The sequence below is a fragment of the Mobula birostris genome, chromosome 11, assembly GCF_030028105.1.
Source record: "Mobula birostris isolate sMobBir1 chromosome 11, sMobBir1.hap1, whole genome shotgun sequence".
In the NCBI taxonomy this organism is placed as follows: Eukaryota; Metazoa; Chordata; class Chondrichthyes; order Myliobatiformes; family Myliobatidae; genus Mobula; species Mobula birostris.
This window is the reverse complement of record NC_092380.1, coordinates 20,320,127-20,464,305: the sequence shown is the minus strand read 5'-3', so window position 1 is coordinate 20,464,305 and position 144,179 is coordinate 20,320,127.

The following is a 144,179-nucleotide window of genomic DNA, read 5'->3' as shown; positions in this document are numbered from 1 at the left end:
GACAGTGCGAGACCGGAACGGGGGCACTGGCTTCACTCGAGAGACCTTCATCCGGAAGGTCTTGATGGAATGCTGCGGATTAACGCCCGACGACATCTGCTGCGTCCAGGATTTCGCAGGTTTCTTCGATGTCACTTTCCGACAGGCTGCAGGGTGGCATAAGCTGTACCAGCAGCTTCAGCTGAAGGGGACAGAGGCGTCGCTGTCGCTACTGAAAGCACAGCCCCTCTTTGCAACGGCTACACAACAGGAAAGGACAATCACGGTGCACATGTTCAACCCGCACGTGCCAGTGGTAGATGTCCTTACGTTCCTCGCTCGGTATGTGGAGAGCGTAGGAACACCAGCAGACGTGAAGGACGGGCTGGGAATCTGGACCAGCAAACGGCAGGTGAAGGTGAAGCTGAGGTTGGATTCCAACGGCGGCGTCATCCACCCCCCCTCCGTCTTCGCCATCGGAGGGAACCGAGGGTACATGGTGTACGCGGGACAACCCAGGGTGTGCCGAAACTGCGGCAAGGAAGGGCACATCGCAGCCCAGTGCAGGGTGGTGATGTGCAAGAACTGTAAAATCGAAGGCCACCTGACCAAAGACTGCACGCAGGCCAAGTCCTGCAACCTCTGCGGACAGGCCGGCCACCTGTACAGAGCCTGCCCGAAGCGTGGGGGCACCTACGCACAGGCGACCAGGGGAGGTGCTGGCCCTGAAAGGGCCCAGGCAGCTGCGGACGTACCCGCCAGCGCTGCAGATGAAGCACCTGACAGGACGGATGACGAGACCAGGGAGGAAGGTGCAAGCACCCCAAGACCTGCCACCCCACTGCAGACCCTCCAGGACCAGGCAATCGACGAGCAGGAGTCCATGGAGGAGGGGAGAGCTGAGGTAGAAACCGAATGAAAGATCGTAAAACGCAAAAAGACCCAAAAGGCGGCGGCCAAATGACAGAAGGCGGAGCAACACAAGAAAAGGGCAGAGAACCACACAGCCTCTGGTACCCTGTCCTCTTCAGAGGAGGAAGGAGTTAGGGGAGGCCAGCAACCCCGGCGGAAGAAACGGCTGCCAGAACAGGTGGAGAGGAGGAGAGAGAGGGGAGAAAGTCTGCTGGCCACCCCCCAAGTACAGGAGGCGGTGAGCAGCAGACACACAGAGCTCCGGGAATCCGGGAGCAGAGCCACGGCTGGCACCCAGCAGCCGGAAGGCGAAGCAGCCCAGGAAGTCAACAACTCCCCTGGGCCCAGAACCAGAACGGCCACACCCGGGGGAGCACTACCTGCAGTACCTGAGCCCACAGGAGGTGGAAAACTTCACAAAGGCGGTGGGCATGAAGGCTCAGGACTGCAAGGGTGAGGACGGACAGCAGCCGAAATAAAGGACTTACAAAGACGGCAGACCTTAAATTGGCGTGTTTGAACGTGAGCAGTTTGAAGAGTACGGGTGATGTGTCAGCACGCTCCAGTACTTGGACACTGTAAAGGCCGACGTGACCTTCCTCCAGGACTGCGGACTACCACACCTCCGTAACTACCGGAGGTGGTCACGGTGGTGGAAAAAAGGTTTGCCTGTGTGGTCGGGGGGCAACGACTGTCGCGCTTCCGGCCTGGGGATTCTGCTGCGGGGAGGCAACTTCTCAATCACCCAAGTTAAAGAGGTGGTTGCGGGGCGCCTCCTGGTAGCAGACGTTAAATACCGGGGCACTCCGCTCCGGCTGATCAACATGTACGCCTCCCCCGTGCGGAGTGAGCGGCTGGCCATCTTCGAGCAGCTCCCACAGCTGCTGGTTAAGTCCCAGCCGGTTGTTCTGGCCGGAGACTTCAACTGCACCATTGATGCGGCTGGAGGATCCGGCAGCGCCGACGGCAGGCTGGACAGTACCTCTAGATTCCTGAGGGAAATGGTAAACACAGCCAAGCTGCGCGATGCCTTTGGCACCCCCACAGGTGGAGCACTGCCACAAGCCACCTGGACACCATCTGACGGCTCAGCCCGCGCCCGGATCGACTTCCTCTTGTCAGAGTCCCTCACGGTCAGGTCCACCGACGTCACGCCGGTGTTCTTCTCTGACCACTGCCTTCTGAGAGCCACCTGTCTCTTACACGAGGACCAGAAGGCAGGCAGGGGAACTTGGAAGCTGAATGTAAAGCTGCTGACCCCAGAGAACATCGAGGAACTAGAGAGGGAGTACACAGGTTGGAGAACCTTGAAAGCCTTCTTTGATTCCCTGGTTCACTGGTGGGAAGCTACCAAGGAGAACATTAGGAAGTCCTTCATCCGCAAGGGTATCCACAAAGCAAGGCAGGAGCAGAGGGAACTGCGTAAACTCCAGAGTTGCAGCAACTTCTCCTTCTGCAGTCGAAGGGGGTGAATGTCAGGGAGGAATTATGAGAGGTGAAGGGCCGGCAAGCCCAGCACCTTGCCGCCGAATCCTCCCAGATCATCTTCCGATCAAGGGTCCGAACCGTGGAGCAGGACGAGACTTGCTCACGCTTCTTCTTCCAAAAGGTGCACAGGGGGAGCTCTGTGATCCACAACCTTAAGGAAGAGGATGGCTCAGTCACGTCCTCGCAGACTGACACACTGAGGATCTGCAAGTCCTTCTATGCCGGTCTGTACGACGAAAAGGCCACAGAATCCACAGCCCCCCGCAGCTTCCTGTCGTCTATCACGCAGGTCTTAAGACGACGGCAAGCGGGAGAGTCTAGATCAGCCACTGACCCTGCACGAGCTGACAGGCTTCATCCGATTCTTTGGGTCGGGTAAGCCTCACGGAAGCGACGACTTACCGGCTGGGTTGTACTCGGCTCTGTGGAACTGGATGGGCCCAGACCTGCTGGAAGTGTACAACGCTATGCTTCTGGCCGGCAGTATGTCTGAGTCCATGAGGAAGGGCATCATCACCCTCATCTACAAGCTGAGGGGGGGAAAGGGAGGACATTAGAAATTGGAGACCCATCTCTCTCCTGAACGTGGACTACAAGATCCTGTCCAAGGCTATTGCCAACAGGGTCAAGTCTGCTCTGGGACAGGTGATCCACCCGGACCAACTCTGTGCTGTACCAGGCAGGAAGATCTCAGACAGTCTCGCGCTGCTGAGGGACACCATCGCCTACGTGCAGGACAGGGGGGTGGACGCCTGCCTGGTCAGCTTGGACCAGGAGAAAGCCTTTGACAGGATATCGCACACGTAGATGGCGGACTTGCTCTCCAAAATGGGATTTGGGGAGGGAATCCGGAATTGGATTAGACAGCTCTATGCAGACATCCGTAGTGCAGTCCAGGTCAACGGTTGGGAAACAGACAGCTTCCCCATCAGGTCTGGAGTCAGGCAGGGCTATCCCCTCTCCCCTGTCTTGTTTGTCTGCTGAATAGAACCCTTTGCGGAAGCCATCAGGAGGAATGAGGGCATAAAAGGGGTGATGCTGCCGGGCAGTGGAGGGACCCAAGTGAAAACTTCCCTGTACATGGACAACGTCACCGTCTTCCGCTCTGATCTGAGGTCAGTTCGCAGGTTGATTAGCATCTGCAAACAGTTCAAGCTAGCATCGGGGGCCAGGGTCAACCACACAAAGAGCGAAGCCATGCTCTTCGGCAACTGGTCCGACCGATCCAGTGTCCCCTTCACCATCAGGTCTGACCATGTGAAGGTGTTGGGGATCTGATTCGGAGGGGCTGCGGCGTGCAACAAGAACTGGCAGGAGCGGACTGCCAAGGTAAAACAGAAACTGGGACTGTGGGGAGGGCGCTCCCTGTCGATAACGGGCAAGAACCTGGTCATCAGGTGTGAGGTGCTCTCAGGGCTGCTGTACTTGGCGCAGGTGTGGCCTGTCCCCTGCTCCTACAGCTCGGAAATTACCCAAGCTGTCTTCAAATTCGTCTGGGGATCCAAGATGGAGCGGGTGAGACGGACCGTCATGCACAAGACCCTGGACAACGGGGGCAAGAACGCCCCCAATGTCGCCCTCACCCTGATGGCCAGCTTCGTATGTGGCTGCATCAGGTTGTGTGTAGAACCCAGGTATGTGGGCATCAAGTACCACTATGTGCCCAGGTTCTACTTGTCACCCTGGCTACGAAGGATGGGTCTGGCCCCACTCCCGCGCAACGCCCCAGTCAGCTGGTCATTGCCGGCATACCTGTCCTACGTACCAAGGTTCTTCCAGGAGAATACCTTTGACCACAGTGCCATCAGGCAGTGGTCGGCATGTACTGTCCTACAGGCACTGCAGGAGAAGGACATGATGGACACAGTGGGGTGGTTCCCTGAGCAGACCGTCCAGTTCATCTGGCAAAATGCCTCATTGCCAGATCTCACCAACAGGCACCAAGACCTCGCCTGGCTGGCGGTGAGAGGGGCCCTCCCAGTCAGAGCCCTCCTGTACGCCCGGAACGTCGTCTCCGCACCCCACTGCCCACGGGAGGACTGCAGTGAGGAGGAGTCTGTGACCCACCTCTTTGCACACTGTCAGTTCGCAAAGAGGGTGTGGAGGAGGATGGACGGGCTAGTGTCACGTTTCATCCCCAGCAGCTGCGTAATAGAGGACTCTCTGATCTACGGGCTGTTCACAGGGACGCACATGGAGACCAACATCCGGTGCTGCTGGCAGATCATCAACTTGGTGAAAGACGCACTTTGGTCAGCCCGAAACTTGATGACCTACCAGCACATGGAGATGTCCGTGGCAGAATGCTGCGGGCTGGCGCACTCTCGGCTGCAGGAGTACGTGCTGAGGGACGCACTGAAACTCGGTGCAGCCACCGCAAGGGCCCGTTGGGGAAGGACCACGGTATAGGTTTCTTCATCCGCGGGAGTGAAAGGGGTCGGGTGGCAGGGAGTATATGCCTCAACAATGATGTGGTACAATGATCTGGAATGCCACGTGGGTGGCCATAAATATGGATATGTACTGACTTTAATGGAAATGTATGTAAAGAATGGTAAGTTATTGAACAGTTTATTGTATATATTTATTTTTGAATAAAGTATATTTTGAAATAAAAAAAACACTGAGCGTCATCAAGTATAGTTTCTGTTCTTACCAGATCAGAAGGCGGAGGAGAAGAGTTCGCGCTGGCGCAGTGGTGGATCCTAATGCTCACTGGCCTCCAATCTAACACCCCATACCAGCGATGACAGCAGTGAGGAAGAAGATGGCAGCAGCGAGCAGTGCATCGGCTCGAGGCCCGGGTATCAAGAACACTGTCAGGCTGACAGTGCGAGACCGGAACGGGGGCACCGGCTTCACCCGAGAGTCCTTCATCCGGAAGGTCTTGATGGAATGCTGTGGATTTAGGCCCAACAACATCTACTGCGTCCAGGATTTCATAGGTTTCTTCGATGTCACTTTCCGGCAGGCTGCAGGGTAGCAGAAGCTGTACCAGCAGCCTCAGCTGACGGGGACAGAGGCGCCGCTGTCGCTGCTGAAAGCACAGGCCCTCTTTGCGACGGCTACCCGGCAGGAACGGACAATCACGGTGCACATGTTCAACCTGTACGTGCCAGTGGTGGACGTCCTTACATTCCTCGCATGGTATGTGGAGAGCGTAGGAACTCCAGCGGACGTGAAGGACTGACGGGGAACCCGGACCAGCAAGCGGCAGGTCTGAGGTTGGACTCTATAGCGGCGGCGTCATCCACCCCCCCTCCGTCTTCGCCATCGGAGGGAACCGAGGGATCATGGTCTACGCGAGGCAACCCAGGGTGTGCCAAAACTGCGGCAAGGAAGGGCACATCGCAGTCCAGTGCAGGATGGTGATGTGCAAGAACTGTAAAACCGAGGGCCACCTGACCAAAGACTGCACGCAGTCCAAGTCCTGCAACCTTTGCGGACAGGCTAACACTGAAACGGCCCAGGCAGGTTTGGACGTACCCGCCAGTGCTGCAGACGAGGCACCCGACAAGACGGGACAACGAAACCAGGGAGGAAGGTACAAGCACCCCAAGGCTCGCCACCCCTTTGCAGACCTTCCAGGACCAGGCAAACGACGAGCAGGAGTCCATGGAGGAGGGGAGAGCTGAGGTGGAAACCGAATGGAAGGTCGTGAAACGCAAAAAGACCCAGAAAGCAGCGGCCAAACGACAGAAGGCGGAGCAACACAAGAAAAGGGCAGGGAACCACACAGCCTCTGGTACCCTGTCCTCTTCAGAGGTGGAAGGAGTTGGGGGAGGCCAGCAGCCCCGGCGGAAGAAGCGGTTGGCAGAACAGGTGGAGAGGAGGAGAGAGGAGGGAGAAAATCTGCTGGCTACCCCCCAAGTACAGGAGGCAGTGAGCAGCAGACACACACAGCTCTGGGAATCCGGGAGCAGAGCCACGGTCGGCACCCAGCAGCCTGAAGGGGAAGCAGCCCAGGAAGTCAACAACCCCTCCAGGCCCAGAACTAGAACGGCCACACACAGAGGAGTACTACCTGCAGTACCTGAGCCCACAGGATGTGGAAAACTTCACAAAGGCGGTGGGCATGAAGGCTCAGGACTGCAAGGGTGAGGACGGACAGCAGCCGAAATAAAGGACTTACAAAGATGGCAGACCTTAAATTGGCGTGCTTGAACATGCGCAGTTTGAAGAGTACCGGGCGATGCGTCAGCACGCTCCAGTATCTGGACACTGTAAAGGCCGTGACCTTCCTCCAGAAGTGCGGACTACCACACCTCCGTAACTACCGGAGGTGGTCACGGTGGTGGAAAAAAGGTTTCTGTGTGTGGTCAGGGAGCAACGATTGTCGCACTTCCGGCCTGGGGATTCTGCTGCGGGGAGGCAACTTCTCAATCACCCAAGTTAAAGAGGTGGTTGCGGGGTGCCTCCAGGTAGTAGACGTCAAATACCGGGGCACTCTGCTCCGGCTGATCAATGTGTGCGCCTCCCCCGTGCAGAGCGAGCGGCTGGCCGTCTTCGAGCAGCTCCCACAGCTGCTGGTGACGTCCCAGCCAGTCGTTCTGGTCGGAGACTTCAATTGCACCATTGATGTGGCTGGAGGATCCAGCAGCGCCGACGCAGGTTGGACAGTACCTCTAGACTCCTGAGGGAAATGGTGAAGCAGCCAAGCTGCGCGACGCCTTTGGCACCCCCACAGGTGGAGCACAGCCACAAGCCACCTGGACACGATCGGACGGCTCAGCCCGCTCCCAGATCGACTTCCTCTTCCTGTCAGAGTCCCTCACGGTCAGGTCCACCGACGTCACGCCGGTGTTCTTCTCTGACCAGTGCCTTCTGAGAGCCACCTGTCGCTTACAGGAGGACCAGAAGGCAGGCAGGGGGACTTGGAAGCTGAATGTAAAGCTGCTGACCCTAGAGAACATCGAGGAACTAGAGAGGGAGTACACAGGTGGGAGAACCTTGAAAGCCTTCTTTGATTCCCCGGTTCACTGGTGGGAAGCCACCAAGGAGAACATCAAGAGGTTCTTCATCCGCAAGGGTATCCAGAAAGCAAGGCAGGAGCAGAGGGAACTGCGTAAACTCCAGAGTTGAAGCAACTTCTCCTTCTGCAGTCGAAGGGGGTAGATGGCAGGGAGGAATTACGAGAGGTGAAGGGCCGGCAAGCCCAGCACCTCGCCGCCGAATCCTCCCAGATCATCTTCCGATCAAGGGTCCAAACCGTGGAGCAGGGCGAGACTTGCTCACACTTCTTCTTCCAAAAATTGCACAGGGGGAGCTCTGTGATCCACAACCTTAAGGAAGAGGACAGCTCAGTCACGTCCTCGCAGACCGACACACTGAGGATCTGCAACTCCTTCTATGCCAGGCTGTACGACGAAAAGGCCACAGAATCCACAGCCTTCCGCAGCTTCCTGTCGTCTATCACGCAGGTCTTAGACGACGGCAAGCGTGAGAGTCTAGATCAGCCACTGACCCGGCACGAGCCATCCGGCTTCATCCGTTCCTTTGGGTCCGGTAAGACTCCTGGAAGCGACGGCTTACCGGCTGAGTTGTACTCGGCTCTGTGGAACTGGATGGGCCCAGACCTGCTGGAAGTGTACAACACTATGCTTCTGGCCGGCAGCATGTCAGAGTCCATGAGGAAGGGCATCATCATGCTCATTTACAAGCTGAAGAGGGGAAAGGGAGGACATTAGAAATTGGAGACCCATCTCTCTCCTGAACGTGGACTACAAGATCCTGTCCAAGGCTATCGCCAACAGGGTCAAGTCTGCTCTGGGACAGGTGATCCACCCAGACCAACTCTGTGCTGTACCGGGCAGGAAGATCTCAGACAGGTTCGCGCTGCTGAGGGACACCATCGCCTACGTGCAGGACAGGGGGGTGGACGCCTGCCTAGTCAGCTTGGACCAGGAGAAAGCCTTCGACAGGATATCGTACATGTACATGGCGGACTTGGTCTCCAAAATGGGATTTGGGGAGGGAATCCGGAATTGGATTAGACTGTTCTACACAGACATCCGTAGTGCAGTCCAGGTCAACGGTTGGGAAACAGACAGCTTCCCCATCAGGTCTGGAGTCAGGCAGGGCTGTCCACTCTCCTGTCTTGTTTGTCTGCTGCATAGAACCCTTTGTGGAAGCCATCAGGAGGGATGAGGGCATAAGAGGGGTGACGCTGCCAGGCAGTGCAGGGACCCAAGTGAAAACCTCCCTTACATGGACGACGTCACCGTCTTCTGCTCTGATCTGAGGTCAGTTCGCAGGTTGATTAGCATCTGCGAACATTTCAAGCTAGCATCGGGGGCCAGGGTCAACCGCTCGAAGAGCGAAGCCATGCTCTTTGGCAACTGGCCCAACCGATCCAGTGTGCCCTTCACCATCAGGTCTGACCACGTGAATGTGTTGGGGATTTGGTTCGGAGGGGCTGAGGAGTGCAACAGAAACTGGCAGGAGCGGACTGCCAAGGCAAAACAGAAACTGGGACTGTGGGGAGGGCGCTCCCTGTCGATAACGGGCAAGAACCTGGTCATCAGGTGTGAGGTGCTCTCAGGGCTGCTGTACTTGGCCCAAGTGTGGCCCGTCCCCTGCTCCTACAGCTCGGAAATCACCCAAGCTGTCTTCAGATTCATCTGGGGATCCAAGATGGAGCGGGTGAGACGGACCATCATGCACAGGAATTGGATCAAACTGCTCTACACAGACATCTGCAGCGCAGACAAGATCAACAGATGGGAAACAGATTGCTTCCCCATCAAGTCTGGAGTCAGGCAGGGCTGCCGTCTCTCCTGTCTTGTTTGTATGCTGCATAGAACCCTTTGCCGAAGCCATCAGGAGGGATGAGGGCACAAGAGGGGTGACGCTGCCAGGCAGTGGAGGGGCCCAAGTGAAAACCTCCCTGTACCTGGACAACGTCACCGTCTTCTGCTATGATCCAAGGTCAGTTCGTAGGCTGATTAGCATCCGTGAACAGTTTGAGCTGGCATTAGGGGCCAGGGTCACCCGTACGAAGAGCGAAGCCTTGCTCTTCGGCAACTGGCCTGACGAATCCAGCATCCCCTTCACTATCAGGTCTGATCACATGAAGGTATTGTGGATCTAGTTAGTGGGGGCTGAGGCGTGCAATAACAATTGGCTGGAGCAGCCTGCCAAGGTAAAATAGAAATTGGGACTGTGGGGAGGGCGCTCCCTATCGATAACGGGGAAGAACCTAGTCATCAGGTGTGAGGTGCTCTCAGGGCTGCCGTACTTGGCGCAAGTGTGGCCTGTCCCCCACTCCTGCAGCTTGGAAATTACCCGAACCTTCCTGAAATTCATCTGGGTAATCAAAGATGTTTAGCTTTGTTAATCAGTTATTTGGTAATTTAATTCCTTATTGTACATATTGACATGTTGACTTGATTACTTTAATGTATTTTTTTTTGTTGATCTTAATAATAATCGGACTTCCCGTAGAGCTCATGGAGTGAAGTCGTGTTCTTGACTCGCTTCATTACCTCTGAGTTTTTTCCTATGATCTGCTACATTTAAGCTAACCATTAAGGCACCAATTTTTATAATACCTTGCAACAAATTGTGTTTTTTGATATTTGGATGTTTTTAAGGTCTGCTATGTCTAAGAACGGGAAAGACAGTAAACCTCCGGTTAGACCGAAAGTTACCGCTCCTTCTCCTACTGAACCACTGTTAACTTTGAAAGCTATATCGGATCTGATTCAAACGGAAATTTCAACTACTATAACGGATCTGATACGTGTGGAAATTTCAACTAAACTGCAGAAGATTATTGATGTAATCGATAAAATGGAAACATCTATCACGGAACATCAGACTGCTATATCTAATCTTCAAAAATCCACGCAACAAAATGAACTCAAGATGGGGAAAATTGAAGAAACAATTACTGTAATGAAGAAAAAACTTGACTTTCTGACTTTTAAAAACTCTGACTTAGAATGCAGAATGCGACGACAGAATATTCGAATTATTGGTATTTGTGAAGCTGCTGAATCTGATGACCCTATAAAGTTTTTTTCTCAACTTTTAAAAGATGCATTTCCTACCTTATTTCCTGACCAACCACCACTATTGGGTCGGGCTCACAGAGTCCCATTATATTCGTCTAAGTCAGATAAACCTCGGCATGTTATTTTACGATTTCATTATTTTCAAGACAAGGAGAAATTACTTCGATTCGCTCGACCTAAAGGTTACATTGATTTCTCGGATTTTCGTTTTCGTTTCGTGGAAGACTTTAGTAAGCAGATTCGGGATCATGTCCGTTACAGATCTGTGATGTTGGAACTCTACAAGATGGATTTAAAACCAGTGTTGCTTTATCCCGCACGTTCAAAGATTCGTTCGCCTGATGGGTCTTCCCGTTTTTTCGACTCTCCATCGGATGCCCAGAGTTACCAGGATCAATTTTCACCTTCAACATCTTAATCGCAATTATTAAATCATCTCTGTTTGATCGGAGGCAGTTAATCTGTTGGGTTTAATTTTTTTCGCTTTATATGAGGGCAGAAAAGTTTTTTTTCGGTTTAATTAACATGGTTGGCAAACTTTTTTTTAACTGCGTCATTCCTTTCTTTTTCCCTGGGGATTCTGGGTGTCTATTCCCTCTGCATCATTTTACGTATTTCCTTTGAGGCCTTAAACTTTGTAGTTTTCAAACGTACTTTTTGTAGTTTATCTCATTTTCTTGTTTAATTATAGGGTCTGTTGTTCGTTAACGGTTTTCTTTATATTTACTTGTTTTTTCTTTGTATTATATCGTGTTCGTCTTAATCGGTGTACTTTTTTTATTCCTCTACTGTTTTATAACTTTAGCTGATCCTTTTATATATACACTTTTTTTTAGTGAGCGTCTATCGGAAGTCATGGGGGTAGTTCTAGTGCTCGCTTCTTTCTGGCTGGTCTATTTTAGATTTAGCTTTGGAGTCACGGGGGGCAGTGGGAGGGGCTTCACTTTTTAGTTTTTTTCTTCTTGGGCTACTTACATTACCGAAGTATTGGTCGCGTGCTCCTTCCCGTTACTCTTGTTTGTTCAGTTCCCTTTCTGGGTTCATGGGTCGAACCTATTGTCAATCCTTTTTTTTGCGGGTTGACTTTAGGGTTTACGCAGTCTACTATTAATTTTGTCTCTTGGAATACTAACGGCCTTAATCATCCAATTAAAAGGAAAGAAGTTTTTAAAGTATTCCGGAGACTTAAAGCACGTCTTATTCTTACAAGAGACCCATGTGCGGAGGGGGGACAGACTACGTTTTTTTTAATTTTGGAAGGATCAACACTTCCATTCGAATTCTAACGCTAAGATTCGAGGAGTCTCTATTTTTATAAATCCCTCAATCACTTTTGTACAACATGATATTATTTCTGATCCAAATGGTAGATTTCTATTGGTTAGTGGTCTACTTATTAATAAAAAGGTAGTTTTGGTTAACATCTATGGTCCTAACATGGACTGTCCGGAATTTTATAAATCATTATTTAATCTGTTCCCGAATTTGAATGAGTTTTCACTAATCTGGGGCGGGGATCTTAATACTTGTTTATCCCCAGCTTTGGTCCGTTCGGCTCCTTTACAGACCTTACCCAATAAATCTGCAACCTTGATTAATTCATTCCTTTCAGATTCCAGGGCGATGGACATTTGACGTTTTTTGCATCCTCAGGAAAAAGATTTTTCTTTTTTTTCACACGTTCACCATTCCTATTCAAGAATTGGTTATTTTTTTTATTGACTCTCGTTTTATTTCTTCAGTGGTTAAATGTGAATATGACTCTATAACCATTTCGGATCATGCTCCACTTAAGCTTTCTATTAAAATTCAGGCCAATACACAAAATAATAGACAATGGCGTTTTAATTCGCTGTTGCTTCAGGACTCGGATTTTGTTAACTTTATGAATGAACAGATTGATCTCTTTTTTACAATCAACTATACAGAAGATATTTCTATGAACATCCTTTGGGATACTTTTAAAGCTTATATTCGTGGTCAGATCATCTCGTACTCTGCTGCTTTGAGGAAGAGGTTGAAGCAGGAGGAGCTGGTTATTGTGGACAAGATTAAGGAAATTGATAAGAAATATGCCACAGCTCCCTCTGAGAAGTTGTATAAACAAAGAACTAAACTTCAAATGGAACACAGTTTATTACTTTCGTCCTCGATTGCAAATCAATTAATGAAAACAAGAAGCGAATTTTATGTACATAGTGACAAAGTTGGTAAACTGTTGGCTAATCAGTTGAAGACTAATTATACTAAATTTCAAATTAATCAGATTTATAATCAAAAAGATCAACTGATATTTGATCAAGCTGAGATTAATCAATCCTTTTTTGATTTTTATTCCTCCTTATATCAATCAGAGTCTCCACAAGACTCTAAATATATATATGACTTTTTAGATAACCTAGATTTACCTAAGATTTCACAGGATATATCTTTTATGCTAGACACTTCCTTTACCACTGATGAGATTAAGAATGTTATTTTCTCTATGAACCCGGGGAAAGCTCCTGGCCCTGATGGGTTTATCGTGGAATTCTATAAATTTTTTGCATCCTCATTAATCCCTTGGTTATTTAGGGTTCTGGAGGCCTCATTAAAAGTTGGTAAACTTCCCGAATCCTTCTATAGAGCATCGATCTCTTTAATATTACAGAAGGATAAAGATCCTGCTCAATGTGCATCTTATAGACCAATATCCTTATTAAATGTTGACTCTAAAATTTTTTCTAAATTATTAGCAAACAGATTAGAAAAAGCACTTCCTTATATTATTTCGGAAGACCAAACGGGTTTTATTAAAGGTCGTTACTCTTTTTATAACATTCGCACACTGTTAAACATTGTTTATACTCCCTCACAAAACGATCCTGCGTGCATCATTTCCTTAAATGCTGAAAAAGCTTTTGACAGAGTCCAATGGCCTTACTTATTTAAGGTGCTTGAAATGTTTAATTTCAGCTCGAAATTTATATCCTGGATCAAATTGTTATATCATTCTCCTATGGCCTCAGTTCGTACTAACTCTTTAAGCTCACCTTTTTTCCTTCTTTCTCGAGGTACTAGACAAGGTTGTCCTCTTAGTCCTTTATTATTTGATATTGCATTAGAACCTCTTGCAATTGCTATTCGAGAATCTCCAAATATTATTGGGATAACTCGGGGCCTAAAGTCCCATAAAGCAACACTCTATGCTGATGACTTACTTTCATATATTTCTAATCCTCAAAAATCTATCCCTGCTGCTTTAGATCTATTAGCACAATTTAGTCTTTTTTCCGGTTACAAGTTAAATCTCAGTAAGAGTGAACTTTTCCCGATTAATAAGCAACTTCCCTTGTATCAGAACCTTCAGTTCAAATTGATTAATAATCATTTTTCATATCTTGGGATTAAAATTATCTGTAAACATAAAGATTTATTTAAGACTAATTTCCTACCCTTAATTGATCATATTACTCAACTTTCATTTAAATGGTCTCCACTATATTTAACTTTGGTCATATTAATGCGGTTAAGATGTTTATTCTGCCAAAATTTTTATATGTATTTCAGGCACTACTGATTTTTGTTCCAAAATCCTTTTTTGACAAAGTTGATTCTAAAATTTCTTCATTTATTTGGCAACATAAATACCCGAGACCGGGTAAAATACATCTACAGAAAGCTAAGAGAGATGGAGGTTTGCCATTACCTAACTTTAGATTCTATTATTGGGCAATTAATATTCCACACATGAAATTTTGGGTACTTGATCAAGATACACTATCCATTCCTAAATGGGTAGTATTGGAATTACAATCTGCTCAAGGTTATGCACTTGGCTCCATTTTAGGTTCTTCTCTTCCTTTTGATTTGAAACGCCACAAACAGGTTTGTAACCCGATAGTTAAATATACCTTACGTATTTGGTTTCGAAAATTTTTCGATCTTAATCAATGTGGGCTTGCGATTCCTATTTTAGGCAACATATTCTTTCCCCCCTCTTCCACGGACCGTGCTTTTCAAATTTGGAAGACTAATGGGTATTTCACGGTTTTTGGATTTATTTTTAGATAGTTCCCTTATGTCTTTTGAGCAATTATCTAACAAATATAACTTACCAAGAATACATTTTTTTTAGATATCTCCAAGTTAGAAATTTCCTAAGTACTATACTCTCTTCCTTTCCAACGTTACCTCCTACATATATTTTAGATACTATAATTAACCTTAATCCATTTCAGAAAGGTGTAACGGCTATTATTTATAATACTATTATGAAACTTAGGAAAGCTCCATTCGATAAGATTCAGTCAGATTGGGAAAAGGAATTGGGTTTTATTATTTCGGCAGATGACTGGGCACATATTTCACAACTAGTCAATACTTCCTCTATTTGTTCTAAACACTCCCTAATTCAATTCAAAGTTGTCCATAGAGTATGTATGTCTAAAGATAAATTAGCTCGTTTTTATTCTCATATTAATCCTCTTTGTGACAGATGTCATGGGGAGATAGCTTCCTTAACTCATATGTTTTGGTCCTGTCCTACTCTGGAAACTTTTTGGAGAGACATTTTTAATATTATTTCAAAGGTATTGAATATAGATATCTCTCCCCATCCTATTACTGCTATCTTTGGATTACCTAAAATTTCCAGTAATCTTTCTCCTTCAGCCCGTAGAATGATTGCATTTCTTACTTTAATGGCGAAAAGATGTATTTTACAACATTGGAAGGAGACTAATGTTCTAACTACGTTCTTTTGGTTTTCCCAGACGATACTATGTTTAAATTTGGAGAAAATTAGAAGTAATCTTTATGATTCTTCAGCTAAATTTGAACAGACCTGGAGATCTTTTATTCAACATTTTCATTTAATGTAATTTTTTTTCTCTCTCGGTCCATATTTACATTCCCTTCTTGCTTTTTAACTGTTTTTAATGGAGGTCGGGTTTGAGGACATGATTGTTTTAAGTTGTTTAACTCTACTTGATTCCTAGTTAGCCCATTGCATTGCTTTGCTTTTTAGATTAGTTGCACGGTGGGGTTTTTTTTGGTTTTTTTTCCTTTCCTTATTGATATGTATGAAAATTAGTATACTATTATATTACCTTGTTATTTTATATCTAAACTGCACTGTTTCTACTAATTTTTTTTGTGTATTAATATTTCTTGTAAAGTTATAGTGCAACAGTGTATTAGTGCCTATAGGGTTTACCTTTTGCGTACTAATTCAATAAAAAGATTTAAAAAGAAAGATCTTAATAATAATCAATAAAAAAGATTTAAAATCAAAATCAGATATAGAGCGGCTCAGACGGGCCACCACGCACAAGTCCCTGGACAACGGGGGCAAGAGTGTCCTGAGTCGCCCTCATCCTGATGAACAGCTTCGTGTGTGGCTACATCAGGTTGTGTGTGGAACCCAGGTATGTGGGCACCAAATACCACTATGTGCCCAGGTTCTACCTGTTGCCCAGGTTACGAAGGATGGGTCTGGCCCCACTCCCGCGCAACGCCCCAGTCAGCTGGTCGTTGCCAGCATACCTGTCCTTCATAGAAAGTTCTTCCAGGACAAGGTCTTTGACCACAGGGCCATCAGGCAGTGGTCGGCATGGAACGAGCTGCAGACACTACAGGAGAAGGACATGTTGGACACAGTGGGGTGGTTCCCCGAGCAGATTGTCCAGCTCATCTGGCAAAATGCCTCATTGCCAGACCTCACCAACAGGCACCAAGACCTCGCCTGGCTGGCAGCAAGAGGGGCCCTCCCAGACAGATCCCTCCTGTAGGCCCGGAACATCGTCTCCGCACCCCACTTCCCACGGGAGGACTGCAAGTGAGGAGAAATCTGTGACCCACCTCTTTGTACACTGTGGGTTCGCGGAGAAGGTGCGGAGGAGGATGAAAAGGCTAGTGTCACGCTTCATCCCCAGCAGCTGCGTAACAGAGGACTCTCTGATCTACAGGCTCTTCCTGGGGACACACAGACAGAGACAAATATCGGTTGTTGCTGGCAGATCATCAATTTGGTAAAAGGCGCTCATTGGTCAGCCTGAAACTTGATGGTTTGCCAGCACACAGAGATGTCCGTGGCAGAATGCTGCTGACTGGCACATTCTCGGCTGCAGGATTACATGCTGAGGGACGCACTGAAACTTGGTGCAGCCACCGCAAGGGCCCGGTGGGGAAGGAACACGGTTTAGGGTACTTCTCCCGTGGGAGTGGGAGGGATTGTGTGGTGGGGAGCACACCCCTTAAATATGCTTGTATTGTACAATATGAACCACCAGGCTGCCAACGTAAGTGGCTGAAATATTTAAACTGTCTGGAAAGTATTGGCCATGTCTACAAAGAATGTAGAATTGTTGAAGGATTTATTCTCGTCAATAATTTTGCGGCAAAGGAAGTTTATCTTTTGCACACAAGAAAATCTCATTGTGATCAGAAGACTGAGGGGAGGATAATTTGCTGATACAGGGGCGGAACCTCATGCTGACTGGTTCCCAATCAAAAACCCCTTTCCAGCGACTACAGAGGTGAAGAAGATGGCTGTAGATACTACAGTGTTGTGGAAAAATCTCAGGAGTAGCAGACTGAATAGATCAAACCCACTCAGAGAATTATTTCAGACTAAAGGACTTTACTTATACATGATATCATGGAGAGCCTCCTTTCACCTAAGAGCGGTGCTTAGAAGCTCTGCTTATCTTGCAGACCTGCTTCATTATATAGGCACAGCAAACGTGACTAAAAGCACTTAATAATAGCATTGCTGGACTGTAAACCTAGCACTAAATTTCGACAAAGAGTATGACCTTGAACTTAATACTAGATTTTCGACAAACAGGAGCATGACATAAGTACGGCGCCACAATGTTTTTATTTAGACTTTAGGAAGGATGTTTAAGATTAAGATTTGCAAAGACCTTTAGCTAAATTCTAAGAGCATTCACAAGTCATTAGATTAACCCCTACATATCCAAAGAGTCTTAAATTCTTCCACTATTCCCTCCTTGTTGATCCTTTCAGGTCAACACTCCTCATGAGGTATTTGCTCCTCTTCCTCATGGGGGGGGTTCATATCCCTCCAGAAAGGGTCTTTCTTTGCCAAGATGTACCTCCTCCCCCCACCAGTTTCACTTACTGCGCATTTCTTGCGCTCCTGATCTGGGAATTTGGAACCCTGTCGGACTGACAGTTAAGGAGCAGAGTAACGGCTCGAGCTTCAACAAGGAGACCTTCATCCGCAAGGTGTTGATCGACCGCTGCGGATTCGAGGTCGAGGATATCTACTGCATCCAGGAGTTCAGTGGGTTCTTTGACGTCACCCTCCGGCACACTTTGGGATGGCAGGAGCTCCTGCAGAACTTTCGGGAGAAGGGGAGTGAGGCACCACTGCGGTGGCTGAATGCACAGCCCCTGTTCACTGTCCCCATCCAGAAGGAACGGATTGCAACAGAACGCATGTTCAATCCGTACATGCCCATGCTGGATGTCCTCACCCATTACGTAGAGGACAGGAAACTGTGTGGATGTGAAGGAGACGTTGGGGATCTGGACAAGCAAGCACTAGGTCAAAGTAGAGTCCAACGACTCCATTATGCCCCTCAGTCTTCGCCATCAGAGGGAACCGTGGCTACATGATTTCGCTGGGCAACCCAGGGTATGCCACAAATGCAACAAGGCAGGATCCTGCAAGCATAAGTGCTACATCTGTCCCTACACCTCTTCTCTCACCACCATTCAGGGCCCCAATCAGTCCTTCCAGGTGAGGCAACACTTCACTTGTGAGTCTGTTGGGGTCAGCTATTGCATCCAGTGTGGCCTCCTCTACATCGGTGAGACCCAACACAGATGAGGGGACCGCTTCGTCGAGCACCTCCGCTCCTTCCGCCACAACAGACAGGATCTCCCAGTTGCCACCCGCTTCAATTCTGCTTCCCCTCTCTGAGGCAGAACGTTCTGCAAGGGCCTCACTTTTGACCCCCTCCGTCCACACCTCAGTGAGTTCCGTGCCCGACATGATGATGAACTCTTCTTCCGTCGCCTACATCACTGAGCCTACTTCTTTGGCAAGGATTCCCCTCCCCCTACTGATGACCCCCTTCTCCCATCTTCAACCCTCTTCATCTTCCTCCTCCTGGACACCCCGCCCAAGCCTTCTACCTGCACTCGATCTTTTCATCTCCAACTGTCGCCAATACATCAACCTTCTCAACTTCACCACTCCTCTCTCCTGTTCCAAACTCACTCCCTCTGAACACACTGCCCTTCACTCTCTCCGCACTAATCCCAACCTCACCATTGAACCCGCAGACAAAGGTGGTGTCGTAGTAGCCTTCCGGACGGACCTCTACCTCACTGAGGCCAAATGGCAGCTCTCTGACACCTCCTCTTACTTACCCCTAGAACGAGACCCCACCAAAAAACATCAAACATCTCCCATACCATCACCGCCCTTATCAACTCCGAAGACCTTCCATCCTCAGCCACTAAACTCATAATTCCCACACCCCGCACTGCTTGGTTTTACTTCCTCCCCAAGATCCACAAGCCTGACTGTCCCAGTAGACCCATAGTTCCTGCCTGTTCCTGCCCAACCGAACTTGTATCTGCCTACCATTTTGTCACCCATAGTTCAGTCCCTCCCCACCTACATCCGGGATACATGCCCTCCACCTCTCCAATAACTTCCAGTTCCCCGGTCCCGACCGCTTCATTTTCACTATGCATGTCCAATCCTTTTGCACTTCCATTCCCCATCAAGGAGGCCTCAAAGCCCTCTGCTACTTTCTGGACAATAGACCTCACCAGTTCCCCACCACCACCACGCTCCTCCGGTTGGCGGAACTGGTACTCACACTTAGTAATTTCTCTTTTGGCTCTTTCCAATTTCTTTAGACCAAGGATGTAGCTATGGGCACTCGCATGGGCCCCAGCTATGCCTGCCTCTTCGTTGGTTATCTGGAACAGTCTGTGCTCCAAACCTATTCTGGTACTGCTCCCCAACTTTTCCTTCGCTACACTGATGACTACATTGGTGCTGTTTCCTGCACCCATGCTGAGCTTGCCAATTTCATCGACTTTGCTTCTAAGTTCCACCCAGCCCTCAAGTTCACTTGGTCCATCTCAGACCCTTCTCTCCCCTTTCTTGACCTCTCAGTCTCCATCTGTGGAGTCAGACTGTCCACTGACATCTTCTACAAGCCCACTGACTCTCATAATTACCTCAACTATACCTATTCCCACCCTGCCACATGCAAAAATGCTATTCCCTATTCCCAGTTCCTCTGTCTCTGCAGCATCTGCTCCCAAGATGAGGCTTTCCGTTCCAGAACATCTCAAATGTCCTCTTTTTTTAAGGATCGTGGTTTCCCTTCTGCCTCACCCGCATCTCCTCCACTTCCCGCACTTCGGCCCTCACCCCATCCTCCCGTCACCACAACAGGGACAGAGTTCCCCTTGTCCTCATCTACCACCCCACCAGCCTCCGGATCCAGCACATTATCCTCCGCAACTTCCACCACCTTCAACAGGACACCAGCACTAAGCACATCTTTCCCTCTCTACCCCTCTCCGCTTTCCGTAGGGATCGTTCCCTCCGCGACTCCCTGGTCCACACGTCCCTCCCCACGGATCTCCAACCCGGCACTTATCCCTGTAAGCATAAGTGCTACACCTGTCCCTACACCTCCTCTCTCACCACCATTCAGGGCCCCAAACAGTCCTTCCAGATGAGGCAACACTTCACTTGTGAGTCTGTTGGGGTCATCTATTGCATCTGGTGCTCCTGGTGTGGCCTCCTCTACATCGGTGAGACCAGACGCAGATCGGGGGACCACTTCGTCGAGCACCTCCACTCTGTCTGTCACAACAGATAGGGCCTCCCCGTTGCCACCCACTTCAACTCTGCTTCACATTCCCATTCGGATATGTCCATACATGGCCTCCTCTACTGCCACGATGAGGTCAAACTCAGATTGGAGAAGCAACACCTCATATACCGTCTGGGTAGTCTCTAGCCCCTTGGTATGAACACAGAGTTCTCCAACTTCCGGTAATTCCCTCCCCCTCCCTTCCCCCATCCCAGTTTCACTCTTCCCCCTCCTCTAGCTGCCTATCACCTCCCTCATGGTTCTGTCTCCTTCTATTACCCATTATGCTTTCCTCTATTCCTTCTTCACCTTTCCTGCCTATCCCCTCCCTGCATCACCTCCCCCACCCCTTGATCTTTCCCCTTACTGGTTTTTCACCTGGAACCTACCAGCCTTCTCCTTCCCACCCTCCCCCCACCTTCTTTATAGGGCCCCTGTCCCCTCCCTGTTCAGTCCTGACGAAGGGTCTCGGCCCAAAATGTTGACTGTTCATTTCCACGGATGCTGCCCGACCTGCTGAGTTCCTCCAGCATGTTGTAGGACACATCGCAGCACAGTGGAAGGCAGAGGGCCACTAGACAAAGAACTGCATGGAATGTCAAGTGTCGCAACCTGTGCGGACAGGCAGGCCACCTGTACAGAGTCTGTCCAAGCCGTGCCGGCAAAAGACCTTCAGGAAGATTGAGCAGACTCTGGAGTGGTGGTGCACTGTTCTACTGTGCAGCGACACCTGCACAAATATGACCTTCATAGAAGAGTCATTAGAAAAAAACCTTTCCTGCGTCCTCACCACAAAATTTAGCATCAGAAGTTTGCAAAGGAACATCTAAACAAGCCTGATGCATTTTGGAAACAAGTCCTGTGGACTGATGATGAAGTTAAAATAGAACTTCTTGGCTGCAATGAGCAAAGGTATGGTTGGAGAACAAAACAGAGGGTGCAGAATTTCATGAAAAGAACTCCTCTCCAACTGTTAAGCAAAGGGGTGGATCGATCATGCTTTGGGCTTGTGTTGCAGCCAGTGGCACAGGGAACACTTCACTGGTAGAGGGAAGAATAAATTCAATTAAATACCAGCAAATTCTGGAAGCAAACATCAAACATCATACCATCTGTAAAAAAGCTGAAGAGATATGTAATGTAATGGCTGCAGAGCTGCTAGAAACAAGAAACTGCATTACGTTATGCAAACAACTACTGGATGAATTTGCGCAGCAAAATCCAATCCAACTCCAACCCTCAAAATTACATGCCTCGCATTATCTTGGTCCTTGGGATAAACACAAGCCAGGCCTGAACAAACCTGGCTGGGTCCCCTGGGCAAGGATACGTAATGATTAAAGACTCGAAACACCTGGTTGCATTACTGTTAATGTGTTCCAGTGCACACCCGAATAATTGAGCCAAGTGGTGTCAGACCAGGTTAATGAAAGGCATAAGCCAGATAAAGTGGCTCCACAACCTTATTTGCCATAGCCCCACATAGTTCACCATACTAAACTCCACAAACCTATCACTCCTAGCCCTACATATACATCCCCCAACCCTACCCTTAAACCTAATGCCCAAGGAGCACACACCCCCACTAACCCCAAGTGCACCCCGATTAACCCTGGCCACACCCCCACAAACCAGATGACTTGTGAACGTAGGAGGAAGATCCCAATACAGGTAAGTGCTGGACCTGGTTAATGAAGGTGTGGGGCAGATCGAAGTGGCCTGACATTGGATCTCGAGTGACAAGATCAAGAAGCACATAAGGGATGATTTTCCCATTACCTGCATAATCTCAATTTAAATCTACACCTCATACGCTAACTGCAACAAGCATTGTATTGGACAGACTGCTAGGAAGCTATCAACAAGGGTACATGAGGGGACGTCACGTGATGACGTAGGATAGAGATGTGGAAATCCAGCTCTCCCTTAAAAAATCAGTAAAGTATCGTTTAAATAAAGAAAAGTTAATAAATATTTTTTGAAAACTACTTTTAAACTACTCAAGATTATTTCAAGATATGCCTTTTAAACAGAAACAGAAGACGATTACCGTTTTGACAACACTGCGAGATGGGAAGAAAAAAGGGCCTACTACGATGAAACCTCGTGCTCAGGTTAGATCTCCTTTCGAGGAGACACACTTTGACTCCGGCGTTGAAGAACAGGAGGCAGCGGCAACGGCAGCAGTCTCTAGGAAGAAGAAACGGGAATCGCACATGCATAAAGAAGCGGGCATCCGCAAATCGGTACAAGCCTAACTACAAGATCCGATTGCCACTGAAAGTGAGAGTGATCTGGAGTTAGAATCAGATACCCTGGTGAATACAAATGAAGAAAAGGAAGAAGAAGAACAAGAAGAGATTAAAAGTAAAAAACATCGTGGAGACATAAGAGAGGCCTTAGTGCAAATAATGGCTGAATTAAAAGTAATAAAAACAGATGTTAAAAACATGAAGACTATGTTTGATAATGTTATGAAAAAAAAGGAGAAAAGGAGAAAGTTAAAAAGTCGGAAGAAATAATGGAGGACACCAAAGACAGAGTGGACAAGATAGAAAATAATATCCTTGCCTGGACAACAAAAAGAAAATAGCTGTTGGAAAAAGTGGATGTGCTGGAAAATTTTAGTAGGCGAAGTAATATTAAGATTGTTGGTCTTAAAGAAGGTACAGAGGGGGAGGATCCAATAAAATTTTTCAAAGATGGATCCCGGAAATTTTGCAAATGGAAGAGGGAAATCGGTCAATTGAAATTGAAGGAGCACATAGAACTTTAAGACCAAAACCACAACACAACCAAACTCCGTGATCTATTTTAATAAAATGTTTAAGATATCAAGACAAAGAAAGGATTCTGCTGAAATCTGGAGGAAGACACACAGAGGATGCAGAGGGGAATCAAAAAGGCAAGAGAAGAGGACCGGGTCAAGACAACAGAGACTTACGGAGAAGAGGAGTTATAAGCCGTGTCTCCCCTCTCTCATTATGGGCAATGTGAGATCGTTAGGTAATAAAATGGACGAGTTGGCAGCACTAGCCAGGAGTCAGAGAACATTTCTGGAGAGCAGTGTTATGTGTTTTACTGAAATGTGGTTGCACGAGGACATACCCGACCAAAACGTTTCCATAGAGGGCCCCCAGACTGTTCAGGCTGACCGGAATTGCACTGAGAGCGGTAAGCGTAAAGGAGGGGGGCTTGCTGTTCTGGTTAACAACAGATGGTGCAATCCTGGTCATATTATGATCAAGAAATGTGTTTGTAGCCCGGATATTGAACTTCTTGCTGTTGGACTCCGGCCATATTATTTGCCAAGGGAAATCTCACATGCAGTTGTGGTTGTTGTGTACATCCCTCCTTCTGCCAACCCGACGTTGGCGTGTAACATCATTTACACTGTCATAGCCAGATTACAAACCCAGCACCTGAATGCCCTCATTACCATCTCGGGTGACTTCAACCATGTTACCATGGCTAGAGCACTGCCCAACGTCATGCAATATGTGAGTTGTACAACCAGAGGGGCGAGGACTCCAGACTTGATGTATGCTAACGTTAAGGATGCGTACAGTTCCTCTCCCCTCCCCCCATTGGGAAGATCAGATCACAACCTGGTGCAACTCAAACCCTGCTACGTGCCTCTGGTGAAGAGTAAACCTGCAACCTCGAGGGCAGTGAGGAAATGGTCGGAGGCTTATGAGGTGCTCCAGGGTTGTTTTGAGATGACAGACTGGCAGGCACTCTGTGAGCCACATGGAGAGGATATTGATGGGCTCACAGAGTGCATCACTGGTTACATCAACTTCTGTGTGAACTACAATGTTCCAGCAAGAACTGTCCTTTGTTATTCAAATAACAAGCCATGGGTGACAAAGGACATTAAGGACATCCTGAATGCTAAAAAGAGGGTGTTTAGAGATGGAAATAGGGAGGAGCTGAGGGCAATACAGAGGGACCTGAAAGCCAGGATCAGGGAGGCTAAAGACAAGTAGCTTGAGTGGAAGGCTAAAGACAGGAAGCTTGAGTGGAAACTCCAGCAGAACAGCATGAGAGAGGTCTGGAGTGGGCTGAGGACCATCACTGGGTTCCGGCAAACTAGCAACAGAGGAGCTGGAGGCAGTGTGGACAGGGCCAACGAACTTAACCTTCTCTTTAACAGATTTGACATTGTGGCCCCTGCCCATCCCCCACATGATTCATCTGTTGTCGGCCCCCAATCAACACATACTCACTCTCCCCTCCTCACAGCCCCCACCCTGCTCTCATGACTACACCCCTTCCCCACATGAAACCACCACGGTGGGCTTCACAGCTAAACAGGTGAGAAGACAGTTGAAACGTCTCCACCCAAGCAAGGCTGTAGGCCTGGATGGTGTCAGCACCAGGGTGCTCAAAGCCTGTGCCCCCCAGCTATGTGGAGTACTTCACCATGTCTTCAACCTGAGCCTGAGTCTCCAGAGGGTTCCTGTGCTGTGGAAGACATCCTGCCTTGTCCCTGTGCCAAAGACGCTGCGCCCTAGTGGCTTCAATGACTACAGGCTGGTGGCATTGACCTCCCACATCATGAAGACCCTGGAGAAACTTGTTCTGGAGCAGCTCCGGCTTATAGTTAGGCCACACTTAGACCCCCTCCAGTTCGCCTACCAGCCCGACTAGGAGTTGAGGATGCCATCGTCTACCTACTGAACTACGTCTACGCCCACCCGGACAAGCCTGCGAACACTGTGAGGGTCATGTTTTTTGACTTCTCCAGTGCATTCAACACCATCCACCCTGCTCTGCTGGGGGAGAAGCTGACAGCAATGCAGATGGATGCTTTCCTGGTGTCATGGATTATTGATTATCCGACTAGCAGACCACAGTACGTGTGCTGGCAACACTGTGTGTCAGACAGAGTGGTCAGCAGCACTGGGGCTCCACAGGGGACTGTCTTGTCTCCCTTTCTCGTCATCATCTACACCTCAGACTTCAACTACTGCACAGAGTCTTGCCATCTTCAGAAGTTTTCTGATGACTCTGCCATAGTTGGATGCATCAGCAAGGGAGATGAGGCTGAGTACAGGGCTACAGTGGGAAACTTTGTCACATGGAATGAGCAGAATTATCTGTAGTTTAACGTGAAAAAGACTAAGGAGCTGGTGGTGGACCTGAGTAGGGCTAAGGCACTGGTGATCCCTGTTTCCATCCAGGGGGTCAGTGTGGACATGGTGGAGGATTACAAATACCTGGGGATACGAATTGACAATAAACTGGACTGGTCAAAGAACACTGAAGCTGTCTACAAGAAGGGTCAGAGCCATCTCTATTTCCTGAGGAGACTGAGGTTCTTATTAACATCTGTCGGACGATGCTGAGGATGTTCTACGAGTCTGTGGTGGCCAGTGTTATTATGTTTGCTGTTGCGTGCTGCGGCAGCAGGTTGAGAGTAGCAGACACCAATAGAATCAACAAACTCATTTGTAAGGCCAGTGATGTTGTGGGTTTGGAACTGGACTCTCTGACGGTGGTGTCTGAAAAGAGGATGCTGTCCAAGTTGCATGCCATCTTGGACAATGTCTCCTATCCACTACATAATGTACTGGTTGGGCATAGGAGCACATTCAGCCAGAGACTCATTCCACTGAGATGCAACACTGAGCGTCATAGGAAGTCATTTCTGCCTGTGGCTATCAAACTTTACAACTCCTCCCTTGGAGGGTCAGACACCCTGAGCCAATAAGCTGGTCCTGGACTATTTCAATCTGGCATAATTTACATATTATTATTTAATTATTTATAGTTTTGTATTGCTGTATTATACTCTATTCTTGGTTGGTGCAACTGTAACGAAACCCAATTTCCCTCGGGATCAATAAAGTATGTCTATCTATCTATCTATCTAACTTATTGAATCTTTTGAGTTTTAATGTTAATGGGCTTAATGGACCAGTGAAAAGAAAAAGAATTTTAACACATATTAAGAAAATGAAGGTAGATATTGCCTTCTTGCAGGAAGCACACTTAACAGAGATAGAACATCAGAAATTAAAGAGAGATTGGATGGGAAGTGTTATTGCAGCTTCATTTAATTCAAAAGCGAGGGGAATTGCAGTTTTGGTCAATAAAACGTTACCAATTAGAATACAAAATGTAATAACTGATTCTACATTGCCAACTTTTTCGGAATTATGGACTCTCATGAATATTTATGCACCAAATGAAAATGATGCAAAATTTATACAAGAAGCCTTTTTGAATTTGGCTGATGCACATGATAAAATATTAATAGATGGAGACTTTAACTTTTGTCTAGACCCAGTTTTAGATAGATCAACCAAGGCTGTTACAAAATCGAAAGTAATAAAATTAACTTCATCATTGATGAAAGATTTAAATTTGATTGATATATGGAGAAGAATTAACCTAAGAGAAAGAGATTATTCGTTCTATTCAAACAGACATAAAACTTACTCAAGGATACATTTTTTTTGCTATCAACGAAAATTCAGGATAGAGTGAAAAATATGGAATATAAAACGAGAATATTGTCAGATCATTCTCCTTTAATAATGACAATAATAATGACGGATAAGGAGGAATCGACTTATAAATGGAGATTTAATTCAATATTATTAAAACGTCAAGATTTTTGTGCTTTTATGAAAAAACAATTTTTTTTGGCTACAAACTCTTATTCAGTTGATGATAAATTTGTATTATGGGATGCAATGAATGCATATTTGAGGTGTCAGATAGTAAGTTATACATCTAAAACTAAGAAGGAATATATGGTAGAACTAGACCAACTGGAAAAAGAGATTACAAAATTAGAAAAAGAATCTCAAAGACATATGACAGAAGAAAAATGAAGACAACTTGTCAATAAGAAGCTACAATATAATACGCTTCAGACATATCGAACAGAAAAAGCAATTATGAGAACTAAGTGGAGGTATTATGAGTTAGGTGAGAGATCACACAAGATTCTTGCCTGGCAGTTGAAAACAGAACAGGCTTCCAAAATGATAAATGCAATTAGAACAAGTGCAAATAAAATTACTTATAAACCTTTAGAAATTAACGAAACCTTTAAAAGTTTTTACTCTGAATTATATCAATTGGAATCACAAATAATGTTAATGCGATAGAAAGATTTTTATCACAAACAACTCTCCCAAAATTGAATTCGGAAGAACAGAAGGGATTAGATATGCCTTTTACATCAAAACAGGTTGAAAAAGCTTTAGGTTCCCTTCAGAGTAATAAATCTCCAGGAGGGGATGGTTTTCCACCTGAATTTTACAAAATTTATTAACTTCTCCTTTTATGGAGTTAATCCGTCAAGCGGAAAGAACACATAAACTTCCAGAATCTTTTTCAACAGCGATTTTAATAGTATTGCCAAAAAAAGATAGAGATCCTTTAAAACCAGTATCATATAGGCCTATTTCTTTGTTGAATACGGATTATAAAATAATAGCAAAAATTTTATCTAGTAGATTATTTAAATATTTACCAAAATTAATACATATGGATCAAACAGGATTTATTAAAAATAGACGATCGGTAGATAATGTGACTCGGTTACTTAGTATAATTCATTTGGCACAAAAGAGGGAGGAAGTGAGTGTGGCAGTAGCTTTGGATGCAGAAAAAGCATTTGATAGATTGGAATGGGATTTTTTATTTAAAATATTGGAAAAATATGGGTTAGGAGTACTTTTTATAAACTGGATTAAAACCTTAAATACTAATCCCAACGCTAAAGTAGTGACAAATGGCCAAATTTCAACACCATTCCAGTTAAAAAGGTCAACTACATTATCACCTGCTTTATTTGTATTGGCGATAGAACCATTAGCTGAATTAATTAGAATTGATTCAGATATTAAGGGTTTTAGAGTTAATCAGGAGGAATATAAGATTAATTTATTTGCTGATGATGTCTTGATCTATTTAACAAACCCATTGCATTCGTTGTGTAAATTATCTTCTAGATTGAAACAATATGGGAAAGTATCAGGGTATAAAATAAACTGGGATAAAAGTTAAATTTTACCCCTTACTAAAGGAGACTATAGTCAATATCGATTAGCAACTCAATTTAGATGGCCAAAAAATGGTATAAAGTATTTAAGTATAAGAGTTGATAATGATATAAAGAATTTATATAAATTAAATTATTTATCACTACTGGAAAAAAATTCAATAAGATCTTGATAAATGGATGATGTTACCAATAACATAAGTGGGTAGAGTTAATGCTGTAAAAATAAATATATTTCCTAGATTACAGTATCTATTTCAAACACTACCAATACAATTACCGCAGAAGTTTTTTCAAGAGTTAAATAAATGTGTGAGGAAATTTCTTTGAAAAGGTAAGATGTCAAGAATATGTTGGAAAAATTGACATGGAAATTTGACTTAGGAGGGTTACAACTTCCAAATTTTAAGAATTATTATAAAGCAAATCAATTTAGATTTATTGCATCTTTTTTTGACGAAGAAAGACCGGCATGGATTAGAATAGAATTAGATAAGATAGGAGAAAATTGGCAGTGTGCATGGACGCAGCAGCCCCTCGGGGAGTGATAAGTGTATCTAGTATTTGTTCTGTTTGTCCTGGACGCATAACATATAGTCGGAATATGCTCGTTAACATCAGGGCATACTACGTCGGAAAAACTGACGAGTTCTGGTGTGACATGGACAGTTTATGCTGCTATGGACTACTATCCGCTACCAAGCCAGCTGCTTCCCGAGGGAGGAGGAAGAGAAAGCGCTTTGAGAAAAGACAGAGGAGGGGTAAGAGGGCCGGCGTCCATGCGAGGCTAAAAGCTAACCCCACCAGGCCAGCGGTACCATCCCTCCTGCTCTCAAATCTCCGCTCCATCGACAACAAGTTGGATGAGCTGCATCTGCTGAGAGAAACACGCAAGGAATTTAAAGACTGCTGTGTGTATGTCTTAACGGAATCCTGGCTCCATGACAACATACCGGACGTGGCGATACAGCTAGAAGGAATGACATCGTTTCGTGCGGACAGAGAGGCAGCTAGCTCCGTTAAGAGCCAAGGAGGAGGTCTGTGTATTTATATAAACATAGACTGGTGTGTGAACGCTACAGTAGCTGCTAAACACTGCTCACTGCTGGCTGCACTTCTCATTGTGAAATGCCGGCCGTTCTATCTGCCGAGGGAATTCACCATTATGCTTGTGGCAGCTGTCTACATAGCTCTCAGTGCCAATGCTAAGGCTAATGGTAACGAAGCACTGGGAGGCCTACATGAAGCCATTAGTGAGCTACTGACTACACATCCTGACAGCTTTGTGGTGATTGCTGGGGAGTTTAATCACACCAGCTTAAAGACTGTGTTTGCCAAATTCCTGCAATATGTGGATTTCAAAACCAGGGGAGACAACACACTGCACTTGGTTTATATCAACACACCACAGGCATACAAAGCAGCCCCCCACCCCCATCTTGGCCACTCTGACCACATATCTGTCATATTAACACCAGCATATAAACCACTGCTTAAACGTGTGAGAACAAAGAAAAGAGAGATAAGGGTCTGGCCAAAAGGAGCAGCCTCAGCATTACAAGACTGTTTTTTGCACACAGACTGGGACATATTCAAAATAGCAGCCTCCTATGATGATCATACAGACATTGAGGAGTATGCAGAGGCAGTAATCAGCTACATAGCCAAATGCACGGAGGATGTCACTGTGATGAAAACCTTCACCGCACGTGGTTATAAAAAGCCATGGATGACAACAGAGGTGCGTTCGCTGCTAAAGGCCCGTGACACAGTCTACAGATCAGGGGACAGGAGTGTGCTTCGCTCAGCCAGGTCTGCGCTTTCACTAGGGATCAGGAAAGCGAAAAGGGCCTACGCGGGCAAAATACATGGACACTTCTGTGACACAGGTGACACCAGACAGATATGGCAGGGTCTCATGATGGAGCTGTCAAGGCCAGCTATATTATTGCCAACAAAACAGCTGCTGTGTCGAAGCCATACTCAGAGGGGGAATTCATCAAAGCATACATGCTGACGGCGGCTGAGCTGGTGTGCCCTGAGAAGAGACAAGCGATTCTCAAGGACACACTCACCGAGTGAAGTTACTTCTTAGCTTCGCTCCATTACCGTTTCATTTTACATTCATGAGCACCTTTATTTAATCTACTTTTATCTACACTAAAAGACTCACACAATAAAATTTTTTTTCTTTCTCTTTTGTGTAAGTTTGGATTCTGAATCTTGAAGATACGAGTAAAGAACCAAGTACAAAAGTTGAAGCAAACAGCTGAGAAGAAGGGAGTGAAGAAATCGGGTACAAGAAGTCCTTTTTTATAAACACTGCTCGGGGAGAAGGATCTGCACTGCGCAGGCGCGTGACGTAGTGCGCCAAGGTTTAAAAACAGACTACCATATACAGCGGGCAGCGGAGTGAGAGGAAGCAGAGTGGGACGGCTTTGGCTCAACAGGCTTCGGCGAGAACAGGAAGAGGCCAGGGTAGGTTCCGGTAAGTTTTTTTGTCCCGTTTGTTTAGAGTAGAGAGAATGCCAGTCAGGATGTTGGAATGCTCCTTTCGCAGGATATGGGAAGTCAGGGAGCCCTCCGGTGTCCCTGACAACATCACCTGCAAGAAGTGCATCCAGCTGCAGCTCCTAACAAACCGTGTTAAGAGAACTGAAGCAGGAGCTGGATGACCTCCGGATCATTCGGGAGAATGAAGAGATTATAGATAGTAGCTACAGGGAGACAGTTACGCCAAAGGAGCAGAGCACAGGAAATTGGGTCGCTGTCAGGCGAGGGAAGGGGAAAGGGCAGGCAGAGCAGGGTTCCCCTGTGGCCATTCCCCTCAACAACAAGTATACCGCATTGGATACTGTTGGGGGGGATGACTTACCTGGGACAAGCTGCAGAAGCCAGATCTCTGGCACTGAGTCTGGTTCTGCAGTGCAGAAGGGAGGGTGGAAAAAGAGGAGAGTGGTAGTGATAGGGGACTCGATAGAGGTACAGAAGGAGGTTCTGTGGTCGTGACAGAGAATCCAGGATGGTTTGTTGCCTCCCAGGTGCCAGGGTCAAGGATGTCTCCGATCGCTTGCATCACATTCCGAAGTGGGAGGGTGATCAGCCAGATGTCGTGGTGCACATCGGTACCAATGACATAGCAAGGAAGAGTGAGGAGGTCCTGGAGAGTGAGTATAGAGAGCTTGGCAGGAAGTTGAAAAGCAGGACCTCAAGGGTGGTAACCTCAGGATTGCTATCTGTGCCACGTGCCCGTGAGGGTAAGAATAGGATGCTCTGGAGGATGAACAAGTGGCTGAGGAACTGGTGTAGGGGGCAGGGTTTCAGATTTCAGGATCATTGGGACCTCTTCTGGGACAGATGGGACCTGTACAAGAGAGACAGGTTACACTTGAACTACAAGGGGACCAATATCCTTTCAGGGAGGTTTGTTAGTGCTATTAGGGAGACTTTAAACTAGATTTGCAGGGGGATAGGAACCAGAGTGCCAGAGCTGACAGTGGGGCTGGGGTGAAAATAAATGATGTTGAAAGTTCAAGCAAACTTGGAAATAGAAAGGTTGTGAGTGGTGGTAAAAATCTTCTGAGGTGTATATATTTCAATGCTAGGAGTATTGCGGGGAAGGCAGACGAGTTGAGGGCATGGATTGACACGTGGAATTATGACGTTATAGCAATTAGTGAAACTTGGCTACAGGAGGGGCAGGACTAGTAGCTTAATATTTCAGGGTTCCGATGTTTCAGATGTGATAGAGGCAGGGGAATGAAAGGTGGGGGGGCGGGTAACATTGCTTGTCAGGGAAAATGTTACAGCAGTGCTCAGGCGGGACAGATTAGAGGGCTTGTCTACTGAGTCCTTATGGGTGGAGCTGAGAAACAGGAAAGGTATGGCCACATTAGTGGGGTTGTATTATAGACCACCCAATAGTCAGTGAGAATTGGAGGAGCAAATCTGTAGAGAGATAGCGGGCAACTGCAGAAAACATAAAGTTGTGGTGGTAGGGGATTTTAATTTTCCACATATTGATTGAGACTCCCATACTGTTAGGAGTCTAGATGGGGTAGAGCTTGTAAAATGTGTTCAGGAAAGTTTTCTAAATCAATATATAGAGGTACCAACTAGAGAGGATGCAATATTAGATCTCCTATTAGGAAACGAGTTAGGACAAGTGACGGAAGTGTGTGTAGGGGAACACTTTGGTTCCGGTGATCATAACGCCATTAGTTTCAACTTGAGCATGGATAAAGATAGATCTAGTCCTAGGGTTGAGGTTCTAAACTGGAAGAAGGCCAAATTTGAAGAAATGAGAAAGGATCTAAAAAGCGTAGATTGGGACAGGTTGTTCTCTGGCAAGGATGTGATCGGTAAGTGGGAAGCCTTCAAAGGCGAAATTTTGAGAGTGCGGAGCTTGTATGTTCTTGTCAGGATTAAAGGCAAAGTGAATAGGAATAAGGAACCTTGTTTCTCAAGGGATATTGCAACTCTGATAAAGAAGAAGAGAGAGTTATATGACATGTATAGGAAACAGGGAGTAAATAAGGTGCTTGAGGAGTATAAAAAGTGCAAGAAAATACTTAAGAAGGAAATCAGGAGGGCTAAAAGAAGACATGAGGTTGCCTTGGCAGTCAAAGTGAAGGATAATTCAAAGAGCTTTTACAGGTAAATTTTGAGTAAAAGGATTGTAAGGGATAAAATTGGTCCTCTTGAAGATCAGAGTAGTCGGCTACGTGCGGAACCAAAAGAAATGGGGGAGATCTTAAATGTTTTTTTTTGCGTCTGTATTTACTCAGGAAACTGGCATGAAGTCTATGGAATTAAGGGAAACAAGTAGTGAGATCATGGAAACTATACAGATTGAAAAGGAGGAGGTGCTTGCTATCTTTAGGCAAATTAAAGTGGATAAATCCCCAGGACCCGACAGAGTATTCCTTTGGACCTTGAAGGAGACTAGTGTTGAAATTGCAGGGGCCCTGGCAGATATATTTAAAATGTCGGTCCGGAAAAAGGCAGGTGCTGTTGCGAAACTCAGAGAGAAAGTTCAGACAGAGAATCCGGAGCAGGAATTCTGGAATTTTCATTGTATTATACAGCAAGAGGCGTTATGTAGCAGGAGCCTGAAAATGGACAATGTCATGCATGTAGTGATCAAAACGGTTAATTTTATTAGAGCCAAGGGACTCAACCATCAGTAATTTGACACTCTTTTGTCCGAAAGTAATACTGGACACGGCCTACCCTACCACACTGAAGTCCACTAGTTGAGCAGAGGGGTTGTGCTCAAACGTTTTTTTCAATTGCGTGCGGAAATTGGACTATTCATGAATGAGAAAGGGAAGCCAGTGGCAGAATTGGATGACCCAGACTTGCTTCATGATCTTGCATTTTTGGTGGCTATAACAGAGCACTTAAATGTGCTTAATGTTAACCTGCAAGGCCGCAACAAACTTGTTACAGAATACTATGACAGCATTCGCGCCTTTCAAGTTAAATTAGGCCTGTGGGAGATGCAACTATCCCGGAGCAACCCAACTCATTTCCCCTCTTTGCAGTCTGTGCATGTTGCTCATGGGAATAATGACAACATGGACAGGTACAAGGACAAAATATCACAGCTGAAAAGTGAGTTTCAGAATAGCTTCCAAGTCTTCACTCAGCTCGAGAAGGAATTCTCACTACTTTATTCGCCGTTTGCCGTCATCGCAGCATCAGATGTGCCAGAGGAACTCCAAATGGAACTATTTGAAAATCAGTATAACTTGGCTTTGAAATATAAATTTGAGACTGTGGGTCTGGACTCATTCTATCAATACCTGAGACCGACGTACCCCAAGATGACAGACTTTGCCTCAAAGATCCTTTGCATGTTCGGGATAACATATCTCTGTGAGCAGGCGTTCTCCATAATGAACATTAACAAATCCAAACTGTGCTCGCAGCTGACACACAGACATCTAAATGACATTATGAAAATCACAACTGCCCAGAAACTGGTCCCTGACGTTGACAGGCTGGTTAAAGCCAAGAGTTGTCAGGTGTCTGGAAGCAGCAAGTGAAAAATGAGTGACAGTTTGAAGCACTGCGACATGTAAGCAAAATGCATTATGAAATATTGAGTGTCATAATATTGTGATTCATTCATTTTCTGACTTCTATTATTGTATATGTGATCACTTCAATAAAAATTAGAGGCTAACTGTGTTCATTGTCTGAGTTTGATTGCTGGAAACAGGCTAATAAAAATTAGGTGCAGTTGTGTAGCCTACATTTACAATTTGTTTCGTTAGGTCTACATTTGTGTCTGCTAATGTTCGATTTCAAATGGTTTATTAATGGAAAGGGTGTGGCTTCCAAAACAATCTTAGCCAAAATAGCATCATTTTTTTTCTCTCTCTCATCACAACTTTCTTGTAGCCTCCAACTGTAAGTTAATACTAATCATAAAAATAATGCTTGCTAGGCAATCTTCTTCACAAGAAACGAAATTTGTAAAGTGAAACACTTTGCAGTTACAGCAGAGACTGAGACACATGGGAGCAGGTTGAAAAAACGAAGGCAACGAAAGCTGTGGGAACACAGGCGTGCACAACTGATCCGGCCCGCATGAAGTCACATTTTGCCCGATCCGGCCCATGACCTAAAATGAGTTTGACACCCCTGACATAGCACAGTTAAAAACAACCCACATTGACCAAAGTGTTGTACAGATCAAAGCAGATAGCTAAAATCACAAATACAAGAAACACAGACATAACCAACAAGGCAAACAGCTTATAGGCATGAAAGAAACAACAAGGGCCTAGGCACAAGCCAAAAATCAGCCATATCAGGAGGATTCAAAGTCTAGTGAATAAAAGTAAGTTTTCAGCCTGAATTTAAAAGTCGGTGGAGGTGATAAAAGTCTTAAGGGGATTCTCAGGTTGCTGTAAATAACGGTTAAGGTTGAGTCTGTGTATTCTGGTTTGAGAATGGCTGCAGTGTGTTTCAGCAGCTGCTCTTTGGAGTGAGATAAGGTTAAAAAGCTCACAAAACCCACAAAAGTATGTCTCCTGACTTTTCACACCTTTTGGTTTCGACAAAAGGCGGTTGCTGATGGAGATTAGACAGGACATTCCTTTCTTAATTAAAGCATAAAAATTCGTGGATGTTCTTATCTTTGTAATTAAGTTTTGGCTCTAATAAACCAGGTAGGGCATTCCTTTCTTAATTAAAGTGGCTAGAGTGTCTATTCAACTGATTGTCCTTTTGGATCAATAATCCACTTACTTGACTGGAATATCTATTTTGTTTGAGGTGATTAAGTGGTCTTTTTCTCCGACTATCACTGTTGCTGAACATGTGACTGTGGGGGTTAGCTAGAAATTGTTTTCTGCATACGTGATAAAGATGGTATAAAAACTCTGTATCTCTGTGCTTCGACAGAGAGAACTCCATGACTGACTCTGTGAGAGTGCAGAAGGAGGGTTCTCCCTCATAGCTTGCGACTAATAAAGATGGAAAAGAATCAACTGGGGTACTTGTTTCATTACATCGGGTTGATCACCATTGACAGAGGGGGCAGATTTGATAGGGAGGGGAATGCTGTTCCACAGTCTAGGGGCTACAATAGCAAAGCTGCAGTCACCCCTGAGCTTAAGTTTAGATCGCGGGACAGCCAGGAGCCCAAGTCAGCCGACCTGAGGGACCTGGAAGAAGAATAAGGGGTTAGAAGGTCTGTGATATAAGGGGGACAGCCCATTTAGAGCTTTATAAACAAACAGGAGAATCTTAAAATCAATTCTGAACTGTACTGGCAGCCAGTGGAGGGAGGCCAGGATAGGAGTAATATGGTCCCTCTTCCAGGCACCTGTCAGGAGCCGGCTGCGACAATCTGGACCAGTTGCAGACGGGACAGGGAATACTGACTAATCCCAGTATACAGCGAGTTGGAGTAGTCCAAGTACAGTGGACATGATCTTCTCACTGCTTCAGCTGCAGGAGAGATGTCGCGAGCTGCAGAAGCCATTGTACACAGCCTTCAGTGATCTGACAAAGGCGCTCGACCTTGTCGGCAGAACTGGGTTCTTCAAACTCCTGCTAAAGACTGGCTGCCCCTGAAGACTGAGCAGCATTATTCCATCCTTCCACAAGGACATGCACAGCACTGTCTGCTTCAATGGAGCAACTTCTGATGCCTTTCCAGTGAGCAGCAGAGTGAAACAAGGTTATATCCTGACACCAAACCTCTTCGGCATCTTCTTCTCTATGCTTCTTCACTATGCTTTCGCAGGCTGCACTGAAGGCACCTACCTTCGCAGCACAAGAGCTGATGACAAGCTCTTCAACATCGCTCACGTGCTCCAAGACCAAAGTTAGGACAGCCCTCATCCACCAGATGCAGTTTGCAGATGATGCAGCATTGATGTCACACACTAAAGGTGGACTCCAACAACTGATTAACTGCTTCGCTCACACTGCAATGAGTTTGGGTATTAACCATCAGACTGAAGATGACCAATGTCGTGGCCCAGGGTGCAGAATCTCCTCCAAACATCACCATTGATGGTTGTTCTCTTGTCATTGATTTCTTCACCCATCTTAGGTCGACCATCACCAGCTCCGTCCCTCAAAGCAGAGGTGAACAGCAGGATTGATTGCCAAAGCTTCAGCTGTCTGGCCAGGCTGAACAAGAGAGTGTGGAACAACAGACAGCTGACCAAGAACACCAAGCTGCGTGTGTACCACAGATGCCTCAGATGGCTGTCCATGTCAAATGGATGGACCAAGGATGCATTCCCAAGGACATATTGCATGGCCAGTTGAGTGAAGGTTACCGCCAACAAGGAAGACCATGTCTCCGCTACAGGGACGTCTGCAATTGTGACATGAAGCTGGCAGGCATTGACCTCAAACACATGGGAGGAAGCAGTTGAAGACCAGACAGCATGGATGGCCACAGTCAAAAGCGTGTGCAACGTGCTGAGACAGCATGGACCTAAGATGCTCATCAACAAGAGAGCCAGAAGAAAACCCAGAGCTTCATCACCCAGAGCACCTTCCTCCTTCACCTGCAGCCACTATGAAAGAGACTGTCACTCTAGAGCGGGGCTGTACAGCAACTCAAGAAAGTGCAAATAGCCCCAGGTCTATAACCCCAAGAACCATCGGAAAAAACGTCACACCTTCGTTTCAGCCAGACGTACGGATGCCGCCGCTGCTGACGGTGTTGTCATGAAATGATAAAGGAGGGAATGTGGAAATATCTGTAACCCTGAAGTCTTAATGAATTTGTAACTTTGATAAAGTTTAAGGGAATGGGGGATTCTCAAGATTCCTGTAAACAATAGATTCAGTACTGACTATGCCTGTGACTGCAGTGTGTTTGAATAATGTCTCACAGCTGCTTTCTTTGTAGAAGATAAGGGTTAAAGTTCGTCCAGATCTACATAGATGTCTCTGGGCTTTTCACACCTTTTGATTTTGACAAAAAGCAATACCTGATGGAAATTAGACAGAACATTTCTTTCTTAATTAAAGCATAAATTTGACGGATGTTCTTATCTTTTTAATTAAGTTGTGGCTCCAGCAAACCAGGTAGGACATTCTTTTCTTTAATTAAGATGGCTGGAGTGTCTAACAAATTGACTGTACTTTTGTATCAATACTCCATTGACTTGACTGGAATAGTTATCAAACTGATTGTTCTCTGTATCAATAGTCCAGTAACTTGATCGGAATGGTTATCAAACTGATTGTTCTTTTGTATCGGTGGCCTTATAACTTCTGACAATTCTGACATCAGGCAGTGAACTTGTAGAACCACCGGGGAGATGAGAAAGGTTCTTTCCCTGATGTCGGGTCCGAGTTCACTCGCCGGCTCAGCTCGAAGAAATGAACGGGTGGAAAGATAAGAAACTATCTTTTTGTGCTGTCATTATTTGATATAGCAAAGTTATGTTTACAACTTCTGTAAAATGTAATGAAAATGGGTCTATGAAATTCAAATGATCTTTGCTGGTTTGGGTTAGCTAACTTGCAACTGTTTGTGTTATTTGGGAACAAACTTGATGACAGGCAATGGTTTTATGGCTAGAGGGGGTGTTTGATAACAGGGGAAACAAGATGGATCTTCTAAAGATCAAATGTGTGAATGACATAAGAATGAAGATAACAAAAAGGAATGTAATGTTATGGAATGGAGCAATCCAATCACTGTTCTTTGTTTTAAAAAAGATGTAGAAGTACTTTGGCTTAAACGGAAGATCGGAGCTATATTTCCAGACGAAACTTGGCTGGAAGTATATCTCCACCGGCAACATCCATGGTATGTACGACGGCAATTAGGAAGACCCTCAGACCATCTCAAAGACTACTCCACGCAAGTCATCCACAGGCGATGTCATCACCGAGTGCAGAAAATAGTTGGAAAGATGGACCGAACACGACCAGGGAATCAAGGCCAGCCCTGCATTAGACGATGTCTGAAAGCAGGGGACATAGACCAAACAACCTGGGAAGTTGTGGCAGCTGCTGACAGACCATCAAGGCAGGCATAGAGCGAGCAGAAGGAAGAAGAGCAACAGGAAACAAAGAGAGAGTGCAAACAAAGGGAAGCATTGACATCAGCACCTCCATAGCCTGGTAAAACATTCACTTGCAGAAACTGCAGCAGGACCTGCTGCTCCAAACTTGAACACTGCAACCCTATAATGGACTGACCCATAGTGCACACTCCATTGCTCTTTGAGACAGGCGGATGCAATCATCATCAATTGAAGTAGTAAGTTTTTAGCAAGACTGAATCTGTACTTTCACTAACATAAAACTTGTATTTTCAACATGTATTTTTCACAATATTTGTTAAGACACCCCCTCCCATTGGGCACAATACGATATAGCAGTTACATGCTGATAAAAGGTATCCTCCCCCAACCCCTTTTATTGTTTTACACCATTGAATCACAGTGGATTTAATTAGGCTTATTTTGACACTAATCAACAGAAAAAGACTTTAGTGTTAAAGTGAAAACAGATCTCTACAAAGTGATCAACATTAATTATAAACATAAAACATAAAATAATTGATCGCTTAAGTTTTAACCCCTTTAATATGACACACCAAATCATCACTGGTGCAGCCAATTGGTTTCAGAAGTCACATAATTCGTTAAATGGAGATAACCTATGCGCAGTCAAGGTGGTTCAATTGATTGTAGTAAAAATACACCTATATCTGGAAGGTCCAACTGCTGAGGGGTCTTGCTGGACAGGACTGGGGTGCAAGCAGGATATCACTATTAAATATTTATCAAGCTCTAATGAGGGCTACATTGAATTGTGGATGAGTAGCATACATGTCAGCTGTAGAAAGTAATTTAAAAATGCTGGATGTTGAGGAAGCTGAGGCCCTCAGGATATGTAGTGGTGCATTCAGAACATCACCTTTATCAGCTCTTCGAGTCGAGATTGGGGAAATGTCATTAAGACTTAGAAGAATAAAGCTAATGTTACATTACTGGATAAACATCATGGGGCATAACTACTCACATCCAGCTGAAGCTATATTAAAAGACTGCTGGGAGCATAACATAGCCCAAGCGGAGCAGCCAGTGGAAAGCGGCCAGTGAGTGAGTGGGCCAGTGAAGGAGTGGAGCTTTGAGGCTTTGACTCGAGAGGCTTCGACAAGGAGGGGCGGAGGACGCGCTTGCTCCCAGTTAGGCTTTAGAATGCCTCCTGAGATGGTGATGTGCCTCTCATCACCATCTCAGATGTGAGATGTGGCAGTCTTGAGGGAACTCCCCACTCCTGCAGAGTCACATCTGCCAGAAGTGCATGCCGCTGGGCGATATGGAAGACCGTATACAGAATCTAGAGCAGCAGCTGCATGACTTTCGACTAATAAGGGAGAATGAGACAGTCATAGGTGAGAGCTACAGGGAGGAAGTCACACCTAGGCTTTCGAAAACAGGTCGTTGGGTGACAGTTAGAAGGGGGAAAGTGAAGGTGAGTAGACAGGTAGTGCAGAGCACCCCTGTAGCAATTCCCCTGAATAATAAGTATACCATCCTGGAGACTGTTGGTGGGGACGACCAACCGGGGGTGATCCACGATGGCAGGGCCTCCAGCACTGAGTCTGACCCTGTGGTGCAGAAGGGTGCAACAGAGAAGAGGACAGCTGTCATCATTGGGGACTCTATAGTCAGGAGAGCAGACAGGAGATTTTGTGGACGTGAGAAGGACACCCGCATGGTTTGTTGCCTCCCACGTGCCAGGGTCCGGGATCTCTCTGACCGGGTGCGCGACATCCTGGTACGAAAGGGAAAGCAACCAGAAATTGTGATACATGTTGGTACCAATGACAAAGGCAGGAAGAGGGATGAGGTCCTGAAGTGTGAGTTTTGGGAACTAGGCAGAAGGCTGAAGAACAGGAATTCAAGGGTGGTGATCTCAGGATTGCTGCCAGTGCTACATGATAGTGCTGGTAAGAATTGGAGGAGACGGCAGTTGAATGTGTGGCTGAGGAGTTGGTGCAGGGGGCAAGGTTTTAGATTTTTGGATCATTTGGATCTCTACTGGGAAAGGTGAGACCTGTACAGATTGGATGGGTTGCACCTGAACTGGAGGGGGAGCAACATACTTGCAGGTAGGTTTGCTAGCATGGTTCAGAAGGGTTTAAACTAATTTGCAAGGGGGATGGGACCCAGAGAGATAGAACAGTGGAAGAATTGCATGGAGTAAAGCCATATCTAACATATAAACAGGATTTGAGAAAAGAGAAGCAGAATAAAGGGTGTTAAGGTAGAACGGCTAAATTGCATGTACTTCAATGCAAGAAGCATCAGGAACAAAGTTGATGAACTGAGAGCTTGGATACATACATGGAATCATGATTTAGTGGTCATTACAGAGACTTGGCTGGCACTAGGGCAGGAATGGATTAGAGATAAAGGTGGGAAGATGTGCCTGGAGGTTGTGGAAGTGAGCGAGGTCCTCAATGAATACTTCTCTTCGGTATTCACCAATGACAGGGAACTTGATGACGGTGAGGACAATATGAGTGAGGTTGATGCTCTGGAGCACGTTGATATTAAGGAAGAGAAGGTGTTGGGAGTTGTTAACATACATTAGGACGGGTAAGTCCCCCGGGCCTGACGGAATATTCCCCAGGCTGCTCCATGAGGTGAGGAAAGAGATTGCTGAGCCTCTGGCTAGGATCTTTATCTTTATCTATATTCCTGTCGTCCATGGGAATGGTACCAGAGGATTGGAGGGAGGCGACTGTTGTCCCCTTGTGCAAAAAAGATAGTAGGGATAGTACGAGTAATCATGTTTGCTGTTGTGTGCTGGGGCAGTAGGCTGAGGGTAGCAGACACCAACAGAATCAACAAACTCATTCGTAAGGCCAGTGATGTTGTGGGGATGGAACTGGACTCTCTGATGGTAGTGTCTGAAAAGAGGATGCTGTCCAAGTTGCATGCCATCTTGGACAATGTCTCCCATCCACTACATAATGTACTGGTTGGGCACAGGAGTACATTCAGCCAGAGACTCATTCCACCAAGATGCAACACTGAGCGTCACAGGAAGTCATTCCTGCCTGTGGCTATCAAACTTTATAACTCCTCCCTTGGAGGGTCAGACACCCTGAGCCAATAGGCTGGTCCTGTACTTATTTCCTTCTGGCATAATTTACATATTATTAATTATTTACGGTTTGTATTGCTATATTATACTCTATTCTTGGTTGATGCAACTGTAACGAAACCCAATTTCCCTCGGGATCAATAAAGTATGTTTGTCTATCTATCTATAGACCAGTGAGCCTTACATCTGTGGTGGGAAAGCTGCTGGAAAAGATCCTTAGAGATAGGATCTACGGGCATTTAGAGAATCATGGTCTGATCAGGGACAGTCAGCATGGCTTTGTGAAGGGCAGATCATGTCTAACAAGTCTGATAAAGTTCTTTGAGGAGGTGACCAGGCATTTAGATGAGGGTAGTGCAGTGGATGTGACCTACATAGATTTTAGTAAGGCATTTGACAAGGTTTCATACGGTAGGCTTATTCAGTAAATCAGAAGGCATGGGATCCAGGGAAGTTTGGCCAGGTGGATTCAGAATTGGCTTGCCTGCAGAACTGCAGAGGGTCGTGGTGGAGGGAGTACATTCGGATTGGAGGGTTGTGACTAGTGATGTCCCACAAGGATCAGTTCTGGGACCTCTACTTCTCTTGATTTTTATTAATGACCTGGATGTGGGGGTAGAAGGGTGGGTTGGTAAGTCTGCAGACAACACAAAGGTTGGTGGTGTTGTGGATAGTGTAGAGGATTGTTGAAGATTGCAGAGAGACAATGATAGGATGCAGAAGTAGGCTGAGAATTGGCAGATGGAGTTCAACATGGAGAAGTGTGAGGTGGTACACTTTGGAAGGACAAACTCCAAGGCAGAGTACAAAGTAAATGACAGGATACTTGGCAGTGTGGAGGAGCAGAGGGATCTGGGGGTACAGGTCCACAGATCCCTGAAAATTGCTTCACAGGTAGTGTCACGCAGGTGAGAAACTGCTAGAAAATTCAGCAGTCTAATGAACAAGGAGGCAATTAAAAGAGAGAGAGGACTCAAGACTTTGTTTTGATAACACTTTTAATTGTGACCTTGAGAGAGAGAGAGTACGGCACCAGCTGAGACACCAGCTGGGAAGTCACTATGGTAACAGCTCAGAGAGGATGAGCTAACCGACAGCTGGAATTTCGGATGGATTATAAAAGGTGATGCTTTTGTCTGATAACGAGGAGGGGTAACGACACGGGAGAACTGCGGAAGCTATCCGAGAAACCACTGGTGGAGTTTAAGACCACCAAGAGGGTGGAGGCCACGGACCGATTAATTTCCATCCGTGATTACCAATGCGGGTAAGAGCTTGCCTGTGGGGGTCTGCTGGTGGTGAACCCGTGCCGTGGGTTAGTAGACCATTCTCTAGAAGGGGCTCTGTCTATCTGTGTCTGTGTGGGGGTCACATCAAGTAACTCTGAAGACTTCGGCAGCAAGAACAACTAAAGCTGCCAACTTGAACATCAACTCAATTAACCCTCTCTTTCTCCATCAATTCAACTCGACGCAACACAAACTGAACTAAACTCCATGTGTGTTTCATTTCTGCTGGTCCTTTTCAACCCGTCACGGGGTTCGTGACAAAATTGGGGCCTGCGTCTGGGATCAGAACAAATTTGGTTGGAGCCAATTTTCGAAATTGTGTGGGGGCTTGTCCTGATTGGGGAAATCCCTTGTAATTAATCTTTGTGTGGAAAAACAGCAGAAATGGATATTGCGAAATTTCTGGCAAAGACAAATCCTGTGGTTTTGCAGAGAGCTAAAAAGGATGATGTGCGGGACATTGCTAAAGAATTGGGAATTGAGGTAAAGAATTGTATGACTAAGATAGAAATTCAAAGAGAAATAGTTGAATATTATGTTTCGGCAAAACAATTTACTGAGGATGTATTGAAAATGTTCGCTGGAGGTACACTTACTGAGACTGAGATTCAGCTTCAGGTGGAGCAATGCAGGCTGGAGGCCGAGGATAGGAGAAGACAGCATGAGTTGCAACTGAAACATCTCGAGGCGGAAGAGGCAGAAAAACAGAGAGAAGCAGAAAGACAGAGGGAGTTTGAGAGGGAGATGCGGCATCAAGAGGATCAAGTGTCAAGCCGTGGTGGCAAGAGGGGTGTATCAATTAATGTCAATCAGAAAATTAAGTTGGTACCTCCGTTTGCTAAAGGAGACATTGATAGGTACTTCCTACATTTTGAGAAAGCGGCTCAGAACAGGAAGTGGCCGAGGGAGGACTAGGCAGTATTGCTGCAAACTGTGTTAAAAGGGAAAGCACAACAAGCATATTCTGCCTTGTCTGTGACTGAGTCGACTAATTATAATGCTGTGAAGGAGGCTGTGCTTAAGGTCTATGAAATGGTGCCAGAAGCGTACTGACAGAAGTTTCGGAGTTTGAGGAAGTCTTGGAACCATTCAAATATAGAGTTTACCTGTGAAAAGGAGAGGTACTTTGATTGGTTGTGTGACTCAAAAGAGGCAGACGAGGACTACCACAAAGTGAGACAGCTGATGCTGATCGAGGAATTTAAAGAGTGTGTCCTTAGTGACATACGGACATACTTAGAAGAGAAAGCAGTTGAGACTCTTTCCGCGGCCGCTAGGTTAGCGGATGAGTTTGCCCTGACTCACAAGATTAAGTTTTTCCTGAGCAAGGATTATCAGAAGAGTTACCGGGATAATCCGCCAAGTAAAACAGAAAACAAGGCAGGAGTAGTGACAGAGGTAAAGAGGAGAGGAAACCAACCAAAGATAAGTTTTCCAGTTTTACCTGTTACTACTGCAGGAAGCCTGGCCATATGGCGTCTAACTGTCTACTTCGGAAGAAAGAAATGGGAAAGGAGAAGGGGAAAACCCCCGACATGTGTGCCATGGCGGCTGAGACCACACGAAGGAAGGTGGGGTCTGGCCGAGTTCAGGAAGGGATTGAGTGGTTTATTTTCAAGGGTGTGGTGTCTGTGAAGGAGGGGTCACCCCTAGTTCTAGTGAGAATCTGGCGTGATACTGGAACCTTTCAGTCACCAATATTAAGTGATGTCTTAGAATTTGGTGATGAGACAAAAACGGACCAAGTGAATATTCTGGAAGGTATTGGCAACGGAACAGAGGTTGTGCCTTTGCACAAAATAATTTTGAAATGTGACTTCGTGTCTGGACCAGTTGAGATAGGGATACAACCTAAATTACCGATAGCTAACAATTTAAGACAAAGATCCCGCAGCCAAGCTCCAAGAACCCTAGCCTTGAGGATTCTACAGCCAAGCTCCAAGAACCCAACCTTCGAGGCTCCCAAGCCAAGCTCCAAGAACCCAAGCCTCGAGGCTCTCAAGCCAAGCTCCAACAACCCAAGCCTCAAGGCTCCCAAGCCAAGCTCCAAGAACCCAAGCCTTGAGGATCCCAAGCCAAGCTCCAAGAACCCAACCCTTGAGGATCCCAAGCCAAGCTCAAGACCCAAGACCCCAGCCTCAAGCCATGTCATGTCCTTGCCTGGTTCTGGGGTCCGAGCCCAAGGCAAGACCTAGGTTCTGGGTCCGTATCCAGTTTCGGGCTCGGAGTCCGAGCCTTGTCTTGTCTCCAAGCTCAGGCCTCTAGACCCCAGCCACGTCCTGTCCTGAAGCCATGTCATGTCCTTGCCTGGTTGCGGGGTCCAAGCCCGAGGCAAGACCCAGGTTCTGGGTCTCTGCCCAGGCTCGGGCTCAGAGTCCAAGCCTTGTCTCCTAGTCCATGGTTCCTAGTCCTAGTCCTGCTTTCCCTAGCCCAACTCTGCCTGCTTGTCCCTGCTCCTTGCCTGAATCCTGTCACGTACCTTCTCCAGTCAAGTCCTGTTCCTTGTACTTCAGTGTCTGTGTCTTGCAATTGGGTCCGTTCCCAGCACCCCATGTGACACAGGCGGAAGCTTAGGGAAGAGCAGGATAGGGATCCTGAGATTGCAGTTTTAAAAGAGACAACTCTTTCTGAGAATGAAATTCAGAGGGAGTCAATGTGGGGTATTAATGAGGAAGTGGGGACCACCGACAGTACCTGCCGATGAGGATTGGGCCATGGTGCACCATGGTGGTTCCGAAGGGTTACCGTACAGAAATTTTAGAGATGGATCATACGATGCCTTTAGGGGGACATCTTGGAGTTAAAAAGACAGGGCCAAGATTATGAAAGAATTTCATTGGCCGGGTATAAGAAAGGATATGGTGGTCTTTTGTAAAACTTGTCACACATGTCAAGTGGTAGGGAAACTGAATCAGACTATCCCAAAAGTGCCACTTCGCCCCATATCCTTTCTTATACCCGGAAACTGAATCAGACTATCCCAAAAGTGCCACTTCTTGGTTCCCAGAAGCAATACCCTCAGGAACTTAAAGGCTAAAACAGTGGTGAAGGCATTTGTTAAGTTCTTCACTTTAGTGGGTCTGCCCAAGGAGATACAATCAGATCAGGGCAGTAATTTTACATCGGGTGTATTTCAACAGATCGTTACAGAACTGGGAGCGAAACAAATTTTGTCCACGGCAAAATCCCAGGGAGTGACAGAGAGGTTTCACTCTACCCTCAAAACCATGATTAAAGTGTGCTGTATGGAAAACGAAAAACATTGGGATGATTGTATACCTTTACTCCTATTTGCAATAAGAAATTTGATCCAGGAATCATTGGGGTTCAGTCCATTTGACTCGTGTTCGGTCACAGGCCTCAAGGACCTTTGACCTTACTGAGAGAGCAATGGTCTGATAAGGAAGTGTGAATTGGTGTATTGGATTACATCGTAGAGTTCCAGACAGGCTGAGCAGGGCTTGTGACCTTGCGAAACAAAATCTCCAAGACTCCCAGGCTGATATAAAGCGCTGGTAAGCCAGACAGGCGAGGGATTGAAGCTATGAGATTGGAGATAAGGTCTTAGTTTTGTTTCCCTTGGAGAATAACCCTCTCCAGGCTCAAATTAGTGAAGCTTATGAAATAATGAGGAAAATTGATGAGCTGAACTATGTTATCAGGGCACCTGGTAGAAGGAAGGCCACTCAATTAGTGCATGTGAACCTAATCAACCTTATTTTGACTCTAGATCTGTATCAGTTGGGGTCACGAACAAACAAGACCCAGCTGCAAAGACTAGCCCAGAGATAACGGGGGAGTGTAATGAGCAGTGTCTGGTTTCAACTCGACTCAAGAATGCTAGTGTTTTGGAGAACACAGACAGTAAAATTAACCACCTGGAACCAAAGCAGCAGCAACAGATAAAGGAGCTAATTGGCAAACATTCCGATCTATTCCCAGATACACCGAGGCAGTGTAGTATAGCTACACATGATGTCATTGTAGGGCAGGCTGATCCAGTGAAACAGCACCCCTACAAGATGAACTTAGAACGTAGTAAGGTAGTGGAAGAGGAAATCGAATAGATGTTGGCCAATGGTATTGTCAGACCACCCACCTCTGCATGGGCTTCCCCGTGCATGATAGTTCCCAAGCCCGATAGTACAATGAAATTTTGCACAGATTATAGAAAGGTCAATGCAATAACCAAAACAGATGCTTACCCTATTCCCAGAATAGATGACTGCATCGATAGGGTGGGAAAGGCTAAGTACCTAACAAAAATTGACATGCTAAAAGGGTACTGGTGCGTTCCCTTAGCTGATAGGGCGCGAGAGATATCGGCATTCGTCACCCCCTCGGGGTTGTACGAGTATAATGTGATGTCCTTCCTGATGAAAAATGCCCCTGGGACATTCCAACGTATGATAAACTCTGTGATTCAAGGCTTGAAGAATACTGGGGCATACATTGACGACTTACTAGTATGGAACGACACGTGGGAGGAACACATTGTAACAGCAGAGAAATTATTTGATCAGCTCTCTAAAGCTAAACTAACCGTGAACCTTGCCAAGAGTGAGTTTGGTCACGCCAGGGTCACATATCTTGGTTACGCGGTGGGCCAGGGTCAACTGGCTCCTGTGAAAGGGAAAGTTCAGGCTATCGTTGATGTACCTAATCCAATGGGTAAGAGAGCCTTGAGAAGGTTTTTAGGTATGGTGGGGTATTATTGAAAATTTTGCAAGAACTTTGCAGATATTGCCTTCCCACTGACAAAACTGTTGAGAAAGAATGAACGATTTGTGTGGGATGAGCGTTGCCAAGAGGCGTTCAAACGGTTAAAGGGTATCCTGTGTCACCATCCAGTGCTAAAGGCACAGGACCTCACTAAGCCGTTCTCCCTAGTGACGGACGCTAGCAATGAAGCTGCAGGGGCGGTGCTAATACAGAGAGGAGATGATGGTATTGAACATCCAGTGGCATACTTTTCCAAAAAGTTTAATGTGCACCAGAAAAATTATCCGACAATAGAAAAAGAATTGCTGTCCCTCATTTTTGCATTACAACATTTCGAATTTTATGTCAGTCCCGCACAAAAGCCGTTAGTGGTGTACACTGACCACAACCCTTTGGTGTTCTTAGAGAAGATTAAAGATCGAGATTGGCATTTATTAAATTGGAGCCTGTGTTTACAACAGTTTGATATCGAGATAAGACACTTAAGGGGTATGGGCAATGTCACTGCGGATTGCCTATCCTGCTGTTAAAAATGCTGATGAACTGTGTAAATGTTTAATGTACACTTTGTGAAGTAGAATGTAGTGTTTGGTGTGTAGAATCTGTGAATAAGCAAAGTTTTGCCCGAAGATCAAAATTACCCTAAAAGGGGAAAGGTGCCACGCAGGTAAGAAACTGCTAGAAAATTCAGCAGTCTAATGAACAAGGAGGCAATTAAAAGAGAGAGAGGACTCAGACTTTGTTTTGATAACACTTTTAATTGTAACCTTGAGAGAGAGAGTATGGCGCTAGCTGAGACACGAGCTGGGAAATCACCATGGTTAACAGCTCAGAGCGGTTGAGCTAACAGACAGTTGGAATTTCGGATGGATTATAAAAGGTGATCCTTTTGTCTGATAACGGGGAAGAGACACAACATGGGAGAACTGCGGAAGCTACATGAGAAACCACTGGTGGAGTTAAGACCACCACGAGGGTGCAGGCCACGGACCGATTAATTTCCACCTGTGATTACCAGTGCGGGTAAGAGCTTGCCTGTGGGGGTCTGCTGGTGGTGAACCTGTGCTGTGGGTTAATAGCCATTCCCTAGAAGGGGCTCTGCCCATCTGTGTCTATGTGGGGGTCACACCAAGTGACTCTGAGGACTTCGGGGACACACACACACACACACACACACACACACACACACACACACACACACACACATATATAATAGTTTATAACCTATATGGTATTATACAGTTATATGGTTTAATAATATTAATTCCTAATAGTAATAAATATAGTCTTAATTTATAGTAAACCAGACTCCAGGTGTGTTCTATTTCTGCTGGTCCATTTCAACCTGTCACAGGGTTCGTGACAAAATATAGGGTAGTTAAAAAAGCTTAGGGGGTGTTAGCTCTTAGCTCTCCTAAGTCGAGGGATAGAGTTGAAGAGTCACGAGGTAATGATGCAGCTCTATAAAACTCTAGTTAGGCCACACTTGGAGTACTGTGTCCAGTTCTGGTCGCCTCACTATAGGAAGGATGTGGAAGCATTGGAAAGGATACAGAGATTTAACAGGATGCTGTCTGGTTTAGAGAGTATGCATTATGATCAGAGATTAAGGGAGCTAGTGCTTTACTCTTTGGAGAGATGGAGATTGAGAGGAGACATTCTTTTGAACGGCCAGCCAGTTAGGAGCGGAGGAGTAGGAGACAGTCGGTCAGCTAGTGCACTACAAAAGAAGTTTCGTCTAGCGAAGTGGCCATCATCAGAGTGGACTGAGTCAGGGTGGGATGGCTTTGGCTCAACAGGCTTCGGCGTAAACAGACAGAGGCAAGAGTGAGTTCCAGAGCAGTTGATTTAAAAACCAGTCGGGACTAGCCTGCAAAACATGCCTTCAAGTTTGGCAGAGGTGCAAGTGGAACAAAATAGTCAATTTATCAGCCAATATAAACAAGGTTTGCTCTAGGGTATGCGGACTTGTCGAGGGAAGTGCCTTGTGAGAAAAGTGCGAGTCTTTGGCTCGAGAGTCTTCGGCGAGGAGGCTAAGGAGACTACGCCACAGTTGGTGAGGGTGAGAAGTGGTGAAGAAATAACAGGTAAACTGATTCAGTGTGCTGCTTGCATGATGTGGGAGGTCAGGGACACTGATGGTGCCTCTGGCTGCTACAACTGTGGAAAGTGTGTCCAAGTTCAGCTCCTGAAGGACCATGTTGGGGCACTGGAGAAGCAACTGGATGACCTCAGGTTCATCCGGGAAAACGAGAGTTTTCTAGACAGCACCTATGGCAAGATCGTTACACCGAAGATACCAGAAGAGAGAAGAGAGGAGGCGATAAGGAAGGGATGGATGCTTAGAGTACAGGAGACCACGGGGGATGTACCTCTAGATAACAGGTTCACCCTCTTGGAAACTGTCGGGACAGATACTGCCAGTCCGAGCGGCAGTCAGGACTGCGAGTCAAACATTGACGCTGAAGCAAAGCCGAGGAGACAGACAGCAGGCAGAGCCGTGGTACTAGGGGACTCGGTGGTGAGAGGTACACAAAGGGTTTTCTGTGGCAACAGGCAGGATTTAAGGATGGTGTGTTGCCTCTCTGGTGCCAGGATCCAGGACATCACGGACCGATTGCAGGGCATCCTCAAGGGCGAAGGTGAACAGCCGGAAGTGGTAGTGCATATTGGCACAAATAACGTCGGGAAGAAGAGGGGAGATATTCTGCAGCATGACTTCAGAGAACTCAGGAGAAGGCTGAAAAGCAGGACCTCCAGAGTGGTTATCTCCGGTTTGCTTCCAGTTCCTCGTGCTGGTGAGGGCAGGAACAGGGAGATGTGGGATCTGAATGTGTGGCTGAGGAGCTGGTGCAGGACGCGGGGATTTGGATTCTTGGACCACTGGGATCTGTTTTGGGGTAGGGATGATTTGTATGGAAGGGATGGGTTGCACCTTAACAGGCGGGGGACTGGCATTCTGGCAGGCAGGTTTGCCACTGCTACATGGGTGTGTTTAAACTAAGTAATGGGGGGGGGTGGCGACAAACTAGAAATATACAATGGAGTTAAAGTGAACGAGAGAATAAGAAAAGTTAAGAAAGACAACAGAATTAACGGGGCAGAAAGCTCAGCAAGGGATCGGAGAGTATAGCCAAGTTTAACAGCAATCGATGTAAAAGGTGAGGGGAGTAATGGATTAAAAATATTATATATGAATGCACGAAGTATAAGAAATAAAGTGGATGAGCTTGAGGCTCAGTTGGAAATTGGCAAGTATGATGTTGTGGGAATAACAGCGACATGGCTACAAGAGGATCAGGGCTGGGAAAGGAATATTCAAGGGTATACGTACTATCCAAAGGACAGAGAGGTTGGCAGAGGGGGTTGGGTGGCTCTGCTGGTGAGGAATGAAATTCAGTCCCTTGCGAGGGGTGACAAAGAATCAGGAGATGTAGAGTCAGTATGGATAGAACTGAGAAATTGTAAGGGCAAAAAGACCCTGATGGGAGTTATCTACAGGCCCCCAAACAGTAGCCTTGATATAGGGTACAAGTTGAATCAAGAGTTAAAATTGGCTTGTCGCAAAGGTAATGCCACGGTTGTTATGGGGGATTTCAACATGCAGGTAGACTGGGAAAACCAGGTTGGTACTGGACCCCAAGAAAGGGAGTTTGTGGAGTGCCTCCGAGATGGATTCTTAGAGCAGCTTGTAGTGAAGCCTACCAGGGAGAAGGCAATTCTGGATTTAGTGTTGTGTAATGAACCGAATTTGGTAAGGGGACTCGAGGTAAAGAAGCTATGTATGAGAGGGTAGTGACCATAATATGATAAGTTTTAATCTACAATTTGAGAAGGAGAAGGGAAAATTGGCAGTGACAGTATTACAGCTGAACAAAGGGGACTATGGAGCCATGAGGGAGGAGCTGGCCTAAGCTGACTGGAAAGATACCCTAGCAGAGATGACAGTGGAACAACAATGGCAGGTATTTCTGGGAATAATACAGCTTTGTGAAGGAAAGATTGTGTCTAACAAGCCTGATAGAGTTCTTTGAGGAGGTGACCAGGCATATAGATGAGGGTAGTGCAGTGGATGTGATCTACATGGATTTTAGTAAAGCATTTGACAAGGTTCCACATGGTAGGCTTATTCAGAAAGTCAGAAGGCATGAGATCCAGGGAAGTTTGGCCAGGTGGATTCAGAATTGGCTTACCTGCAGGAAGCAGAGGGTCCTGGTGGAGGGAGTACATTTGGATTGGAGGGTTGTGACTACTGGTGTCCCACAAGGATCAGTTCTAGAACCTCTACTTTTCGTGATTTTTATTAACGACCTGGATGAGGGGGTAGAAGGGTGAGTTGGCAAGTCTACAGACGACACAAAGGTTGGTGGTGGTGTGGATAGTGTAGAGGATTGTCGAAGATTGCAGAAAGACATTGATAGGATGCAGAAGTGGGCTGAGAAATGGCAGATAGAGTTCAACCCAGAGAAGTGAGAGGTGGTACACTTTGGAAGGACAAACTCCAAGGCAGAGTACAAAGTAAATGGCAGGATACTTGGTAGTGTGGTGGAGCAGAGGGATCTGGGGGTACATGTCCATAGATCCCTGAAAGTTCCCTCACAGGTAGATAGGGTAATTAAGAAAACTTATGGGGTGTTAGCTTTCATAAGTTGAGGGATAGAGTTTAAGAGTCGCGAGGAAATGATGCAGCTCTATAAAACTCTGGTTAGGCCACACTTGGAGTACTGTGTCCAGTTCTGGTCGCCTCACTATAGGAAGGATGTGGAAGTATTGGAAAAGGTACAGAGAAGATTTACCAGGATGCTGCCTGGCTTAAAGAGTATGCATTATGATCAGAGATTAAGAGAGCGAGGGCTTTACTCTTTGGAGAGGAGGAGGATGAGAGGAGACATGATAAGAGGTATACAAGATATTAAGAGGAATAGATAGAGTGGACAGCTAGCGCCTCTTCCCCAGGGCACCACTGCTCAATACAAGAGGACATGGCTTTAAGGTAAGGGGTGGGAAGTTCAAGGGGGATATTAGAGGACGGTGTTTCACTCAGAGACTAGTTGGTACGTGGAATGCACTGCCTGAGTCAGTGGTGGAGGCAGATACACTAGTGAAATTTAAGAGACTACTAGACAGGTATATGGAGGAATTTAAGGTGGGGGTGGGGTTATATGGGAGGCAGGGTTTAAGGGTCGGCACAGCATTGTAAGCCAAAGGGCTTGTATTGTGCTGTGTTACGTTCTTCATGGATATCTTGTGATTGTCTTATGAGGATGATGTAATGGTCTTTTGGAGGTCACCTGATGTAATTTTCCCGCCGATGTGAGGTGACGTGATGATATGTTCACCACGGGTATAAAAGGAGACCCCTGGGGTGACACAGTTTGGTTTACAGTTAGATCGTCAGTGAAGTACTCCGCTACGCTGCTTATTAATCCCATGACGCCACTTAGTTTTAAAATGGAGTTTTACTTTCTATTGTATGGTACAGAAGTGTTGGGCCAGCAGTTTAACCATTAGCTGCCAGATTTGTTGATGTACCTTTTCAGTAATGTAGGAGAGTGAAGAGAAGAACCTGAAGGAGTCGTTCGACGGTTTTGGAGTGGATCGACCATTATTGAATTTGTTCAAGAAAGAGCGATCTGCATGAGATAGCCTCTGCTAAAAGCAGCAGAAAAGGCTGTGAAGTATCTAGTATCCAGAGGGAAAGGTCAGTGCTTTTAAACAGTTTTATTTCCGTCGTCGTGAATCCTGTGGACAAGGCAGGATCCGGCTGGGATTGGCAGTGACGTCGTGTCTTCGAGGGATTCTTTACTTCAGGAAAGTCTCTCCTAATTGACTGTATAAATCTCTTGGACTTTCGAACTTACCATTCTAAGAACTGTGTTTGAATTTACCATGTTAAGAACTGTTTTCTCATTTATCGCTTTAAGAAATAGTACTGAGTGGCGGTTTGTTAAATGGCCGCATAGCAGTTTGCTTCCGGTTAGGGTTTTGGTTTGTTTCTTTTTAGTAAATTGAGCAGAGTTTAATAAATGTTTATTTGTTCATAAAACCTGACTCACTTCTATATTCATTGTTGCTGGTCACGTGACATAAATTTGGGGGCTCGTCCGGGATCTGTTCCAATTTTTGAGCTTATTTGCTAGTTTAAGTATCAACCCGATTTGGAAAAGGGAAACACTCAATTCTTTTGTTTGGTGTGTGGATGGTATTCGACAGCAATGACTATCGATGACTTTATGGAATCGCCAAACCCAGAGTTTTTAGCGAAGGCGAATAAGGGTGATGTTTCTGAAATTGCTAGAAGGTTGGAACTTAAAGGAATTACGAAGGTTACAACAAAGCCCACAATTCAGAGAAAAATCGCGGAGCATTATATACATTTGGGTGTTTTTGATGAAGCGGAGTTAGATAGGTTCCCTGTAAGTAAAGCAGCAATCCAGTTACACCTGGAATAGGTAGCATTGGAAAAGCTTAGATTAGAAGCTGACTTAAAACAGAAACAATCAGAAGCTGATCTGGAACAATGTCGGTTAGAAGCTGCAAATAAACAGAGGGAATTTGAAGAAAGAGAAGCAGATAAAAGGAGGGAGTTTGAGCTACAGATGGAGAAATTGAAATCCGAGAATCAGGCTTCTGGTTCTAAGAAACAGTTTATTGCTAGTCGTGAGGTTATTTTGGATCCTCCATTTAGTGAAGCAGAAGTGGACAAATATTTCCAACATTTCAAAACTATTGCTCTGAGTTTAAAGTGGCCGAAAGAGCGATGGCCAATAATGTTACAAAGTGTACAAGGCACAACAAGTTTATACAGCTTTAAACGTTGAGCAAGCACTGGATTATGATATTGTGAAACAGCATATATTGAAGGCGTATGAGCTGTTCTAGAAGCGTATAGAGAAAGATTCAGAAATTTGAAGAAATCTGTGGAAAAAACTTACGTGGAATTTGCCTACGAGAAATCTGGGTGTTTTGAGAGATGGGTTTCCTCTAAAAATGTGAATGGGGAGTACAGGTGTCCCCCGCTTTTCGAACGTTCGCTTTACGAAACCTCACTGTTACGAAAGACCTACATTTGTACCCTGTTTTCGCTAGAAGATTTTTTCACTGTTATGAAAAAAGCAGCACGCGAAAAATGGCGGCGTGCGAAAAAAAAATCAGTGCTTGCCCCGAGCAGCCAAGCTCCTCCCCCGGAACTGCATTCTAGCCGCCATTGCTTGAATACGTGCTTTATCTCAATTTATTTTGTGCGTCCATTAGCAAGATGAGTTCTAAGGTATCGGAAAAGCCTAAAAGAGCTCGTAAGGGTGTTACACTTAACTTAAAACTAGATATAATCAAGCATTTCAATCATGGTGAACAAAGCAAGGACACTATCCGCGCATTGAACTTGCCTGCATCCACCATTCGCACTATTTCTACGCAGAGAGAAAAAATCTTGAAAGCTGCATATGTTACTATTGGTTCTGCTTGTAGCAAAGTGGTCTCTCTTAGTCAGCATCCAGTAATGGATAAAATGGAAAGCCTACTGCTTGAGTGGATTGATGGGTGTACAAAACGTGGTGTTCCTTTAAGTTATCTTATACTTAAGGAGAAATCAGTCAGTCTTTTTAATAAACTGAAACAGAAGCCACTGGCCGATGGTGATGAAAGTGTTGCGAAAGTGGAATTTAAAGGTAGTCACAGGTGGTTTGATTGGTTTCTGAGGTGAAGGCAGCTTCAAAGTTTAACGTTTACTGGAGAGAGTGCTTCGGCTGACACTGAAGCTGCCAAAAGGTTTCCAGCACAACTAAAGAAAATAATTACAGAAGGTGGTTATTCTTACAAGCAAGTGTTTAACTGTGACGAAACTGCAATTCATTGGAAAAAATTGCCGGGTAAGACATTTATTTCGAAAGAAGGAAAACAGGCTAAGGGACACAAGGCATCAAAGGACAGGTTTACCCTAATGCCTATTATTAACACCACTGGTGATGCTGTCCTTAAGCCTCTACTAGTGTACCATTCAGAAAATCCGAGGGCACTTAAAGGCGTTGATAAGAAAACACTTCCCGTTGTGTTCCGTTCACATCCAAGCAGTTGGAACACCCAAGAGCTTGGAGAAGAAGGACGCACTAAGGAACCTGCAGCTCCAGCAGTCCCGAGGTGCGTACGTGAGGTCACGGATCCAAATGCTGCAGGATTTGGACCGTGGCTCACCCTTCTTCTACTCGTTGGAAAGGTGGCGGGGAGTTCAAAAGCAGCTAGAGGAGCTGCTGGCTGCCGATGGCTCCTCCATCATGGACCCTGATGGAATTAACAACGAGGTCCGTTCATTCTATCGGTCCTTATTCTCGCCTGATCCGTCAAATGCGGAGGCGTGTAATGAGGTCTGGGAGGATTTGCCGAAGGTCAGCCCAGAGGACGCAGTGCGTCTGGATGCCCCCCTGACTCGGGAGGAGCTGTCCACTGCCCTTCGGCAACTCCGGAGGGGCAAGTCCCCTGGTTTGGATGGACTGAGTGTTGAGTTTTATCAGGCTTTTTGGGATGTCCTGGGGGATGATTACAGCCTTGTCCTAGGGGAGAGCCTAGCCACCGGAGAAATGCCCCTCTCATGGCGGAGAGCTGTTGTGGTCCTACTGCCCAAGAAGGGAGACCTCCGCCTGCTAAAGAACTGGCGGCCGGTCTCCCTCTTGTGCGTGGACTACAAGATCTTCGCCCGGGCAATGGCCAACCGTCTGGGTTCGGTAATTGGACAGGTGGTCCATCCTGACCAATCTTATACAGTCCCGGGCCGCTCCATCCAGGACAATGTCCACCTAGTACGGGACCTGATCCACCTACTCCAGGAGACTGGGACCCCGGCAGCGTTTCTTTCTCTTGATCAGGAGAAGGCTTTTGACCGGGTGGACCACAGTTTCCTGGTGGGCACCCTGCAGGCTTTTGGGCTCGGACCACACTTTGTGGCCCGAGTTCGGCTCCTGTACTCTGCCGCAGAGTGCCTAGTTAAAATTAATGGATCATTGACAGGACCTATCCACTTCCGAAGAGGAGTGCGTCAAGGGTGCCCCATGTCCGGTCAACTGTATGCGATCTGTGTCGAGCCATTCCTCGGCCTTCTTTGGCGAAGGCTGACAGGTCTGGTTCTGCGTGAACCGGACATGGGGGTCGTCCTCTCGGCCTACGCCGATGACGTACTCCTCATGATGACAGACCCCTGTGACCTGCGGAGGATGCGCGAGTGCCAAGATGTTTTCTCGGCGGCATCCTCCGCCAGGATCAACTGGGCGAAATGTTCCGGACTCTTAGTAGGCCAGTGGCAGGTGGACTCCCTGCCGGAGGAGATGAGAGCTTTTGAGTGGAGCACCAGACGTCTTCTCTATCTGGGAGTCTACCTGAGTCCTTCTGGGGAGACCTGGCTGGCGAACTGGCAGGACCTGGAGACAAAGGTCATGGCCCGGCTAGGGCGCTGGTCAGGCCTTCTCAGGGTGCTTTCCTATCGAGGCAGGGTGGTGGTCATAAACCAGCTGGTGGCCTCCATGTTGTGGTACCGGATAGTCACCTTGGCCCCCCCTGCCCCTTTTGTTGCGAGAATGCAGAGGAAGCTAGTGGACTTCTTCTGGGGAAACAGGAAACACTGGGTCTCTGCAGCGGTTCTGAGTCTCCCAGAAGGAGAGGGCGGACAGTCGCTGGTGTGTGTACGCACACGACTGGCGGCTCTCCGCCTCAGGACGCTGCAGAGATTCCTGTACGCCGAGCACCCTCCCAGGTGGCACGTGTTGGCGACTTTCTTCCTCCGGAGGGGCTGCTGTCTTGCCGAAGATATGCAGCTACCACCGGCGGGCGTCAGCCGTGCTGCTTTGCAGAGGCTGCCCGGCTTCTATCAGGACCTACTGAGAGTCTGGAACATGGTTGCCTCAGGCCGGGAATCCCCTCCTCTGGCAGAGGGCGGGGTCCTGGCCGACCCTTGCCCTGTCTCAACGGATGTCAGTGCGGCTCAGGTGTGTGGAACGACTCGGGCTGAGCTGCTCGTCGGGCCCAGGCCCCGCAGCCTTGCCCGAGAGACGAATCCACACAACTTGAGCCGTCTTTCATCAACACCCACAATCCCATTTAGGGATGCAGGCAGGAGGTACCTTTATGGGCTGCTGCTCCACACCCTCCACTTCCTAGCATTTGTCCACCGTCCCGACACGCCATGGCGGTCGGTCTTTCCACCTGGAGGTGAAGGGGGTCCCCAGTGGAAGTCCCTCTACAAGGGAGTCCTTCCCATGCACCTTGGGGATCTCGGCTGGAGGGTGCTGCATAAAGCGGTGCCCTGCAATAAGTTCTTTAGTTTGTACACGGATCTCCCAGCCGCGTGTCACTTCTGCGGGCTGGAGGAGACCGTGTACCATATGTACGTGGAGTGTGTGAGGCTGCAGCCCCTTTTCGCGTATTTGCGTGGGCTGCTTCTCGCCTTCTGGTTGCATTTCAGTCCCACCCTATTCATATATGGTCATCCAGTAAGGAGGGGGGCACAGAGGGATGAGGATGTCCTTGTCAACTTGCTCCTGGGGCTGGCGAAAATTGCCATCCGTGGCTCCTGGAAAAGGGTGGCAGGAGGTTCTCCCCGGGCGGACTGCCTGGCTATGTTTAGGGGGTATGTTCGAGCCCGGGTGAACATTGAAAAGGAATACGCACAGTCCACGGCGACCGTCGAGATGTTCCGGGACCGTTGGGCTCCGCGGGGTGTAAATGCCATCATTGATGAGGATGGCAATATATTGGTTTAACATGTATTGTCTGTTTGTAGTGTAGTAAATGTGTTATTCACTGGGTTTGTAAATATTGTATAACACCGACATTTGTAATAAAGAATTTTGTAATATAAATTTAGAAAAAAAAAGAAAAAAAAAGAGCTTTTCTCTGAGTACATGAGCAGATACGTTAGTCCTTTTGTTGAAAAATACTGCAGAGAAAATAACCTCGATAATAGGTGTCTTGTGATTGTCGATAATTGTGCTGCTCATCCGCCTACCATTACCGAGTATGGCAGTAACATTCGCGTTGCATTCTTACCGCCGAATATGACATTGTTGCTGCAGCCGTGTGACCAAGGCCTAATAGCCACAATTAAGGCTTACTATACGCAAAATGTGATGCATTTTATTGTAAGTGCTATTGACAGAGAGGGCAACTCTGAAGCATCTTTGCGAGAGATCTGGAAAGACTACAATATAAAACTGGCAATCGCCAACATTGGAGATGCTCTCGATAGGCTAACAGTCTCGATGAGAAATGACGTTTGGAGGAAACTATGTCCCAAAGCAGTGAACGATTTTAAAGGCTTCGAACCATCAACAATAAATACGACAATAGTGAGCTTGGCTAAGGAGACTGGGTTTGTGGAAGTTGACAAAGATGATGTTGAAGAGGTTTTGGCATCCCATGACCAAGAATTGACCGATGAAGAGCTGATGCAATTGCAAGAGGAAAGATCAACAATCGAGACTGAATGCAGTAGTGAAAATGAAGTCGTCCAGGGACTGAACATGAAGCAGTTGCGTGAGATTTTCGCTGCGATTGACAGCGCTGCAATGATTGCAGAAAAGTATGACTTCAATTTGGAAAGGACACGTAGGTTTAGGGCAGGTTTGCAGGATGGTTTGAGTGCTGTATGATAGAAAAATGTGCGAGCCTCAGCAGTCAAGTATACTGTCGTTTTTCAAGCCTTGCACATCGGCCACAGCAGACGACAAACCCCGACCTTCGACATCGAGGCAGGCAGACATAGAAGATGACCTGGCTACCCTATTGGAAACAGACTACGATGAAATGACATCCCAGTCTCCTCTACCTCCCACCACCCCAATTTCCGACAACTCAGCCTAACACACCATCCCGATTCCCGTAAGTGAAACTACACTGCACATACATTATTTCTACTTTATATAGGTTGTGTATTTTTGTGTTATTTAGTATGATTTGTTATTATGTATTATTTGGCAGCCTCGTTGCTTAAAGGTTACTGGAAAGTGCTTCCGACAGCGCTCGCGCCGACAGTGCCTTCCGACAGCACCTGCGTCGACAGCGCCTGCGCCGACGGTGCTTCTGCCGAGGGCGCATGCATGAGATCTTCGCTGCGCTAGTCTGTGCTTCAATGATTGCAAAAAGTATTTCTACTTTATATGGGCTGTGCATTTTTGTGTTATTTAGTATGATTTATTATTTGGTACAATTTGGCAGCCTCATAGCTTAAAGGTTACTGGAGAGAGTGTTTCTGCCGAGAGCACATGCATGAGATTTTCGCTGGGCCAGGTAGTGCCCCTTCAATGATTGCAAAAAGTATTTCTACTTTATATATGCTGTGTATTTATCATATCATTCCTGCTTTTACTATACATTACTGTTATTTTAGGTTTTATGTGTTATTTGGCATGATTTGGTAGGTTATTTTTTGGGTCTGGAACGCTCAAAATTTTTTTCCCATATTAATAAATGGTAATTGCTTCTTCACTTTACGACATTTCGGCTTATGAACCATTTCATTGGAACGCTCTACCTTCAGATGGTGGGGGAAACCTGTATAATAAATTAAAAGAGTTGATTTTACTGGAGGAATTTAAAAGGAGCAATCCTGTTGAAGTGAGGACATACTTAAATGAAAGGGACACTGTTACATTGAAGAAGACTGCTAAATTAGCTGATGAGTATGCTTTAATTCATAAGAATAAATTTTCTCCAGGTAGGACTTTTAAAAGGAAAAATAGCACAGAGAATCAAGGTACACCAGAAATTAAATCTGAAGTTAGTGAGAAAGTGGCAGTACGATATTATTTTGTAAAGGGAGTATTAATGAGAAAGTGGAGATCACCTACAATTCTTGCAAGTGAGGAATGGGAAGTTAATCACCAGGTAGTAATTCCTAAAGTTTATCGAAATAAGATTTTAACTATGGCTCATAATATACCTTTGGGTGTTCAACTAGGTGTAAAGAAAACTATGAACAAGGCCTTTAAACATTTTTACTGGCCTAGTTTAAGAAAAGATGTGGCAACATTTTGCAGAACATGTCATACGTGTCAAATTCTGGGTAAACCTAATCAAGTTATTCCAGTGGCCCCACTGCAACCGATTCCAGCATTTGGTGAGCCATTCTCAACGATCAATGTAGACTGTGTAGGCCCATTGCCAAAAACTAAAACTGGAGATCAATATTTGTTGACCATTATGTGCACAGCGTCTAGGTTTCCAGAGGCAATACCTCTTAGGAAAATAAACTGTAACAAAGCCTCTTATAAAATTCTTTACTTGTTTTAGGTTGCCTAAGGAGAAACAAGCTGATCAAGGTAGTAATTTTATGTCTGGATTGTTTCAGCAGATAGTTTATAAACTGGGAGCAAAACAGATTACCTCATCTGCATATCATCCAGAATCGCAAGGAGCCTTGGAGAGATTCCATTCTACCCTCAAAACTCTGATTAGGACATATTGTGCGGAAAATAAAAAGGACTGGGATGAAGGAGTACATTTACTACTTTTTGCAGTACGAGAGGCAGTACAGGAATCATTAAGTTTTAGTCCTTTTGAATTTGTGATTGGGCATAGAGATCGAGAACCTTTGGCCTTGTTGTAAGAACAGTGGGTTAATAAAGAGGTACATACTAATTTGCTGGATTACGTTCTGAAATTCAAAGGAAGATTACATAAAGCTTGTAGCTTGGCCAAGGAAAACTTAAAATTGGCTCAGGAGAAGATGTAAACTTGGTATGATAAGGAAGCTAGGATAAGGTCATTTAAGCCTGGAGATAAGATGTTGATCCTTTTCCCGGTGCAAATGAACCCATTACAAGCTAATTTCATGTTCTTTATGAGATTAGATCTAAAGTAAATGATGTGGATTACGTGATAAAAACTCCAGATCGAAGAAAGCCAACTCAGCTGTGTCATATAAATATGATAAAACTGTATTATGAGAGAGAGGCTGCTACTATAACTGTTGTGGTCAATAATGAGTCTGATCCTTCTACAAATGTTTGTAAAAACTTAATGGATGATTCATCTGAAACTCATTTTAAATCTAACATTATTTCAGCCAGGTTACCAAATTCAACAATTCTGGAAAATTTTGATGAAAAATTAACTCATTTACAGCCAGAGCAGAGAGAGCACATGAAACAGTTAGTTTTTAAATATAGGGATTTATTTCCAGATGTTCCTAGAAGAACTACCGTAGCTTCACATGATGTAGATGTTGGAGATGCAAAACCCATAAAACAACATCCATATCGGATGAACAGGGAAAAACGTGAACTTGCTAGACAAGCAGTATATGTCAGAGAATAATATTATTAGACCTTCTAATTCGAATTTGAGTTCACCATGTGTTATGGTGCCTAAGCCAGACAATAGTATTAGGTTTTGTACAGATTACAGGAAGGTGATTGCTGTGACAAAAACTGATGCATATCCAATCCCTAGGGTAGATGATTGTGTGGATAAAGCTGGACAAGCAAAGTTCCTTACAAAGATTGATTTGTTAAAAGGTTATTGGTGTGTTCCATTGACGGATAGAGGTAGAGAGATTTCTGCACTTGTAACTCCATCTGGGTTATATGAATATAATGTTCTTCCATTCGGAATGAAAAATGAACCAGGTACTTTCCAGAGGATGATTAATAGTGTGATTTATGGGTTAAAAGATACAGATGCCTATATTGATGATTTAGTTACATGAAATAATACTTGGAAAGCACATATTACTGCGGTGGAGAAACTATTTGAGAGACTTTCAAAAGCTAACTTAACTATTAACTTAGCTAAAAGTGAATTTGGTCATCCCACAGTAACCTAGATTGGTTATGTTGTGGGTCAAGGAAAATTAGCTCCTGTTCAGGCAAAAGTTCAGGCAATTTTAGAAGTACCCACTCCAATTGGTAAGAAAACTCTCAGAAGATTCTTCGGTAAGGTAGGATATTACCATAAATTTTGTAAGAATTTTGCAAACATTGCCCTTCCATTAACTAACCTCTTGAAGAAAAATGAAAAGTTTGTTTGAACACAGCCTTGTCAAGAAGCCTTTGATAAATTGAAAACTATAATATGTAGTCAACCTGTGCTCAAAACCCGACCACTTTCATTAGCTCTAGATGCTAGTGATGAAGCTGCAGGAGCAGTGTTACTTCAAAGAGATGAGGGTGGTGAAGTTGATCATCCGGTAGCTTACTTTTCTAAGAAATTTAATACCCATCAAAGAAATTATTCAACCATAGAAAAGGAATTATTATCTCGTTTTGGCTTTACAACATTTTGAAGTGTATGTTGGTACTACTCAGAAACCACTCATAGTTTACACCGATCATAATCCGTTCGTGTTTTTGAGTAAGATGAAAAACAAAAATAGATTATTAAATTAGAGTTTAATGTTACAGGAGTATAATATTTTGATCATTCATATTAAAGGTAAAGATAATGTGATCGCTGATTGTCTATCTAGATGTTAAATGTACAATGTAAATTTTTTAATAGGGTGGTATTTTAACCTTTGTAACACTCCTATTATATATTAGTTTGTAAAAGGCTGTATGATGATACTGTGTATGTTGTAGTAAATTTTATACATTTGTTTTTTTTTGTAAATAGTTAATTGTTAAAATCTTGCTCCTTTTGGAGGGAGGTATTACATACTTCATGGATATCTTGTGATGGTCTTATGAGGATGATGTAATGGTCTTTTGGAGGTCACCTGATGTAATTTTCATGCACCAATGTGAGGTGACGTGATGACATGTTCACCATGGGTATAAAAGGAGACCCCTGGGGTGACGCAGTTTAGTTTACAGTGAGATTGTCAGTTAAATATTCCCTACGCTGCTTATTAATCTCATGAAGCAGTTCTACTGTAAGGTACAGAAGTGTTGGGCTGGCAGTTTAACCAATAGCTGCCAGATTTGTTGATGTACTTTTCAATAATATAGGAGACGGAAGACAGGAACCTGAAGGAGTCGTTCGACGGTTTTGGAGCAGATCAACCATTATTGAATGTGTTCAAGAAAGAGTGATCTGCATGAGATAGCCTCTGCTAAAAGCAGCAGAAAAGGCCGTGCAGTATCTAGTATCCAGAGGGAAAGGTCAGTGCCTTTAGACCGTTGTATTTCCGTCGTCGTGAATCCTGCGGACAAGACAGGATCCAGCTGGGATTGGCAGTGACACTGTGTCTTCGAGGAATTTTTTACTTCAGGAAAGTCTCTCCTAATTGACTGTCTAAATCTCTTGGACTTTCGAACTTACCATTCTAAGAACTGTGTTTGAATTTACCACTTTTAAGAACTGTTCTTGCATTTATCGCTTTAAGAAATAGCACAGAGTGGTGGTTTGTTAAATGGCCGCATAGCAGTTTGCTTCCGGTTAAGGTTTTGGTTTGTTTCTTTTTAGTAATTTTGAGCAGAGTTTAATAAATGTTTATTTGTTTATAAAACCTAACTCATTTCTATATTCATTGTTGCCGGTCACGTGACAGCTATACTATTCTATGTTCTACGACTTTGACACACTGTTAAAGGTAAGGCTTTTTTCTTGTTTTTAAAGCAGCATAAACACGTGGACTTTTTTTTAATCCAAGAGTCACATTCTGTGACTGAAGACATTAAACTATTGTCACGCAGGTGAGAAACTGCTAGAAAATTCAGCAGTCTAATGAACAAGGAGGCAATTAAAAGAGAGAGAGGACTCTGACTTTGTTTTGATAACACTTTTAATTGTGACCTTGAGAGAGCGAGAGTTCGACACCAGCTCAGACACGAGCTGGGAAGTCACCATGGTAACAGCTCAGAGCGGGTGAGCTAACGGACAGTTGGAATTTCGGATGGATTATAAAAGGTGATGCTTTTGTCTGATAACAGGGAGGAGACATGACACGGGAGATCTGCGGAAGCTACCCGAGAAACCACCGGTGGAGCTTAAGACCACCACGAGGGTGGAGGCCACCGACTGATTAATTTCGACCCATGATTACCAGTGGGGGTAAGAGCTTGCCTGTGGGGGTCTGCTGGTGGTGAACCCATGCCGTGGGTTAGTAGACCGTTCCCTAGAAGGAGCTCTGTCCATCTGTGTCTGTGTGGGGGTCACACCAAGTGATTCTGAAGACTTCGGAAACAAGAACAACTAAAGCTGCCAACTTGAACATCAACTCAATTAACACTCTCTCTCTCTCTCTCTCTCTCTCCATCAATTCAACTCGATGCAGCACAAAGTGAACTGAGCTGCTTAAACTTAGCTGACACCGTAAGACTGATATCTACCTCCTGGACTATTATTTATTTTTGTATCCCCACACATTTAAAGATATATATATAATAGTTTATAACCTGTATTGTATTATCTGGTTTAATGATATTAATTTGTAGTAGTAATAAATATAGTCTTAATTTATAGTAAACCAGACTCCAGTTGTGTTCCATTTCTGCTGGTCCTTTTCAACTCGTCACAGGGTTCGTGACACTATGGAAAACCCAGTGGGGGAACGATGTTTGGTTTTCACATGGTTCTGAACATTCTGCAGGTGTTCTTATTCTGATGTTTGACGGTGTGTCCACCAGTCTGTAAATGGAGTAGCAGCAGTTTTTGTGCTGCTCCCAATTTTGTTCCTCTCCCCCAGTTTAAACTTTAAAATAAAAATCTTTATTTGCTGATTATTGAAGGGGAACTACATGTCTTTGTCTTTGAGGAGCAGGAAAAACTTGCCTGAACCTAGTGATAAAAGTAACGAGAAAGGAAAGATGTCAAAGGAAAGATCTGATGAAATGCCATCATGGGCTGAAGATATGGCCCAGACATTGAATTTAATTAAAGACCAACTGGAAAAGAATACTAATGAAATGATGTCATTTCTGGGAAAACTTAAAAACCTAGAAATTCAAGTTATTACACATGAAGAGGAATTGAAGGTAACTAAGCAAAAATTGCTTGAAACTACAACTCGTTTTTGAAAGATGTCAAAATAAGATTATAGACCTGGAAACTAGGTCTCGTCGAAGGAATACATGAATTGTCAGGCTGCAGGAAGGAGCCGAGAATGGAGATTTAACTGCTTACTTTGGTAAGCTTTTTCATACATTGTTTCCTACTGTATTATCACAGCCTCCTGCTATAGAAAGAGCACACAGAGCTCTTACTTTGAAATCTCAAGGCTCAAATAAACCAAGGTCTGTTTTGGTTTGCTTTCATCACTTTAAAATTAAAGACCAAATTATGAGACAGGCAAGGAAACAGAATTTTCAGATTCAAGGATTCTGAGCTCCGTTTTTATGAGCATTACCCGAAGGAGGTAATGGAACAAAGATCAAAATTTGCTTTGGTAATGAAACAGGCATACGATAAGAAACTGTTTCCCTCCTTGCGTTACCCAACCAGAATTAAAGTTTTCCCCCCTAATTCTTATGCTCGTACATTTTTTGATCCTAAAGATGTACTGGCGTTCGTTCAAACTATACCTGCTGTGACTGACGATTGAACTATGTGGAAGACTGCTTGGTTATCTGCATATCATTGGCATTTCAGAAAAAAGATTTATGAAGGTTACTTGGACATTTCATTGAGAAATTATTCAAAAGAAGATAAAGGAACTTGTTCATTATTGCATATCATTGGTATTTTGGAAAGAAGATTTATAGTTTAAGTATGTTCAAATGGTTATTCAGACATTTGTCTGAGAAAAAGAAGATAAAGGGACTTGTTCCTTTGACCTATTATCTGGTTTGATGTTTTTTCTGTCCCTTTCTTAATTAATTAATTAATTGGTAGTTTTTCCTATTAATGGGTTTTTTTTAATATATAGCTAGGGGAAGGTTCAGTTACTTATATATTACTAGTTAGTATTTTTGAAAATTTATTTGGGTTAATTATGCTATTATTCTTTTTTTCTTACTTTTTTAAAAAAACTGTGCTGATATGTTATTAAAAGCTGTGCTTAGCGTTTTCTAGGTAATATATTTTAGATCTTAGTAATTGCTTATTTTTTCTTTTTTTGGTTTAATTTCAATATATCAGAATGTTATAGCATGATAACCGAATTTAAAGCTTTTTTTAGGGATTTAATGTTAAATTTAAGATGGCGCCGGTTTTTCTTTTTAAGAGATAACTTAGCCATCTTTATTTTATTGCTTTGCCGCTGTCGGGTTCTTTCTTCATTTAAAAAAGACTAAATATAAACATGGGATAGTTTGTAGGTCTTGGAAATGTAACCATTTTCCTTTGTTGAGATTTTGCTGTTCCTCTTACAAGGTCAGTGAGTTTCATTTTTTTTAACTAGAGGGAGGGATAGAAAATCTTTTTGAACTTTCTATTTTTTTTACAGACAGAGCAGTCCATCACTTAGTATCTATTTATGGGGTGCCTGCTATCCTTTGGGCTGTGGGGTGGGGGGAGGGAGGTGGAGTTAAAGTCAGGGGGCTTTTCCCATTGAGTGGTTCCGGAGCATACGTGTTTTCTATATGTTGTATTCTTCATCGTCGCCATTTTTGATTATCCCATATTGGAATGTGCTCTGCGCATGTGTAAAGTAGAATAAAACTCTATTATGGTATTTAAACAGATTTGTTGTAATGTGAGCATTATTAAAAGTAAGTTAATACTAATTAGGATAATGGGGGATTTTTACTTCCGTTCTGCTGTATATAGTGCTCCTGCCATGCCGTACAGATTGTGAAAGCCTCTGTATATACATATCGGTTTTGACGTTCAAGATAAAGTTGTTTCTTTGGGCATGAAGTAGTCGAGTGTGCCTTTTCAAAGTAGAAGTTACCACATATTTTTGGCGACGAAGTGAACTGGTTTTGTGGACATGTCGGCACGTTTCAAATGGGAGCAACAGCGCCGATAAGGAGCTTCACGTTCAGATGGCTTTGTTTGGGACTATAGGTGAATTTGTGGAGGTAACGCAGGACTGGCCAGATTATGAGGAAAGGTTGGGACACTTTTTGTGCTAATGGAATTACTAAGGAGGCTAAGAAGCGCTCTATGCTCCTGAGTGTGTGTGGCGCAAAGACTTGCAAGCTAATAAGGAATTCAGCCACACCGCGGAAACCGGGGCACGTTCCATATGACGAACTGGTCAAGCTCATGGGGAACCACTACAATCCAAAACCTTCTGTGATAGTCCAATGGTGTAAGTTTCACAGCCGTTTCAGGAAGCCAGGTCAGTTTGTGGCCGAGCTTTGGCAGCTGTCGAAGCATTGTGATTTTGAAGCGGTGTTGGATGACATGCTCAGTGATAGATTGGTATGCAGCATTAATAATGACGGCATACAATGTCGCCTGTTAGGGGAAACCCCACCATTGACTTTCAAGAAAGCCTTAGAGATGGCTGCTAATAATGTCAAGGATATCCAGAAAGGACATGGGGGGGTCGCAGTCAGCAGCAGTGCCCCAAGTCAGGAGGGAGACTGGTAAACAGGCAAAGCGGGTGGAATGTTTCCGGTGTGGAGGGACGCACTGTGCAAATAATTGCAAATTCAAAGACCCTATCTACCATGTTTGTAGCAAAAAGGGACATTTAGCTATAAAATGCAGAAGTTCAAAGGGTAAGATTAAGCCTGGGCAGGGGAAAGCTCAACAAGCTCAGGCAGCCACACACCATCTAGAAGAAGCAGATGAAGAGGCAGTGTGTGCCTACAACATGTTTGGAGTGGAAACAGATGAGGAACCACCTGAACCATATTATGCCACAGTCACTGTCAGGGGAAGGGACATTAAGTTTGATATTGATTCAGGGGCTTCTGCATCCATCATTAGTGAGGAGACCTACAGGAGGACATGGGAGTCCAACCTGCCTCCCATTAGACCGTCAAAGCTTAAACATAGGATCTATACGGGGCAGCCCATACCTCATTTAGGGGTGTTATATGTGGACATTTCAGCCAGGGGTCAGAAGGCTGAAGCCAGGTTAGTGATAGCTAAGGGCAGGGGGCCCAGTCTTTTGGGTTGCGTTTGGCTTTGCAAAATCCAGCTAAACTGGCATGAAATTAAGTATGCACACACAACGGAGGACATTCTGCAGCGGTACAGTGTTGTTTTCAGGGATGAGCTAGGAACACTGAAGGGCGTGACAGTGAAACTCCATGTTGACCCTGAGGCTACACCACATTTTTTTTAAGCCCAGGTTGGTGCCCTATGCCGTGAAAGGCAAAGTCGAGGAGGAGCTGAAACATTTACAGAGGCTAGGCATTATTGAGCACACCCAGCTTTCAAGGTGGGCAGCTCCCATTGTTCCAGTTTTGAAGGCAGACAAAACGGTGAAGATATGTGGGGATTATAAGCTTACGGTGAATCAGGTCTCTTGGCTAGAGGAGTACCCATTGCCATGGGTGGATGACCTGTTTGCTACCCTGTCAGGGTATCTATTTAAGAAAGGCTGTGCTGACGTTGCAGAGGGTACAGAGAAGATTCACTAGAATGAGTCCAGGAATGAGAGGGTTAACATATGAGGAACATTTGTCCGCTCTTGGACTGTATTCCTTGGAGTTTAGAAGAATGAGGGGAGACCTCATAGAAACATTTCGATTGTTCAAAGGCATGGACAGAGTGGATGTGGCAAAGTTGTTTCCCATGATGGGGGAGTCTGGTACAGTGGTCCCCAACCACCGGGCCGCAAGGAAACAATAGGATTTGGCGATATGAGTCAGCTGCACCTTTCCTCATCCCTGTCACGCCCACTGTTGAGCCATTACGCATACGAGGTTATTACCCATGTGTCATCCATACCAGCGCGGGAAGGAGATAACTCCTCGAGCTTGCAAATGACGGCAGGCTGAAAAGTATGTTTAACATAACATCTCTGCCGGCACTACGGATCAAAGTCAAGTCTAAATATCCTGAGATAGTCAGGAAAGCACTGAAAACGTTGCTTCCATTTCCAACATATCTCTGCAATGAATGCAATGAAAACTAAATTGTGGAATAGACTGGACATAAGGAACCCCCTTCGAGTATCGCTGTCTCCCATCACAGTCTTGTTGCAGGGAAACAAGCCCAGGGCTCCCACTGATTCAGCGATATTGGTGCATTGCAATGATTTTATATGTTCATACGAGGAAAATATGCGCTGTGTGTTTAATATCCAAACGTAACTTAAAATGTTATGATGCTGTTATAAGTGATTTATATAACCATATAACAATTACGGTATGGAAAGAGGCCATCTCCGCCCTTCTAGACCGTGCCGAACGCTACTCTCGCCTCGTCCCACCGACCTGCACTCAGCCCATAACCCTCCATTCCTTTCCTGTCCATATAGCTGTCCACTTTAACTTTAAGTGATAATATCAAACCTGCCTCTACCACTTCTACTGGAAATACGTTCAACATTTACTTCAAGCTCCCCTGTCCTCCCCTGATAATTGACTAATCACTATATTCATGTGAGGAAAATACGTGCTGTGTGTTTAATAATAAATTCGTTAGATAAACCCTTTTAGAAACGAGATTGAGTGTATTAGCCACTTATCACCTATATTACAGTTGTGATTAACACCCCCCCATCCGGAACAGATTTGCCAAAAACGATTTTTAGAAGTCGGAACGTACACGCATGCGCACTGGTACCCGTGCAAGGCTTCATGGTCATTGTAGTCTTTCTCGGGGAAAACACAACGTATTTGACTGCTACTCTTGTACGTTGGCAACCCTAACCCCCCACCCCAGCCCCTGGTCGGCCGGTCCGCAGTGTAAAAAAGGTTGGGGACCCCTGGTCCAGTACAAGAGGGCATGACTTAAGGATTGAAGGGCACCCATTCAGAACAGAAATGCGAAGGAATTTTTTTTAGTCAGAGGGTGGTGAATCTATGGAATTTGTTGCCACGGGCAGCAGTGGAGGCCAAGTCATTGGGTGTATTTAAGGCAGAGACTGATAGGCATCTGAGCAGCTAGGGCATCAAAGGTTATGGTGAGAAGGTGGGGGAGTGGGACTAAATGGGAGAATGGATCAGCTCATGATAAAATGGCGGAGCAGACTCGATGGGCCGAATGGCCGACTTCTGCTCCTTTGTCTTATGGTCTTATGGTCTATGCAGAAACGTCGGCGAGTTCTCTGGGCCTGAGCTCATCTCAGGTGGACAGAAAGATTGTGGAACCATGTGCTGCGGTCAGATGAGTCCACATTTCAGCTGGGTTTCGGAAAAAACCAGCGTCAAGTTCTCCGTGCCAAAGATGAAAACGACCATCCAGATTGTTATCAGCGAAAGGTGCAAAAGCCAGCATCTGTGATGGTATGGAGGTGCATCAGTACCCACGGTATAGGTGAGTTGCATGTATGTGAAGGTACCATTGACTCTGAGGCGTATATTAGGATTTTAGAGAGACATATGTTGCCATCAAGGCGACGTCTCTTCCCGGGACGTCCATGCTTATTTCAGCAGGACAATGCCAGACCACATTCTGCACGGGCTACAACAGCGTCGCTTTGTAGACACAGAGTGTGTGTGCTTGACTGGCCTGCTGCCAGTCCAGATCTATCTCCTATTGAAAATGTATGGCGCATCATGAAGAGGAGAATCAGACAATGGAGACCACGGACTGTTGACCAGATGAAGTCTTATATTAAGCAAGACAAATCTACTACAATTAGTATCCTCAGTTCCAAAACGATTAAAAAGTGTTATTAAAAGGAAAGGTGATGTAACACAATGGTAAACGTACCTCTGTCCCAACTTCTGTTGAGTGTGTTGCAGCCATCAAATTCTAAATTTGTGTATGTTTACAAAATACAATGAAGTTGGTCAGTAAAACTATTGAAAAATCTTTTCTTTGTACATTTGTCAGTTAAATAAAGGTTCACGTGAATTAACATATCACAGATTTTTGTTTTTATTGCAATTTGGAAAATATCCCAACTTTTCTGGAAATGGGGTTTGTAGATTTTTTGGATGGTGGAGGCATTTGCAATTCCATTCTTAGAGTAAAACCAAGGGAGTGTCTATCTTTATTAAATCTAATATTTCATTTATTCAAGAGGATATCAAGTTAGATTTTAATGATAAGATTTTTAATTGTTAAAGGAGTAATTTGTAATTGTAAAGTTGATTTGGTTAACCTGTACGGTCCTAATTCAGATGAACCTTTTTTTAAAAATGTATCTGTTTTACTGCCCGATTTAAATAAATACATGCTGATAATGGGCGGGGGTTTTAACTGTTAATTCCTTTGATTGACAAGAGTTCCACCAATCAGCGACTTCCAAATCACTCCGCGTCACTCATTAATTCTGTCTTGGTTGATTTTGGATTGATCAAACTATGGAGCTATTTAAATCCTGATGACAGAGAATATTCTTTCTTTTCCCCATGTTTATAAAAAATATTCGAGGATCGATTATATTATAGTCGATCCTCACTTCTTGCCTAGTGTTAAGAATCGTGAGTATGATGCTATTGTTATATCTGATCATGAGTTTGCCTTTTGAACTCGATGATGTCTTTCTTGTCCGCCTGCCATGGCGTCTGTCTCAGACACTATTGCAAAACTCTGACTTTGACGGCTTCATTGAAACCCAAATAAAAGAATTTTTTTCTTTTAAATGATATAGGGGGTATATCTCAATGAATCGTGTGGCATACAATTAAAGAATTTTTACGTGGTCAGATCATTTCTTATTCAGGTAAGCTTAAAAAACAGACTAAAGTAAAATTAGATAGGATTTCAAAACAAATTAAAGGCTTAGATAACACACATAAAAGTTGCTGGTGAACCCTAATATTGATTTATTTAAACAAAGGGTGGAACTCCAATCACAATATAATTTACTATTAACCTATCCTATTGAAGGTTATTTGCTTCAGTTAAAGAGTCAATTTTATATTTTTGGAGATAAAAATAACAAACTGCTTGCATCTCAACTAAAAACGCCCAGAGCCAAAAGGCAAATTTTGAAAATACGTAGGAAAGGTTCTAGCCTGGTTTGGGAATATGAGGAAATTACTAAGATTTTTATACTGAACTTAATAAATCTCAATTTCCAGTAGACTCTACCAAACTGAATGTATTTTTTTTTACAAAAGATTGCTTTTCCTCAAATTTCTGTTGAGCATCAACAAACTCTTGCTGCCCCAATCACTGAAGCCGAAATTCATAAAGCTGCTTTTTTAATGCAATCTGGTAAGGCCCCTGGACTTGATCGTTACGCTGTAGAATTTTATTCAAAATTTGGGAAATTGCTTTCTCCGTATATGTTGGAAATGTTTAGGGATTCTTTTGTGAAAGGTGATTTACCCTCTACGTTTTATGAGGCTTCTAGTTCTTTAATTAAGAAGGATAAACATCCTACTGATTGTGCCTAATATAGGCCTATTTCATTATTGAATGTTGATGCTAAGATTCTGTCAATGATATTGGCCAATCGGTTGGAACATATTCTGGATAAAATTATTTTTAAAGATCAAACAGGCTTTATAAAACATCGTTATTCTTTCTCAAACATTCGGAGATTATTTAAAGTTATATCTTCTTTTAAAACTCCACAATGCGTTGTTTCTTTGGATGCTGAAAAAGCGTTTGATCGGGTTGAATGGAAATATTTATTTAATGTTTTAGAGAAATTTGGTTTTGGTGTTAATTTTAATAATTGAATTAGAATGATATATAAAACTCCTATTGCTACTTTTATTACCAAAAACTGTAGATCCCCTTTTTTTCAGCTTTCACGGGGGACAAGACAAGGTTGTCCATTGAGCCCTTTGTTATTTAACTTAGTATTAGAACCCTTTGCTATCGCTCTCTGCGAAGCTAAAGATATTCATGGGATTTTTGGGAATGAGACCACTCATAAGATTTCTCTGTACACTGACGACTTACTGGTTTATATTTCTAATCCCAAGGAATCTATCCCTGCCTTGCTAAAATTATTTAATGAATTTGGAGATTTTTTGGGATACAAATTAAATTTTCACAAAAGTGAACTGTTCCCTTTAAATGAATCTGTTTCTATATATGATAATATTCCTTTCAGAGTCACGGATTCCTTTAGATACTTAGGTGTTACAAATACTGAAAAATGTAAAGATCTTTATAAAGCTATTTTTGTTCCCTTGGTAGATTCTATGAAATATTTATTTAGCAGATGGAATCAACTTACATTTTCACTCACTGGTCGCATCCATGCAGTCAAAATGATGATTTTACAAAAATTTTATATTTATTTCAGAATATCCCTGTTTTTTTGACTAAGAAGTTTTTTGATCGGATTGATTCTATTATTTCATCTTCTATTTGGAATAATAAAAAACCAAGAATTAATAAATATCCTTACAAAAATTAAAAATGGACGGAGGTCTTGCATTGCTAACTTAAGAATGTATTACTGGGCTGTTAATGTGCGATATATGTCCCTTTGGTTACACTGGGTTGATAAGAACAATCAGCCAATTTGGGTAGACTTGGAGATGAAAGCTGTGAAACAGTTTTATTTAATCTCGTTATTGGGAGCTAATTTACCTGTACAATTAGCTAAAGTTGCTAATTTAAATTTATATCCTGTGATTAAGCATTCTTTGCAAATTTGGCTCCAGTTTTGTACTTTTTTTAACCTTAAAAAATTAAAACTTTTTAGTTTAATTTATCGAAATTACTTTTTTAAGCCTTCATTGAGTAATCCAATTGTTTTATTTTGGAAGAATAAAGGCATTAATTCTTTTTTGAATTTATTTAAAGAAGATAGACTGATGACTTCTGAGCAATTAGTTGATAAATATTCTCTTTCATACTCACTTTTTACAATACCTTCAAATTAGACATTTCCTACAAAAATATTTAAGTAATTTTCCTTACATATCTGATGCCGACCTTTTAGATATTATTACCAGTATGAACTCTTTGAAGGGTTCCACTGGAAGAATTTATAATTTACTATTACAATGGGATAAGCGTCCTTTATTTAAGATTAAACAAGATCGGGGAAAAGGAACTTAATTTGATTTTTGTGACAGAGGGCTGGACGTGGATTCTGAAGTCTTCTTCGCTCTGTGCTAGTCATTCAATGATTCAATTCAAAATTGTACACTGTTACTACTTGACGAAGGAGAGATTGTCTAAAATATTTCCTAATGTTGGTATTTATTGTGATAGATGTAAAGCTGAGACAGCTATATTGACACATATGTTTTGGTCTTGCTCTCTATTGGAACAATTCTGGAAGTCAGTTTTTTCTAGAATTTCTAACGCACTAAAAAATAATTTACAACCTAACTGATAGAATGAAGGGATAGGTAAATGGGGGGAAAAACAGAGAGCAATGATTAACTTGTAATCAATCACCTTCTAAGCACCTTAGCTAACTGCTTTGGACAAGTTTGGACAAGTCAGAAAGAAGCTTTACCCAGCAACCGGTGATGTACTAGTCACTGTTCTCTAAAGATAGGCAAAGGCCCAAATAAGGAACTATCTGATCTTGCAGAAACAGCTCAAGGTATAGCTAAGTATGGGAAGAATAGTGTAGGGGCTAGAATGTTCAAGAAAAGGGGAAGGGTCCGAATGTGGAACTGATGAGGTAGCTTTGGCTTAAAATAATTATAACTAACTGACCAATGATTATCTTACATCTAATTGTATCTTAGCATGTGATTGAAATGATTCTCATATTGTTTAAACTTGTAATCGTAAGATTTCCTGCTACCTGATATGATGTTATAAGTTTTGGAGAATTGTGTAATTCAGGGGCAGTTTCTATACTGGCTCTTTTGGGAGATCAGTCTGTAACTTCCCCCATAGCAAGCTACGAGTAGAGAATAAAGGTTTGAAAAGAATTGTGTGTGTGTCAGTGTATTTGTGGTACAATTGCTATTGCATCGTGTCCGATCCAGTACAGCATAACAACCTGTGCTTTTTGGAATAATTCGTCAAAATATCAGCGGTATCTCTGTCTGATCAACACGTTATTACAATTGTCATACTGATGCATACTGTTGATGCATCGGCTCCCACTTTGTCACAGTGATTCTCTCTAGTGATGCAATGTCTCAGTTTGAAGAAAATCAGAAGTCAAAACTTTGAACCTATGTTTGATTTCGAAAAAAGATGGGGTTCATTTGCTTGCTATTATCATTTGACTTAATTGATAGATTTCCTTCACCATCGAATTGTAAATTTTCGTATATTTTTTTGCTGGCGGTTTGATGTTTATCTTTTTTTTTAAGAAGCTTTTTGTATAATACATGGCTCCGTGGTTGAACACCCAATGGTTTTTTTTTCCCTCTCACTCCGCCTCCCCCGCTTTAGTAGGGTTTTTTTCTTTTTTTTCTTTTTGTCACAAAAATGTTTTCAATCTTTTAATATGAATGTCTTTTTTTCCTCTTTTCTTTCAGGCACTGTAAGTGATGTCTACTTCGATGTACTCTTGTTAATTTTGGATTGATAATAAAAAGATCTGAAAGATGTTTAACTTTAAAGGAGATGTTTTGCACTCAGATATGAAAGGACTTTTTTGGTTCTTATTGTTCAATATTGTGGTAAAACATTTTTTTATTGCTAATATACTACTATAAAATATAATATTGTAATATTAGAAATGAAAATGATAGATTACTTGAGATCTTGCAAAACGTTTGGATTATTGGCTCTTTAAATTTCCTGATCTGTTTATTGTTATGGGAGGAGACTTTAATATGGCTTTAGATGAAAATATTGATTGATGGCCACCAAGGCAACACTCCACTTACAATAACTTTACTAGCTTTATTCAGAAGTTTAATATCATAGATATTTGGAGAGAGCACTTTCCTGAAGTTAGAAATTATACCTGGACCAATAAATCTATTACATGCATGCCTAGATTAGATTACTGGTTACTATCCGATACCTTAAGAAATAATAATGTCACTTTTAATTTTTCTCCCTCACCTTTAACGGATCATAAAGCTATCCCTATACAAGTTGCATGATCTTCAGCTGAATCCAACTTTAAATCTTATTGGAAACTAAATAATTCCATTTTGGGGCATGAAGTCATCTCTTTGCACATTAAAAAGTTGGCAAACTACTTCTTACATAAAGTGATGGTACAGAATAATTTCTCTACAAATTGGGAACTGTTTAAATTTGAATCTGCCAAATTTTTTAGGAAATACAGTAGTGATTTAGTAAAGAAAAGAAAATTGGAAGAACAATTATTGATCTCAAAGATTGCAAATTTATCTGAATTGTTTCCAGATAACCTTTCAGGGAGAGAGAAAGAGGAGCTGGCTTTGTTAAAGGATTAGTTAAACCATTTTTATCTTATAAAGGTAGAAAAGTGCATATGTGAGATCTAAAAAACAATGGCTGGAAGAGGGTGAACAAAGTACAGCTTATTTCTTTTGTTTAGAAAAGCAGCGTGCCCAATTCACTTCCATTCATCAGATTAATATTGATGGTGTGACCACAGAGGACTCTAAAAAGCAATAGCAAAATATTGTTCTGCTTTTTATAGTAAACTCTATAGCTCAAAATATTGTGAAGTACCTACACTACATTTCAGGAATGATATTAATATTCTTAGGAACCTGTCCAATGATCAGAAAGACCTGTGTGATTCTCTTATTACCTTGGGAGAGGTTAAGGCTGCCATTTCAAATTTAAAAAGCAATAAATCGCCAGGTGTGGACGGTCTGACTGCAGAATTTTCTAAGATGTTTTCTGACACCTTAGCTCCCTTTTTACTAAAATTGTCTTTAGAATGTATTGATAAATAATTTTTTCCCACTTCTTTTAACATGGGGCCTTATTATTTTAATTCCTAAACCAAGAAAAGATAAGTTATTTATTGATAATTGGCATCCTATTTGCCTTCTCAATAGCAATTATAAAATTCTGGCCCAAATCTTTGCTAACAGAATGAAAGCAGTTTTACCATTTATTATTGATGAAACACAGTCAGGTTTCATGAAGGGTCATCATTTCTCTAATAATGTCAGATTAGTTTTAGATCTTATTTATTATTCTCATCTTGTTCAAAATGATAGTTTTATACTGTCTTTAGATTTCTACAAAGCTCTTGATACTATTGAGCATCAGTTTATCTTCTCTGCTCTTGGTAAATTTGGATTTGGACCATTATTTTGTAAGCTGGTTAAGACTTTGTACACAAACACTAATAGTTCGATAAAGTTGAAGTTGGGGACTTCACCGAGGTTTGATGTGAATGGGGGGGGGGGTGAGACAAGGTTGTCGTATCTCACCTTATCTATTCTTTTTATGTGCTCAGCTGCTCACCTATTCTATCAAATCTAGTCCTCTAACGGGCATTTCCTGTACAAATTCCAATTTTCTGATTAGTCAGGTTGCAGATGATACAACTCTTTTTTTAAATGGTGTTTCTAAAATTTCATTAGCTTTAACTTGTAATTTCTGTTTTTTCCAAAGCCTCAGGTCTGTTTAAATATTCACAAATGTGAATTGTTTCCTCTAAAAAGGTTGCACTCAATGTATAATTAATAATATTCCAGTAAAAGATAAAATCACATATTTGGGGATAACTATTGTTAAAAACGAATACATAAGGTGTGGATAATTTTCAACCACTTGTAGACAAAACCAAAAAAAAAATTAAACCAGTGGCTTCAAAGGGACTTAACTTTGTAAGGCTGGGTTTTGCTTTGTAAAGCAGATCTTTCCAGGCTTATTTATAACTTTCCCCTTATACGTTGATTTTTAAAAAATCTGTCAATTGATAGACACCATGTTGTTTAATTTTTTATGGAAAAACAAAGTTCATTATATTAAAAAATATGTTGTCATGAATAGTTATGATAAGGGGGGGTCTAAATTTTCTTAATTTTGACTGTTTTAATAACACTTAAAATTAATTGGATTAAACAGTTTTTACATAATCCTACTTCTATACGAAATTGTATTTTTTTTTGTCTTTTCCCAGGTTAGTGGACTGAATTTTTTCTTTTATGTAATTACAAAATAGACAAAGTTCCTCAGTGTTTATCTCAGTTTCATAAACTGATGCTTTTATCTTGGTAAACCCAAACAACAATTGCTCCCCACTGATCTCCCTCCTGGCACTTATCCGTGTAAGCGGAACAAGTGCTACACATGCCCTTACACTTCCTCCCTTACCACCATTCAGGGCCCCAAACAGTCCTTCCAGGTGAGGCAACACTTCACCTGTGAGTCGGCTGGGGTGATATACTGCGTCCGGTTCTCCCGATGTGGCCTTTTATATATTGGTGAGACCCGACGCAGACTGGAAGACCGCTTTGCTGAACACCTACACTCTGTCCGCCAGAGAAAGCAGGATCTCCCAGTGGCCACACATTTTAATTCCACATCCCATTCCCATTCTGACATGTCTATCCACGGCCTCCTCTACTGTAAAGATGAAGCCACACTCAGGTTGGAGGAACAACACCTTATATTCCGTCTGGGTAGCCTCCAACCTGATGGCATGAACATCGACTTCTCTAACTTCCGCTAATGCCCCACCTCCCCCTCGTACCCCATCTGTTACTTATTTTTATACACACATTCTTTCTCTCACTCTCCTTTTTCTCCCTCTGTCCCTCTGAATATACCCATTATCCATCCTCTGGGTCGTCCCCCCCTTGTCTTTCTTCCCAGACCTCCTGTCCCACGATCCTCTTGTATCCCTTTTGCCTATCACCTGTCCAGCTCTTGGCTCCATCCCTCCCCCTCCTGTCTTCTCCTATTATTTTGGATTCCCCCTCCCCCTCCAACTTTCAAATCCCTTACTCACTCTTCCTTCAGTTAGTCCTGACGAAGGGTCTCGGCCTGAAACGTCGACTGCACCTCTTCCTAGAGATGCTGCCTGGCCTGCTGCGTTCACCAGCAACTTCTATGTGTGTTGCTTTTATCTTGGTCTTTGATTTACAAACAGAATTTTTCTCCTCATAATTATTTTATCTGGAATAACCACCACATAACTTATAAGAATAGATCTTTGTTTTATAAAGGTTGGCTTGATAATAATATTTTGTTAGTTCAACAGTTATTTAATTCATTCAGCAATTTATACAGGTATACTGAGTTTTTTATCCACCTTTGAATTTCCTGTGACTTCAAATGAATTTGCTGTTGTTATGGATGCAATTCCTTCTGTTGTAATTATATTGTTTAGAAATACATCACATTTGGTAGTTGAATTACCCAGTTTGGATCCATCCAGTACAGCTGTAGGAGAGACTTGTTTTCCTCCGTTTTTAAAAAAAAAGAGGTATTAGAAGTTTATTTCAAAATGACATTACTTCTATTCCTACGGCTGTTCATTTTTGGAATTGTTGCTTGGGGAATCTGAGGTGGAGGAGTATTTGGGGCTTATTTAATAAATTTTTGGGGGGGCATCACGTGATGACGTGGGATTGAGATGTGTAATTCCAGCTCTCCCGTAAAAAATCAGCAAAGTACCGTTTAAACAAAGTCAATAAATACTTTCCGAAAACTACTTATAAACTTCGTAAGACTACTCTACAATATGCCTCATAAACTGCAACAGAAGAAGTCTGTTCTTGCGAAGTTGCCGCGAGATGGGAAGGAAAAAGATGGAGCCTCGGATTCATGCTGGATCTCCTTTGGAGGAGACTCATTTTACTTCTGGCGTAGAAGAACAGGGAGCAATGGCGGCGGTAGCGGTCGCTCGGAAGAAGATGCCGGAAATGCGCATGCGCAAAGAAGTACACATGCGCAAATCGACACAACTTAAACTACAAGAACCGACGGCCACTGCAACGGAAAGTGACTCAGAGTCAGAATTGAATTCCGCAGAGAATGCAGATGAAGAGGAGGAGGAAGAACTGGAAGAGACTGGAAGTAAAGGAGATGACAGACATAAGAGAGGCTTTATTGCAATTAATGGCTGAACTAAGAAAATTAAGAACAGAGCTTAGAGACGTGAAGATTTGCTATGACAAAGCTATGAAAAGACAGGATAAAATGGATAAGAAACTTCAGAAGATGGAAAGAACAATGCAGCATATTAACGATAGACTGGAGAAAACAGAAAATGATGTGAATGTCTGGAACACGGAAAGAAATCGACTCTTGGAGAAAGTGGATGTGTTGGAAAATTTTAGTAGACGTAATAATATTAAAATTGTTGGTCTTAAAGAAGGTATAGAGGGAGATAATCCAATAGAATTTTTTCAAAAATGGATCCCGAAAACCTTGCAAATGAAAGAGGAAGACCGATCAATTGAAATTGAGCGGGTACATAGAGCTCTAAGACCAAAACCACAAGATGACCAATATCCACGATCAATTTTAATAGAATTCTTAAGATTTCAAGACAAAGAAAGGATTCTACAGGCGGCTGCCCAAGCTGCCAAGAAGAGAAAAGGGCCACTGATGATAGAAGGGAAGAAAATTTTTTTCTACCCTGATATAAGTTATGAACTTTTGAAGAGAAGGAAGAAATTTAATCCAGTGAAAAAAGCCCTATGGGATCACGGTTATCAATTTATATTGCGTTATCCTGCAACCTTGAAGATTTTTTGGCTGGTGGAGAAAAAAGATTTTTTGACGATTACTGGAAAGCGGAGGAGTTTGTGCAAGATTCTTTGAATATTCACCAGACACAAGAACAAACCTAGGGGAGCGAGATGGATTGAAGATGAAGACTGGATCAAGGATTAGGCCTGTTGGATTTTTAGGCAGATGAATAAATAAATAAATATATTATTAATTATATGAGGGAGGGGAAGAAAGGTTAAAATTTGAGGAATATTAGCTGGGAATAATGGTATTAATTTTTCTTATATATATACCACTTTTTGTTACGGGGCAGCTGGAAGAAACACTGACCAATCGCTACGTTATTCATGTGCGCAAATGTGGCAATAGCCACGACCTGCACAATGGAGGGGGGTAGTGTTGTGTACCTTTTCATTCACAACATTAGTGGGGGGGTATTTTGTTTTTTCTTTTTTTGTATCTTATCTTTCTTTTTTTTTTTTGCCTGGATGATTGGGAGGGAACCACATAGCAATATGGTGAAGTTCAGAGAGATTCCCCAGGGAACTATGAGAGTTGAGAAGCTAAGTAATGTTTTAGATTTTAAGAGATAAATATGAAACATTTTTGAATATTTGGAGCCCTTATTTACAGCTCCGATGATAAAGATCTTGGTTCCTTGGGGAAAGTAACAAATATATATTAAATTTATTTTTAATCCCATGGAGCATGTGCAAACCTTCCAATATTCAGGCGGTTCCTTTTTTCTTCTTTTCTTTTTAGGTAGGAGTATATATCGGGGGGGGGAGGGTTAAGGGGAGGGGGGAGGGTAGATATTATTTTCCCATGTATTTACTTTGAAAACTCAATAAAAATTACATATATATAAATAAATAAATTTTTATTGTGTTACACGCCTCAAGATCTGTGATTTTTTTTGTCAGAATGATGTAATAGTCTTTTGCAGGTCACCTGATGTAATTTTTCCACCGTTGTGAGGTCACATGATGACATGTGCACCACAGGTATACAAGGGAAGACCCCAGATGATGCAGTTAGTTTTTAGTTTTTAGATTTCCAGCTAGAACGTACTGTGTCTCCCTTTCTGTTGCGTATTTGTTTTCATGACTCTAGCATTTCATTTTTAAAATGGTTGTTACGTTCTGTTGCAAGGTACAATAGTGCTGGATTGGCAATTTTTGCTAGATGTGTTGATGTACCTTATTCTAGCAGTAGTACGGGGGAGTGAAGACTTTATCGAAGTACAGGACCCGAATGATTGAGAGGAGTCGGCATCGTTCGGTAGTTTAACAAAGGATCGACCTTATTGAGTCTTCGTTGAAGGAATAGTGACCTGCATTGAAGATAACTCTTGCCAAAAGAGCAGGGAGTTAATGCAGGATTTGCTCTCTAGAAGAATTTAAGGTCAGTTGTTTTAAACTGTTTATTTCCGGCATCGTGAATCCTGTGGACAGAACCAGCAGGAGTCATGTCTATGAAGAAATCCTTCTCCAGAGAAGTCTCTCCCAATTGAACGTACAAATCTGTTGGGCTTTCGAATTTACCATTTTAAGAACTATATCTGATTTTACCGCTTTAAGAACTGTTTTCGCATTTAATGCTTTCAGAACCAGTGCCAAGTGACGATTTGTTGAACGGCTGCATAGCGGTTAACTTCCGGTTAAGGTTTTCGTGTTTTTTTATTGTTTATCCGTGTTTAATAAATGTTTGGTTGTTTTTATATAACCTGTCTCGATTGATATTCATTGTTGCCAGTTACATTAACAATTGAGGAATAAAATTAAAGAAATTTCTTTTAAAATTATACATAGCTATTATCCAACCAATGTTTATTTGGCAAGGTTTAATTCTGATTTTGAAACTAACTGTTCTTTTTTGTGGTTTATATCCAGAGGATTATTTCATCTGTAAAAGCTCTTATAGATATGTGAAAAGAAAAAGACTGGTTAAGGCAAATGTAGGTCCCTTACAGTCAGAAACAGGTGAATTGATCATGGGGAACAAGGACATAGCAGACCAATTGAATAACTATTTTGGTTCTGTCTTCACTAAGGAGGACATAAATAATCTTCCGGAAATAGTGGGAGATCGAGGGTCTAGTGAGATGAAGGAACTGAGGGAAATACATGTTAGTAGGGAAGTGGTGTTAGGTAAATTGAGGGGATTAAAGGCAGATATATCCCCAGGGCCAGATGGTCTGCATCCCAGAGTGCTTAAGGAAATAACCCAAGAAATAGTGGATGCATTAGTGATAAGTTTTCAAAACTCTTTAGATTCTGGATTAGTTCCTGAGGATTGGAGGGTGGCTAATATAACCCCACTTTTTAAAAAAATGAGGGAGAGAGAAACCGGGGAATTATAGACCGGTAAGCCTGACATCAGTGGTGGGGAAAATGCTAGAGTCAGTTATCAAAGATGTGATAACAGCACATTTGGAAAGCAGTGAAATCATCAGACAAAGTCAGCATGGATTTGTGAAAAGCAAATCATGTCTGACGAACCTCAGAATTTTTTGAGGATGTAACTAGTAGAGTGGATAGAGGAGGACCAGTGGATGTGATATATTTGGATTTTCAAAAGGCTTTTGACAAGGTCCACACAGGAGATTAGTGTGCAAACTTAAAACACATGGTATTGGGGGTATGGTATTGATGTGGATAGAGAATTGGTTGGCAGACAGGAAGCAAAGAGTGGGAATAACGGGACCTTTTCAGAATGGCAGGCAGTGACTAGTGGGGTACCGCAAGGCTCAGCGCTGGGACCCCAGTTGTTTACAGTATATATTAATGACTTAGACAAGGGAATTAAATGCAGCACCTCCAAGTTTACGGATGACACGAAGCTGGGCGGCAGTGTTAGCTGTGAGGAGGATGCCAAGGGGATGCAGGGTGACTTGGATAGGTTAGGTGAGTGGGCAAATTCATGGCAGATGCAATTTAATGTGGATAAATGTGAGGTTATCCACTTTCGTGGCAAGATCAGGAAAACAGATTATCTGAAAGGTAACAGATTATCTGAAGGGTGGCCGATTAGGAAAAGGGGAAGTGCAACGAGACCTGGGTGTCATTGTACACCAGTCATTGAAAGTGGGCATGCAGGTACAGCAGGCGGTGAAAAAGGCGAATGGTATGCTGGCATTCATAGCAAGAGGATTCAAGTGCAGGAGCAGGGAGGTACTACTGCAATTGTACAAGGCCTTGGTGAGACCACACGGGGTACTGTGTGCAGTTTTGGTCCCCTAATCTGAGGAAAGACATCCTTGCCATAGAGGGAGTACAAAGAAGGTTCACCAGATTGATTCCTGAGATGGCAGGACTTTCATATGATGAAAGACTGGATCGACTAGGCTTATACTCTCTAGAATTTAGAAGACTGAGGGGGGATCTTATTGAAACGTATAAAATTGCGAAGGGATAGGACAGGCTAGATGCAGGAAGATTGTTTCTGATGTTGGGGAAGTCCAGAACCAGGGGTCACAGTTTGAGGATAAAGGAGACGCCTTTTAGGACAGAGAGTGGTGAATCTGTGGAATCCTCTGCCACAGGAAACAGTTGAGGCCAGTTCATCGGCTATATTTAAGAGAGAGTTAGTTATGGCCCTTGTGGCTAAAGGGATCAGGGGGTATGGAGAGAAGGCAGGTACAGGGTTCTGAGTTAGATGATCAGCAATGATCGTACTGAATGGCAGTGCAGACTTGAAGGGCCAAATGGCCTACTCCTGTACCTATTTTCTATGTTTTCTATCTGTTTTGGAATTGTGCATATGTTGAAATTTATTGGGTTGATGTTTGTCAATTTATAGATCAATATATTAATGTGGATTTTACTTTTTGTTTTGAAAATATTTTATTTGGGTTTACTAATAATACCAAATTTCATAGGGATCATGTCTTTATCATAAATCTTTTGTTAATTTACAGTAAATTTTATCTCCATAATTGCAAATACAGCATTAAGAAACCTTCATTTATATTTTTTTTTATGTTAGACTTCAAATTATACATTAATACTCTGAAAACTTCCCAACACCAGAAAGCTGTAAAGACCGTACAAATTTGTCAATGTTTCAGGTTATTTCTATAAGTGTTTTTGTTTTGTGACTCCCTTCAGATATAGTTCCTTCTGTTCAGCAGTATTTAGAGTGGATTTTCTTATTTGTTTGTATATTTAAAGTTAATAGATATATATTTTTTGCTGCTTATGTATGATTCCCTGGCTTTGTTAGCATATGTTCAGTGATTTTGTTTTTGTTTAATAAAAATTAATAAAATATTTTTTTAAAAGACCACCGTATCCAGTGGGCAGCGAAGTGAGAGGCAGCAGAGTGACGGGGCTTTGGCTCAACGGGCTTAAGCGGTAACGGGATGAGGCGAGGTAGGTTTACCCATGTTAATTGCGGAAAGGAGGTAGCATGAGGGTGAGGCCAGTTTTCTGTGCTCAGTGCCAGATGTGGGGGGTTCCGGGAGTCTCCCAGCCTCCTGGACAGCCATATCTGCACCAGGTGTGTTGAGCTGCATCTCCTAAGGGACCAAGTTAGGGAACTGGAGATGCAGCTCGATGACCTTCCCCTGGTCGGGGAGAGCGAAGAGGTGATAGAAAGGAGTTATAGGCAGGTGGTCACACCAGGGCCACAGGAGACAGACAGGTGGGTCACAGTCTGGGGGGGGGGGGAAGAGTTAGATACTAGAGAGTACACCTGTGGCTGTACCCCTTGACAATAGGTACTCCTGTTTGAGTACTGTTGGGGGTGGGTGGGGGACAGTCTACCTAGGGGAAGCGGCAGTGGCTGTCTCTCTGGCACAAAGTCTGGCCCTGTCACTCAGAAGGGTAGGGAAGGGGAGAGGAAGGCAGTAGTGATAGAGGACTCTATAGTTAGGGGGTCAGACAGGCGATTCTGTGGACACAGGAAAAACTCGGAGGGTAGTTTGCCTCCCAGTTGCCAGGGTCCAGGGTGTTTCGAATCGCCTCCAAGGTATCCTGCGGTGGGAGGGTGAACAGCCAGAAGTCATGGTACATACTGGTAGCAATGACATAGGTAGGAAAAGGAAAGAGGTCCTGAAAAAAGACTACAGGGAGTTAGGAAGGAAGTTTAGAAGCAGGACTGCAAAGGTAATAATCTCAGGATTACCGCCTGTGCCACACCACAGTGAGTATAGGAATAGAATGAGTTGGAGGATAAATGCGTGGCTGAGGGATTGCAGCAGGAGGCAGGAATTCAGATTTCTGGATCATTGGGACCTCTTTGGGGGCAGGTGTGATCTGTACAAAAAGAACAGGTTGCACTTGAATCCCAGGGGGATCAATATCCTGGCGGGGAGGTTTGCTAAGGCTACTGGGGAGAGTTTAAACCAGAATTGTTTGGGGGGGGGGGCTGGGAACTGAACTGAAGAGACTGGGGAAGAGGTGGTTGGCTCACAAATAGAGCAAGCTTGTAGACAGTGCGACAGGGAGGATAGGGAGGTGATAGAGAAGGAACATGCTCAGACCGAAGGTTTGACATGTGTCTATTTTAATGCAAGGAATGTTGTGAACAAAGCGGATGAGCTTAGAACGTGGATCAGTACTTGGAGATATGATATGGTGGCCATTACAGAGACTTGGATGGCTCAGGGACAGGAATGGTTACTTCAAGTGCCAGGTTTTAGATGTTTCAGAAAGGACAGAGGGAGGCAAAAGAGGTGGGGCGTGGCACTGTTGATCGGAGATAGTGTCTCGGCTGCAGACAAGGTGGATGCCATGGAGGCATTTTCTACTGAGTCTCTGTGGGTGGAGGTTAGGAACAGGAAGGGGTCAATAACTTTACTGGGCGTTTTTTATAGGCCACCCAATAGTAACAGGGATATCGAGGAGCAGATAGGGAAACAGATTCTGGAAAGGTGTAATAAAAACAGAGTTGTCGTGATGGGAGATTTTAATCTCCCAAATATCAATTGGCATCTCCCTAGAGCGAGGGGTTTAGATGGGGTGGAGTTTGTCCCGGTGAGAGCGCAAAAGTGCTTAGAGTGTAACATGTCCCCAATGTCCATTCTTGTGAAGGGTTCTCAGTAATGCTAACTGTAATGTTAACTGTTAAGGCTAACAAAATGGCTTCTCTGTTGTGTTATAATGAAATGGCTTCTCTGTAATGTTACCTCATGATGTAATGGGTCTCTGTAGCTTAGTGGTCGCCAACCGGTCGATCTTTGAGACTTTCCCAGTAGATCCCAAAAAAAAAGAAATACACAAATACATTATCCCTGATAAACCTTTTGATGCAAATACATAGTGACTTCTACTTTGAAAAAGGACCACTCGCAACTTCATGCCCAAAAGGAACAACTTTATCTAGGACAGTTAAACGAAATTCATATACATGCATGCGCACCAGGCAGAAAAGGACGGAACTAAAACCCGCAAACTCGGAAACAATCTCACCTTGCAAACAGCTTTCCGTAGCGGGAATATTGCTATATTACCATTTTCCTGGGCTGGGAAGGTCGTGGACTTTTCTCATGTAATGACGCTGGTGGTCAAACTGATAAACTTGATTCGAGCTTAGTTAAAGGTTTTGATTCAGAGCAAGAAGGCTGCGAGTGAATGGCTGATTTTTCGGACCGAAGGGAGTTTTTTTTTAACTACTTGAGGTAAAAGAGAGGCGAGACTGCGCAGGCGCACGACGTCAGCCAGTAGCGCATGAAAGGTTTAAAAAGATGGCACCCAGTGAAGTCGCAAGTTTTTATGCTTAAGATAATTTGTTGATTTTCATCTCAAATGTTTAATAATATGTCACAATCCCGGTCCAGCGTCGCCCAACACTTGATCGTTTACCAGTTTTTGAAGTTTTCTTTGGCTTTGGAAGACATATTTTGTGTTTTTTATTGTTGCATGGTGGATGACACCACATGTTCCGAAAAGTTTTAATGCCTTCAAGAAGGTGCAGTCCTCCCCTGAAAATATGGAGTTTGGAGTGCCTTTGGAAAAGTCTCGTGCTGCTGCTTCGGAACAGGAGCAGTTATTCCCAGCTTCAAAACCCAGAGGACGACCCCAGCCTGGAGCCTTTACCTGAGTCAGACTTCGACACTCCGGTGAAGCTTACTGTTAAAAAGAAGAAAGGTCACTTTACAAACTATACTGCAGTTTGTAAAGTTAATTAAGCGCAGTTAATTAACGATAGATCCGATGATCTGGCACTGAGAATTGGCAACAATAAAAGTAGCATTGATGACATTAAGAAATCCCTCGACTTTATTTTTGAAGAGGTGATCACCCCGAAGTCTGATGGTGTGCAGATCAAAGGGACTTGCACGGACCACGGAAAGAGAATTGAGACTTTGAAGCTGAGGCTGAATGAGGCCGAGTGTTATCAGAGAAGGTGGAATCTGAGAACCCACGGCATTCCAGAAAAAACGGATGAAAATATTGAAACTAAAGTAAATCAAATATGCCAAGCAGTAGCTCCAGAGGCCAAGGAGGAGATTCTACTATATGTGGATGTTGTATATCGGCTCGGTTGGGTAAGAAAGGATAAGAAACTTCAGGTGACCATTATTCGATTTTCAAACAGAACTACGAGGGATCTTTCTCGCAGAGCCTGAAGATCGCTGAGGATCTGACTGTAGCTGATAAGTTGGCCCCACAGAAGCTGTCGCCGAAGGTGGAGGCTGCTAGAAAAGATGGGAAGCGTGCTTTCTTTGCTGGGACCTGAGCTTTCATTGATGGAAAAGAGATACGAGCAGAACGGTAACATGCTGGTGTTGATTGCAAATAGACATTGATAGGATGGAGAAGTGGGCTGAGAAATGGCAGATGGAGTTCAACCCAGAGAAGTGTGAGGTGGTACACTTTGGAAGGACAAACTCCAAGGCAGAGTACAAAGTAAATGGCACGATACTTGGCAGTGTGGAGCAGAGGGATCTGGGGGTACATGTCCACAGATCCCTGAAAGTTGCCTCACAGGTAGATAGGGTAGTTAAGAAAGCTTATGGGGTGTTAGCTTTCTGAAGTCGAGGGATAGAGTTTAAGAGTCCCGAGGTAATGATGCAGCTCTATATTAGAAAATTATTTCTTTCAACAAACGAACGAACAAAAAAAAAGCACATCCACAAAAACCACAACCATAGCAAAATCAAATTAAATATTGAGCAGCAAGAGAGAGAAAAATATAAAGGCATAAGTAAACATATACAGCAGATCTGCACCACACCAAAAAACCTCAGTCCTCACCCCATAAGAAAGCAAATACAAGGCCCCATATCCTTTCAAAAATGTGCCCTATGTCCTCATTACATAGTCTCAGTCTCTCCAAATGTAAATGTAATTCTTCAAAGGACTACAATACCCTTCAACAAGACATTAACTCGCTGTATAAGTGGGAGACTCCTCCTGGCAGATGAAATTTAACATCTCAAAGTGCTACATTATGAGAATGACCCACAAGAAAAATTTTCACCACCATCAGTACTTCATGGAAAACGCTGCACTCCAGGATGTAAAACATCACCCCTACTTGGGCAGTGAACTGTCAGATAACCTTAACTGGGTAAAACACATCAACCAAATCATTTCAAGTTCCAACAAAATCCTTAGCCTTCTGCGGCGTAGCTTCTGGAATTGCTCAAAAACCACAAAAGAAATTGTTTATAAAACTCTCGTCCATCCGAGACTTGAATACAGTCGTGCCATTTGGGATCCCTACCAAACCATTCACATCAATAACCTTAGGAAAGTCCAGAGAAGAGCTGCCAGGTTTGTAACCAGTGATTGCAGAAAGACCAGTAGTGTTACAGATATGCTTCTCGACCTCAAATGGGATACCCTCCAAAGAGGCCGCACAATAGCCAGGCTTACTACAGTTTACAAGGAAACTCATTCATTAACTCCATCCAACATTAGTCACCTTTTGTGCAACTGGAATAACAGACCAGTAACCCGACAAAACCAATCCCTGAAGTACAAGACCATTCAGACCAACAAGGACTGCTACCGCTACTCACTCTACCCTAGGACCATTCCAGTTTGGAACTCCCTGCCACCACACATTAAATCTGCCACTGACAGTAAAACTTTCAAGTCGCTGCTCTTAAACAGTGCAATTTAAATTACAACTGCATGCATGAGGAACTGCACGTTCATAGCCCAGAAGTGGCGGCTGGTGCAGTAGGGACAAGGCAAGACAAGACACCAGTGGTACTCTGCCGACGACGAATGCCCAACATATGAGCACCTGACAGATGCTGAGATCGTCCATAACATAACTATAGCACCGGTGGAGGTAAGTGTACCAGTTCTCGAGCCACAAGAAGATGATACTGAAGAGCCTCCAACCCCACCCCTGAAGGTGTCTGAAGCCATTGAACACCTTGAGGCTAGCCTCCGTTGGCTGGAGACCCAGGAGGTAGACCACATAAAAAACCTCTAACTCAGAAGCATTCTAGATTTCGCCTGCAGTCAGCGACATGCTACGTTCAAGCAAGAAACACGATCAATTTTTTAAGAAATAAACTGTAAATGATGATTGTTAATATTCTTGAATGTTTTTATTGGTGTATTAAATAGCTTTACTAAAAATTAATCTGTGCTTCAATTTCTACAGTAACAAGAACCCTGATTTAGTGCAACACCACTTTTTTGGCAATGACATTTTATGGACCCAAATGATCGCATTTTAACGGAGTTTCACTGTATATGTCACACCCAATCTGTGTACCTGCTCATTCCATGAATGGGGCAAGGAAGTTGCTCAGTACATGAAATAAGCAGGTACACAAATTGGGTGTGACATATAAATAGAGAGGATATAGGAAATGGCAAGCTTTTAGTCAGCTCTGGCACCTAAAAAATTAGCACTGCACCCCTGCTAGGAAGGGGTAGCACCTCTGGTAGGGGGGGGCCTGCTGTGCCCTTTTCAGGACAGCTCGTCCACCTTTGGTCCCCACCTGTGGCTCCGCTCTCACCTGTGTGGCCACACCCCGGTAAACCGCCTCGGCAGACGGGCCAAACCAGGTGAGGGTAGCCGATGGATCTTCGACCCTCGGTGAGGTGGGGGATCGGTCTATCCCAGCGTGTGAAGTCTGGCCCTCGCAGATTGAGCAGAGGAGACCAATTAATGGACCAACGGTCAAGAAGGCAGGCCCAGCAGGTGTTGTGGAGTGCTAAGAGCACGAGAAGACACTTAGACGTCCTGGTCATCCACTGTAGCAGGAGAGGTCTCCAGCCATAACGGTTGTCCGTGCCACTGGATCAAGGTCTCTTCAGCCGAGAGAGCCGGATTGCCCTGCGCAATGGCTGTTCCACTTAAAACTCCATCACGCACAGGTTTCTGTTACTCAACTCGTAACTGCACAACAGCGTATCTTCTTCAAATTCAAAGAACTACCAACATGTTATATTCTACTCCTTCAGTTCCATATGGTTAATAATAATATTTCATCTCGGAGACAAACTGTTGCTCTGTTAAATTAGTGAGTTGGAATGTTAAATCTCCTAATCACCCTGTAAAACGAAAAAAGGTATTTACTCATTTGAAATGCCTTAAAACTGATCAAGGGAATGGCGGCGTAAGGAAAAGGTCTCTCGACAAAAAAGAAGGTAAACTGCCCCATAATCGAATTTAGACAAATACTTAATATTGCATAACTATATTAATAGAAGGGGCAAGGATGATGTCTAAGAACAAGATTAAAAAGTCCGCTCCGAAGGCTGATAAACATAAAGAGACGCAGCAAGGCGACGTAGCTCCCCCACGGCAAGCCAGGACGGAGATAATGAGGGGGAATCGGTGACTCTGTCCTTGATTCTCGGAGAGATTCGCGAGTTCCGACAAGATAACAGCAAACAGCTGGAAGATATTAAAGGAGAAATAGTAAAAACTAACTCGCGGATAGATGAAGCCGAAGCGAGGATTGTTGGAATTGAAGAGAAGCTACAAAACGCAGAGGAGGTGATAGCAGAAATGCTGAAGCTGCAAGACCAGCTCCAGTGGAAACTAATAGATCAAGGAGGCTGCTCGAGAAGGGAAAATGTGAGGATTTACGGAGTTCCCGAAGGAACTGAAGGTAAATCCGGATAGATGATTCCCTTCGTGGAGAAGCTACTTAGAGAGAACCTTGATATACCGGCCGCAAAAGACCTACAGATAGAAAGAGCTCACCGCGCGTTGGCACCACAGCCTCCAGCAGGCGCCCAGCCCAGATCGGTTCTGGTCAGATTTCTCAGTTACAGAACGAAGGAAGAGGTGCTTAAAAGGGCATGGCAAAAGAAAGGTTTCATGTGGAACAACAGTAAAATCAGTTTAGACCACGACTACGCACCGGGGATTCTTGCCAGACGGAAGGAATATACGGAAACACGGAGAGTCCTGAAGGAAAACAACATCAGATTCCAGACCCTGTATCCAGCTCGGCTGAGAGTCTTTTACGACGAAGGGACAAAAACTTACGCTACGGTGGAGGAGGCAACATTGGACCTGGCGGACCGGGGACTACCTATTAAAGTTATCACCCAACCGGAGTCGCTACTGGAGAGGATTCGGCACAAGTCGTGGCAGTTAGTGGGGCAAGGACGCTCCACTCGAACCAGAGTGTCAAACTACAAGGAAAAGCTGCAAATATTCAGACGCGAATGTACAGAGAACACAGATTAATTAAGAGAAATGACTGAAAAGAGTAAATCGGACTTAAAGGTAAAATGAAAACTGGTAACTGAAAATAAACTAGATGGAATAACTTGAATGATAGCAATATGGGCGAGACATAAATAGGAGAAAATTCTCTATGATTATTCAAACTGCTGAGAGCCCTCTAACACAGGGTGAAGATAGAGGTTATCCCTCTGAACTGAGGCGGGTCGGTGCTCAGGCCTCACTGTGGGAAGTCGGGAAAAATTTTCAAATGTTGCACGTTCAAAGATGTCCGGGGTATGGTTATATGTCTTGGTTTACTGTTGAGAAGGGATTGCTTACTGTTTGGTTAGAAAAGGAGAGTGTTTTTTTTTCTACTAGAGAAAAATGCAAACTGAATTGGTAAAAATAATTTCCTATAATGTTAATGGGGTTTTGAATCCATTTAAAAGAAATAAGATTATGTCTAAATTGAAAAAAGAGAGGGCACAAATAGCTTTCCTCCAGGAAACACATATGAGCCAATCTGAACATGGAAAATTAAAAAGAATGGGCTTTAAGCATGTATTTTATTCATCATATAAATTGAGTCACAAAAGAGGGGTAGCTATTTTAATATCAAGTACTCTTAATTATGAACATATTTCAGAGACTAGAGACAAAGAAGGACGGTTCGTAAAAATCACAGGAAGAATAGAAGGTACAGAAATAACATTGCTGAATGTTTATGCTCCTCCAGGTTGTGAATGGTCATTTTATAGACACATTTTTGACCTAATGGTCAGTTCTCAAGGGGTAGTAATTTGTGGAGGGGATTTTAATATTAGATTAAATCCTATATTAGATTCTTCAAGAATAGTTACTCAGAATAAACCTCTGACTCGGAAAGTGAATTCATTGATGGAGGAGTTAGGAATTATAGATGTCTGGAGGGAATTACACCCTACTAGTAAAGATTATACATATTACTCTTTCCCTCATTCAGCCTATTCAAGGATAGACTATTTCTTTATCTTTAATACAGATAGACTCAGGATAAAAAACTGTAATATTGCAACAATTGATCTGTCGGATCATAGCCCAGTCTCTATGTCTCTAATCCTGGAAAGGAAAATGAGGAAAACACTATGGAGGCTAAACTCACATATACTCGATAACCCGAAAGTAATGGAGAGATTAAGGGGAGAAATCAAGGAATATCTAGACCTTAATGACACGGGAGAAACATCACCAGTGATCTTATGGGATACATTGAAAGCTGTACTGAGAGGGAAAATTATTTCCATTACCACTCACATGAAAAAAATTAATGCACAAAAATTTGCAGACCTTCAAGGAAAATTAAAACAACTTCAAGTTGTAGATAGCAACAAAAGTAATTCAAATTGAAAACAGGAAATTAGGAAATTGCAAAGTGAAATTGACAATATTTATACGTTGGAAACTCAAAGAAATTTTCTTTACCTGAGACAAAAGAATTATGAAGTAGGAGGTAAATCAGCTAGATTATTAGCATATAAATTACGAAAACAACAAGCAGACAATACAATTCATAAAATAAAGAATCCAAAGACAAAGCTTGTGGAGAGTACAATAGGGAAAATTCAAGAGAGTTTTGAAACATATTATCGAGAGCTGTACTCCCAACCCCGGGCCCCCAATGAGCCCTATATAGCCAGTGTATTGAATTTTTTAGATCTACCTAAACTTACAGATTTACAAAATGAAAGTTTATTAGAACCAGTAACTGTCAAAGAACTGAACGTGGCCATCTCTAGGTTAAAGGCTGGAAAGTCCCCGGGTTCTGATGGGTTTACCTCAGAGTGGTACAAGTCCCTGAAGACACAGTTAGCCCCATTACTACTTAACACCTTTAAGAGGATCTTGCAGAGAGGAGAAACTCCACCTTCCTGGAGAGAAGCAATTATTTCAGTTATTCCCAAAGAGGGTAAAGATAAACTAGAATGTGACAATTATCCGCCAATTAGTGTTCTTAATTTAGATTACAAACTATTTACATCTATATTAGCGCGCAGATTGGAAAAGCTTTTACCTGGCCTAATCCATTTAGACCAGACTGGATTTATTCAACAAAGACAAACACAGGACAACATAAGGAGAACTCTGCAAATATTAGAACGGGTTAATAAGAACGAGCCAGAGATAATGGTAGTAGGATTGGACGCTGAGAAAGCTTTTGATTCGGTTAGTCGGGCATTCCTACACAGAATGTTAGGAAGATTCGGCTTTCAAGAAAAGTTTATTAAAGTAATTCAGACTCTATATGACAGCCCTACAGCCCGAATTAAGATAAGTGGGGACCTCTCTGACTCCTTCATCTTAGAGAGAGGCACTAGACAGGGATGCCCAATTTCTCCTCTCCTTTTTGCGCTATATATTGAACCGCTTGCCCAACTAATAAGACAGAGCGAAATCGTAAAAGGTATCAAGGTGGCAGGGATTGAACAGAAAGTGGCGTTATTCGCAGATAACGTTTTGGTCTATCTGAGTGAACCAGAAAAATCATTTATAGGATTGTTTACACTGTTGGATGACTTTGGGAAAATATCAGGTTATAAAATAAATGTAAAGAAAATGCAGATTATGTCCCTAAATTATACACCATCCAAAAAATTGCAGGATACATATGATCTTAAGTGGGAAGCTAAATCATTAAAATATTTAGGAATAACCCTGCCGAAGGATCTTTCAACACTGTCACAGGTAAATTATGGGCCATTAATCTCAGAAATAAAAGCAGATATGCATAGATGGAATCTTATCCCCTTTTTAAGTTTAAATTCAAGGATAAATACTATAAAAATGAATATTCTTCCTCGGCTATTGTATCTTTTCCGTACTTTACCGGTGGAGGTGGATGATAATCAATTCAGGGAATGGGACAAATGGATTTCCCGCTTCATTTGGCAAGGAAAGAAACCTAGAATTCGATATAACACCTTACAGTTAGGGAAGGAAGGAGGAGGTATGGTTCTTCCTTGCCTGAGAAATTATTTTTATGCCTCACAGATAACCCCTCTGTTATATTGGTGTAATAGGGAATATAAGGCTAGATGGAAGGAAATAGAATTTGGATTAGTTGACAGTTTTCCTCTTCAGGCCTCAATAGCTGACAAAGGATTGATGGCCCAGTTGGAAAAATTTAAAAACGCTTGGATAAATCTTACATTAAAAGTATGGAAGAAGGTGGTTAATTCATGTGGAATTAATAACATGTTAAAACTCTTTAGATGGTGTGCATATGATACCGAATTCCTTCCCAACAGAGGAGATAAAAGATTTGAGCTATGGATAAAGAAAGGTCTTACAACCTACCTCTCATTTATAGATAAAAGAGTATTACAAAGTTTCCAAATCCTGCAGGACAAACATGGCCTAGAACATAATGACTTTTTTAGGTACCTTCAAGTACGAAACTATGTTAACCAGAGTTGTAGACATACAGACCTATCAACAGTAGAATTAGAATTTTTCAAGATTCTGAATTCGGCTTGCAGTTCAATACCTAGTAAATCAGTTTCTCGATTATATAATGCACTCTCCCATGCTAAAAATGTAAATACACTGTATATTAAAGAGAAGTGGGAGAAAGAAGCGGGGTTGGTACTTTCAGAGGAGGCTTGGGAGAAAACCTGCAGCTTTCAATGGTCCTCGACTAATTCTTTGACTTGGAGAGAACATTGTTGGAAAAACATTATAAGATACTTCAAGACCCCATATCAGGAAAAATATAAAGATACAAATGTGATGTGTTGGAGAAGGTGCGGCTCCAAGGAGGCAAATTATTTTCATATTTTTTGGGATTGCCCTAAATTAAGTCTATTTTGGGAAGGTAGTCATAGAACATTAGTTAAGGTACTTAGGTCCCAGATACCTCTGAACTTTGAGATGCTCTGTTTGGGGCATGTATTGTTTCTTGAACAGAAGGAAGATATAAAGTTGCTGCAGGCCCTCTTAGCGGCAAGTAAGAAATCAATCACTAGAAAATGGCTAAATCCAATACCACCTACATTAGAAGACTGGTACGAAATTATCTTGGAAATATTTAAAATGGAAAAGTTGACTTACTCACTGAGAACTCAAAAAGAAAAATTTTATCAAATCTGGAATAAATGGATTGAATATATAACCCCAATGCGAGCAGACTTTAGATGACTCTCCTAATGATTTATACCGCTCTTCTCATCAACTCAGTAATATTGCTAACGTAAGCACCCCTAGTCTAAATGTTTGTTTTTTTTGTTTTCTTTTGGAAAATAGAGAATTAACACAAGTAAAGGGAAAGATTTGGGAAAGGGATAAAAAAATGAAAAAATTAAGTAAATAAGTACATAGGGATTGGATAATTATGTCTGCGGGCAGGAGCAAGCATGAACAAATTAGGATATAAACACCTACAATGGTTGATACATAGGCTTATATACAACATTTTGGACCAGTGGAAATGGTCCAGAAGGGTTATATGGAAACTATTATTACCATTTTTCTTAACAACTAATTCCATTACTTAGCCTAATAGGTTAGATTGACCACAGTACATAATTATCTATTTAAATGTTTATTTTCCTTTTACATCATCTCAATGTGTACTTAAGAATGTATAAATAATTGTAGTTTTATACATATAAAAAAATGGAAAAGGTTATATGTGTGAAAAAAGTACATGATATTTGTGAATTCCTTATCCAAATAAAAATGAAATAAAAAAAAATGAAATGCCTTAAAACTAATATAGCATCCCTACAGGAGATCCACTTGCGTATCTCTGATCATTGTTGACTAAGAGGGGGATGGGTTGGTCAAGTATTTCACTCTAATTTTAATTCAAAGGCCAGAGGAGCAGCTATAACAACTAGTAAAAATACACAGTTCGTGGCAACGAGTGTTGAACCTGATCCAGCAGGACGGTTTTTAATTGTAACTGGGCGGCTATATGGGCTGCCCGTTATTCTTGCCAATGTTTATGCACCGAACTGGGATGACCATATGTTCTTTTAGTGATTTCTTCACCAAGTGGCCAAACATGGTCACACATAAGCTCATCCTCAGAGGCAATTTTAATTGCCCTCTCTTCAATTTTGGACTGAAGTGTTGCGAGGATTGTCCCTATCTCTAGGTCAGCACAATCTATCAGACATTTTCTTAAAACGTATGGAGTGGCTGATGTAAGGCGGTTTCATAACCCTACATCTCAGAGTTACTCTTTTTTTTCTCCTCAGTACACGGTTCCTATTCACGTATAGATTTTTTTTTTATGCGCACATCCCCCAAGATATATGAGCCAACATCGTCACACTGTACAAAAACAAGGGCAACTGTAGTGATTGTAACAACTACTGTGGCATCTCTCTCCTTGGTATTGCAGGGAAAGTGTTCGCCCATGTCGTCTTGGCACGACTTCAGAACCTTGCAACCAGAGTCTACCCAGAGTCCCAGTGCGGCTTCAGAGGTGGCTGGTCTACAGTGGACATGATCTTCTCACTGCTCCAGCTGCAGAAGTGTCGCGAGCTGCAGAAGCCACTGTACACAGCCTTCATTGATCTGACAAAGGCACTTGACCTTGTCAGAAGTGCACTCCTCAAACTCCTGCTAAAGACTGGCTGCCCCTCAAGACGAAGCAGTATACTATTCTACAAGGACATGCACAGCACTGTCTGCTTCAATGGAGAAGTTTCTGATGCCTTTCCAGTGAGCAGCAGGGTGAAACAAGGTTGTGTCCTGGCACCAAACCTCTCCAGAATCTTCTTCTGCATGCTCTCGCACACTGCACTGAAGGCACCTACCTTCACAGCACAAGAGCTGATGACAAGCTCTTCAACATCGCTCGCTTGTGCTCCAAGACCAAAGTTAGGACAGCCCTCATCCACCAGATGCGGTTTGTAGATGATGCAGCATTGATGTCACACACTGAAGGTGGACTCCAACTGATTAACTGCTTCGCCACACCTGCAAGGAGTTTGGGTGGTAACCATCAGACTCAAGATGACAAATGTCATGGCCCAGGGTGCAGAATCTCCTCCAAACATCACCATTGATGGGTGTTCTCTCGTAGTTGATTTCTTCACCCATCTTAGGTCGACCATCACCAGCTCCCTGTCCCTCAAAGCAGAGCTGAACAGCAGGATTGATTGCCAAAGCTTCAGCTGTCTGGCCAGGCTGAACAAGAGGGTGTGGAACAAGAGAGTGTGGAACAACAGACAGCTGACCAAGAACACCAAGCTGCGTGTGTACCACAGATGCCTCAGATGGCTGTCCATGTCAAATGGATGGACCAGGGATGCATTCCCAAGGACGTGTTGCATGGCCAGCTGAGTGAAGGTTACCGCCAACAAGGAAGACCATGTTTCCGCTACAGGGACGTCTGCAATTGTGACATGAAGCTGGCAGGCATCGACCTCAAACACATGGGAGGAAGCAGCTGAAGACCAGCCAGCATGGATGGCCACAGTCAAAAGCCGTGTACAACGTGCTGAAATAGCATGGACCAAGACATTCATCAAAGAGCCAGAAGAAAAGCCAGAGCTTCATCACCCAGAGCACCTTCCTCTTTCACCTGCAGCCACTATGAAAGAGACTGTCACTTTAGAGTGGGGCTGTACAGCAACTCAAGAAAGTGCAAGCAACCATCAGAAAAAGTGCCACACCATCGTCTCTCGGATGCCGCCGCTGCTGACAGTGTTCTCATGAAATGATAAAGGTGGGAATGTGGAAATATCTGTAACCCTGAAGTCTTTATTAATTTGTAACTTTTGTAAAATGTAATGAAAATGGGTCTATGAAATTCAAATGATCTTTGCTGGTTTGGGTTAGCTAACTTGCAACTGTTTGTGTTATTTGGGAACAAACTTGATGACAGGCAATTGTTTTATGACTAGAGAGGATGTTTGATAACAGTGGAAACAAGATGAATCTTCTAAAGATCAAATGTGTGAACGAGGTAAGGATGAAGATAATGAAAGGAATGTAATGTTATGGAATGAGGCAACACCTCACATACCGCAACACACATAAAAGTTGCTGGTGAACGCAGCAGGCCAGGCAGCATCTCTAGGAAGAGGTATAGTCGACGCTTTGGGCCGAGACCCTTTGCCGGGACGAAGCGTCGACTGTACCTCTTCCTCGAGATGCTGCCTGGCCTGCTGCGTTCACCAGCAACTTTTCTGTGTGTTGCTTGAAATTCCAGCATCTGCAGATTTCCTCGTATTTGCAACCTCGTATACCATCTGGGATGTCTCCAGACCCTTGGTATGAACACTGAATTCTCCAACTTCCAGTAATTCCCTCCCCCTCCCTTCTCCCATCCCAGTTTCACTCTTCCCCCTCCTCTAGCTGCCTATCACCTCCCTCATGGTTCTGCCTCCTTCCATTACCCATTGTGCTTTCTTCTATTCCTTCTTCACCTTTCCTGCCTACCAGCTCCCTGCATCCCCTCTGTGGTAAACCATGTACAGGTGTCCCCCGCTTTTCAAACATTCGCTTTACGAAACCTCATTGTTACGAAAGAGCTACATTAGTACCCTGTTTTCACTGTTATGAAAAAAATTCAGCACATGATAAAAAGCAGCGCGTGCCCCGAGCAGCCACTCTCCCCGGATTCGGAACGGTATTCTCGCCGGCATTGCTTTAACATGAGCCTGTGAGCAGTCATTTGCAAGATGAGTTCTATGATGTCGGAAAAGCCTGAAAGAGCTTGTAAGGGTGTTACACTTAGTGTAAAACTAGACATAATTGTTTCGATCATGGTGAACAAAGTCAGGACAGAGTGAGTTTGGCTTGTGGAAGCTGACGAAGATGATGTTGAAGAGGTTTTGCATCCCATGACCAAGAACTGATAGATGAAGAGCTGATGCAATTGGAAGAGGGAAGGATAACAATCAAAATCGAATAAGTAATGATAAAGTATGACTTTAATTTTGGAAGGGTATGTAGGTTTAGGGGATATTTACAAGATTCCTTGAGTCCTTACAAAGAACTGTATCACAGAAAAATGCACGAGGCTCAGCAGCCAAGCAAGCCTTCCACATCAGCCACAGCAGACAACGAACCTCGACCTTCAACATCGAGGCGGGCAGTCATAGGAGAAGGTGAGCTGCCTGCTCTAATGGAAACAGACCACGAGATGACACCCCAGTGTCCCACCACCCCAACACCCAAGCCGCGGACAGATACTGTACCGATTCGCGGAGAATGCAGCAATAGCCGGGAGGCACACAGCACATCTTTAAGAAAAAAGCCAAAATAAACATGCTAATTAGGTGCCGACCCACACGTAACTGTCGGCCCAGATCAGAGGGGATGCAATCGGCAATGGGCACTGATCTGGGCCGACAATTACGTGTCAGGTAGCACGTAATTAACTAGTATGTTTATTTCGGCTTTTTTCTTAAAGCTGTGCTGTGTGCCTCCCGGCTACCACTGGACCCCTGCATGCTTCGCAGCAATGTATCGGTTGGTGGCCCGGAGGGTGGGGGCCACTGCACCACCCAACCTGAGACGACTCAGTCTAACACAGCATCACCAGTGTGCTCTGCGCTGTCCTGATTCCGCTAAGTGATACTACACTGTACATACATTATTTCTACTTTATATCGGCTGCGTATTTTTACGTGTTTTTGGTATGATTTGGCAGCTTCATAATTTAAAGGTTACTGGAGAGCGTGTTCTTGCCAACAGCGCTTGCGTGAGATTTTTGCGACGGAGAGCAGTGCAGTAATGATTGTGGAAAAGTATCTCTACTTTATATAGGCTGTGTATTTATCATATCATTCCTGCTTTTATTATATGTTACTGTTATTTTAGATTTTGTGTGTTATTTGGCATGATTTGGTAGGTTACTTTTGGGTCTGCGAACGCTCACAAAATTTTCCCATATAAATAAACGGTAATTGCTTCTTTGCTTTACAACATTTCGGCTTACGAACCGTTTCAAGACCTAAAGTCCGAGACACTAAACCTGCAAAAGATAATGATGGCGACGGAAAAAAGAAACCCAATCCTAAACAACCTGAGTTAACTTATGACTTGATGTTGAATTTGCTTCGTGAACAAGCTGATGAAATACATCGAGGCTTTAAAGATGAGATTAAGGCAATTACGGATTCTTTTTGTGTGCTCGACCATCATGTTCAACAGCAACAAAACAAAATCACTGAATTGAAGGAGGATGCACGAAAGAAAGATGAAAAAAATTGAGAGTTTGGAACTAAAAGTTTCTTCGACAGATAAACAGCTGGAGAGTCTTAAAATCTAAGATTACTGATCTGGAAAACCCATCCGGAAGAAAGACGTTTAATTGGTCTCCGCCGAGGGAGTTGAGACAGGAGACCCTTCAGTAATCTTTTCTGAACTTTTAAAGACTGCATTTAGTTCTGAATTCCTGGATGATCCTCCATTACTCGATCGTGTGCATCGTATTTTTCGGCATAAATCAGATTCCCAATCTAAACCGAGACTAGTAATTATTTGATTTCATTATGTTTATGTCAAAGAGCAACTCATACCAGTAGCCCCAAAGCAGGGAATGATTAAATTTCAAGACCATCAGTTCCGATTGTATGAGCGCGCGATTGGCTTTCAAACCTCTGATGATGGTATGTTACCAAAAAAGTCTCAAACCAGCGTTACTGTATCCTGCTCGTTTAAGAATTTCTCCTCCGAACAGCCAGCGACGTTTCTTCAACTCTACAAGTGCAGCTCGAAGCTTTCTGGAAGAACTTGAATCAGCTGCCACGGTCCAATTAATATACGAATCTTGTGATATTGGCTTTGACTTTTTCTTTTTTCTCAAATTCTATTAATCATACGATTCATTTTTGAAGATTGACTTTTATAAGTTTAAGATTTCTAGTTTTGATCGGTAGTGCTGGTATTCTTTATACTTTTTGTTGTTATTGGTTACTTTTTATTTTTTTTATTGTATGTGGGGTAATATCATGTTTTTTTCTCCCTGGGCTATAACTATGATGGCGTTTTATCTTCTTCTTCCCATAATACTTTTCCTTCCGGATGCACTTTTTTTTCATTCAATTGTTCTCCCTTACAAATATTTAATATTGAATAATATGTATTGGTATCTCTTTTCTTTTTATTTTATTATAATCAGTAATTATAATACTAAGGTATTTTATTTTACTGTATCTGTTAAGTTTATTGTCTTTTTCACTGTTAAAGTGTAGTCTTTTTTAGGTGGTCTTTTTACCAACATATATGTAGGAGCCGCCTTCTGGAGAAATGGGGGTAGATTTAGTCTTAGCTAGCTTTCTGGCCTTTTCTTGGCTTAGTTTTAGGGTTTCTTGGGTGGTGGGTGGGGGGGGCATATACTTTTTTTTCAAATGGGCAAATGGGATCAAATGCAGTGTCGCAACTTCCATCTCCTTTCCAAATGCTGGTTCCTCTTCTGGTTACGAGTTTATACTCTGGTTAACTCTTAATATACCAAAAGATTGATTCAAGGTTAACATGGCTCAGAGGATTAATTTTGTTTCTTGGAATACAAATGGATTAAGTCATCCAATTAAAAGGAAAAAGATTTTTAAAGTATTCCACAGAATGAATGCCATATTATTTTTGCCCAAGAAACTCGTGAGGAAAGAGGATAATCAGCGGTTTCTTTAAGTTTTGGAAGGTCAAACAGTATCACTCAAACTCCAAAGCTAAAGTGAAAGGAGTTTAAATTTTTATAGATTCTTCAATTGCATTTGTACATCAAAATACCTTCTCTGATCCGAATGGTAGATTCTTGTTAATTACCAGTCTACTTTTTAATAAGAAAGTTGTTATGGTTAATGTTTATGCCCCAAATGTGGACTACCCTGAATTTTTTAAACAATTATTTACCTCCTTTCCTGATTTAAGTGATTACATGTTGATAATGGGGGGGGGGGGTGACTTTAATTGCTGCTTAAATCCTTCGATGGATAAATCTGTACCTACTCGGGCACTACCGAATAAGTCGGCTACTCTTATCAATTCGTTTTTGATTGATTCTGTAATCTCCGAAATCTACATCCCAAGGATAAAGAATTTTCTTTCTTTTCAAATGTACATCATACTTATTCTAGGATTGACTATTTTTTATAGACTCTTGTTTAATCCCATCTGTAATTAAGTGTAACTATGATATCATTGCCATATCTCATCATGCACCATTGAATCTCTCTATCAAGCTATGGGATATACCTTTTAATACTAGACAATGGCGTTTTAAATCCAACTTACTTCAAGACTCAGATCTCGTCAAATTTATTAAGGATCAGATTGACCTTTTTTTTAAACTAATACTATGGATGAAATTCCCAGTGGGGTTATATGGGACACTTTTAAAGCTTATATCCGTGGTCAGATCATTTCCTACTTGGCTGGATTGAAAAAACGCACTAAGAATGAAATACTTGTGTTGACTGATAAGATTAAAGACAGTGATAAACAATATGCCACTGCTCCTAATGAGGAGCTTTACAAACAGAGAGTTGAACTTCAAATGGAGTATAGTTTACTCTTAACATCGTCAATAGAAAATTAACTAATGAAAACAAGTGAGTTTTATATACAGTGATAAATCTGGTAAATTATCAGCCGAACAATTAAAAACAGCTTCGGTTAAACTTCAAATTACTAAGATTCCTAAACCTAATGATACTTTAACAGTTGATCATGATGAGATTAATAAATCTTTCCAAGAATTTTATACATCTTTATATCAGTCAGAATTTCCTCATGATCCTAAGGGGATGCGTGACTTTTTAAGGAAATTGAACTTCCCGAAATTAACGCCCGAAGAACGTTTAAAGTTAGAAACACCTATTACGGATTAAGAAATAATGGGCACTATTTCTTCAATGAATTCTGGCAAATCACCCGGCCCAGATGGCTATACAGCAGAATTTTTGAAGTTTTTTTCTTCTATTCTTTCTCCCCAGTTGTGCAGCTTTTAGAGATGCAATTATTATAGGTAAACTACCACAATCATTTTATGCAGCCTCTATTTCCTTAATTTAAAAAAAATAAGGATCCTACTGAATGTGCATCATATAGACTGATACCCTTATTGAATGTTGATTCAATATTTTTTCCTAAAATATTAGCATCTAGGTTAGAAAATGTATTACCTCAAACTATTTTTGCGGATCAAACTGGATTTATTAAAAATCATTATTCATCTTTTAATATTAGGAGATTAATAAATATTATTTATACTCCTTCACCGAGAACTCCAGAATGTGTTATTTCATTAGATGCTGAGAAACTTCTGACAGAGTTGAATGGCCATATTTATTTACTACGCTTGAGAAGTTTAACTTTAGCCTGATATTTATATCCTGGATTAAATTGATCTATCATACTCCCTTAGCTTCGGTTTTAACTAATAATCAAAGATCTCCCTTTTTTCGATTATTTCCTGGCACTAGGCAGGGTTGTCCTTTAAGTCCTTTATTATTTGATACTGCTTTAGAACCTTTAGCAATTGCTATTCGAAATTCACCAAATATTTTTGGTATTACTCATGAGAAAGAGATACATAAGTTATCATTATATGCAGATGATTTACTATTATATATTTCTGACCCAGAAAAATCCATTCCTGCAACTTTATCCTTGTTGGATAAGTTTAGTAAGTTTTCTAGTTACAAACTGAATCTTAATAAGAGTGAACTTTTTCCGTTAAATATGATGGTTCCAAACTATAAATGTTTACCATTTCGATTAGTTACTGATCACATTACCTATTTAGGAGTTAAAATTACTAAGAAGCATAAGGATTTATTAAAGGTTAATTTTTTTAGCCTTATTTGATCAGATTAAAGGTTTGATTACGAAATGGTCACCAGTGTTTTTGTTATTAATTGGTCGGATCAATGCTGTTAAGATGATTATTTCACCTAAGTTTCTATATTTATTTCAAGCACTGCCATTTTTTTTTATTCCGAAATCTTTTCTTGATAATGTTGATTCAAAAATTTCCTCATATATATGGCAGAATAAGTATCCTAGACTAGGTAAAAGATATTTACAGAAGCCCAAAAAGGAGGGTGGCTTAGCATTGCCATACTTTAGATTCTACTATTGGGCGATCAATATTCGTTATTTAAAATTTTGGACATGGAATTGGGACACAGTTTCAAGTCCACAATGGGTTAATCTTGAATGCAATTCTGTTTCAGGATTTTCATTGGGTTCTATTCCAGGGACCCCACTTCCTTTTGACTTTTCTAAATTGGACAAACAAATGGATAACCCAATAGTTAAATACACTCTTCGAATATGGTTTGTTTCAAAATTTTTTTGGATTGAATCAATTTATTTTAGCAAGCCCTATAATATCCAACTTTCTTTTTCATCCCTCTTTTTTGGATCAAGCATTTTTGGTCTGGAAAACAAAAGGTATAATACGTTTTTCTGATTTATTTTTAGATAATTGTTTTATGACTTTTGAACAATTATCTAATTAACATAATTTACCTAGATCACTTTTTTTTAAGATATTTACAGATTAGAAACTTTAAATACTGTTCTTACTACCTTTCCGATTTCATATTCTACTGATATAATGGGAAAATTTTTGGATTTAAACCTTCTTCAGAAAGGTTCAATAGCAATTATTTATAATACGATAAGGAAAATAAATCCAGATGTTTCCAATACAATTAAGAATAACTGGGAAAGTGAACTTAAGCTTACCTTACCTACTCAGAAATGGCAAAAAATTTTCCAACTAGTTAACTCTTCCTCTATTTGTGCTAAACATGCCTCGATACAGTTTAAAGTTGTACATAGGGCTCATATGTCTAAGGATAAATTAGCTCGTTATTACTCTCATATCAACCCTGTATGTGATAGATGTCATTCTGAGATAGCCTCATTAACTCCTATGTTTTGGTCTTGCCCTTTATTGAAGAAATATTAGGATGATATTTTTGATATTATTTCAACTGTCTTGAATATTGATTTACAACCTCATCCTATTACTGCCATCTTTGGTTTACCAATGATAGAAAAACATCATTTGACCTCTTCAGCTTGTCGGATGATTGCTTTTGTTACTCTAATGGCTAGAAGATCTATACTATTGAATTGGAAAGAGATTAGTCCTCCAAATACATTTCATCGGTTTTCTCAAACTATATCTTGCTTAAATCTAGAAAAAAATTAGAAGTGTCATTTATGACTCATCTATTAAATTTGATGAGACTTGGAGACTATTTATTCAATATTTCCACATGATGTAAAAGCCCTTTTTCTTTTCCTTAGTTTTCTTTTAGTTTGGGTAGATTATTCTTTTTCTGTTTTTTTATGATATTTTTGTATTTTTAGGTATACCCTTTATATATTTTATTGTTAATTTGTGAGATTTTGGGAGGTTTACTAATTATGTGTTACCTGTATACTTTTATAATATAATTATTAATTAAAACAATCCCAATCGCTCTGTACTTATTTTTTGTAATGTGTATGATGTTGAAACTAATAAAAAGATTGAAAAAGAAAAGAATCGAACTCTCCACGTACAACTATGACATCATGTACAGGCCTGGGAAGCTCAATGAGCCCTCCAATGCCCTATTCCAGGGAACGTGCGTCAATGCGCAAATCGACCGGTTATACGCTCTATATGCAGATCTTTGCCACCCGGGGGTCACCCGGCTTTTCTACTTCGTGAAAGCCCAGAATCTCCCTTGAGGAGATCAGGACGATGACCAAGGACTGCCAAGTCTGCGCAGAGTGCAAACCGCACTTCTACCGACCCGAAAAGGCACAACTAATCAAGGCCACCTGCCCCTTTGAGCGACTGAGTGTCGACTTTAAGGGCCCCCTTCCGTCCACTGACCGCAATGTGTACTTTCTTAACATAATCGACGAGTACTCACGGTTGCCCTTCACCATCCCCTGCCCTGATACCACTACCACATCAGTCATAAAAGCCCTGCACAAGCATTTCACTCTGTTCGGATACCCATGCTATATCTACAGTGACAGAGGGTCCTCGTTTATGAGTGACCAGCTACACCAATATGTGCTGGCTACGGGTACTGCAACTACTAGGACCACGAGCTATAATCCCCAGGGGAATGAACAGGTGGAGAAGAAGAATGCCACGGTGTGGAAGGCCAGACTCTTAGCCCTCAGGTCAAAGGGACTGCTGGTCTCCCGCTGGCAGGAAGTCCTTCCTGAGACACTCTACTCCATCAGCTCCCTGTTATGCACGTCCACCAATGCCACCTCTCATGAGCGGCTCTTTTCGTTTCCCAGGAAGTCGACCACCTGGACCACTCTACCAACTTGGCTGATGTTCCCGGGGCCAGTGCTGCTCTGCAAACATGCAGGAGCAATAAATACTCCCTGATGATCAAGATGGTTCACTTACTTCATGAGAACCCCCAGTATGCCTACGTGGCTTTACCTGATGGGCCAGAGGACACAGTCTCTATCCGCGACCTGGCCCCACAGGAGCACCGGGCCCCTACTTTGAACACTCCATGGTGACTATTAACTCTGTACTCACTGATGTATGTACCCACGAGACACCGCACACTCCAAGCCCCACACAGACACCACACACTTCCATACCGGACATAACACACGCACGAGGGATTACCAATGCCTAACGTGCTGGCACCTCAAGTCAGGCCGGAGCCAGTGCAATCACCACCGGTGCTATGTAGATCACAGCAATGGACTCCACCGCCTGATAGACTTGACCTGTAAACACACTTGTTTTAAAATATTGTCAGTCACTTCACCCCGCGGGACTCTTTTTTTAAAAATGGAGGAGCGAATGTGGTAAACCAGGGGTCCCCAACCTTTTTTTGCACTGCGGACCGGCCAACCTGGGGGGTGGGTAGGGTTGCCAACAGACAAGAGTAGCAGTCAAGTACATTGTTTACCCCGAGAGACTACAATCACCATGAAGCCTTGCGTGGGCACCAAGGCACATGCATGATTTGCGCATGATTTTTTCTACAAATCGTTTTTGGCGATTCTGTTGGGGGTGGGGGTGTTAATCACGGCCGGAATATAGGTGATAAGTGGCTAATACACTCAATTTCGTTTCTAAAAGGGTTTATCTAACGAATTTAATATTAAACACAGCGCACATTTTCCTCGCATGAATATAGCGATATTATCAACGATCAGGGGAGGACAGGGGAGCTTGAAGTAAGTGTTGAATGAACTTCCAGTACAAGTGTTAGAGGCAGGTTCGATATTATCATTTAAAGAAAAATTGGATAGGTATATGGACAGGAAAGGAATGGAGCGTTATGGGCTGAGTGCAGGTCAGTGGGACTAGGTGAGAGTAGTGTTCGGCACGGACTAGAAGGGCAGAGATGGCCTGTTTCCGTGCTGTAATTGTTATATAGTTATATAAGTAAGTCAACAGCATCATAACATTTTAAGTAACGTTTGGATATTAAACACACAGCACATATTTTCCCCGTATGAACAAATAAAATCAATGCAACACACCAATATCGCTGAATTAGTGGGAGCCCTGGGCTTGTTTCCTTGCCACAACACGGTCCTATCGAGGGGTGCTGGGAGACAGCAACACTTCTCGAAGGGGATTTCTTATTGCCAGTCAATTACGCAATTTGGTTTTCGTTGCATTCATTGCAGAGATATGTTGGAAATGGAAGCGACGTTTTCAGTGCTTTCGTGGCTATCTCAGGATATTTAGCCTTGACTTTGAGATCCAGAATGCCGGCAGAGATGTTATGTCAAATGCACTTTTCAACCTGCCGTCATTTGCAAACTTGAGGAGTTGATCATCTTCCCGCGCTGACATGGATGACGCACGGGTAATGACCTCGCATGCGTAATGGCTCAACAGTGGGCATGACAAGGAATGAGGAAAGGTGCAGCTGACTCCTATCGCCAAATCATATCGTTTCCTCACGGCCCAGTAGCACATGCTTTGCAGCCCGGTGATTGGGGACCGCTGTGGTAAACCATGTATATAGGTTGTAAGTGGGTTACCTGTCTGGACATGCCTGGACACGCCCCTCTGCTGACTGCTCCTGTGGCTCCTCCCACAGACCCCTGAATAAAGGCAATTGTGTCACTGCTCCTCCCACAGTCCAGGATAGACATACAGCATGGACGTGGATCCATTTTACTGTTAATAAAAGCCTTTCAGTATTTACTCTACTTCCAGTCTTTTAGAGTAATTGATAGTGCATCACCCTCCCCCACCCCTTTATCTTTCCCCTTACTGGTTTTTCACCTGGCACTTACCAGCCTTCTCCTTCCCACCCTCCCCCCACCTTCTTTATAGGGCCTCTGCCCCTTCCCTCTTCAGTCCTGACAAAGAGTTCTGGCCCGAAACGTTGACTGATCATTTCCACAGATGCTGCCTGACCTGCTGAGTTCCTCCAGCGTGTTGTGAGTGTTACTAATTACTGTTCCTTATTTTTTTAAAAAGGTGTAAAAGTACTTTGGTTTAAACAGAAGATTGAAGCTATATTTCCAGACGAAACTTAGCTGGAAGTACATCTCCTCTGGCAACATCCACAGCATGTACAATGGCATTAGGAAGACCCTCAGAACATCTCAAAGACTAATCCACCCAAGTCCCCCGCAGGCGATGTCATTGCTGAGTGCGGAAAATAGTTGGAAAGATGGGCCAAACACTACCAGGAGCCAAGACCAGCCCTGCATTATAAGATATCTGAAAGCAGGGGACATTGACTAAACAACCTGGGAAGTTGTGGCAGTCAGCTGCAGCAGCTGTTTAAAGACCTTCAAGGCAGGCGTAAAGAGTGAGCAGAAGAGAGAACAGCAACAGGAAGCAAAGCGAGAGTGCAAACAAAGGGAAGCATTGACATCAGCACCTCCATAGCCTGGCAAAATATTCACTTGCAGAAACTGCAGCAGAACCTGCTGCTCCAAACTTGAATACTGTAACCCTATAATGGACTGACCCATAGTGCACACTCCATTGTTCTTTGAGACAGGCGGATGCAATCATCATCAATTGAATTAATAAGTTTTTTGCAAGACTGAATTTGTACTTTCACTAACATAAAACTTGTATTTTCAACTTTATTTTTCACAATATATGGTGTTAAGACACCCCCCCCCCTTATTGGGCACAATACAATACAGCAGTTACATGTTGATAATAAGTATTCTCTCTCAACCCCATTGAATCACAGTGCATTTAATCCGATCTATTTTGTCACTGATCAACAGAAAAAGACTTGTGTCAAAGTGAAAACAGATCTCTACAAAGTGATCGAAATGAATTACAAATATAAAACAAAATAATTGATTGCTTGTGTATTAATCCCTTTAAATGGAGATCACCTGTGTGCAGTCAAGGTGTTTCAATTGACTGTAGTAAAAATACACCAATATCTGGAAGGTCCAACTGCTGGTGAATCAGTATAACTGGTGCACAGGTCTGGGCATGGTTTAAAAGGTAGAGTTTCATGGGAACTCGGCTATAAGCAGCGCATCAATCGTCTATTGGAGAGCAAGGAAGGTTCTGGCATAAAAGGTAGGCAATGCCTAGTGGAACAGTCAAAGGAGCAGTCTTCGTCAGAGTAGTAGGGCTTTAGCTCATTTGGGCTTCGTTGAGGTAAGTGGGTAAGTGGACTTTGTTTTTCCTTGCATGTTTTGAGGTATAGCGAGCATGTCTGTAGGGTTAGTACTTAGCTCTGGGTGTCAGATGTAGGAACCTTCCAGTCTCCCAGATGGCTATATCTGTGCCAGATGCACCAAGATACAGCTCCTGAGTGTGTGTTAGGGATCTGGAGCTGCGGCTTGATGACCTACAGCTTATAAGGAAAGTGAGCAGGAGATAAATAGGAGCTACAGGGAGTTAGTCACCCGAGGCTGCAGGAGTTAGATAAGTGGATGACTGTCAGGGAAGGGAAGGGAAGAGCTCAGATAGTAGAGAGCAGTCCTGTGGCCATGCCCCTCAGTAATCATTACCTCATTTTAGATGCTGCTGCAGGGATGCGGGGGGGGGGGGCGGGGGGAAGAGAACAGAGGACGACGATAGCAACCAAGTCTCTGGCACTGAGCCTGGTTCCGTAGTGCGGAAGGGAAAGAGGAAGATGAGGAATACCGAAGTCATAGGGGATTTCATAGTGAGGGGAACAGACAGGTGGCTCTGTCAACCTGATAGAGATAACTGCATGGTGTATTGCCTCCCAAATACCAGGGTACAGGATGTCTTGGATCGGGTACAGAGTATTCTGAAGGGAGAAGGTGAATAGCCAGAAGCCTTGGTATATGCTGGTACCAATGACATAGGTAGAAAAAGGGAGGAGGTCCTGAAGAGAGAATTCAGGGAGTTGGGTAGGAAGCTGAAAAGCAGGGCCTCCAGGGTAGTAATCTCAGAATTGCTGCCTGTGCACATGCTAACAAGCGCAAGAATAGCATGATCAGGCATATTAATTCCTGGCTGAGAGACTGGTGTAGGGGGCAGGGCTTCAGATTCCTGGATCATTGGGGCCTCTTCTGGGGAGGTACGAGCTGTATAAAAAGGATGGGTTACACCTGAACCCAAATGGGTCCAATATCCTAGCAGGTAGATTTAATAGAGCTGTTAGGCAGGGTTTAAACCAATTTGGCAGGGGGACAGGAACCAGAGTGATAGGGCTGAGGAAGGGCAAAACAGAAATAAATCAAAGATAGCATGCAATAGAGATAATAGAAAGGACAGACAGGAGATGAGGCATAATCACAGCTAGTAACTCATTACAGGGCAATAGAGGCGTGGTGCAATTAAAACAGAAAGCAACAAATAACTGAACCGAAAGTGTTATATTTGAATGCACACAGCATAAGAAATAAAACAGACGATCTTGAAATTTAGCTACAGATTGGCAAGTATGACGTTGTGGTCATCTCTGAAACTTAGCTAAAGGATGGCTGCCATTGGGAGCTGAATGTCCAAGGATACAGTGTATCGGAAAGATAGGTTAGTAGGCAGAGGGGGTGGTGTGGCACTGTGTTTAAGAAATGATATTAAATCATTAGAAAAGTATGATTATAGGATCAGAAGGTATAGAGTCTCTATTAGTTGAGTTAAGAAATGGCAAAGGATAAAAGGACGCTAATGGCAATTGTATACAGACATCCAACAGCAGCCGCGGTATAGATTACAAATTAGAACAGGAGACAGAAAAGGTGTGTCAGAAAGGTAATGTCCTGACAATTGTTGAGGATTTTAACATGAAAGTGGATTGGGGAAAACCACGTCAGTACTGGACCTCCAGACAGAATTTGTAGAATGTCTAAAAACAGCTTGTTGTTGGGCCCACTAGGGGATCGGCTGTGCTGGATTGGGTGTTGTACAATGATCCAGAGGTGATAAGGTTAAGGAACCCTTAGGAAACAGTAATCATAATATAATAAGCGTTCACTTTGAAATCTGAGAAGAAACTAAAATCCAATGTGTTGGTATTTCAGTGGAATAAAGGAAATTACAATGGCATGAGAGGAGAACTGTCCAAAGTTGACTGGAAAGGGACACTAGCAGGAAGGACAGCAGAGCAGCAATGGCTGGAGTTTCGGCAAAAAATGACGGAACTACAAGACACATATATTTCAAATAAGAAATTTTTGAATGGAAGGAGGACACTACTATGGTTGACAAGTGAAGTCAGAGCCAAAGTAAAAGCAAAAGAGAGGGCATACAAGGAAGTCAAAGCTAGATTGGGAAGCTTTTAAAAACTTGCAGAAGAAAACAAAGAAGGTCATGAGGAAAGAAATGATGAATTATGAAATGAAGCTGGCGACTAATAACAAAGAAGATATTAAAAGCTTTTTTAAGTATATAAAGGGTGAGAGTCGAGGGTAGATATAGGACCAATAGAAAATTACGCTGGAGATATTGTAATGAGAGACGCAGAGATGGCAGAGGAACTGAATGCGCATTTTGCAGCAGTCTTCACAGTGGAAGACATCTGCAGTATACTGGATATTCAAGAGTGTCAGGGAAGTGAACTATACGCAGTGAAATTTACGACTGAGAAGGTGCTCAGGAAACTTAATGGTCTGAGGGTGGATAAATCTCTTGAACCTGATGGAATGCACCCTCGGGTTCTGAAGGAAGTAGCTGGAGAGACTGCAGAGTCATTAACAATGATCTTTCAAGAATCGATAGATTCTGGCATTGCACCGGATAACTGGAAAATTGCAAATGTTACTCCACTATTTAAGAAGGGTGGGAGGCAGCAGAAAGGAAACTATAGACCTGTTAGCCTGACATCAGTGGTTTGGAAGTTGTTGGAATCGATTTTGAGGGATGAGATCACAATGTACCTGGAGGCACATGACAAGATAGGCCAAAGCCAGCATAGTTTCCTGAAAGGAAAATACTGCCCGAGAAACCTAGTGCAATTTTTTGATGAAATTACAAGCTGGGTTGACAAAGAAGATACACTAGATGTGGTGTACTTGGATTTTCAGAAGACTTTTAACAAGGTGCCACACAGGAGGCTGCTTAGCAAAATAAGAGCCCATGGAATTACAGGGAAGTTACTAGCATGGGTGGAGCGCTGGTTGATTAGCAAAAAGCAGAGAGGGAGAATAGGGATCCTATTCTGGCTGGTTGCCAGTTACCAGTGGAGTTCCACAAGCATCCATGTTGGGACCGTTGCTTTTTACAATGTATGTCAACGATTTGGACTATGGGTTAACAGATTTGTGGCTAAATTTGCCGATGACAGAAAGACAGGTGGAGGAGTGTGTAGTGTTGGGGAAACAGAGATTTAGATAGTTTTGGGGAATGGGCAAAGAAGTGGCAAATGAAATAGAGTGTTGGAAAGTGTATGGTATTGCATTTTGGTTGAAGAAATAAACAGGCAGACTATTATGTAGATGGAGAGAGAATTCATAATGTAGAGATGCAAAGGGACTTGGGAGTCCTTGTGCAGGACACCCTAAAGGTTAACCTCCAGGTTGAGTCGGTGGTGAGGAAGGCAAATGCAATGTTGGCATTAATTTCTAAAAGTAGAGAATACAAGAGCAGGGATGGCATGTTGAGGCTCTATAAGGCACTCGTGAGACCACATTTGGAGTATTGTGTGCAGTTTTGGGCTCCTTATTTGGAAATCCTGGAGGAAAACCTGATGCAGTCTGCAAGTGAATGGCGACTCAGGAGATTTGTTTTCCAGCAAGACAATGATTCCAAGCGTAAAGCCAAGGATACACAGGAGTGGTTTAAAAACAAAGATAATGTCCTGGAGTGGCCAAGTCAGAGCCCAGACATCATTCTAATTGAGAATTTATGGCTGGACTTGGAAAGGGCTGTCCACTCACTATCCTCATGCAATCTGACAGAGCTTGAGCAGTTTTGTAAAGAAAAAAAATGGGAAGAAATGCAGTGTCCAGATAGGATAGAGAACTATCCACACAGACTCAAGGCTGTAATTGCTGTCAAAGGTGCATCTATTAAATACTGACTTGAAGAGGGTGAGTAATTATGCGATCAATTGCGTCTAATAATTATAATAAATTTAGATCAACTTATGGAAATTTGTTGTCACTTTTACATGTTTTTGACCCTGACAACAGGGGAAAAAGCCAAATTAAACCCACTATCATACAATGTTACAAAACAATAAAACATGAAAACTTCTGAGCAGGGTAAATACTTTTAATAGGCACTGTATATAATGGTTTATCACCTTTCATTTTTGCATTGGCTAAGAGTTAAACATGCTGTACTTTTGTGTCTTCCAATAGGCCCTCCCTTATCTCAAGAACTTGCCTCACCTTGGTATAATACAGTAAATCCCTGGGTTAAGAATATCCAACTTACGGACAACTCGTACTTACGGACTGCCATAAAGCCTATTAAATTAAAAATTTGAGTTACATACAATAGTTCGTAACAATGAACGCACGCACTACTTTGTGACGCTCATGAAAACATTGCGCAGCTTCAGCGGTTTGTCTGCTCGCGGAAGGAGAACGCTGTCCGCCGTTTTAAATTGGATCAGGTTGCCGTTAACAATGTTGAGTGTGTAATTTTGTATTTGGCATAAATTTTTCTCTTATTTACCCTCGTAACCATGCCACCAAAACATAAATCCAATGCAAGTGCTGGTGATGCATCAAAGAAAAGGAAAACGATCACGATTGAAAATAAAGTGGAAATAATAAAGCGATCGGAAAGAGGTGGAACGCCATCGGTCATTGGAAAAGCATTAGGCTACAGTCGGTCAACAATCGGAACAATTTTAAAGGCCATGCCCCGATGAAAGCTACAATTATTACTAAGCAACGCAGTGGTTTAATTGAAATGGAAAGGCTATTGATAATTTGGTTAGATGAAAAAAATCAGCGTAATATGCCTATTTAGCCTTACTTTAGTGCAAGAAAAGGATCGAAGCCTTTTCAATGATTTAAAAGCTGCACGTGCAGCAAGTGAAGATGATTGTGATGAAGAATTTGTTGCTAGTAGGGGTTGGTTCAATCGTTTCAAAGTGAGGACAAATTTACATAATATTAAAGTGCAAGGTGAAGCAGTGAGTGCTCATGTAAGTGCTGCGAGTGATTTTCCTGAAATGTTTGAAATAAATTATTAAGGGGAGGAGGTTATTTGCCAGACCAAATATTTAATTTTCACGAGACTGGCCTATTTTGGAAAAAAAAATGCCTGAAAGGTCCTATATTTTGAAAGAGGAAAAAGGTGCACCAGGGCATAACATCTGTCGGACAATGCTGAGGATGTTCTACAACTCTGTGGTGGCCAGTGCGATCATGTTTGCTGTTGTGTGCTGGGGCAGCAGGCTGAGGGTAGTAGACACCAACAGAATCAACAAACTCATTCGTAAGGCCAGTGATGTTGTGAGGATGGAAATGGACTCTCTGACGGTGCTGTCTGAAAAGAGGATGCTGTCCAAGTTGCATGCCATCTTGGACAATGTCTCCCATCCACTACATAACGGACTGATTGGGCACAGGAGTACATTCAGCCAGAGACTCATTCCACCGAGATGCAACACTGAGTGTCATAGGAAGTCTTTCCTGCTTCTGGCCATCAAACTTTACAACTCCTCCCTTGGAGGGTCAGACACCGTGAGCTAATAGGCTGGTTCTGGACTTAGTTCCTGGCATAATTTACATATTACTATTCAATTATTTATGGTTTTATTACTAATTATTTATGGTGCAACTGTAACAAAAACCAACTTCCCTCTGGATCAATAAAGTATGACTATGACTATAAGGCATCAAAGGATAGGCTAACATTATTGCTTGAGGGTAACTCATCTGGAGATTTCAAGCTCAAGCCTTTGCTTGTGAATCGCTCCCTAAATCTGAGGGCACTTTGCCGTATCATTAAGGCATCTCTTCCCGATAGCGAGCAGTACATCGGCTCGAGGCCAGGGTATCAAGAACACTGTCAGGCTGACAGTGCGAGACCGGAACGGGGGCACCGGCTTCACCCGAGAGACCTTCATCCGGAAGGTCTTGATGGAATGCTGTGGATTTACGCCCGACGACATCTACTGCGTCCAGAACTTCGCAGGTTTCTTCGATGTCACTTTCCGGCAGGCTGCAAGGTGGCAGAAGCTGTACCAGCAGCTCCAGCTGAAGGGGACAGAGGCGCCGCTGTCGCTGCTGAAAGCACAGGCCCTCTATGCAACGGCTACGCAACAGGAACGGACAATCACGGGGCACATGTTCAACCCGCACGTGCCAGTGGTAGATGTCCTTACATTCCTCGCTTGGTATGCGGAGAGCGTAGGAATACCAGCGGACGTGAAGGACGGACTGGGAATCTGGACCAGCAAACGGCAGGTGAAGGTGAAGCTGAGGTTGGATTCCAACGGCGGCGTCATCCACCCGCCCTCCGTCTTCGTCATCGGAGGGAACCGAGGGTACATGGTGTACACGGGACAACCCAGGGTGTGCCGAAACTGCGGCAAGGAAGGGCACATCGCAGCCTAGTGCAGGGTGGTGATGTACAAGAACTGTAAAATCGAAGGCCACCTGACCAAAGACTGCACGCAGGCCAAGTCCTGCAACCTCTGCGGACAGGCTGGCCACCTGTACAGAGCCTGCCCGAAGCGTGGGGGCACCTACGCACAGGCGACCAGGGGAGGTGCTGGCCCTGAAAGGGCCCAGGCAGTTGCGGACGTACCCGTCAGCGCTGCAGACGAGGCACCCGACAGGACGGATGATGAGACCAGGGAGGAAGGTGCAAGCACCCCAAGACCTGCCACCCCACTGCAGACCCTCCAGGACCAAGCAAACGACGAGCAGGAGTCCATGGAGGAGGGAAAAGCTGAGGTGGAAACGGAATGGAAGGTCGTAAAACGCAAAAAGACCCAAAAGGTAGCGGCCAAGCGACAGAAAGCAGAGCAACACAAGAAAAGGGCAGGGAACCACACAGCCTCTGGTACCCTGTCCTCTTCAGAGGAGGAAGGAGTTGGGGGAGGCCAGCAGCCCCGGTGGAAGAAGCGGCGGGCAGAGCAGGTGGAGAGGAGGAGAGAGGAGGGAGAAAGTCTGCTGGCCACCCCCCAAGTACAGGAGGCGGTGAGCAGCAGACACACACAGCTCCGGGAATCCGGAAGCAGAGCCACAGCTGGCTCCCAGCAGCCGGAAGGGGAAGCAGCCCAGGAAGCCAACAACCCCTCCGGGCCCAGAACCAGAACGGCCACACACGGAGGAGTACTACCAGCAGTACCTGAGCCCACAGGAGGTGGAAAAGTTCACAAAGGCGGAGGGAATGAAGGCTCAGGATGGCAAGGGTGAGGACGGAGAGCAGCCAAAATAAAAGACTTACAATGATGGCAGACCTTAAATTGGCGTGCTTAAATGTGCGAAGTTTGAAGAGTACTGGGCGATGCGTCAGCACGCTCTAGTACCTGGACACTGTAAAGGCCGACGTGACCTTCCGCCAGGAGTGTGGACTACCACATCTCCGTAACTACCAGAGGTGGTCACGGTGGTGGAAAAAAGGTTCGTCTGTGTGGTCAGGGGGCAACGATTGTCGCGCTTCCGGCCTGGGGATTCTGCTGCGGGGAGGCAACTTCTCAATCACCCAAGTTAAAGAGGTGGTTGCGGGGCGCCTCCTGGTAGCAGACGTCAAGTACCGGGGCACTCCGCTCCGGCTGATCGACATGTCTGCCTCCCACGTGCGGAGCGAGCGGCTGGCCGTCTTCCAACAGCTCCCACAGCTGCTGGTGACGTCCCAGCCGGTCGTTCTGGCCGGAGACTTCAATAGCACCATTGATGTAGCTGGAGGACCCAGCAGTGCCGACAGCAGGTTCGACAGTACCTCTAGACTCCTGAGGGAAACGGTGAAGACAGCCAAGCTGCGCGACGCCTTTGGCACCCCCACAAGTGGAGCACAGCGGCAAGCCACCTGGACACGATCGGACGGCTCAGCCCACTCCCGGATCGACTTCCTCTTCCTGTCTGAGTCCCTCACAGTCAGGTCCACCGACGTCACACCGGTGTTCTTCTCTGACCATTGCCTTCTGAGAGCCACCTGTCACTTACGGGAGGATCAGAAGGCAGGCAGGGGGACTTGGAAGCTGAATGTAAAGCTGCTGACCCCAGAGAACATCGAGGAACTAGAGAAGGAGTACACAGGTTGGAGAGCCTTGAAAGCCTTGATTCCCCAGTTCACTGGGGGGAAGCCACCAAGGAGAACATTAAGAGGTTCTTCATCCGCAAGGGTATCCAGAAGGCAAGGCAGGAGCAGAGGGAACAGCGTAAACTCCAGACAGAGTTGCAGCAACTTCTCCTTCTGCAGTCGAAGGGGGTGGATGTCAGGGAGGAATTGCGAGAGGTGAAGGGCCGGCAAGCCCAACACCTCGCCACTGAATCCTCCAGATCATCCTCCGATCAAGGGTCAAAACCGTGGAGCAGGACGAGACGTGCTCACGCTTGTTCTTCCAAAAGGTGCACAGGGGGAGCTCTGTGATGCACAACCTTAAGGAAGAGGACGGCTCAGTCGCGTCCTCGCAGACCGACATTCAGAGGATCTGCAAGTCCTTCTATGCCGGTCTGTACGACGAAAAGGCCACAGAATCCACAGCCTCCCGCAACTTCCTGTTGTCTATCACGCAGGTCTTAGACGACGGCAAGTGGGAGAGTCTGGATCAGCCACTGACCCTGGACGAGCTGACAGGCTCAATCCGTTCCTTTGGGTCGGGTAAGACTCCCGGAAGCGACGGCTTACCGGCTGAGTTGTACTCAGCTCTGTGGAACTGGATGGGCCCAGACCTGCTGGAAGTGTACAACGCTATGCTTCTGGCCGGCAGTATGTCTGAGTCCATAAGGGCATCATCACCCTCATCTACAAGCAGAAGGGGGAAAGGGAGGACATTAGAAATTGGAGACCCATCTCTCTCCTGAACGTGGACTACAAGATCCTGTCCAAGGCTATCGCCAACAGGGTCAAGTCTGCTCTGGGACAGGTGATCCACACCAACCAAACCTGTGCTGTAACGGGCAGGAAGATCTCAGACAGCCTCGCGCTGCTGAGGGACACCATCGCCTACGTGCAGGACAGGGGGGTGGACGCCTGCCTGGTCAGCTTGGACCAGGAGAAAGCCTTCGACAGGATATCGCACACGTACATGGCAGACGTGCTCTCCAAAATGGGATTTGGGGAGGGAATCCGGAATTGGATTAGACTGCTCTATACAGACATCCGTAGTGCAGTCCAGGTCAACGGGTGGGAAACAGACAGCTTCCCCATCAGGTCTGGAGTCAGGCAGGGCTGTCCCCTCTCCCCTGTCTTGTTTGTCTGCTGTATAGAGCCCTTTGCCGAGGCCATCAGGAGGGATGGGGGCATAAGAGGGATGACGCTGCCAGGCAGTGGAGGAACCCAAGTGAAAACTTCCCTGTACATGGACGACGTCACCGTCTTCTGCTCTGATCCGAGGTCAGTTCGCAGGTTGATTGGCACCTGCGAACAGTTCGAGCTAGCATCGGGGGCCAGGCTCAACCGCACGAAGAGCGAAGCTATGCTCTTCGGCAACTGGCCCGACCGATCCAGCATCCCCTTCACCATCAGGTCTGACCACGTGAAGGTGTTGGGGATCTGGTTCGGAGGGGCTGAGGCGTGCAACAAGAACTGGCAGGAGCGGACTGCCAAGGTGAAACAGAAACTGGGACTGTGGGGAGCGCGCTCCCTGTCGATAACGGGCAAGAACCTGGTCATCAGGTGTGAGGTGCTCTCAGGGCTGCTGTACTTGGCACAGGTCTGGCCCGTCCCCCGCTCTTACAGCTCGGAAATCACCCGGGCTGTCTTCAGATTCGTCTGGGGATCCAAGATGGAGCGGGTGAGACGGACCGCCATGCACAAGTCCCTGGACAACGGGGGCAAGAACGTCCCCAATGTCGCCCTCACCCTGATGGCCAGCTTCGTATGTGGCTGCATCAGGTTGTGTGTAGAGCCCAGCTATGTGGGCACCAAGTACCACTATGTGCCCAGGTTCTACTTGCCGCCCTGGCTACGAAGGATGGGTCTGGCCCCACTCCCGCGCAATGCCCCAGTCAGTTGGTCGTTGCCGGCATACCTGTCCTACGTAGCAAAGTTCTTCAAGGAGAACGCCCTTGACCACAGGGCCATCAGGCAGTGGTCGGCACTAAGTGTCCTGCAGGCACTGCAGGAGAAGGACGTGATGGACACAGTGGGGTGGTTCCCTGAGCAGACTGTCCAGTTCATCTGGCAAAATGCCTCATCGCCAGATCTCACCAACAGGCACCAAGACCTCGCCTGGCTGGCGGTGAGAGGGGCCCTCCCAGTCAGAGCCCTCCTGTACACCCGGAATGTCGTCTCCGCACCCCACTGCCCACGGGAGGACTGCAGTGAGGAGGAGTCTGTGACCCACCTCTTTGCACACTGCCAGTTCGCAAAGAGGGTGTGGAGGAGGATGGACGGGCTAGTGTCACGTTTTATCCCCAGCAGCTGCGTAACAGAGCACTCTCTGATCTACGGGCTGTTCCCGGGGACGCACACGGAGACCAACATCCGGTGCTGCTGACAGATCATCAACTCGGTGAAAGACGCTCTTTGGCCAGCCCGAAACTTGATGATCTACCAGCACATGGAGATGTCCGTGGGAGAATGCTGCCGACTGGCACATTCTCGGCTGCAGGAGTACGTGCTGAGGGACGCACTGAAACTCGGTGCAGCCACCGCAAGGGCCCGGTGGGGAAGGACCACGGTATAGGTTTCTCCACCTGTGGTAGTGGGAGGGGTCGGTGGGCGGGGAGTATACCCCTCAACAATGAGATGCTAAGCTGAACTACTGGAGTGCCACGTGGGTGGATATAAATACGGATATTTACTGAGTATAATGGAAACGTATGTAAAGGATGAAAAGTTATTGAATGGTTTATTGTATATATTTATTTTTGAATAAAGTATATTTTGAAATTTTAAAAAAATCTCTTCCCATTAGGGGTCGCAGGAGAGAACAGTTACGGTACATATGTTCAATCCCTATGTACCTGTCGTCGACGTCCTCACTTTCCTAGCACGTTATGTAGAGAGAGTGTGGGGGTGTGAGGACGTTGACGACATTCTGGGGGTTTGGACACCTAAACGGCAGGTCAGGGTTAAGTTAAGGACGGACACCAATGGCTGTGTCATCCACCCACCCTCAGTCTTTGCGATCGGAGGGAACCGGAGCTACCTGGTTTACACCGGACAACCAAAACTGTGCTGAAACTGCGGCAAGGCAGGGCACATCACGGCCCAGTGTAAGGCTGTGGTGTGCAGAAACTGCAAGGTGGAGGGACACCTTACCAAAGACTGAACGGAGGCCAAATCCTGCAACCTCTGTGGGCAGGCGGGCCACCTTTATAGGACCTGTCAGAAACAGGTGGGCACCTATGCACAGGTGGCCAGGGGTAGTGATGACATTGGGATAGCCCCAGCTGGAGTGGAGGTGCCTGCCGTCTCTGTAGAGAAGACGTAGGTTGCGATGGAGGGACAAGAGCCCACCCTGGGCTCTCCCTCCACCTTGCAAGACACCCAAGACCCCCCGCTTGATGAAGAGGAGTCAATGGAAGAGGGGAGGGCCGAGGGGGAAGGGGCAAAGTAGAGGGTGGTCACGAAACGAAAAAAGACCCTAAAGATGCCGCCAAAAAGACAAAGGGCGGAAAAATTGGAGAGCTCGAAAAAGAGAGAGGTTGAGCATCACTCGTCCTCTGAGCACCTGTCTTCCTCGGAGGAGGAGGGCGGTGGGGGTGGCCAGAAACCCCGACAGAGGAAGAGGCGGGTTAATCGGGCAGAGGGGAGTCAGGGGAAGAGTGAAGGACTGCTAGCCACCCCCCAGTCGCAGGATGGGGAGATCAGCAGAGTGTCTCAGCTCCGGGAATCCAGGAGCAGTAATACTTCTGGTGGTCTGCAGCCAGATGGAGGGGCGCCCCCGGAGGTTCCATTTGGTGGCGAACCGATGGCACCCCTCCCTGGTGGGGAGTACCAGCAGTACCTGAACCCTCAGCAGGTGGAAGACTTCACCAGGACTGTGGGTATGAGGCCTCCAGACGGGGAAGAAGAGAACGAGGAGTTATAAAAGGTGATGGACCTTAAACTGGCGTCCTTCAACGTTCGCAGTGTGAAGAGTACTGGGCGTTGCGTCAGCGCGCTTCGGTACTTGAACACTGTGAACGCCGACGTGACCTTCCTGCAGGAGTGCGGTCTGCCGAACCTCAGGAGTTATCGACGGTGGTCACGGTGGTGGTCCCAGGGTTTGTCGGTGTGGTCGGGGGGCAACGATGGTCACGCTTCCGGCCTTGGGATTCTGCTGCGGGGAGGCAACTTCTCAATCACCCAAGTTAAAGAGGTGGTTGCGGGGCGCCTACTGGTAGCAGACGTCAAATACCGGGGCACTCCGCTCCGGCTGGTCAATGTGTACGCCTCCCCCGTGCGGAGCGAGCGGCTGGCCGTCTTCGAGCAGCTCCCAAAGCTGCTGGTGATGCCCCAGCCGGTCGTTCTGGCCGGAGACTTCAACTGCACCATTGATGCGGCTGGAGGACCCGGCAGTGCCGACGGCAGGCTGGACAGTACCTCTAGACTCTTGAGGGAAATGGTGAAGACAGCCGCAAGCCACCTGGACACGATCGGACGACTCAGCCCGCTCCCGGATTGACTTCCTCTTCCTGTCCGAGTCCCTCACGGTCAGGTCCACCGACGTCACGCCAGTGTTCTTCTCTGACCACTGCCTTCTGAGAGCCACCTGTCTCTTACGGGAGGACCAGAAAGCAGGCAGGGGGAGTTGGAAGCTGAACGTAAAGCTGCTGACCCCAGAGAACATCGAGGAACTAGAGAAGGAGTACACAGGTTGGAGAGCCTTGAAAGCCTTCTTTGCTTCCCCAGTTCACTGGTGGGAAGCTACCAAGGAGAACATTAGGAGGTTCTTCATTCGCAAAGGTATCCAGAAAGCAAGGCAGGAGCAAAGGGAACTACGTAAACTCCAGACAGAGTTGCAGCAACTTCTACTTCTGCAGTCGAAAGGGGTGGATGTCAGGGAGGAACTGCGAGAGGTGAAGGGCCGGCAAGCCCAGCACCTCGCCGCCAAATCCTCCAAAATCATCTTCCGATCAAGGGTCCGAACCGTGGAACAGGACAAGACGTGCTCACGTTTCTTCTTCCAAAAGGTGCACAGGGGGAGCTCTGTGATCCACAACCTTAAGGAAGAGGACGGCTCAGTTGCGTCCTCGCAGACCGACATACTGAGGATCCGCAAGTCCTTCTACGCCGGTCTGTACAACGAAAAGGCTACAGAATCCACAGCCTCCCGCAACTTCCTGTCGTCTGTCACGCAGGTCTTAGACGACAGCAAGCGGGAGAGTCTGGATCAGTCACTGACCCTGGACGAGCTGACAGGCTCCATCCGTTCCTTTGGGTCAGTTAAGACTCCCGGAAGCGACAGCTTACCGGCTGACTTGTACTCGGCTCTGTGGAACTGGATGGGTCCAGACCTGCTGGAAGTGTACAACGCTATGCTTCTGGCGGGTAGCATGTCTAGGTCCATGAGGAAGGGCATCACCACCCTCATCTACAAGCAGAAGGGGGAAAGGGAGGACATTAGGAATTGGAGACCCATCTCTCTCCTGAATGCGGATTACAAGATCCTGTCCAAGGCTATCGCCAACAGGGTCAGGTCAGCTCTGGGACAGGTGATTCACCCAGACCAAACCTGTGCTGTACTGGGCAGGAAAATCTCAGACAACCTCACGCTGCTGAGGGACACCATCGCGTACGTGCAGGACAGGAGGGTGGACGCCTGCCTGGTCAGCTTGGACCAGGAGAAAGCCTTCGACAGGATATCGCACACGTACATGGCAGACGTGCTCTCCAAAATGGGATTTGGGGAGGGAATCCGGAATTGGATCAGACTGCTCTACACAGACATCCGTAGTGCAGTCCAGGTCAACGGGTGGGAAACAGACAGCTTCCCCATCAGGTCTGGAGTCAGGCAGGGCTGTCCCCTCTCTCCTGTCTTGTTTGTCTGCTGCATAGAACCCTTTGCAGAAGCCATCAGGAAGGATGAGGGCATAAGAGGGGTGACACTGCCAGGCAGTGGAGGGACCCAAGTGAAAACCTCCCTGTACATGGACGACGTCGCCGTCTTCTGCTCTGATCCGAGGTCAGTTCGCAGGTTGATTGGCACCTGCGAACAGTTCCAGCTGGCGTCGGGGGCCAGGGTCAACCGCACGAAGAGCGAAGCCATGTTCTTCTGCAACTGGCCCGACCGATCCAGCGTCCCCTTCACCATCAGGTCTCAGCACGTGAAGGCGTTGGGGATCTGGTTCGGAGGGGCTGAGGCGTGCACCAAGAACTGGCAGGAGCGGACTGCCAAGGTGAAACAGAAACTGGGACTGTGGGGAGCGCGCTCCCTGTCGATAACGGGCAAGAATCTGGTCATCAGCTGTGAGGTGCTCTCAGGGCTGCTGTACCTGGCGCAGGTCTGGCCCGTCCCCCGCTCCTACAGCTTGCAAATCACCCGAGCTGTCTTCAGATTCGTCTGGGGATCCAAGATGGAGCGGGTGAGACGGATCGCCATGCACAAGTCCCTGGACAATAGGGGCAAGAACGTCCCCAATGTCGCCCTCACCCTGATGGCCAGCTTCGTGTGTGGCTGCATCAGGTTGTGCGTGGATCCCAGACACGTGGGCACAAAGTACTACTATGTGCCTAGGTTTTACCTGTCGCCCTGGCTACAAAGGATGGGTCTGGCCCCTTTGCCACGCAACACCCCTGTCAGCTGGTCGTTGCCCCCTTACCTGTCCTTCGTAGAAAAATTCTTCAAGACCAACGCATTTGACCACAGGACCATTAGACAGTGGTCGGCACGTAACGTCCTGCAGGCACTGCAGGAGAAGGACGTGATGGACACAGTGGCGTGGTTCCCTGAGCAGACTGTCCAGTTCATCTGGCAAAATGCCTCATCGCCAGATCTCACCAACAGGTACAAAGACCTTGCCTGGCTGGCGGTGAGAAGGGCCCTCCCAGTCAGATCCCTCCTGTACACCCGGAATGGTTCCTCCACACCCCGTTGCCCACGGGAGGACTGTAATGGGGTGGAGTCAGTGGCTCACCTCTTTGCACACTGTGGGTTCGCAAAGAAGGTGTGGAAGAGAATGGAAGGGACAGTACTAAGATTCATGCCCAGCAGCTGCATTACCGAGGATTCCGTGATCTACGGGCTATTCCCGGGGACGCACACGGAGACAAACATCCGGTGCTGCTGGCAGATCATCAATTCGGTGAAAGATGCTCTTTGGTCGGCTCGAAACTTGATGGTCTGCCAGCAGATGGAGATGTCCGTGACTGAATGCTGCCGACTGGCACACTCTCGTCTGCAGGAGTACGTGCTGAGGGATGCACTCAAACTTGGTGCGGCCACCGCGAAGGCCCGGTGGGGAAAGACCACAGTTTTAAGGTTCATCACCCGTGGGAGTGGTGGAGGTTGGGTGGGGAGGAGACCTACCCTCATCAGCAGTGTGGACAGATAATCAACATGGTGCCCAAGGAGTGGGTGGAATTGTTAATTTGGGAAGTATTAGAGCCATTGCCTGCCTTTATTGTTGATAATTTGATTGTTAATAAGTCTTAACTCTTGACCAAGGGTTGAGAGTAAACGCATGATTTATTGTAAACATCTTCCATTTGTAAATGAACAGAGAGTCAACGCAAAATTTTTATTGTTAATAACTGTATTGAATAAGGTCTCACAGTCAACGAATGGTTTTCTTTTCTTATATGTAATTATTTTTATTTTGTAATATTTCTGAATAAAGTATTTTTGGGAAAAAAAATCTCTTCCCGTTATTTGGAAAGCAAATGCAAAGGCTTAGGTTACAATTGCCATTTTTGAAGATTGGTTCTTGAACCATTTTGTCCTCATCGTTGAACATTATCGCTTGGCCAAGAAAATTCCTTTCAAGATTCTCCCTGTGCTTCACAACAACCCCCCCCCCCCCAATATAAAGGTCGTATCTTTACCCACCAACAGCACATCGCTACTTCAGTCAATGGACCAGGGAGTCATAGCCTCCTTTAAGGCCTATTATTTACGGCGATCTTTCTCACAAGCAGTCAGGGCTACCCAAGATGATGTGATGAGCTTAAGGGAGTTCTGGAGGAATTATAACATCTATGATGCCATCAAAAATACTGCTGATTCTTGGGATGAAGTGAAACTGCTGATTCTTGGGATGAAGTGAAGAGGTCAAATATGAAAGGAATGTGGAACAAATTGTGCCCCCAATTCACACATGCTTTTCAGGGGTTTACAACTGACGGCAATCGCCGAAGCCAGGCAAGCTGTGGCTGATATTGGTAATCAACTGCAGTTTGACATCAGTGAAAATGATGTTGTAGAGTTACTCGACTCCCATGCTGAAGAACTGACCAATGAAGACCTTATGGAACTACAGCAGCAGATGATAGCTTTTGAGGAAGAAGACTGGGACCTAAAAACTCCAGAACTGAAAAAGTTTTTGATGAAAGAGTTAGCTGAAGCCTTTCGTCTCACTGAAGCAGGGATGGCAAAGTTAGAGGAGCAAGATCCTAATACAGAGAGGTTCAAAGTTTACCGTACAGTTACCGAGGGCCTCAGCTGCTACAAGGCCATTTATGACGAGAAAAAGAAAAGCTCTGTACAAACCTCCCTTGATGCCTACTTCAACAAATTGACTCTAGTAAACTCCCCCTCTCCAGCAGCAGAATCAAACCCCGATTCTCCAGCACCAGGTCCATCCTCTCCAACACCAAGCCCATCATCTTCAACAACAGCCATCATTCCATCATCTTCTCCTGCATCATCCAATTATTAATGTTATCATAATGTTACCTCACAAATGCCCCTTCCGGTATGCAAGACATTGATGGAACGAGAGTTAGTGTTAGCCTTTAATCATGATCTCTTTTCTCTATCTAAACTGTTTTAAGAACTGTTCCTTTAATGTTTTTTTACAGTACTGAAAACCTACACACATATAGATTCACTCTCTCTTCAGTACAGTATGTAGTTAATTTTATTATTACTGTATTAACTTTTAGTGTATTTGGAAGTGTTTCTTAAGTGTTTTATATGCATAGGAAGGTAAAATATATACTATATACTAAGACAAACATTTGACTAACTGATGCTAAGAATTGTATATACCCGTTTCAACTTACCTATAAATTCAACTTAAAGACAGACTTAGGAACGGATCTCATTCGTAACCCAGGGACTGCTTGTGGTGTCTGTTTCTGCAAAAATCGCCATCTTAGTTTCTGATCATCCCCCTATCAGTAGAACTATTGCCATATGCTTTGTGCTTGCTTCTTTGTTCTAAACTTTCAATAAACAATTGCAAAGCAACAAACTTTTGATTCATACTCCGACTCTGGAAAAAAAAACACCTTTGTATCAGAAATCACCAGATCCAACAAAGTCATGGTGAAAGAGCTGCCAGAAAAGGCAGATTTGCTCCCAGATGGATAGGACCACAGGAGGTACTTTTGACAAATGATAAGTGTTTGTGTGCAGACCCAACGAGGTAGCCAGTGGAAACTCTGGACTTGGGTGAAACCGTTTGACTCACCTTCTTGTCACCCTCACAGATAGAGCAAGCAATCAACTGTACCCAGTAAGCGTCATTGCAGAGAACCTAAGTGACGAACACCAGCCAGTTGCATCAGACCTCACCACAGCCGAAGAAATCAGACCCAAAACAAACCCAAATGCACAAGACACAGAGCGCGTAGCAGCAAACCATGAACAGTATGTTAAAGTACAACAGTAACTGTACTCTGCAATGAAGGGTGTTTCTTGCAGGTAGGTTTCTTAAAGGTAGATGATCAGTTGTACAGATCAGAATATAAAAATATCGGGGAAAAAAACAAATGAGGGGATCTGAGTTACATCATGTTCCACAGCTTCGATGACAAGGCAGACTGAGAAGGAAGAAATTACACACAGCGCCTGAAGGCAGTGACCCCAGCCTGAATTGGGGAGTGAATACAAATGAGCTGGCCCTTCCAGTGTTTGGGTCAGTGACCAAATGGACAGCCCAGCAGTGTGTGCCCATGGGCTAAGGTCCTTGCAACCGTTCAAATGCAGACCACCTAACCCTTCCTGTACACTGATGGAAGGGTCTGAGACACCAGTTGTCACAATCTGGCCATTTTTTTTGTCATGGCAGAGAGTGTGAACTGGTGCCTGTGAGCCTGAAACAGTTACCTTGCTGGTACCCCCAACGAGACAGTAACCAGGTGCTGGTGAGTTTCAGCTGTCAGTGAATGAAGAGGTGAAGGTAAGAACATGATTAAACTGCAATCAGCCAGTAGGGAAGAAGGTATTTGAATGACAAAGCTGCTTTTAAAGACTGTTGGTCAAATTCCCAGAACGATCTCTGCTTAGAGTCTTGTAGGTAGCCATTAGGGATGAAAGCGTAAATGTCACTGCAGACATAGATGTACATAGGGATATGATAGGTAACTGCCATGTGTGGAGGGGTGGCTTCCTTGCTGGTCAAAAGCTATGCTTCTGTTGTGCCGGTCAGTAACTGGGTCGTTTAAAGTTTACATTGCTCTCTTCTCATTGGCTGGTTTGCATGCCACGGTGCCAATTTCTAGTTCCGGGCACCTTTGAGCATGTGGAAGGGGTTCACCTTCTCTCTCTTCTTCAGGTTGAAGCTGCAACCAACGCTGAAGGACCATTGAGAGAGAGCACTGCAGATGTAGGCAGCCCTCCCACCCCCACTCCCCACATTTGTTTAATTAATTATCTGTTCGTTCTTCAGTTTCATAATTAGGGAGATTTAGCAGGGTATCCTTTCAATTAAAGGGCAAATGAAGGTCAGTATAGTGGCATTGGGTAGTTTAGCCAAACGTTTATGTAGCTAGATGCCTGATTTAGTGTTTCCACTGTTCATTTCTAAATAAAGAATTAATATACCCATTTTTAAAATTTGTCTTGTTTCACTCATTGGATCCCTCAACGTGTCCTTACTTTACATTTGGCACAGTCGGCAGGATCCAGTGGTTGTACAGAAGATCACTCTTTTTAGATGTATGAGTAAGAGAGAGACCTCCCCCCTATAAACAATAGAGTCCCTGGATGGACCAATAATAGTGCAGTATTTGGTAGTTTCATTACCAGCCACCTGTAGAATAGTCGTATCAGTTGGATTTCCTCGGGGTTGAAAAGAGACACCACATCATTAACTTAACACAACTACACATACTTAATTCACTAGGAGAAAGGATAGCCAGACTGATGCTTTCTGCTTGTAGCCATAGTAAAGCACCAGCACAAGATGATTGCGGGGCCCAAGAATGAGAATGAATCATTGAGTGAGCACTATGTTGCCATGGGGTGGAGCCGCCCTAATGGCACAGCACTAGAAGATAAGGTTCCTTAAGGGTGTTATAGGCAGGTGTGATAATGGAAACAAGCTCCCACTACCTATTAAATGCTCCCAATGGTGTGTGTGCCTCAAACAGCCTGACAAGTCCAGTTCCTGGCCTTCACATGTGTGGTTTACAGTGGTGCTAGAAAGTTTGTGAACCCTTTAGAATTTTTTCCCTTTCTCCGTAAATATGGTCTAAAATGTGTTCATAACTTCACACAAGTCCTAAAACTAGATAAAGAGAACGCAATTAAATAAATAACACAAAAGGACATAGATGCCACCCCCCCCCCCCCAGCGCTGTGTTTGTTTAATTAAGTATTTGCTCATAGCAAACTTGGCTCTTTGGGTTTATAATTCAGGGAGATTTCGCAGCAAGGCAGGTTATCGCTCAGGTATGTCCCACCATACGGATTGGTGGGAAAGTTACCCAGGTTCAATTCAATGTCCGGAAACTGCTGCAAGGCCATATGTTTCCGGAAGATAAACAGTTATGGGGAACAGCATAGTTCGCTGAAGTAGTGACACAGCTCGGAGAATTGAGGCAGATTCGTCTTCGTAAGCCAGCACAATAAGCAGGATGTGACGTTGCAATTTTACAAGACCCTGGCGCGGCTGACCTGGGAAATCTTCATGCTGTGATGCTTGCAGCACTGTAGCAAGGACGCCTGCACTGGGGAACTTTTGTTATGGGCTGAGACTGGATAGGCTGGGCTTGTTTCCCACAGAGATAAGGGGTCCCAGGGGTTACTCTGACACAGTATATAACAATATGGGAAACCAGGATATGCACTATTGTCAAAATCCACTTCCCACGGCACAGGTAGCATAAAATGAGAGGATGTTGAGGTGACAGGGAGGAGACTGAGATAGAGATTATGAAGCCAGCAGGCAACTGAGGGATACAGATCACATGCAGGCACAGATGTGCAAGTTTCAATCAATATTGTGGTTGGTACAACGACAGTAGGCTGAGAGGCCATTCCAGTGCTCGACTGCTCTCTGCTCCTCATTACAAAGAAGGGAAGGGAGGGGAGATCTGTTGGGGGAAGGGTAATTTCACCAACCTGAGATGAGACAAGGACTCAATAAAATCTGCAATTTGAAGGTACAATGGTCCCTGAGCAGGGCAAACGGAATGCATTCACAGAAACAATTCAGGGAAAGGTGGGCAAATGCAAACCTACAAAGCAAAAGGGTGCAACCGCCAAATTGTGAGGGTCCCTGTTCCTGCACTGCAGAACAGGGCCAAGTGCCCAGGGAATTGAAGCTAGCCTGTCACACCATCAGGCCACGTCACTGATTAGTCTGCAAAGCCACCCTATTTCTGCACCCACTGCATAACCCATGTCAGCTCAGCAGTGAGCAGAAGAACAGGAGGCCATTATTAAATTGTATGCAAAACAGCCAAGACACGTACACAAATCGAACTGTTTTAAAAAATCTGGGGAAAACTGTCCAATGACCTGTGGAGACCCAAAGGCTATGGCGTCAGTCTTTAACATCCAGACCAACCAGCCTCTCTGAGGGAAGCACAGCCACCAAACAATAGTAATCATAGACAGAACAAATAGAGGTGTGAATGGCTACATCTCAGCCTTCAGCTGCAGCAGGCAAACACGCCCATTAATGCTTACAGTGGGAGAGTCTATCCCCTTTCCAAAGACTTCACTTCTGTGTAATTTTGGGAATATTACTGTTCCTGCTAAATTCATGTTAAACAAGAGAATACCACCTGTGCCAGATGCAGGATTTGCAAACAAGACCACACAATTCTTGGTCCTCTCTTTCCCTTTGATTAACTGCACAGACTCTGATCAGTGTCTGTCTGAAAGAATCTTTGCAAAAGTGAGAATCTTTGCAGAGGTGTGACCCTCCCACAAGGGAGACTTTACACAGCAATAAGAAAAATGAGCACAGATGAACAGCATTCCGAAAACTCTGCTGTAAACCTGGATTCTGGATTGTGATGCATCTCCATGGCTGCATTGTGATGGCATTTTGCACCTTGCGTACCTAATCCTCCCCACCCCCACAACACAGCACCAAAGCCCCATCTCAGTAATACATTCAGGCAACAGCAGAACTCCAACCCTTCTCCAAAATCTTAGACACCCCAATACACATCAGCAGTGCATTTCCCACACCTCCAGCCCCAAAATAACTTTCCAAAGATTTTCATCAGATGGCAGCTCAAGATGATCATTTTCAAAAACCACTCACTCAAACGTTGTACGTTCACAGCGACGTCCACAATTGCCAGGTCACTGTGGTTCACGTTCAGCTCAGTTTCCCTCCAGCAAACATCACTCCGACCACAGCTGCCTTCTTCCACAGAGCCGCGGACAGTAGGTTTGAGCATTTCGATGATCGACTGCACAATTTTGATGGAGCTGCCTCCTTTCCCTTCAAATATTTCCTGTTTCACAAGAAAGGCTGTAATCAATACTTGTTTTATTCTGCAGCACCCACTCCCGAAGCCCTGCCGACACACACGCGGACATTAACGTTCAAACTCATCTTTGTGTTGCCCATTGTGGGTGACCGGAATCATCCATCACCAAAACCAAACCATCTTTAACAAATTCCAAACACAGATGCTACCTAACCTTGTGAGATCATCCTCCAGCATTTTGTGTGCATTAGTCTGCCATGGGTCAATCATTTGCTATCTATCAAAGTCAAGACAAGGGGACAAATTCAATTGTTAAAAGGTGGGGGGGGGGGGGGGGAGAGAAACAGTCCAATAACATGTGGAGACAAAGTCTATGACTCAGCCAGCCTCTGAGGGAAGCTCAGCCACTCAACAATTGTAATTGCACATTTTTAAAAAAGCACAGTGTTATTGGCTGAATCTCAGTCTTCAGCTGGAGAGCACACCCATTGTTACTCCTGTAGATGAGATTATTCCCTTTAAAAAGACTTGGGCTACATCCACACTAGACCAGATAATTTTGAAAACGCCGGTTTCGCGTAAAAGCGACAGGCATCCACACTAGGAGTTTTAAAAAATACCTCTGTCTACATTAAAACGGATATTTGGGTGAATCTCCTCCTACTGGGCATGCACAGGACACACAGAAAACAAGCGAAGAGGAAACGGTATACTTGTTGTGCGTTTGTCCAGTTACAGACTAGAAAAACTTAAAAGGAAATTGCCAAACAAAAATCTTGGTGCGCATTTGTCCAGAAACATTTCCTACAGCCATAGTCCCTTCACCGATGAAAGGGACGACAGCTTCAACTACATGCAATAAGGCTTGCTACTGGGCAAAAGGGAAATTTGCTGTTACCTCATTTGTTTACCTTTACTTTTGCCATGTCTTTGTGTATTATTTTGCTGTATTTAACATGTGCAATAAAGGGAGTTACTGGGCAAAAGTGACAATTGCATCTATTGAATGTTTGCACAAGCAATACATTAATAAAGCACCTTGTTAAATGTATAAAACATGTCTGCATCAGTGTTATCTCGTATTTCCATACAATGTTACATTAGGCTGTTACACATCGATTGTCAGATGTTGTGGTGGTGTTGGAGGTTGCGTTCAAGAAAACAATGAAATGCTGCGCTGCTGCCACCATTTGTTGCAGCATGCCATGACAGCGTTTTTAAAATAGCTGGTTACCCCGTACACACTACGCCGGATATTAGGCGTTTTCAGATTTATTCACTCTGGAGAGCGTTTCTGAAAATCTCCCTGTTCAGGGGAGGAAAATGCCGTTTCCGTGTCGACAGAAGGTCAAAACGAAGAGAAAAAGCTTTGGTTACAGATTTATCCAGTCTAGCGTGGACACAACCTTAATTGCTTTGAGCAAAATGCCAACTAAGTTTTGCAACAGAACCAACAGCTCTGCAGTGCAGCGAAGCTCCAACCAGACTACCAAATGCTCACCTTCCTCGTTCCCTTCCAAGCCCCACGCTGCATGCACTGTTCCCTCACAGCCATCCTCACCCACAGCCCCAGGCCTTCCAGCCTGTTAGAGTGAGTTTTTTTGGGTAGATGATTTGTTTACACTTAAATGACTTTGGCCACCAGACTTCTATTTGACAAAGTACTCTGGATTGAGTCCACAACAATGCGCTTCCTAAAAAGCTGCGAATACCAGATGCTTCTGGCACCGTACTTTCACCTGATGCTGTAGTTTCGAAGACAGTATTATCTATACATTATAAATATTAATTGTCTTCTATGTTAGCAGGGGAAATGCCAAATAAATGTATCGTAGACTTAACTTGCATTCCTAAAGGCTGTGGATACCAACCCCAACATGTTGGCGTCAGAAGGAAAGGATGGTGTGATATTTTGTATGTAGCTTCAATAGGAAGCATTGTCTATGCATTGTCTAAAACTTTTTATGTAGCGATTGCCTTTGTGTTTAGCATATAAATATCAAGCCCACATTGAGCTAGCAGAGCTTTCTACGGAAAGCATCTCCGTCCGTATGGTGCCTGCTGTACCTTGGTGTCGAATAAAGAAGCTGCTTTGTATCCACCAGAAACTGTCTCTCCAGTGATTCCATTCACACTACAACATTTGGTGTCAGAAGTGGGATACTTCGTGACCTGTCGTGTGGCCAGCAGTCTAAGTTGGTGAGTATTTTTCTAAAATAACACTCACACTTGGATCAGTTCGGTCGGTGGTAGACGGGAACACAAAGTATCATGAACGTGGAGAGTTGAACTGGTAGATATAAAAGCAGTGTATGCGTGTGCACGTGTGTTTAAGTGAGGAATCACTGCATGTTAACTTGGTGAGACTTGGACCACCAGTTGCAAAAGGTGGTAACCAATGGTACGGTTTCAGACGCCAGAGTAGGGGCGTGTATACTCGTTCGGGGAGTTGTATTTTAGTGTATGCGTTTGCAAGTGTGATGCAAAAGAATACAGCAGGCATCATGAGTTCGGGTACTCAGAAGTGACAGACCGTGGAATACATACTCTGCGGTTTTAAATATGTACTGTTTAACTGCTACCCATCTATGATATTTTGCGTAGTGTGGGAATTAGTATGGAGATAGCTCAGGGAGAGGTTTTACCCAGATAGATCTACCAGAATGGCACCTATTGAGGTCAGGCAACGCCAGGTTGAGAACCCTGATGATCCGAGCCAGCCCTTGACCTTGATTACGACTATTCATAAGCCCTTCACCTCCGGGGAGAAACAAAGCATTTTGTCCCAGTTGCCCTCACTTAAAGTCGCCTGGGGGAATTCAGGATTCTGGTGCAAGCTCAAGGAAATGGTTGAAATTCACCAGATGCACCCTAAAGATATACATGTGTTAGTGAAAGCCAAGTGCCCGAGGAATATGTGGGACAGGATGGCCCAGGGGGTGCGGGATGGTACATGGGCAACTACCGAGAGCACCAGTAATGAAGAAAGATCTCGCTCTTTTAAAGGGCAAGTGCAGCAGCGGCTGGAGGGAGGGAGCTGGGGAACGATAATGGCAGTGATTCAAAAAGCTGATGAGACAGCCATGGATTATGCAGAACATAAATATCGAGCATGAGGAGTATTCAGCCTTCAGCTGGAGAAGCAGGCAAACACACCCATTGCTACTTTTTACCAATATGGAGACTGGGAAAGTCTTTCCTCTTTCCCAAGGCTTCACCTATCCAATATTGAGAATTTAGTAATTTCCTGCCTTCATGTTAAATACAAGCTAAAGAGATACCAGCTCTGCAGGACACAAAAACTGCAAACAAGACCACGCAATTCTTGCTCTCCTCCTTTCCTATGATGAATTCTCTGGACTAGAGTCAGTGTCTGAAAGAATCTTTGCAGAGGTGTGACCCTCCAACAAGGCAAGGGAGACCTTAGAGGACCTAAACACACTGTCCAGAGAAAATCATCACAATCCCACGCAGATGTAATCTCAATACAGAACAACAGAATCTATACCTCTGGTCCTTACCCTTGGGTAAGAGTTTTAGTTTTGATGGGGACAGGGAGGTGGGGAGTGCATTCAGATTGACAAAGGCCTTTGACAAGGTGCCGCACATAGTTAAGAAAGCACAGCAATGCTCATTTTTCCTTAGAACGCAGAAGAAAGCTGGTCTACCTGAACAGATGCTGGTGACCTTTTACCGCTGCACCACAGAGAGCATCTTAACATACTGCATCTCTGTGTGGTATCTCAGTTGTACAGCAGCTGATAAGAAAGCACTTCAGCAGGCTGTCTCTAGCACACAGAACATCATTGGGACACAGCTCCCAGCCCTGGAGGACACCTACAGCTCACGCTGCCTAAGGAAAGCTATAAACATCTGTAAGGACGATACACACGCATGCAATCATCTGCTTGAACTTATTCCATCTGGCGGACGTTATAAGATTTTCTATGCCCGCACTTCTAGACTGAAAAATAGCTTTTTCCCCAGAGCTATAATTGCTCCGAACCAATCGATCAAGCATCATCCATAATTTGTTATATTGCTACTTTAATACTGGTTTTATGGATGTCATGCACCTGAGTTGCGCTTTTGTACTGCTGGACATTGCTCGTACTGGCTGGTTACTTGATTTTATTTATTGTTTATTTATTTTATTTGTTGTTTTATAGCATTGAGTACAAGAGTTGCAAACTCATTTTCGCTGTATTGGAGCATGACAAATTGTACTATGCAATGACAATAAAGATATTTCATTTCATAAGGCTGCTTACCAAGTTAAGAGCCCATGGTATTACAGGAAAATTACTAACATGGTTAGAGCATTGGCTGATTGGTAGGAGGCAGCAAATGGCAATAAAAGGATCCTTTTCTGGTTGGCAGTGACTAGTGGTGTTCTGCAGGGGACGGTGTTGGAACCACTTCTTTTTATGCTGTCTGTAAAAGATTTAGATGATGGAATAGATGGCTTTGTTGCCAAGTTTGCAGATGATATGAAGATTAGTGGAGGGGCAAGTAGTGTTGAGGAAACAGGTAGGATGCAGAAGGACTTCGACAGATTAGGAAAATGGACAAAAAAGTGGCAAATGAAATACAATGTTGGAAAATGCATGGCCCTGCACTTTGGTAGTAGAAACAAATGTGCGGACTATTTTCTAAACAGGGAGAAAATCCAGGAATCTGAGATGCAGAGGGACTTGGGAGCCCTTGTGCAGAATACCCTGAAGGTTAACTTGCAGGTTGAGTCGGCAGTGAGGAAGGCAAAGGCCATGTTAGCATTATCATTTCAAGAGATCTAGAATGCAAGAGCAAGGATGTGATGCTGAGGCTTTATACGGCACTGGTGAGGCCTCACCTTGAGTATTGTGAACAGTTTTGGTTGGGCCTCTCATCTTAGAAAAGATGTGCTGGCATTGGAGAGGGTCCGGAGGAGGTTCACAAGGATGATTCCAGGAATGAAGGGGTTATCATACGACGAACTTTTGATGGCTCTGGATCTGTATTCACTGGAATTAAGGATAGAGGGGATCTCATTGAAACTTTTTGAATGTTGAAATGCCTAGACGGAGTAGCTATGGAATGGATTTTCCCATGGTAGGAGAGTCTGGGACAAGAGGGCACAGCCTCAGGATAGAGGGAAGCCCTTTCAAAACAGAGATGCAGAGAAATTTCTTTTGCCAAAGGGTGGTGAATTTGTGGAATTTGTTGCCACATGCAGCTGTGTAAGCCAGTTTGTTGGGTGTATTTAAGGCAGAGATTGATAGGTTCTTGATTCGACATGGCAAAGATTACAGGGAGAAGGCCGGGAACTGGGGTTGAGGAGGAGACAAAAAAAGATCAGCCATGATTGAATGGTGGAGCAGACTATATGAGCCAGATGGCCTAATTCTGCTCCTATGTCCTATGATATTACAGACAAAAAAAATCAAAAGCTACTTAGTTACACTTAACCACACCCAGCCATACACCTACATTTACAGTGATGTCAAGAGGCTAATCACTCAATTTGCCCGCAAATATCAACCCAACTGAAATGACTTATTTCAGCACCCCTGCTCTGCTGCATAACTGACCCCAGTTCCCAGGGATGTGAAGTTGTCCCCCTCCCCACTGCTGTCCTACAACTTCTCACTAGGCACAGATTTCTGTAACATTCTCACTTCTGCAGCCAATGCAGAATAAGAATTAGCCAAGCAGAGGCAGAGGCCACTGCAGTTGCTGTCTGAAAAGTCAGTGAAAAGCACAGACTGAACATAAAGCAAATTAGGGTGGCAATCTGACAACCTGTAGAAACCAAGTTTGACTTCAATCTTTAAAATTCAGCAAAACCACTCAATTATAATCGCACAGAAAATAAAAAAACAGGTGTGAAAGGCTTCAACTCACTCTCCAGCTGGGAAAGTACAAACCCACTGTTGCTTTTCACAAATATCTGTCGATTGGAAAACCCTTTCTCTTTTCAAAGATCTCATATCAACCAAATTTTGGGAACTTTGCAAGGAGAACGCCACCTCAGCAGGACATGGGAGCTTCAAATAGACCACGCAATTCTCCAGTCTTTGGATCAACATTTCCAGGTGCTGGAGTATGCCAGAAGAAACTGCAAATTGAGCAAGGGAGACAATACAGAGCAGCTAGAAAAACGAGCACTGAGCCACACTATTGGGGAAATTCTGCCTACCTAGCCTCATCCATCCCCTCCGTCAAGCAGCAGTTGACCACTCTCACTCACCATGAACTTGGATTGTGATGCACCTTGCAAAGGGAGCATTGTGATGATGTTTTGCACCTGCACCACCCACCCCAGCCCCTCCTCAGTAACACATTCAGGCATCGGCAAGGGCAGAACCCCTGCCCTTCTCCACTGTCCCCGATGCCTACACATCAGCAGTGCAGTGCAATGCCCATATCTCTAGCCAGAAAATAAACTTCCAAAGAATTTCTTCAGGTGGCAGTGCCAGATAATCATTTTCCAAGGCAACTAATTTAAAAGTGTAATGGTTCTTCTTGCAAAGTTTAAACACAGTTGGCAGAACAACACAAGGTGCGTTACCACCACCTACTGAACTAGAGTGTGGTGCAAACAAACAGTAAGTATCCCCACTAAAATCCCTTCACCCACAAAACTCAAATAATATCAAAAAGTCTCATGCTTTTCATAAAGTGATATCCTAACAAATTTTCCGTGTTCAACTGTCTGTCCTAAATATCTCAATTTAGCAATTAGACCTTTCCTCCAAACTTCATAGGAATTGCATTCAAACAATACATGCTGCACCATTTGACAAGTGCACTCCCTACAAATGCCGAATCGTGCATATCAATTCTGAACAAGGAATTATTGTCCAATACGTAAACTCGTGAATACAACTTCTTCTGTCCTTTCTTTTCTTTATCCCAACTTCATTGTCACAGTGATCGAAAAGACTTTTTACTTAAGGCTTTCATCTCCCCTTTATACAAAGGTACGTTTACATCCTGAACTTTACTGATTGACCATAAGACAATAGGAGCAGAATTAAGCCATCTGGCCCATCGAGTCTGCTCCACCATTCAATCATGGATGATCCTTTTTTCAATCTCCTTCTCAGCTCCAGTTCTTGGCCTTCTCCCCGTAACCTTCAATGCCATGTGCAATCAAGAACCTATCAATCTCTGATTGCTTGGCTAGAGTGCCCACACTTCCCTTCCTTCAACCCTAACATGTCACACTGAGTCCTACCTGATCTGGCTCGTACTTTGGCAGCAATATCACAATTGCCAAGTCGCCGTGGTTCACGTCCAGCTCAATTTCTGTCCAGCAAACATCACCCTGATGACAGCAGCCTTCTTCCACAGCACCGCCAATTGTGATTTTGAGGATTCACATGACCAGACCGATGGCACAATTTCAATGGAGCCGCCTCCTTTCCATTAAAATATTTCCTGTTTCACAAGGGAAGCTGCAATCAATACTAATTTTATTTCAAAGCGCCCCTGTCAACACGAGCGCAGGCACTAACATTCGAAACTCATCTTTGCGTTGCCTATTGTGGGTAACCCGACTCTTCCATTACTAAAACCAAACCATCTTTAACAAGTTCCAAACCAAAATGGTGAAAGGTAAAAATGAACGCACACTGAACATCTGGTGAACCAGGCTTTCATAAATTGCTGTTTTCTTCACACAGTCTTTTATGAAGACTTGGGGAGCCTAAAAGCACAGGGCATAGGTTTAAGTAAGGGCTTGCTCATGCGAAGTTCTACACGTTATTCTCATTGTTACCAAAAAGGATAGGGGGAAAAAAAGTCAGCCCTCTGAATTAGAGGGCAACTTTATCAGCCTGAGATTAAAGGCGCAAAGCTGATTGAAATCTGCCATTTTAAGGTACACCAGTCCTTAGCCAATTCACTATGGGTCCTGTTCCCACACTGCAGAACCAACCTGGGTGCCCAGGGATCTTAAGCCAGCCCCTCCCCACCTGCGAACTGCATCACTGGTCCACACTACAGATTCCTCTGTGATACCTTTATTTCTGCAGCTGCTGCATAACCACAGTCACCTCAGCAGTGAGAAGAAGAACAAGATGATGGTGTCTCGAACCGAAATGTCGACTCTATATTGCTCTCCATAGATGCTGCCTGACCCTCAGAGCCCCAGCATTTTTTCTGTGTTATTCTGGCACTGCTAAATCATTTGGTACGTATAATAGTCAAGATAGGAGGATGAACTGAACTGTTTAAAAAGTGGGAAGAACTGTCCTATAATCTGTGCAGACACAAAGTCTACGGCTCCAATCTTTAAAAGCCAGCCTCCGTGAGGGAAGCTCATCCACTGAAATACTGTAATTGCACATTAAATAAAGCATGAGCTGTGAAAGGCTGCACTTCAGCCTTCAGCTTGAAGAGCACACACCCATTGTTGCTCCTCCCCCCTCCCACCGTAAGACAAGATTCTTTTATTCCCTTTCAAAAAGGCCTAATTGCTAATCGAGTTTTGAGCAAAATGTGAACTAAAGTCTGCAACAGAACCAATAGCTCTGCATGGCAGAGGTGATCCAACCAGAGTACTAAACACTCACCTTTCTGCTTCCCTTCCAAGCCCCTGCTGCACAAACTGTTCCAACCTCTTTCCCCCCTCAGCCCCAACAGCCTCAAGCCTCCAGCCACTAGTGAGCCCTGTTCCCAACAATCACACAGGCCCTATCTGCTGGACTGGGGCTGAGTTCACAAAGAGTTACACAACTCTGTACAGTTATGCATGATGGTCAACGAGGTCCAAAACTGACATGGAAATTGGGGGGGTGGGGGGGGGGGAAGAGGAGGGAGGAGGTTTGGGCACGGGCACAGAGGGTATTAGTGGAAGGATTTTCTGCCGATTGATTGCAGTTTGTATGTTTGTGACTAATGTGGTAATGCAAGGCTGGTTGTGGCAGCTCCATCACCTGTATTATCCACTTGATCGTGGACACAGCAGGTACAATGAGACAGTTTGCAGATGTTGGCGGCATTATGATGACGAAGAATGTCGTCACCAGGGCTGTGGAATCGTACAGATCAGTTGGAAAGTTGTCCAAGTGCAATAGTATGTCCGGCAGTTGTGAGGTCATACGCTCTTGGAAGTCCAGTAGCGATGGGGTAAGTAGGGTGTAGTTTGACAAAAGTGGTGACACAGCTCTAAGGAATGAGGCAGGCTCACCTTCGTGGGCCAGCTCACTGAATGGAATGCCACATTGCAACTTTGAGACAATGGCCCGGCCACACCTGGGAAATCTGCGTACTGTGCTGCTCGCTACACTGTAGCAAGGGCACAGGCAAGATTCACCCGGATGCTGCCTATACTGGCAGACTTTTGCTCTGGGTAGAGACTGGATAGGCTGCACTTGCTTCCCATGGAGACAAGGGTATCCGGGGGTTACCCTGACACAAGGATATAACAATACAGGAAACCGGGATAGGGCAGATGGTCAAAATCCACTTCCCATGCCAGAGGTAGCATAAAATCAAGAGGATATTGAGGTGACAGGGAGGAGACTGAGGCAGAGAATGTGAAACAAGCAGGCAATTGACCAGTACAAACTACGTGCAGGCGCAGACATACAAGTTTAAATCAGCATTGTGTTCGGTGCAAAAACACAGTTTATAATCATTCCTGAGCTCGACTGTTGTGGCTCATTACCGAGAAAGGAAAGGAGAGAATCAGTCACGTCTCTCTGTTCTGAAGGGGCAATCTCACCAGCCTGAGAGACAAAGCACCACAGGTCAATGAAATCTGCCACTTCAGGTACATTGGTTCCTGAGCAGAGCAAAAGGGAGGCATTCGTGGAAACTATTCAAGGGACAGCAGGCAAATACACACCTGCAGAGCAAAAAGGCGTAAATGCCAAATCTCAAGGGCCCAAAGTTCCTGCACTGCAAAACAGGGTCCAGTGCCCTGGGACTTGAAGCTGTCGCTTCACCAGAGTCCACACTACAGATTAAGCTGTGATGCTCCCCAATTTCATCAAAGTAACCCCACCTCTGCACTTAGGCATTGGTGATGACAACCACACCACTTCTCCACCGTCTCCGATGGCCCAATACACATCAGCAGTGCAGTACATTTCCCACATCTCCAGCCGCAAAATAATTTTCTAAAGATTATTTTTGTTTAAGCAGACTGCAGCACCAAATAATTATTTGCCAATTCCACCCACTCAAACAAGTTACACTTCTTGTAAAGTTTAACAGCTGTTTACAGACTAACACAAGGCGCATTACTGCCACCAACTTAATTGGAGTGTGCAGCAGAGAAACCAGGAAGTATACCCACTAAATTCCTTCTCCCCCCCCAAAAAAAACTCACATCATCAAAAATCCTCATGGTCAAATTCACGACTCTTCCCTCCTTTTATTCCATATCTCAGTTGAGTTCCCACCACCCTGTGAATTTTATATAATTGCCCTCCTATTTTTTCCTTCTCCAAACTTCATTGCCAGAGTGAAGGAATAGACTTTTCAATTATGACTATCACCTCCCCATTATAGAAAGGCACCATTACAGACATATCTTCAATTTTAAGTGATTGCTTGGCTAGAATGTCTGTCACTTCGTTTCCTTCCAAGCCAACAATGTGTTACACTTAGACGTACCTGGCCAGCGTCATACATTTGCACCAATGTCCAGATTTCCATATCTCTGTGGTTCAGGTGCCACTCGGTTTCTCTTCGGATTGCCCGCAGACGTCACTGCAACAAGAGCTGCCTTCTTCCAGAGCGCCACAAATTGGGACTTCGATGATTTCTCTGACAGCACAATTTGACGCAGCTGCATCCTGTCCTTTTCAACATTTCCTGTTTCACAAGAGAGGCTGTGATCAACACCAGGTTTATTCCACAGCTCCCACTCCCAAACCCCTGACAACACATGCACAGGCACTAAAGTTCAAAACTAATCTTTGTGTTGCCTATTGCAGGTAACCCAAATCTTTGTCTACCAAAACCAAACCATCTTTAACAGGTTGCAAACCAAGATGGTGAAAAGTAAAAAAAATAGCAAGCACTGAA